The following is a 144,179-nucleotide window of genomic DNA, read 5'->3' on the forward strand; positions in this document are numbered from 1 at the left end:
GAACACTCCAACATTGTAGAATTCACCAAACAATGCTGGATCGATTCATCACATATGAAAGAGAAGACCTGCCTGATAAACCACAAATGCGTGGCGACGACTGAAGCATATGGCAAGATCTATACGATAAAAATCAAAGAGTCCGACGTCATCTTGCACGCCCGTGACACGGCTCATTTGGGTGTGCTGGTAAAGTTTGTGCATCCACTAATATGCACTTCTGTCTTCATTTGGGTGCACATGAGCTCATAAGTACGGACTGAGCTGCACTGGCACAGTGTTCATTGATCTGCAGTACTGGGGCGAGCACATGAGTGCTTCAAGGTTACTTCAGGGTCGGACTGCGACAAAAAATAGGACTGGGCACCAAAATAAAAGTGGCATCCATTAGCGAGGCAGATAGCTGAAAAAGTGGTAAAATCGAAGGAATTAAGAGTAAAACCCAACCCACCAAGCCACAAAACCGAACACGCCTTCTAAAAACCAGACCCACTCACTGATCTGTTGACCAGCTCACCGGCCACTGCCTGATTGCCTTGTAGGCCATGCCGGCCCTGGGTTACTTTAAGAACAGATAAAAACCACGGGGCATATTATCAAGCACGGTGTTAAAATTATCGCTGCTTTAGCAGCAGAAAACTGCCGCTAAAACGTCGATAATGGGCTTGATAATATGCCGCAGAGAATTCCAATAGAAGCCCACGTTGACACAAGAACATGGGCTTCTATGGGAATTCTCAAGGGCATATTATCAAGCCCATTATCGCCGCTTTAGCGGCAGTTTTCTGCCACTAAAGCGGCGATAATTTTAACACCGTTTCTTGATAATATGCCCCCACATTAGCACACCTTGATTGGGCACACAGTGTCAGATATTGCAGAGAGTGGGGCTGTCATCCCCTCAGGATTTACTGAAAGTTAAAGTATGTAAATGTATATGTTTCTCCTCCTTCTGCCAACTGCCTTTTGCGCTTTCACATAGAAGCCTTTTGGTCAATGGTTATTTTGAGAAGTTGGCTGTCTATTCTCTAACAGGAAGCAGAGAATACCAGGGGCCCGATTCACAAAGTTAAACCTAGACCAAAAGTCTAAGTTTACGACTTTCGGTATTCACAAAGGTATGTTACAAGTAGTATCTTTACATCCACACTCGGGGCAGAATCTGTGTTCAAGTGCCGAGATTCTATTCTGCACTCAGAGTGTACCCTCCCGGTGCGGAGTGGAATCGCCATACTCAGGGTAAAAATTCTGCTCTGATTGCGGTCGTAAAGATACTACTCGTAACTTACCTATGTGAATACTGAAAGGGGTAGATTTTTGGTCTAAATTTACCTTTGTGAATACTGAAAGTCATAAACTTAGATTTTTGTTCTAAGTTGACCTCTGTGAATCGGTCCCCAGGTTTATGTCTAGGATAGAAATGGTATTTATCGTGCTCCAGCCCTGGTAGCCTGGTCGATCAGCCTCAATGATGAGATGCACCTCGGTGATTGTCTTTACTCCTGGTTAACTCATGTTTCCGAGACTGATAGCTAGTTAGGGTTCCCTGTTGGTACCAGTCTATTACAAAAAAAGCTGCTAGATTTTACTTCTTGGCACTCCCGCTCCCATATGGGAACATTTCTGAACTCATCATAGTTAATCATTAAATATTCATTGATTTGTGTTGTGTAAAGATAATGCCTAAGTCTGTGTCATGGGCCTGCCACAAAGCCCACCAGCACTGAAGTCAAGGGATGTCTACGGGGCTATATCTAGGCAGAAGCCAATGCTGATGGCGCCCCCTAATTGGCTCGAGGTTATTATCATTTTATGTTTCCTTTTGCTGCAGTTTTGCGTCGCAGGCGAGAATGCTCCAATGACAGAGGAGCAGGAGAGGAGTGGTTTGCCCACTCCTAAGTTCACATGACTGTTTAGCCGTCACTCTCGGGCCCGCCAAACCATCATGCGCACTTTGCATGTTGAATTACAGCCTGTGTGGATTACACGCCCAGGCTCCAATTCGTCGGCTGAGTGCTGAACCACGACGCTCAGACCAATCACAATGCTACATTGCAGCAATTAATGCCATTAATAGGCCATTAATGGTGACAACTGACTGAGTGAAATGCGCGTCCCAGTCAGGGCTGGCTGTAGAGCTGGTGGCACCCGTTGTAACAGTGTTTGTTGGGGCCCCTAGTGCCCACCTCCAACATGGATTCCCTTACCACCACCCTTTAACAGTGCCCCTCAAGTCTCCATAACCACTCTCTCTCTCAGATGCGTTTAATTACTTATATAGCACCACTCATACCAGTGTAGGGTGTCAGAGCACTTTGCATCACACACATATTATACAGAGACAATCAATCTTACGCTTGTAAATCAGTGTTTAGGAAATGTTACATAAGACAAAGGACTACACGGCGTAGGAGTCACATTTCATCCATACTGGTAGGTAGTATGGTTTAATAGTGCTTGTTCTGGAGAAGCACAAACTCAGAATGTAAAATGTAACACCATAGTTAGGGGTTCTCTTTAATAATGAGAGTCGATTTCTACCCAAACTGCGCTACTTTATAGTGAGTCTAAACCTCAACTAGACAAAACTCTGATCTTTCCCCAGGAAGAACATTAATCACAGGAGTTATCCTGACATTTTTTTGTTGCCTGGAAATTATTGGAGGAAAGAAACGCGGTAGCAGGTGCTTAAAAAAACAAAATATACTTGCAAATACGGGGTGCCCCGGTAGTCAGGTCCCGGTTCACTGGCAACGGTTGCATTGCCCTGCAGCCGGCCCTGGTCCCACTCAACGGAAGTCAATAGGGAGAGGCGGCCTGCACTGAGGCGCCTTTGTATCGATACTTGGTTTTGCTGCTTGGAAAGCACGGGTGATGTATGAGCCGAACATACATTGCTGTGTGTGGGTCTCACTACCAGCATCGCGGGGGAATCTGCAGGTCGATACTGATTTACCTTGCATTGATTGGAATTGTGATGACATTGTGTCTGTGCAAGAATGAAAACTCGTGGCTACGACAGGCCAGTACTGAGGAACACTGGCAAACGTGGCCCAAGTGGAAGCAGAGAGCGGGACTGGGCTGCCATGGCCGAGTGATTTCCTGCAGTAGAGTAGAAGAGGTTGGGTTAGGGTATGAGTTTGTAGTGACTCCCTACATCCAAGAGCAATGCAGGCTCAGGTGCTTTCAGCTTCGTTATTGGAGCATAGGAACCCCGTGCCTGAAGAGCCAGACACTAACCATCTCCACAAACTACAACTGACATAGAACCCTAGTATGTCACTAACCCCACAGTCCACAAACACAGAAGGTGAAGGGTGAAGAAAGACTAAGACACATCATACACAGCTGCACTGCATAACTGTGTGAACCCAAGTGCTTGCACCCACTGCGGTATGTGGGTAGAGCTGAGTGCACTCACTGCTGTTTACTAACATTGCTGCTGCAGCCAGATGATGGCTGGGGTGCAATGGAACAGCTATATTTGGATCTACAGGTCTCTATTGGAGGGGTAACCCCGAGGTGCATCAGTACAGCGTCTGTGCCTTTATCTCAGTACTGGAAAGTCAGAGGTGCTCTAAGTTATGCTTAAGTGGCCTTGCAAGGGCTGTTTGTGGGTCCCAGTGGCTACCTCAGTCCTGGAATAGAATGGGGTGAATGAGATTGAAATAAAGTGGGGTTAGTCATGACGTAATGCAGGTGAGGGTTGGGAGCTTTAGTAGAGATGCAAGATCCACGGAATAATGGGATCAGTGCAAGTCGCATCCGCGGCGCCTCGGAGAGTTGCGTGTGTTGGTCCCTGGTCTGGAACTGCAAGTGCGGAATGTCGAGAGTGGGATGTGCTGGTAAAACAGTGTCTAGAACTTCATATGAGAAAATCAAAGGATGCTCTTAGGATGAGAAGCATCAACAATGTCTGGATCCAAGAAATTGAATAATTGGAATATCGCAAGTGAGAATTTCCATACATGGCAGACACCATTAGGGATTCAGGCCAGGAATGAGGTGCATTTTCAGTTGTTTAACCCATGAAGCCATTGAGCGGGGCTGGATCTACACGTGTGTTGACCTCTGCACTGGCACATCATCATCCACCCTACAGTGTTTTGCTGCAATCAGCTTGTGGTAAGAGGAGCTCACCACTGTCCAGCTAGTGTGTGGGGGCTGATGAGAGGGTGGAGGTGAGGGCAAAGAGTGCATGCAGACCAACCACAAAAATAGGAGGTTGTGGAGTATACAATCATTGTTAAGCCTATAGAGCTGGATGTAATGTGCTAATGCAAGCAGTGTAAGTACATTAGAGCCTGCCACAGGAAGGGACAGAGAAGGCAATAGCTGTAAAGTAGTCCGTCATGCGTTCAATGCAAGCTCGTGAGTGGAGGTGGAAGGATTTACCCAAAAAGCCAATAGCATTAGGTACTAGAATAATATTCTGCTGGCTGTGCTACGACGGGATTGACAAAGTCTCAAGCCAGTAGCCGAAAGAAGCTGATTGTAAAAGCTGATGGTTGAAAGGGGTCAATTCACAGCCCACCTTATGTATATAATAAGCAAAAGGTCTGTTTGACAGCTTTGCTGTCAAAACTGAGTTGTATAAAAATGGGTGTTCCCTAAAAGGCACAATACCTGGAGATGACCTTTGCTGTCTATTCCAGGTGTAGGTGGTTCTAGGTCTCCTTTTCTAAACTTAGGGACCGATTGAACTACCCAAGAGGCGAGGATGCTGCAACCCTGGGATTCAGCACAGCTCATCTGTGCCCAGAGCGACAGCAGAAGTTTACTTTCGAGTCCTCTGAGGGCTAAAGGATGTGAATCAGATTAAGCACTATGGTCCGGATTCTGAGAGTCCCCGAGGGGTACCTGATATGTATCACGCCCAAGGAAATCCAATTCACTGGTGTTTAGAGTATGTTAGGTGTGGTAAACTGTTCCTATTCCATATTTTGCGAAAAATATGCAGATATTGGTTATTACTGCTCCAAAAAAAATCACTGTAAATACTGTAATATTTTCCCCCGGTAAATTCCGATAGGTTTGAAATGTCGGAATGTAACAAAGTGTGCTCACTCCATTGTCCCGATAATTGCCGGATGCAGTAAACACTTTACAACTTCCAGGGGCTGTAAAACTTTGGCCCACTCATAAACGGGGCCTAGGTGTTGGATCAAGCTATGTGGGCCTGCCATTGTGCACTAAAATGTTCAGGTTGGATGGGTATGTGCTTATGTAGTACCGACTACAGGATGCATGGGCCTGTCTTTGTGGAGCACATGCTTTAGGATGCATGGAACTGCATTTATGGATCACTTGCTCCAGGATGCATGGGTTTGCCTTTATGCATCATTTGCTTCAGGATGCAGGAGCTCACCTAGAAGCATCACTTGCTCCAGGATGCACAGGTTTGCCTTTATGCATCATTTGCTTCAGGATGCAGGAGCTCACCTAGAAGCATCACTTGCTCCAGGACGCACGGGTTTGCCTTTATGCATCATTTGCTTCAGGATGCAGGAGCTCACCTAGAAGCATCACTTGCTCCAGGACGCACGGGCTTGCCTTTATGCATCATTTGCTTCAGGATGCAGGAGCTCACCTAGAAGCATCACTTGCTCCAGGACGCATGGGTTTGCCTTTATGCATCATTTGCTTCAGGATGCAGGAGCTCACCTAGAATCATCGCTTGCTCCAGGACGCACGGGTTTGCCTTTATGCATCATTTGCTTCAGGATGCAGGAGCCCGGCTAGAAGCATTGCTTGCTCCAGGACGCACGGGTTTGCCTTTATGCATCATTTGCTTCAGGATGCAGGAGCCCAGCTAGAAGCATTGCTTGCTCCAGGATGCATGGGTTTACCTTTATGCATCATTTGTTTTAGGATGCAGGAGCCTGCCTAGAAGCATCACTTGCTCCAGGATGCATGGGTTTGCCTTTATGCATCATTTGCTTTGGGATGCAGGAGTCCGCCTAGAAGCATCACTTGCTCCAGGACGCACGGGTTTGCCTTTATGCATCATTTGCTTCAGGATGCAGGAGCTCACCTAGAAACATCACTTGCTGCAGGACGCACGGGTTTGCCTTTATGCATCATTTGCTTCAGGATGCAGGAGCTCAACTAGAAGCATCACTTGCTCCAGGACGCACGGGTTTGCCTTTATGCATCATTTGCCTCAGGATGCAGGAGTTCACCTAGAAGCATCACTTGCTCCAGGACGCACGGGTTTGCCTTTATGCATCATTTGCTTCAGGATGCAGGAGCCCGGCTAGAAGCATTGCTTGCTCCAGGATGCACAGGTTTACCTTTATGCATCATTTGCTTCAGGATACAGGAGTCCGCCTAGAAGCATCACTTGCTCCAGGATGCACAGGTTTACCTTTATGCATCATTTGTTTTAGGATGCAGGAGCCTGCCTAGAAGCATCACTTGCTCCCGGAAGCATGGGTTTGCCTTTATGCATCATTTGCTTCAGGATGCAGGAGTCCGCCTAGAAGCATCACTTGCTCCAGGACGCACAGGTTTGCCTTTATGCATCATTTGCTTCAGGATGCAGGAGCTCACCTAGAAGCATCACTTGCTCCAGGACGCACGGGTTTGCCTTTATGCATCATTTGCTTCAGGATGCTGGAGCCCGGCTAGAAGCATCGCTTGCTCCAGGACGCACAGGTTTGCCTTTATGCATCATTTGCTTCAGGATGCAGGAGCCCGGCTAGAAGCATTGCTTGCTCCAGGATGCACAGGTTTACCTTTATGCATCATTTGCTTCAGGATGCAGGAGTCCGCCTAGACGCATCACTTGCTCCAGGATGCACGGGTTTGCCTTTATGCATCATTTGCTTCAGGATGCAGGAGCCCACCTAGAAGCATCGCTTGCTCCAGGATGCACAGATTTACCTTTATGCATCATTTGCTTCAGGATGCAGGAGCCCGGCTAGAAGCATCGCTTGCTCCAGGACGCACGGGTTTGCCTTTATGCATCATTTGCTTCAGGATGCAGGGGCCCGGCTAGAAGCATTGCTTGCTCCAGGATGCACAGGTTTGCATTTATGCATCATTTGCTTCACGATGCTGGAGCCCACCTAGAAGCATCGCTTGCTCCAGGATGCATCTGTTTGCCTTTATGCATCATTTGCTTTAGGATGCAGGAGCTCGACTGGAAGCATCACTTGCTCCAGGAGGCACAGGTTTGCTTTTATGCATCATTTGCCTGAGGATGCAGGAGCTCGACTGGAAGCATCATTTGATCCAGGAGGCACAGGTTTGCTTTTATGCATCATTTGCCCGAGGATGCAGGAGCTCGAGTGGAAGCATCACTTGCTCCAGGATGCACAGGTTTACCTTTATGCATCATTTGTTTTAGGATGCAGGAGCCTGCCTAGAAGCATCACTTGCTCCAGGGTGCATGGGTTTGCCTTTATGTATCATTTGCTTTAGGATGCAGGAGTCCGCCTAGAAGCATCACTTGCTCCAGGACGCACAGGTTTACCTTCATGCATCATTTGCTTCACGATGCAGGAGCTCACCTAGAAGCATCGCTTGCTCCAGGATACATGGGTTTGTCTTTATGCATCATTTGCTTTAGGATGCAGGAGTCCGCCTAGAAGCATCACTTGCTCCAGGATGCACAGGTTTGCCTTTATGCATCATTTGCTTCACGATGCTGGAGCCCACCTAGAAGCATCGCTTGCTCCAGGATGCACAGGTTTACCTTTATGCATCATTTGCTTCAGGATGCAGGAGCCCACCTAGAAGCATCACTTGCTCCAGGATGCACAGGTTTACCTTCATGCATCATTTGCTTCAGGATACAGGAGCCCGCCTAGAAGCATCACTTGCTCCAGGGTGCATGGGTTTGTCTTTATGCATCATTTGCTTCAGGATGCAGGAGTCTGCCTAGAAGCATCACTTGCTCCAGGGTGCATGGGTTTGCCTTCATGCATCATTTGCTTCAGGATGCAGGAGCCCACCTAGAAGCATCGCTTGCTCCAGGAGGCACAGGTTTGCTTGTATGCATTATTTGCCTGAGGATGCAGGAGCCCGCCTAGAAGCATTGCTTGCTCCAGGATGCACGGGTTTGCCTTTATGCATCATTTGCTTTAGGATGCAGGAGCTCACCTATAAGCATCACTTGCTCCAGGATGCACAGGTTTGCCTTTATGCATCATTTGCTTCAGGATGCAGGAGCCCGGCTAGAAGCATTGCTTGCTCCAGGATGCACAGATTTACCTTTATGCATCATTTGCTTCAGGATGCAGGAGCCCGGCTAGAAGCATCACTTGCTCCAGGGTGCATGGGTTTGCCTTCATGCATCATTTGCTTCAGGATGCAGGAGTCCGCCTAGAAGCATCACTTGCTCCAGGGTGCATGGGTTTGCCTTCATGCATCATTTGCTTCAGGATGCAGGAGCCCACCTAGAAGCATCGCTTGCTCCAGGAGGCACAGGTTTGCTTGTATGCATTATTTGCCTGAGGATGCAGGAGCCCGCCTAGAAGCATTGCTTGCTCCAGGATGCACGGGTTTGCCTTTATGCATCATTTGCTTTAGGATGCAGGAGTCCACCTAGAAGCATCACTTGCTCCAGGAGGCACGGGTTTGCTTTTATGCATCATTTGCCCGAGGATGCAGGAGCTCGCCTGAAAGCATCACTGGCTCCAGGATGCACGGGTTTGCCTTTATACATCATTTGCTTCAGGATGGATGGTCCTTTCTTTATGCATCACTTTCTTCAGAATGCATGGGCCCACCTTTATGCCTCACTTGCTTCATAGTGAATGGATCTCAATGTATGCAGCAATTACTCCAGGATGCACTAGTCCATCTCTGTGCAGTGCTTGCTTGAGGATACATTGGTCTTTCATTATGCAGTATTTGCTTCAGGTTGCATGGTCCTGCCTTTATGCAGTGCTTGCTCGTGGATGCCCAGGGCTCCCTTATGTATTAATGGCGGCAGAGTGTGCGGGCTGCTTTTGTTCATCAATTCGTTTGTGTACAGGGAGCTCCTCTTATATGACAGCTGCAAACGACGTTTGAGGGTAGAACAAATATTTTTAAAGCTTTGCAAACTTCATGAAAGTACTGAAGTTTCGAAAAGTAGAAGGTGGGAATCTTTCAAACGTAGGTTTTGAAGAAGGCAAAAACCACGAATTCTCCAGTAAATGAAAATTCCACCAAAATATCCTGCAAAACTAATTTTCCTGGAACAGTCTACATGCACCGTTTCGTGAAGGTGTCAAGATTTACACTTCTGTGAAGGTTGGGACCTTTGCAAAGTTTCACTGCCGAGATTCTGCTTCCCACATGCTGTCTTCACACAAGCAGAAAGGATGCAGGAGTATGGATGAAGGCAGAAAGCACCAGTAGGCAGAGATCACACGTTGGATGGAAGATCTTCCAAGTGATAGAACCCCCCCAACCACAGACAAGGAACTTTCAAAGACACCACAAATGTAACGAAGACGAAAAACCAGGATAGTTCTCAAAAAACTTGCTTATCTAACGTCTAATGAGTAAATATGAATCTCATGTGACTTGGGGCAAATCAGTCCAAAGAACCAGCACTGCCAGCGAGAGTTGGCAGACACAAATATACGTCTATCTATCACTGTACTTCAGGCCCCCACAAGCACAAGGGCAGCGCTACAGTCACAATGACAAGAGAAATGCTTTCCACCACTCATTCCGAACAGGAGCATAATCATTCCTACAGAGGCCCCCACCCTTAACCCACATCTTCACAAAGACATAACAAAAGAACGTAACATTAACGTTTTGTGTCCTTTATATGACTCATTATCACACTATATCCCTCTTAGGCACAGTCATGCAGATCAAGATTTGACCTGGGCGAAATTTAAATTACGATGGCATAATTTGCATAATTTAGGGAATTTCACGTTGAGCTTCTTATACGAAATTCCCAAAATTACGCTGCCTTTCACAGTACAATTTAACAAGGGAGCAATAGACAAAACACAACAAACGGAACGCGAATGGCTGTTGTTAACGCCAATTGTGTTTTTCACACTATGGGGCAGATTTACAAGCCCCTTGCGCCACTTTTGCATCACTTTTCCCATGTTAAAAGTGACGCAAAAGTGGCGGAAGGGGCTTGTAAATCTGCCCCTATATTCTTAGGCACAATGCGATTCCTTTCGTGTTAAAATATAGTGCTAAATGTGATTTGAAGTTCATGTCATTTTGCATAATATTTTTTAACTTTCCTACAATTTCACCTAATACTAAACCAAAATAATGGTGAAAAAGTGCTAAAGGGACTACAGAGCCCTAGGCTAAGAGAGCAAGGTATTAGCTCTTTTTCTAAATGGTAAAAGTGCATCTGAGCCTCTCACTGCACCCGGGAGTCTATTCCAGGCGGGAAATGCAATGCTTGGCAAATCATTCCCACTGGCTTTCTTCCTAAAACCTTTTGGTGGCACAATGAGCTTTTTATTGGCAGACCTAGAACATCCCCCAGCCCCCCCCCCCACTCCTTTCACCTGGGACATAAGGAACATATTTCCCATCGATCACTAAATGTGTCAAATATAATCTTAAATATATGAGGGTGCAGGCAACTGAGGTCTAATGTCCTAATGTCTAATATAAATTAGCTGGTATTGGCAGACTGAAAACTTTTGTAGCTGCTGCAGTCTGTATTTTGTTGTTGGCTTTGGGTGTTTCAGCCAATAAAGTATTCTTGTAGTGTAAATGTGATCCAATAATGGCTCTCCGAGATGTGGTGTGTGGTTGTCCTCAACCATTTTGTATATCCAGCAGGGTTGTTTTATTGACAGTGTGAGGTGGGAAGCCGGACTGATTTTCAACTAATTTGTTAATGACATCCATAAACTTCTGAGTTGGAAACTGAAGTACTGGTTGAGGGGGTGAAACGCTACTCAAGCAGCAATCACAAGCTCTGTCAGGATGAAACACAAGCAAAGCCCAGATTAAATTGTGCTCAACCCCCTGGTAGCTTGGCCCAAAAGCAGTCAAGCTTAACTTAGAGGCAATGTGTAAAGTATTTATGCAGCACATTTCAAACAGTAATAAAAACAGAACACAAGAAAGATCCCAAATCAAGTTAGAGAAATAGAGTAAAATGTAATATTATTTCACGCCAAAATGCCAAAAATCCAATCAGTAGAACCGAAGATATGCAAATTCAAAGATTTAAGGGAAAACAGGACTTAGAAACACTAAGCCTCAACTGTGGTTATCTGATCGCGCCAGAGCGATACAAGGTCACAAGTTCAGGCTGACTACAATGGAGCACTGGTTGGATACAGGGACACAGCTAGGCGTGCTGAACAAAGTACCTTATCCTACATCGTCTTTGAGGATGCTGTTGATGGGGGCTTGCGGTATAAAGGCCTGTGTCGAAGATGCGTCGCGCAGCAGCGGTTCCGATTAGGCTGCGATGCGCAGCTCTGCATTGGAGACGCATTGCACAGTGGCTTCAATGCAGAGTTTTGTGAGGAGAAGCATCGTTCTGTGTCAGTTCTGCTGTGACCATTGCTGAGCTGACAGAGCACCCTCAGACTCGCTTCCTAGGGTCCAGGACTGGGAGAGATGGTAGGAATCACAGCAGACAGAACCCCGGTGCTAGATTCAAGGTGGTTGGAACCTTTTGTCCCCAAGGCTCTGGTCAGGAGGTTTGCCATCTGGCCCTTGGAGTCACTCTGGTGGTCCTGGTATCAAAATGCAGGTCCAGTCCTTTCACTCAGGCTGCAGGGCAGCAGGCAACTTGGCATTAGAGCGACACAGTAGCAGTCTTTCTTGCAGAGCAGCAAAGCAGTCCTTCTTAATCTTTCACAGGTCCAGAGGTATACTGAAGAGTTGTGTCTGATGGACCAATATTTATACCTGGTGCCCACTTTGAAGTAGGATAAAGTTCTGGAGGTTTCTACCCCTAGAGGTGCGTAGGAATTTCCTGCCTCCCTGCCTGGGCCCCAGATTGCCTGAGTTCACAATCGACTAGTGTTAAACCCTTTGGAGTGTGCTCAGGCAGAGCCATTGTGATGTGCAAATATAGTAGGTGATAGCTCCTCCCCCTCATCAAGATAGAGATGGGCCATCCTGCCAACACCAATGCTCCTTTGTCTCACTGTCTGGGAGCAATATCCAAAGACCAATTGCCAGCTACACCTAGGAACCGTTTATGGGTTTGGCAGTGTGGGAGTCACAGCCCCACTCCCATACTGCCAAACAGGACCGAAGCCCGCTTTCCAGATTACGAGTTTCCTTGTTGTCTAGCGGGCGGTCCTTTTGCAGTCCCGCGGCGGTGCCTTTGAAAAAGGCATGGCAATGGGAACATCAAAGCAAGTTCTTGCACGGAATGGACTGTTATGTCCATGCCATTCATGAACTGGGCGTGCACGCAGACTGGGGGACACACGATTTGCCTCCTTGCATGCATCTCTAAGGCCTGAGGCCCCATGAGACCCCGAATACTCTCTTAGTTCTCTCACTGCCAGCCTTTTCATGGTGGGCTCACCGCAATGAGAAGGCTGGCAGTGAGGAAACTCATAATATGCCTGGTGGTGCCGCAACGGCACTGCCAGCATATTACTGCCTCACATCGCTGCAACACCACCGGGGAACAGTGCAGGCAGTTGCAGTAGGCCTGTGGCTGTGCGACTGGCAAACTCTGAATAGGGCAGGCAGACCGGCAGTGCTGCGGTACCCACAGCACTACCGTGGGTTTGACGGTCCAATGGACCACCAAACTTGGAATCACCCTCTTAATCATGTGACCCAGTAAACAGGCTTCATGCATAAAATGGTTAGGAAAAGAAAATTCCAACTTTCTAAAAGTGGCATTTTCAGAATTGTGATTTAATATCCAGCTTTACCAACTTTACCATTAAAGAGGGTTTTAAATGACAATTATTTAGAAACCAAACTCGACATCCCTACCTGCTCATTATTAAAAGTTATCATTTATTAAATGTAATAAATTAAACCCAGGCTATCCTATGTGAAAGACAGGCCTTGCAGTAGTGAAAAACAACATTAAGATGTTATCACTACCCGGACATGTAAAACTTAAAAGTTCAAGTCCAACTTTTTAAAGGCACTGCCCTCTGCCCTCTGGGGTGTTTAGGAAGGAAGATTTAGACCTAGTAAAAGGTTTATCTTGCCTGGTTGCAATAGAAGTTTAAAACTACGCACACAGGCTGCACTGGCAGACCTGAGGCATGTTGAAAGGGCTACTTAAGTGGGTGGCACAATCAGTGCTAATAACCCACTAGTAGCATTTAATTTACAGGCTCTTGTTACACGTAGTACCACTTTACTAGGTACTTACAATTAATTTAAATGTGCAAGTTGGGTGTGTGCCAATTTCACCATGTTTAAGGGAGAGAGCACAAGGACCTTAGCACTGGTTAGCAGTGGTAAAGTGTGAAGAATCCGAAAAGTCAACAAAAGAAGGTTCATAAAATAGGAGGGTGAAGGCAACAAGTTTGGGGATGACCCCGTAGAAAGGGCTAAGTTCAACATTCTGCAACAGACACACTGCTGCTTTCACTACTGGATTTAACAACTAATTTATGCTCAAAACAGATTGATGGTTTATGGCTCACGTTTAAAGAGAGATGAAAAGATCTGTTTTGCAAAAAAGGGAAAACTCAGGCCTCCATCAGGGCTACTGGTATTTGCCAGTCTTCAAGGAACAATTTAGGATGTCATTCGTGGCATCCTAAATTGTTTTTGGCCTGCCTTGGTAACCTTAATGGATCATGGGTCATGCGGGCTGAATGTGGGATTAAGAGATTTTATAATAGGCACTGGCTCCAAAGTGATCTCCTCAAAAGAGAATCTATGGTCTGGACCTAGAGTGTTTCCAGTAGCTCCTTCAATTGAACCACACCCACTGATTGTACCTCTCACTTACGGGGGCTGCTTTCTCTGATAGACTGAACTGTGAGGTGGAATTATTTTTGGACCATCTCACACCAGTATTCCGGCTGCTCAATGATGGTGCTCCTGGAGAAAGGGTTAATCAGCTTTTCATTGAGCGAAATAATTTTCAGATATGTCATTAGTTGCCCTAATCCTATTCAATAGATAGTTAAATTTTAAAAATTGTTATTTATCCACATCTTGCTCTTCCTTCTGTGGGATTTATGAATTGATTCCTTCAGTCATGTCGTTCCCCGACCGTATGTGACTAAGTTCAGCCGAGAACCATGAAATAAAGTTGTTATTTCTCCTCTTGGTGGTTGTTTTTAAAGGGGCGTACTCAAAAACAAAGGGCCGTCAAGTACTAGTAAACCAGTGAAGCAGACAGTCTATGCTATCATCTGCAAGATGATAGCCTTCTCACTCCAACATTTGAAGTGGTTCACATCAATGATTTAAAATGTCTTTATGTAAAAGAGACTGGAATATGAATATAATTACTCTTATTTACCCATGCCATGTCAAAATACATTAAAACGTGGACTGACACTACTGACACTCAGTACACTAGACCCTTCCCCACTCTCAGGAATGGTAGGGCAGACCAAATTCCTGTATTAGAGTTTTTAATTCTTCTAATACACTTGTGACCTAAACTTCATGTTAGGTTACAGCGGCTGCTCCCTCAGCAATGGCAGCGGAACATCGCCCTACTGGCTCAGAGGGCAACAGCTGAAAAAGAAAACAATATTTTATTATCATTTTATTTTTCACCTGCTGGCTGAGGCAGCATGTATAGGGAGGGGCGGGGTCGGGCAATGTGAAGGAGGAATGGAGTGCACTTCAAAGTGCGCATGTCTGTTTGTTCTGCCGTCTTGGGCCAGCGAAACAGACAGGCGCAATTAGATTTCTCCAACCCAGCTGTAATGCACAGCTGGGTTGGAGAAACAGCACAGACTCCCTGTGCCAGAGCGAGCATTAACCCAGCCCGCACAGGCCAATCCCATGCTGCAATAATAGCATGAGAGCAGCGAGGGTATTGCACAGGGAGTGTCTAAAGCTGTCCTAGTGTCTGCTGGGACCAGGAAGAAGAGGAACACCGAGGCTTAAGGTGGCCGGCAGCTTCAGGTAAGTCTTTTTTTATTAGTATACCCCAGCTCTCTCCCTCCCGCACTCCCTTGCGCCCCTCCACTCGCCCCACTACTTTTTGTTTATGTTGGCCACCACGGTTAGGTCTGTATGTTGGCGAATTAAATCAGCCTGTAGGTTTAAAAAGGGTGTACACATGGTAGAGTGTTGTATCTGGCTTCAGTGCTCTCTGCCTTGCTGCTCAGCCAGTGTATATGTCCTCTAGAATGTTAGTACGAGTGATGAGGTCATAGAGTGTTGGATGCTAGGTTGAGTGTCAGTTGAGAGTACGGGCTGAGCAGCAAGCAGGCTGCTCCTGGTGGGGTTTTCTTTCTGTACCTTGTACATCCTTCTCATCATCTTACATCTTGCTTAATAAACCACTTGAAGATACCACTTGGACCGGACATTCTTTCATTATAACACCGGCGACGAGGATGGGATACGAACCCACGCGTGCAAAGCACAATGGATAAGCACTATTACAGTTTGTATTTTCACCTCTACACGGTACCTGTATGTGATTTTACAATTTACAACTGTTATGTATCATCTTACTACTGTCATGTATCCTTTTACTAGTCTCATGTGTATTTTCAAGATCCAACTGGGTGTACCTTACACACTTCTTTTGCTTTTTGAGAGTGCTTTTCCTGTTTTTTTTCCTCCTCATTTGCTGTTTCTGCTTGCCATCTCCATGCTGGTCTGGCCAACTGGTGTGCCCTGGTGGTGAATTGGAACGTCAATTCCTTATTTTCTGTTGGTTGTGTCACCATTGTTGCGCACTTGTTAATCTTCATTACCTTGTTCGTATCTCCTGCTTTTCTTCTTCCTCTGCCTTCCACACATGATTTATATTTTAATTTTAATCTGTGTTGTTTCTATTAAAGGGGGAATAAGGGTGTGGGTTATTCCTGTTATTCCTTGTCAATGTATGCATTGTCTTTATCTTCTATATTTTAGTGTTTATGTTCTCATTGCTAGTCCGCCTATTAATTGCATTGTTTTACTGTACAATTCTCCATCACAATGTTTGCAGGATGTTCTTATTTAGTTACTTAAGTTTTTTGACATTCTGACTGCTTGCTTCTTCCATTGTAATATCGTTTTTGTGCTTATTCCTTGCATCTTCAATTTTGTGTTGTTATTAAAGGGGGAAGATGTGTTGTATCTGGCTTCAGTGCTATGCATGCGTCTCTGCCTTGCTGCTCAGCCAGTGTGTATGGGCTGTAGAATGTTAGTATCAGTGATGAGGTCATAGAGTGTTGGATGCCTGGTTGAGTGTCAGTTGAGAGTAAGGGCTGAGCAGCAAGCAGGCTGCTCCTGGTGGGGTTTTCTTTCTGTACCTTGTACATCCTTCTCACCATCTTACATCTTGCTTAATAAACCACTTGAAGATACCACTTGGACCGGACATTCTTTCAATTACAACATAGAGGTACTTGTAGCTAAAATCTCCACACCGTGACCCAATGCCTGAAGATGAGTATCAGCGTGGCGTTGCCGTCAACTCTGTGGTTCCCATCTTCTGCTGCACATTGACATAGTGTTTCTCCATTGCATCAGATAAGTCAATCACACAGCATGTCATGGATCCAAATCCATTATGTACAGGTTTCTATATTTCCCCCTACCCTGCGGGTTACACAACAACTTGCCCTATGCTGTTTTTTCTGAACTCAAATAACAGCATTTTCCAGCTTTTGAAAATGTTGTCCTACTGCTGTAGCATGTTCTTCTCTCAACGCTTGCTACTCCTGGTGGTCCTAGAGTACACTAAGCTAGACACTAGAGTAAAGTAACATCATCTTGGGCAGGAGCCATTTTAAACTATTCGAGTGTGTGATAACAACCAGTCTCCTCTGGGATGGAAGAAATATGACGTCAGAAGCTGGAGCATTGTGACACACATCACTCTTCTGCTGACTCGTACACGTGTGACCGTGCAGTGGGTGAGCAGTGTCCCAAAGTCAGGGGTGGGTGAAGTTGCAAAGGTTCATGGGCTTCATGGTAGTCTTCAGAAAACTTCCAGTTTGCAGTTTTTGGTTTACGGGACAGCCTACTGAAAACAGTGACTTGTGTGACTAATTATGTTGCATATGCCCATACCAAACTCTAAAACAATTGGTTCTGCTTAAGGTATGCTTCACAAAAAACAATTACCCCTCATTTGATATGTGACATAAATCCAGTGTCTGGCAAAAAATGTGACTGTGCTTAATTTCAGATTCCAAGTTGGAGGCAAATTTTTTATAGATCAATGACTTTTTCCCAGGCAAATCCCTCGAAGTATTACCTGAAGAAATTTATGTGAGGATAACAGGCGGAAGAGGAGAATTTCTATGCAGTAAAATCGAAACTTCATCTTATTCCTCATTCTGACATGGGAATGCAAAATGGATAGCCAAGACCACCAGGGGTAATACTAAGTCCATGAGGTACCATTACATCTTTCGGTTGTTTTACTTCAACGAAATGGGAACAATTCTCTCTTTTCTACCTCTGCAATTATATTGCAGTTTTCATTTACTGCTCAGTACCCCTACACGGGCCACTGAAGTGCTCGTATACATCAGTGGCATGCTACACCATGTAGGGTATGTGGTTGGAAGGGTGTTCTTTGTTTCGATCCTATGTGCGAAGTGTTTCCATGTCATGCATGATGAACGACGAGAAGCAGTTGTCAAGTTTTGTAATACAGCGACTAGCAGTAGGATGGTTGAGTAAGTATGAGATGTTTGTGTGTATTATATGGTTTATAGTTGGTAAATTGGCAGATTTGTATTTATTTATTTTTGAAAGATCTTTTTATTAAAGCAAGGCAGGTAATAAACAAATAAGTGCACCACACTTCGTTACAACCGTAGATCATATAATGACTGTTTATGCATCATGAAACATCAAACAGGTTCCCCACCCTCCACTGCCGGTCCATTATCCACAAAGCCTGAAATGCAGTTCTAGGGATTAAACGCAGCCGCACTCGGGCGAACAAGGGAGGTTCATGGACCCCCTCTATAATCATTCCATTTGCCCCAAATTTTCTCTCATTGTTTAGGACAGCCCCTGCCCTCATTGACCACGTTTTCAGCCACCATGCACCAGTCTTTCAGGCATGGCGCCATTGCCACCCCCCACAAACATGCAATATTTTGATTGGCTAGTGCCAGTCCCAGGGTCATCCAGGTCTGTTCCATGTGGTTCAGATCAGTTGTATCTCAAATGTTGAGTAAGTACCATTTAGCAGAGTAGCATTTCACTGCTGCACAGGCTATTAATGCAGTTCACCACAGACTTCCAGACGTGTTGTACTACAGGGCAGCTCCAAATATTATGAAAGAAAGTTCTACGCTGACCAGATTGCCTGCGGCAGCTCACATCCGTTATTTGACCCATCTTTACCATGGTGGTGCATGCAAAATAGGACCAGTGTAATATTTTCATTTATACTCAGTGAAACCCAGCCTTAATTGCTACCTCTCTCAGGGAGGCCAGGTCGTCGGGCCATTCATCATCTTCCAGACCCCCTAGGCCTGGGTCTCATTGTTCCAGCAGGTGTAGGAGAGTGTCTGATGATTTATTAATCAGCTTTCGGCATGTAAGGGAAGTCGTCTTAGGGGACCTGTGGTCATCAAGAAGCCTGTCTTCTAGGGGGGAGGATTCAGGTAGTTCTTCTCCCTGGGTAAGTACTGCCCGAAGTGCATACCGCACCTGTAGGTAGCAGAAGGTTTCAATGGGGGCCAACTGATATTCTCGCTGCAAGTCAGTGAAGGGGGCAACGTCTCCCTAGGACCAGAGGTCTCCCACTTTGGAGAGACCAATAAGATTCCACTTGCTAAACTCCAGTTGTGTCCCCGGGGCACCCCACTCTTCGAAATCGCATAGGGAGGGAGGTCTGGGTTATCTTATCCTTCTAACCCAGCGCTGCAAGGGTCGTGTACCTGAGTGTAACCATAACCGCCATGGGTCCTTTGAGTGTCAAATGTCGTGGATTGGAGTAGAGGGCCTGTAAGTGTCCCCCCTCTTACAGGACTAGCAGGTCCATACATAGCGCTGATTCATCAGCAGGAAGGGGCGCCCATTGGCTAATGGTATTGAGTTGAACTGCAGTGCCCAGTAGTATTTTTTTCAAACGTCGGGCAGATCAATTCCTCCATCATACCAACCCCTCATACGTTTGTTGAGTGCTATGCATGCCGGTCCCCGAGCCCAAAGCAGTGTCCGGAGTTTACTCTCTATAGCTTTAATGTAGGCCACAGGGACCAGGTATGGTGTAGTGTGAAGTGCATAAAGGAGTGGGGTAGGGCCATAATTTTGATTAACTCAGCTCTGCCAAGCAGTGATAATGGTAGGGATCTCAGTGCAGTACATCACTCTTTAGGCATGCCAGCGGAGGCTGTAGGGTTTTTTCAAAGAGTAGGTCTGGCTTAGAGGTGACAAAAATTGCGAGGTATCAGAACCCATCTATGACTATCTGCTCTTTGCATCCCTGGGGCAGTATGGGCACATGCCCATGCAGAACATAGATTAGTGATTTAATCCAGTTAATTGTATAACCCGAGTAGTGAACAAATAGGGTGAGTATATCCATTATTCTGTCAAGGGAATACCGAGGGTCCGCTACGTATAGAAGTTTGTCATCTGCACAAAGCGAAATTCTATTTTCTCATTGCTCAGTCCAGTGTAAATCACGGATCAGTGGATCCATTCTGATCCAGGCTGCCAAGTGTTCCAGTCTGAGGGAAAAGAGAAGCAGGGAGAGCAGACAGCCCTGTCTGGTGCCTCGCTGAAGTCCAAAGAGATGAGAAGTCCCCCAGTTGACAGTGACCTGAGCCAAGGGCTCAGTGTAGAGGCGCTGAACCCATTTCTTAACAACTGGGCCAAAGCCCATCTTGGTCAGTACTTCAAAAAGGTGAGGCCTATCAACAGTGTCAAAGGCCATACGGGCATCCAACGAGAGGACCACGGCGTCCTCTTGAATTCTGCTGGCCCGGCCCAGTACTCCCTGAATACGCAAAAGGTTGAGGGCTGCATTCCGTCCACTCATAAAGGTGGATTGGTCCGGATGTACTAGTTTAGTGATAACTTGGATTAATCGGGAAGCCAAAAGTTTAGCTAGGATTTTGACTTTGGTGTTAAGGTGCGACATCGGTCTATATGAAGCACAGTTATCTGGCAGTTTGCCCTCTGTATGAAGGATGACTATGGAGCCAACCGCTGATCTCTTGGAAGTGTACCCCTATCTCTACTCTTCTTGTACATCCACAACAAATGCGGGGCACATTTCTGGGCAGTGAGCTTATAGAGTTCAACTGGCATGCCACTGGGGCCAATAGACTTGCCAAATGTATGTCTTGTATTGGGCGGACAATCTCCGCGCTCGGTCATTGCCTGTGCAGGTAGGGAAACGTAGATCAGCCAGTAATTTGCGGGATTCCTCCACCTTAGCAGTTTTAGATTGGGAATAGAGATTGGCGTAACAGGAGGCGGAGGCTTCAACATCTCCCAGTCTGCCACTTTCCCACCTCCCCGCCTCAGTGCAAATTCCCAGCACTCAGCGTCCCACTCGTTCCCGCCCGTCAAGCCATGCTATAAGTTTTTCCGCCTTGTCACTCACTTCATAAAGACGTTGTAACAGTGCCCTACGTTGAGTTTGAGCTGCGTCAGTCACCATATCCCTAAACTCTAGTTAATTGAGTGCTAGGGTATGATTAATATCTTCTTGTTCTTGATCTGTCAATTTATCCTCTAGGGAAAGTAGATCGCGCTCAATTGCCACCAATTCAGCTCTTTTGTCCTTTTAATGGCCTACTATTAGTGAGGTTTCCTTTTTAAATCAAATTTAATTTGCTAAAATGATGTGCCGATCTAATACCTAGCTTTGGAATAGGCAAACTGGATAGCTTTACACACTTCAGGAAAGATGGAAACCAGGGACTTTGCAAGACCTCCTGACAGGGCCATCAAAAGCAGAGATACCTTCCTGCTCTGGCTTTGCAAGGCCCACGTGTTAGTTCACTTGAAGGTATTTATAGATTTTTAAATGAAAGCAAACCTGCCGTGTTCATTAATATACAGGATGCTTGCATGGCCAACACTGGTTGGCATTTTTGTATTTACCTTATGTACATGTTTCAATACCTAGAAAGAGGTGCTTCTGGCACCTGGCGAAATCGGAGCAAGCATCCAGAGGACCGCTCAGTACGTGCTTGTGCCAGCCCTCGCAGACACTTCTAACAAGTCTGCTTCTTGGGTGCAAATTACGGGGCAGATTTACAAGCCCCTTGCGAGACATTTACGCCGCCGTTGTGTCACTTCTGTGACGCAGCGGCGGCGTAAACCATGCGCCATGTTGCGCCTTATTTACAACGTGACACATCTAGGGAGATGCGTCACGTTGTAAAGCCCTGCGCTACATTAAACCTGCGTCAGGTTTAATGTATGCAGGGTGGGCGTTCCGTCGGAAAAAGCCTCGGAAAAGTGACGCAGTGAAATCTACAAGATTTCACTGAGTCACTTTTCCGACGCTGCTGCGTCAAAACCCTGCGCCTGCTTGAAGCAGGCGTAAGGCATGACGCAGCATGTTAGGTATGGGCAGTCTCTGAGCATTGCTGGAGTTGCGTCGTGCTTGCGACACGACTCCAGAAATGCGCCGCCCTTATGCCATCAGATGCGTCACGTATCTGTTTATCCTTGCGCCACGATGCGCTGCATTGTAAATGCGGCGCATCTGTGGTGGCGCAAGGGTAAACTTGCGTGACGCATCTTTCCTGACGCATCCCTGCTGATTTGCAGGGATGCGCCAGGAAACATAAATCTGCCCCAACATGTTTTGCACATTTTGCCATATCTCTGCAACTAGGCCTGTTTGCTTATGCACTCCTTGGGGAAGTTCACTGTACACTGAGTACATTCATATTAAGGGGTGCCTGCGTGCAATGGACATAATTAATGCTGAATCGTTGTAAATATGTCCCTTCCGACAGTAAGAGGAGAATTGTCATGTGGCAACAACATATATCTGAATAGCCCTTACTTAGGTATGGCCTTAGAATGCGTACCCTGGGGTATATGAAAACTGCATTTTGTTGTGGTTAGTCGTGCAGGTCTTGGCAGATGCTCGCTTCTAATGGCTTGTCGGGGATTTTATTTAGGAATCAGTTTAAAAATTTACATCCAGCCCCTTGTGCTTTCCGCTCTGCAGAGAGCATTTGTCAGCCAGCAGAAGCTGGAACAGGCGGATGCTCTGTCTTTTAGCTTTAGTGAAACGGAAGACATTTTATCCATATTCCTCTGTCTGTCAGAAGTTTGTGCGTCGGAGGCCCTCACAGGAGTTGTTGATGCACCGTTTTTTTATTATCGACCCAGGATTGCAGAAACTCAGGGGCTGCACCTACGGATGCATAATGGAGGAAGATACAGAGGGCCATATGTAAAAGGGCTGGTGAAAACTATCGCTAACGTTAGTTAGTGGTAGTTTCTTACCGCCGTGTACTGCTGACAACTATCGCCATGTTAGCAACGTATTTACAAGCCATCGCTACATGGTGATACCATCAGGGATCGGTGGCGAAAATTGACGCAAACATTAGCGTGATGACGATAGAAATTCCGGTGTTAGCGGGCGAAAACCAACAAAAGGCCCATTAGCAGCAAATAAACGCATGTTAGTCAGCCCAATGTGAGATTTTTTTGCCTCTATTGAAAAAAATAGCCTATCAGTCGACCTCCAATAGAAAATAGGCAAAAAAGACAATGAAATGGCGAATGGAGCAGCCAGGGCCAAGTGCAGCACACATCAACAGCCCCCTCAAGCCACCCAACATCCAGGATGACCAGGATGAGAGCCTGGATGCCTCGCAGGACCTGCGCCTGGAGCCTGGATGCCTCGCTGGACCTGCGTCTGGAGCCTGGATGCCTCGCTGGACCTGCATCTGGAGCCTGGAGTGGGATGCGGAGGAGCTGTGGAGCCGATGAGCTGTGCCGGTAGACATTGAGGTGCGGCGATCGCCCGTACCTGGTGGTGAAGTCTGGCAGGTCACATGGAGACACGTTGCTGACCTGTTTGAGAAGACCGCCTTGAGCCCCTTGGAGCTGTGTATGGTAGAGGCGCTCCTGCGCACCAACGTAGGGAGGTCTGCATCGCATACTACGATCCACCACTACACTGGGGTGCACGGAGGGGATTACCAACGGTGGGTGGCACCTCTCTGTATCATAGGCAGGATGATGTTGCGCTAGAAGGACGCTGTGGAGGGTGAGGCCCCTGAGCTGCGCCGAACTTGTGTGGTGGGAGCGCTGCAACTTCACGCCTAAAGGGGCCCTGCTGCAACAAATGCATCAGGAGATTCACCAGAGTACCCCGGCTTGTGAAATCCCACCTGGCTGAGGCTCCTGCTGGCTGAGTCACAGATTTGGAGAGAGTGCAGCGGATTGCACCATGGTGTCAATGTCCAGGTAAGGAGAAGGTAGGATGCGTAGCGGAGGAGGCCGGGGGGCCGAGTCGACCCGGCCTAGCGCCTGTAGATGACTATGGCAGAAGAGCATCGCCGCACTGCTTTCAAGCAGTGCAAGAAGAGGAAAGATCATCACATGATTATAACTTCCTGATGTAATTGTGCTATGTTTCCTTTGCTTGTGGGATGGTGGGTAGGGCTGCTCCACTCACAGAGAAGGGCAGGGGCATGCCCACTCAAGTGCACAATGACTGTTTGGGCGGCCCACTCAGGCCACCCAAAGCAGTCATGCGCACTGTCCTGTTTGCAATGCAGGCTGCATTACAGCCTGCATGGAGAACATGCCCACCCCTCCAGCCCCTGGCTGTACGCCTTGTCCCGGCGTCAATGACTAATCCCAATGCCACATTGCAGCGTTGTGATTGGCTTAGGGGAGTTAGACTGGCTGCCTACTTCCTGGTCCTGGAAGCAGACTAAGGAGAGCAGGAGCAGCAAAGACACGGGACCCGGCCTCGAGGTAAGATTTCTGTCATTTAAACATTTACATCACCCGCTCACACACACACCCGCGAGCACGCCCCAACCAGTGTCCTTTTCGGCGTTTCCCACCTCCCAGCTGTCCAGGTCCCCCCCCCCCCCCGCAGCACTTCTCAATGGCGGCCAGCAGCGGGCGTACCACTGGTGTGTCAAAGATATATATGAAGTTACGCCGAATACCATTACATCACACTATATTACAATGCATTCTAATGCTAGGCATATTGCAACAGTAGGGAAGGTGTTGGATAGCGGAGATGTAAATATTACTATTCGCACTTCAGTGAGTGCAATCCTAAAACTAACCCTTGCACCCGAAAGCAAACCCTGAACCATAAAACTAATCTTTGAGCCCCCAAAACACATACCATAAAAATCATATTTGACCCAAAGGCACATCCCAATTTTCATAATTGACACTAAAACATACCCCAAATTTCACATTTTACCCCATAATACACCCCAAATTTCATCTTCGATACCCGAAATTCATACCCACCCTAAAACTTAAAAATATCCCTTTACTGACCTCACAATGTGTTGTAATGGAATGCGATGTAAATGCACCTGCATTGTTGGTGTTGCGTTGTAAAGGCATAACGATGTAATGCCTGTGTTGTAATGGACAATGGACAACTCCCGTGCCAAAGGCAAGCCATAGGCAAGCTCGTCTCCGTCCGTCTGCCCCTGGGACGTGCTCAGCACCAAGCACCCTTACTCTCGGACACTCCACCGCTATGACACCAGCACCCTAATGGCCATCAACCCTGGACGCCACATCGCCTGCCAGGACCAACCTCTGTTCCAGACCGTACATCGCCATCACCATCAATGACGGCTAGTAAATCACCCGCAAGGACCACCCGACTGTCCAGGAGGAGCCATTGCTATCACCTACAGAACACACTCCGACTGACCACGCACTCTAATGACCCAACAGTGACCATGGTACACCTCAGCTTCCTGATCCGGATCAACCTCAAGCCCATCCTCTGAGGCACCCTCATCTGCATGCCCCCGTTTCCTTGGACCCCCATTCTCCGATACCATTGTAGACCTCATTGCACCCAAGGCTCTCCCATCTACCGACAACATCCTACTCGGTGAACTCAAGTTCCACCTGGATAACCCCAGTGACCAGAACACCACTCCCTCCTGGGGAAGCTCCCCAACATCAGACTCAAGCAGTTAGTCACTGCAGCAAGCCACAAAATAGGACACACAGTTGAGCACGTCTCCTCCGCCAGCTGGAACTTCAACTACAGCCACAGCACCAGACTCTCCTGGACCAACCATCATTGTATACATCACGTCTTCACCATGCCCACGTACACCACAGCCATCATCGCCCCCCTCCCAGCTGGATCAAGGCCACCGAAGAACGTCTCGTCAACTCCCTCAGCACCACCACTCCGCCAACGCTTATAGATAATGACACCGCAGCATGCAACCGCCACCGATGAATCTCCAACTGTGCCGACACCCTGGCACCCTTCAAGAACAGCACTGCATCAGTACCTTACGCCTGCCTAATGGCAGGCGTAAGGGTGACGCAGTGCAACAGGGATAGGCTGGCCCCATGCATTGCTGGAGTTGCGTCACGGTTGTGATAAAACTGCAGCAATGCGTGACTTTGGAGCAGACAGATACATCAGGATTCCAGACGTATCTGTCATTACTTGCGTCATGGAACGCTGTCCAATGAATACAACACATCCATGGTGTCGCAAGAAGGGGGTAGTGAAAAGTGTTGCAGCACTGTCTTGTCACAGCGCTGCAACATTTTTCATGACTGAGGCCCAGGAATGCGCACTATCTTATTGATGGTGTGCATTCCTGCCTGTAGTTTTGTTGCAGGGCAGCGCAGCCACACTGCTTGCAGCGCTGTCCAGCACCAAAACTTGCTGAAAAGAGGCCCCAAATGTTATCTCTATTTTTAAGACCAGCTATTCTCATGACTTAAAAAACTGCCTCTAACTGCAGTTAGCGGCAGTTTTTATGGTCCTCCAAAGTTCAGGAATCCCCTTGTAAATATCGCAAAGTGGGGTTAGCGGCTGTTTTGCACTGGAACGTCTCCCTTGCATGTCATTATCGCTAACAGAAGTGGCGATCTTTAGAATGGATGTTTTCGCCGGAAAACTGCCACTAATGGAGGTTAGCGGCAGCTTGTACATAAGGCGATAAAAATCTCTCCGCAAAACCGTCGGAAAAGTGCTGCTAAGGCAGCGTTAACTCCTTGTACATATGCCCCAGAGACTCCAGTCCTCTCAGGAAGGGTTGCAGAAACCAACACAGCCATTTGTCATAACGTGAAAAATACAGGTGTTCTTCGTGCTTTTCGAAGGTAATATGGCCATCTGTGTGGTGGCGTCAATAACTGACTATGGATGTAAGACATGCGTGTTATTTGATTTTGTGTATTTGTGCAAAATTTCTGCAAAATGACGCATAATTACGTGGAATGCAAATCAGACATTGAGCAATGTATTTTGGTGTGAAATGCATATTCTAGTCAATTTTTTACACAAGGACACATCATGCTAAAAAATATTGCAATAAAACAAAGGCACCATTAACAACAGCCGTTTGTGTTCTGTTTATCTGGATACATTTCTACTACTACATTTTTGTTTAAAAAATATTTATAAATATTCTTAAATATAATTATTGTATTGGTTAACACACATTTAATTGTATTAGTGAATGTGCTGCAAATCAGTTTTTTATTTGTGGATAATAATAAATATTTTAAATCATTTTACATTTGTATTATGCATTAAAATATAAAAAATATCATGAAAAAATAATAAACTTTATAAAAATTTCCCTGCGCTGTCCAATAAGGAGAAATTCATGTTCATGGTGGAGGTCTCCACATTTGAGACGATCATGTCCAACAACACAAAACTTGAAATATAGTAAAATAATTACCTGTAGTACCATTTGAGTTATTAATTCTTTCATAGAAACCCCCAATCCCTCAATGGAATTGGTGGAGATGTGTAAGTATAAACCATTCGTAAACTGTGAATAGCTAAGAAAAGGAGAGTTACACCTAGGCTTAGTACTAAATATACAGATGTACATTTACCTTTGTGAATCGGGCTCCTAAAGGGCTCAAAGGGTTCATTTTAAGGATAATTGAAGCAAAAATAAGGGTACCAATGATTGATCCAAATGGAGCAGAATAGTTACCATGCTCTGCCCAGCACTGCCTTTTCTACTGACTCACTGTGCAGCTGACAGAGCAAAATTCCCTTCTGACACACACAATAACCTCACAGGCCAGGCTGTTTTAGCATATTTATGCAGGGCCAGCACAAATATACCCCCTATAAGTTTTGGGACCTGAAGAGGTGGACTCGATTAAAGTCCTCCGATTGACCAGCAGTGTGCAACAAATCTCTTGCATGCCTTTCCACTTGGTGGTGGCTGGTTTACTGGCTGCACAGCACTGGTGATGGACAACCCTTGTAGCTGATATGTCTTATGTGAATGTAAGACATATAAGTTACAAATGGCTGCCGAATGCTGAGTATTATGGCTTGAGTATTATTGTTGTCAATAAATGCTATATGAAATTACATAACTATATAATGCCCAGTGAACCGTTGGTCAGTCTTCCTTAACCTGCCTTCCTATTGAAAGTAGTTGCTAATTGGGTTGTTTCCAGTCTGTGGACTGTAAGGTAAAGCGTGATTTTGAGAGTGCATCAGTCTTTCTGGGTTCTGTTGGTGGGATGGACGGTGGTATTGTCTTGGATATAGACATGTTTTCAACTGTTTTGTGAAGTGTATATGCTCTTGGATGCTTCAAAAGCTGGCTGGTGCAGAGTTTCAGAGCTTGGTGGCTTGTACTGAGAAAGCAGTGCCTCTTACGATTCCTGATGGTAAGGTTGTATGATATATGGTGCAAGCCTGGAGCGCAGTGTCTTTTTTTGTTTGTATTGGTTGAATTCAACTTGTAGGCAGTGGCGTAGGAAGGGGGGTACGGCGGGTGCGGGACGCCTCGGGTGTCATCACTGGGGAGGGTGACAAAATGGAAAAAATGTGTTTTAAACACATATTTTTGCCATTTTGTCAAGCCGGGGGTGACAAGAAATCACTGAGGGGGGTGACAAAATGGCAAAAATATATGTTTTAAAAACATATTTTTGCCATTTTGTCAAGTCAGGGGTGACAAGAAATTTTCTGCACCATGTACCACCTGACCTTGCTATGCCACTGCTTGTAGGTATAGAAGTCCTTTTCCTTAGGAAACTCTTTGGACAGTGCAGAGTGCCTTGTAATTAGCCTTCTAGCTATAGGTAGCCAGTAGAGTCATATGCTCCCCTGGGTGAAGGCGAAGAAGTCTTGCGGCATAGTTTTGGATGAGTTGTTTTTTGCCCATTATGAATGTGGGAGCGCTAAGGTACAGGCTGTTGCAATCGTCACGCTTAGAGACTACGAGTGTGAGAATGGGTTGCAGTTTCTATTGGGTTCCAAGGTATGGGAAGATGCAACACCGTGTTTTATTGTGTAGAAGAAACTGTGTGACGTTATTAAGATGTGATAATGAGTATAAGTCTGAATCCATAGTTACCCCTAGGATTCTGACTTCTCTTGATATTGTTAAAGGGCCTCATGTTCTTAGTCCATATGGCTTATGCTGGAATTTTTGCCATTGTCCACAGGTCAGAATCTCTGTCTATGCGGTATTAAGCTTTAGACGGTTATTCATCATCCATGTGTTCATAGCCTGGTGACAGTCATCAAGTTTTAAATTGTAGAGGTTTTCCAAGTCAGGCATTTAAAAAATGATTTGAGTGTCATCTGCATGGTTGTAACAGGTGAGGTTTAACGATTTAATCAGGTTTGGTAAAAGGGATAGATAGATAGATAGATAGATAGATAGATAGATAGATAGATAGATAGATAGATAGATAGATAGATAGATAGATAGATAGATAGATAGATAGATAGATAGATAGATAGATAGATAGATAGATATTGAATGAAAAGGGGGATATGCTGGACCCCTGAGGTGTACCACAGTGTTGTGTGTGAAGCTAAAGTAAAACATGATATCACCAATAGTTCACAGTCACAGCTGAGAGGCCAAGAATCCAATGGGCATTAGTTATACTTCCTTCTAATCATTCACATATATGAAAAGATTACAAAACTGTGCAGGATTTGGAATCATGTTGGGGCATATTAGCAAGGGCTTCATCGCCGCCTTAGCAGCACTTTTTGCCGCTAAAGCGGCGATTTTTCAATGGCCCTAGTAGCAAGCTGTCGCTAACAGCAGTTAGCGACAGCTTTCAGGCGATAGCGACAGGTTTGGGGCCCGCTGTGCATGTCAGCGATATTTATCGCTAATGACATGCAAAGTGGGCGTACCCAAACTGTTAGCGACTAAAAGCAGTCGCTAACACAGCTATCACCTATTAGCAACGCAGGCTGTGCGATAAAAAAAGTTGCGCTAAGCGCGATTATCGCAAGAATCTAACACCTGCTCAAAACATTACTTACCTGTGTAATCAATGGGAGGTGGATTGTCAGGTTAAGACCCCATTGTTGTTAATGCGTGAATATCGCTGGATTTCAAGCGATATTCACGCATTTAGCTGCTATCGCTGGATATTTTATCGCATCAGAGATAAATGTTGCTAATAGCGTGTTATCTCTGCGATAATATCCGGCGATAGGAGGTGATAAAAAAATACGCGCTAAGCGCGTTTTGCGGAAAATACCACATGTCCTTGCTAATATGCCCGTTGTTTTTAAGCCAGCAGCTTTCAAGGCATTTCTTATTCCTGATACATAAGTGGTTATTGCTACCTGAACCTGCCAGTCATTCAGGAGCAATGTCCAATAGCGAAATCTCCAGATTTTGTTATGACATAATGCCTTGATTAGCCTATTGAGTAAGCCTGGGCAAAGCACTACGCTACGCTCGCGTAGTTTGCGAAGTTCGCGCTACTTCGCACTACGCGAATTGCACGTAGCACAGTGCGAACACGCGTAGCGTAGTGTTGCGTAGTGCTGCGGTGATTTTTTGCTTGCTCGCGGTCCTCAACGTCAAGTTGGCGACCGCGAGCAAGCAAAGTGACATCCCGGCGAAACTTTTTCCTTGTTCTCGATCAGCAACATCAAGTTGGCGATCGCGAGCATGGAAAATAAACCTCCCGGCGAGATTCCCAACGCGAAGAGGTCAGGTTTCTCATTGCGAGTGGTCGCGTATGCTCGCGACCGCTCGCGATGAGAAACTACCCTTTCGCGTTGAGAAAGCTGCCGCTCGAGTAAAAATCTACTCGAGCAGCAGAAAACTACAATTCGCACTGTGCAAGATGCCATTTTCAATGATTGCACAGTGCTGGTTGCTTGTCCGCACTGTGCAATCATTGAAAACGACTTCTGGCACAGTGCGAACAAGGTACTACGCAGTTTGCGAAGTGCTACGCGTAGCTCGCGTAGTGCGAACTGCACTTTGCGTAGCTTCGCGAAGTGCTACTTCGCGAACTACGCCCAGGGTTACTATTGAGCTGGGGCAGAGTCATCACCACTCAGATATGACTTACATTTGGCTGACATTGCTCCAGCCTACAGCATTTCTGAGGGCCCTGGCCTGTTGTGAAATATTACCTGGTGAAATTATATATCTGCTCTGTAGATCTCTATTTTGTTTGCAGGAGCTAGCTAGTATGTTAGATCAACGTGCCTGCTGCAGAGGCCTACAAATACCCTAAATCTCAGTAGAATTAATCTGAAATGACCCACTATAGCCTGTCATGTCACAAAAGGCTGCATTAACTGAATTCATATGTTTAAATTATGGTTTAATATCTAGTTACGCTGCTAGGGTCAACACACAGAGGATTCATATCCTTGAAGCAAACCCTAATTAGGGAATCCGAGCCTGAAAGCATTTGTATTATAATTGATCTCTTTAGACATCTTAGCACAACATAGACTAACATTTTCAGATTTGCATATATTGTAATCTCAAATATGTGTACCATGATTCTGCTTTTTGAAATGTATTCACAACTTTGAAATTCTTCTTTTTGTTTATCTAATTTATGGTTATACCAAATAAATTGCTGTTAAGAGGTCTGAGGTAATAATGTAGCAAATGCATAATACTTGAATATTTGGGGTACCCTTTTAATTGGGAGAGGTGTGGGAACGCTGGGTGGTAGGAATTTTATGGATCCTCATAGCTTCTCAAATTTTCCTTCACAGAACTCTGAGGAAAATCTGTGATTTAGACAAAGTTTGGTATTTGATGGGGCATTCAGCGTAAGAAACAGTATTGGGATGCACACAAGCCACACCATGTCTGGGCCAGGCAGGTTTTCCTAGATGTCGACTCAGCCCTGGTATGAACACTGTAGCTACCCATCAACAGAATAGGTCACTTAGCAAAATCTTGATGTTTCCTGGTTGCGTTTGGAGCCTGTCATTTCACAGGAGATAGCACAGCCTCACAAGAAGGGTACTATTGTATTTGGGAGAAGTGTAGTACCACTGTATGGTAGGACCTTTGTGGATCCACGCAGCTTCCATTGGAACAGTCTACTTTCACTTTTGTTTTGCTGTGACATCAGCACGCACACTGTGCTGTGCAATACATCAGCACACAAGAAATCATACTCAACTGAAGCATTTATCTCGCATTCTGATTTTAATCTTGGAAAATAAATATTTTACTTTTTTTTTACTAGAAACATTTTATCTTCTTGTACAGTGGATGATCTGTTGAAGTCCACTGCAGTGTGAAGGTAGTGCTGTGGATGTCAATGGTTTGTGCTCTGCCTCTGCTAAACCCCGCCAAAGCCATGAAGCCTGATGTCCTGTCCAACAAGAATGGACAATAAGCTTCAGGAATATGAAGACCACATCACAATATTCCAGAAGTCCCCCAGGATGGTTGCCCTTTCTGGGACTAGAGAACAGAAGAAAAGCACAGTGGTCAAAGGAAGGTGTGAGCTGCTGTTCATGGCCATGCGCAGCCAAGAGAATGTTTCAGTTGCCATGCATGGTCGATGGAGAAGACAGATGGTAAGAGAATAACAAATATTAAGAAGTACTGAGAAGATGGAACAAGAGTTTCTAGAAAGGGAGAAAAGTAGGAGAGAAAGAAAGGAGAGTAAGTACAAAAGCAAAAGAGAGCAGGAGAGAGAGCAAGGGGAAGGTAGAGAGATGCAGCTGTAAACAGAAAGGGGTAGTGGGAAAGGTGTGCAAGAGTCAGTGAGGACAGAGATTAGAAGAGGAGGAGAGAACAGAGAAAGCCAAACAGGGACACAAGGAGCAAAATGAGAGCTACATACATGTGAGAGAAGGTGATTGGAGACTTTAAGTAAGTGGATTTGTTAACTTTTCATGTTTTTGCTTTAAAAGGTGGCCCGCAGTGATTTCAATGCACAATTGTGCAACTATTTTCTAAAACATATCTTAGAGTAAGATCCAAAAATCACCTTGCATAGTGGTCTTTGAAATCCTATTAAGATCAAAGCATTTTCAAATTACTAAACAATGGTACTCCCTTGTTACTACATGTGCCCACACTTTCCCTTTTAATGTAATTTAGCCATACCTAAATGTGCTGGTATAGTCACTGATTTATTATTCTGCCTCACTATTGTTGCGGTTTTGCTGTCTGCCATATATCTGCCTGTAGAGCACGGTGCGCTACTGTGCTCTTTTCACACTCTGCAGAGTGGACTGAGCCTAAGTCACTATACATGTTTTGTAAGTGGGCCTTACAGTGGACAGGTCCACTATTATGGCATTTATCTTCTCCTGCTCTAAATATTTGAAGACTGCTAGAAGGGGTTTGAAGTGTGCTACATTGCGCTGGCTGCACGGCACAAGGAAAGGCATGGATAGAGAGTGAAAGGAGATACCTTGAGTCACCTGCCCTGGTGATGCTTTGTATGGATGAGAGTAAAGAAGGTTTATATTAGTGTTATGTATTTTAATATGTATTGTAAATGTATGTGTTCTATTTTTTTTAAATTATTTTTTAAATATATGTATTACATTTTCAGAAGTTATTCATTTTTTTCAAAGTACATTTTGTGTTTTAGCCCCATAGCGGGTTGTAGGTTTATAGGGGAATAGGGTGGGAAGTAATTTAATTATAATAAAGCAATTATTATTTTTTATTTATTGGTATTGATAATTCATTTATTGATAATTAATTATTAATTGGTAATTAATTCTGATTAATGTATTAATTTATATATTAATTGTGTTATTTTTTTAGGAGCGGGTTGTGGGTTTATGGGGACTAGAGTGGGAAGTAATTTAATTATAATGAAGTCATTATTAATTTGTATTTGTTATTTATAAATAATGTATTATTAATTAATTATTGATTAGTTATTTAATTAAAAAAAATATTTAATTGGTAAGTATGTTAATTTTAACCCTCTGCTATCTAACACTTTCCCTACAGTTACACTCTCTGGAGTGGGAATAGTAATTTTTACCCTTACGCTTTCCAACACTTTCCCTACTGTTGCACTCTCTGGAGTGGTGATAGTAATTTTTACCCCTACACTATCCAACACTTTCCCTACTGTTGCACTTTGTGGAGTGGGAATAGTAATTTTTACCCCTATGCTATCCAACACTTTCCCTACTGTTGCACTCTCTGGAGTGAGAAGAGTAATTTTTACCCCTACACTATCCAATACTTTCCCTACTGTTGCGCTCTCTGGAGTTGGAATAGTATTTTTTATCTCTACGCTAACCAACACCTTCCCTACTGTTGCACTCTCTGAAGTGGGAATTTTGTTTTTTACACCTACGCTATCCAACACTTTCCCTACTGTTGCACTCTCTGGAGCCTAAAGTGTTGCGCCAGCGCTATGAGAAAGCATTAGTGTGCCATATCTTAGTAAATATGGCGCATTTCTTCTCTCTAACTTTCACGTAATATAGCACAGCAAGTTGCCTTGCTACACTGTGTTGCATGAAAGGTTCATAAATCTGGCCTAACGTGCTGTGAATGATGCTTGGTGAGGTTTGAGGGAGTTACCATGTTACAGCAGGATATACGCCACAGCTGTAGCTCACACTATGTGTTGCAAAGTCAGTAGATGATGTGATGTAAGTTATGTGGAACTGGCTGACGTAGTTCTTGATTGGCACTTCAAAAAATTGTGAAGACGAGACGTGGACATACTGCATTCAGGCAACACTGAACTAACCTGAGTGTGGCGTGTGCTTGCTGTCGTGCAATAGAGGGACTTCGTCAGACCAGCCACAGAACTGCAGATGAGACTACTCAATATCTGCTGCTGAATTGTTTCAGAACCCAGGATTGCCCAACATATGCAAAACTAAACGGTTACGCCACAAATATGGTGAGGCCGTTTGATGGGACAGTCTCTCACATTTGGAAGTGCCTGCTTGGTGTCTGAGGATCTATAAATCCACAGACATGTAACATCCAACATGTATCTTGAAAGACAATTGCATGGGCAGCCACCTGCAGTTGGGCCACGGTAGATAATCCACCCTGGACATGTGCTGGATACCTTGAGTGGACAAACATGGCCATTGCCATCAGTCGTGCCCCTATGCAGAGTAACGGGCTTCAGGTTTACCTGAGGATGGGCAGATCTCTTTTTTCTTGTACTTCTCAATGTTTGGATGTGGTACCTTCAAGTCCAAGCCAACAGGACCTTAGTGTAAGACTGGTGATCTTGGCAGTAAGGCATCAGCCCCCTCACCATTTCTGGGGAACCACCTTGTCCATTGAGGTTCCTTGTGTTTGTTCTCCCTCCACAAATGGCCTTGAGCTTCAGATCGCAAGGTCTGTGAACAGACATAGCAGCAGGAGCAAGGACTGTATCTGGTGAGGCTTTGTTGGGTTACAGCAAGGAGAAACAGTAGGGGGTTCAACGGAGAGTTTCCGTGAGGAGTTTCACCTGAGGAGAGGTCTCTGGCTTCTCTTTGTGCTGGGGTTGGTAGTGTCCTTCTGTGCTGGGGTACATGAGGAGCTGGCATGCCAGCACAGATTCTGTTAGGCACCGACTCTCCCAGAGCCACCCCATCTTTCCAGTTGGTTTCCTTTTGGAGGCCAGTGTGCTGTTGTGAAGCAATTGGCTGGTGGGACATGACGTGAGCATGGAGGCCCGTCCTAGGTCCCTGTTGTTAAGTGACTGATAGGTGTGGGACACAAAAGACACTGCAATTGATAGTGACTGGCAGATTGTTCTGGGGTGAGCTGGCATTTGTGGGCCAATGCTCAGGAGATACCTCCTTGTGCCTGTGGGAGCGAGTTCAAGGTAGCACGAGGCCTCCAGGAACCAGCCGCCCTTCTGCCTTTCAAGTCTGGTGCAGCCCCTCGTCAAGCGCATATTTGGACCTTGTCACTTTAAGGCCTCGCTCTGTGCAGACTGACCTTCAGCGCTCTCCATCCCTCATCCCTCTCTAAGTTTCAGTGGGCTACTTTCATTGCGGAGACTGAGTGGTCGCTTTCCATAGGGACACCACGTGCACGACTTCTGCAAATGGTGATCTATATGCCGGCTGTCCTTCATCCACTGTGGACACGACCATGCGCATGTCTCTTTGCACCGGACACAGTCCTTAAATATTTAGTTTTCTGTTAAGTGAGGGAGGAACTCTCCTTCCGTTGTTCAATGTGAGTTTCCCCACTCATTTAAACCTCATGCCTCTCTCCTTTTCTTTTGCTTCTACCCTTCCCTAGTGAGGGTGACTTGCTCCGCCAATCTACGTCAACTAGAAGATGAATTTGACTAGTTCAGACTATGCTGCCCTGTAAAGCAACAGAGGGGGTCCAAAGCTTCCAGATGGCCTCCAAACTTGAGCAATACCTGTCCACCTTGAACCAGTAATTTAAAGATTGTCTGGACATCACAGAGATAGTTCAGAGCTCAAATGTTCTTCTTCATTGGCTAAAATGGGAACTTAGCACATACATGGTACAGATACAATTGATGTTTTATCTCAGGCCCAAAAGGTGTGAACACTTTCCTTTTTCAGTGTGTGTCACGTCTGTAACTGCTCTTTGTACCTACCTATTAATAAGAGTCTAATTTGTCTTTATATAAATAGTTTATTGATTGCTATTTACCGTTTCATGCCCTATCTGAGTTTCTAACCACAACCTCCTCCAATAGTAAGCCTTAACTTTTCTACCATCCTGCCCCTAGAAAGAAAAGTGCTAAAAGTGGATAACTTTTAGCAATATTATTGTGGCGCTTAGATGTCTGTGGAAAAAAGGTGGTATCTACACAGCATTGTGCTCCGTACCCACGACTACTTCAGGATCTCAAGAAAGACCTCACACTTATATAACTTTTGAGCTAAACAGAAATAAAGCGTTATGTATACACTTTTTGTGATATGAGGTACACCTTTTGTAATTTTGCATTACCAAGCAATGTTTCAGACTTTTAAAGTTGAATACAAAATGGCAACACCTCCTTTCCTTGTGGAGACTTTTTATGGCTCCCTAAAACATACCACCATCTTGTCTCTTCTGAAGAAACCATCAGCTTATTTTAAAACCTATTTAATTTCCGAATAATCCCCCCTCACATTTTCCCAGAAAGATCTTTGAAAGAGGTTACAATGCAGCTTCAACAGTACAAGGCACTAAATCACAGCTTGCATAACCTCCAACTGGGGTTTGGGTTTGCAAGGGGCAAGGAATCCATTTTAGTGAATATCGGAGAGGCTCTTTTCCTTTCCTTGGACGAACAATAGAAATTAGCCACCAAACACCATTGCTGTTCATCAGACTACAACACCATGGGACATGCTATACCAGTAACAGAATGAGAAATGGGCTGGGGTGGCTGGATCGGCCCTGCAGTTATTCTGACCGACCCTCTCTAGTCCAGCCAAATTCAACATTGGTGCATGGATTATCTTTCTTAAATGCACTGTGCAGAAAGCCTCAGAGAGTCAGTCCTCTCATTCCTGCTTTTCAACATTTATATATGCCAGTTTGAACAGCTTCTAGAAGAGAATCAGGTAACCCTCCAAACGGAGGCAGATAATCCCACAGACTAACCTCCAACTGGAAAAAGCAAACATCTCTATAGTTGTACTAATTCTTCCATTGGATAAAAAAAGAGCTTCTTTTGTTTAAATAGAGTCAAACCTGAGCTTCTCATCCTGGAATAAACATAATTCAAATCATCACCCTCCGACCATCACTCCTTTTCTGCAAATCCTACCACTCCTCAGAGGCAATCGCTGAATAGAGCTGAGAAGAGCGTCCTAGTGATGACCTGATGACATTATTAAAACATCGTTTGCAGTGGGCACCCCACAAACTGTTTGTCAGGATGCACAGGCTTCAAATTCAGGCAGCTGGAGCGTGCTACAAGCACCACCTGTGAATAGGTGACCTCATACAATAACTCTTAAAGAGCTCTCCTGGCTTCTGGGGGGTGCAATGGTCCAGGTCAACAAATTCCTCTGCACTGTACACAAGGCCCACTTAGCCAAAGGCCCAAGCTATGGGCCCAACATGACACTACATTCAACAACGGCTCACTTCATTACAGGACCAGCCTTCAAACTTCTCAAAATTTAAGGTAGGATCCCATGAGTGCTGTGCCTGGCCCTGTGAAACATATTCAAGCCTGAGGAAAGAAACAACCTCCATCCACTTAGCAAATACCTAAACACTAAACTTCTCATGGTTTATCTATAAATAGGGCGATTGGAAGTATGTGAATGTGCGGTCCCTCCGTTTTTTTTTTTGCATAATTATGCTACATTTGCCACATAACCCATCATCTGCTGCATAATCTGCTGATTTTATCAAAAAGAATTGTTTGTGTCTAGCTCAAATGTTTTAAAAGTTAGTAAAAAAGCAGTGACACGTTGCTGATCAATGGAAGACCCTTCGCAAAGCATGACTTGTCAACTTTCTGTTGCTTATTGCTATAACTGATACTAATGAGGTGCAACCAATGCCCAGGTGGTGTTAACAAGTGTGAAAATGACAAAATAATAAAATAATACTCCCATAAAATGTACCCCATCACACTATATAATTTGATTTTCTTGCTGCATAATTTTTTCATCCCTGCCACATAATTTGGTCCTCCCCTGCCACATAATTCCAGTGATCATGTTTGTAAATGAACTCCACGGAAACAAGAATACAAACTCTGACCCTGCCTTCACCAATCGGACTCTAACTTGCAGTGTTTGAAACATACAGACTTCTTGTTCATGTAGCACTCTGAATAGACCAAAAGATGGTGTACCAGGCTTTTACAAAACCACTAAATAAATAAAAATACGTAAACGCTGAACATCATGCTGAAATATTGTTGGTTTCAGAACACTTTATAAAAACGTGAATTTGAATGAATGAGGAAATAAAAATGTTGATGACAATGAATAAATATTTTCCTTCCTGTATAATATTAATGGGTTAGAAATGTATATATTTTCGTTAAATTATTTTATAGTAGTAGGACATAAAATGTATAAAGGTGATCCTTAAAAAAATAGTAATAATTATATTCACTTTGTTGTGGCCTATTGTAGACAAAACATTTCCCCAACTCAGCCTTTGGGGAACAGCATCTGGGAGAAATTCACATTTCTTAAGTCTCTGAATGCAGCCGCTAACATGCATAAATGGCCATTAGGACCACAGAGATGCGTAAGCTGCATTGCGCTCCATATGCAGCGTTTTAGTCGCTTTTGATCCATCAGAACTACCAAAATATGGTTTTCTTGAGTGTACAGATTATGCAGCAGGAAGTGGATTATGAGGAAAATACAGCGGAAAATGTCCGTTTTCATTATACACGATATCGATAGTCCGGACTGTAGAGGAGAGGCGAGGATGTGGTTGGGGTTCAGGCAAAGGATACACCAGGGGCCGAGAAGAGCATGATGGGAGGAAGGGTAGAACGTACAGAAGGTACAGAAGGGAGCTATGGTAAAAGTTAACAATAGATTCCAGCGCCAGGGCGGGGAATATTTGCAGGTATTGCATAATGTTCACTTTCAGAAGTGATTTAAGGATGATGAATAAAGAGTGCTAATGAACAGAGAGGACGGACTTCTTGCCGAGGTAATGACAGAGGAAAGGCAGGGGCTGAAGCAGTTATGAGGGGTGGAAGCAAGGCTGTGGGGAAGAGGGGAGCAAGCTCATGATTATGAGAAATTGGTTTATAGCTTCTCAAGGAGGCAAGAGTCAGATTTATTTCATTGTGTGGCATTAGGGAAAGCTTCCAGTGACTACTTTTGAAGAACCAGCATAACAAATAATACAGAACCAGATTTGCAAAGATTCAACCTTTGTCAAGTAATCTGTTTGGCCACCTCCTCATAGATCATTACACACACTGTTTCTAGTTCTGCATTTCTGTAGGATATTCTAATGCATTCTGGGTGTTGTAGTTTTGTTTTGCCTCTATTAACTAATCAGTCTAACACTCCTGATATCAGTGATGTGCAGGCGGGAGGCCAGAACTGAGGACACTGTCCATAATGGCCTAGTGTGAATTGGTCCCCGGTGCCCACGCCCTTGTGATTCAGCGAAAAGGGAACACAGAAGACAGGGTTCCCAAGGTGAAGTTATCTATAAACGCTGTCAAAAATGGCGGAGCTTCAAGGCTCCTTCTGCACAAGAGCTGCCGTGTAAGGCAGTGACCCCTGTGACCTCTTCGCCTGATAGCACACCTGAGACTGCAGAATGCGCCAGCGCGCGGCTGCCATTTCTAGCTTCCCAATGGCCCACCTGGGAGCAGCTGATGGGCCAACCTGCTCCGCCGTCTGCGGAAACAAAAAGGAATGCATGAGAGCTGAGGGCATTATCAAGAATGATGTGCTTGGGGGCCAGCAGAGCTGTTTGTTCCTTCGGCGTCACATTTATTTTTTAATAAATAATTCGGGACGCAATCACAGTTCCTCTATTCTGCCTTCAGCCACATGCACATACATCCTTGATTCATGAGTCCCTTCAGCGGAGCAGGCTTTCGCATTGTGGTTTCTCTCGAGCATACTGTAAAGGCAATGGATCAAAGCCCGGCTCCAGACTAAGCCCTAGATGGATGCACATCTTGTGTGTTGAACTTATGCGTGCTGGCGGTGATGTATGATAGGTTGTTCAAGGACGCAGCCACAACAGGACGCCATCTTCATGGGCTGTTTTCAAGTTCACAATGGTCCACAGACGTCCTCTTTGGTGGCAGCTGTGAACCCTGGCTGGGCCTTTGACATCTCTGGCACCGCTCTAACTACCCCAGGTCTGAGACCCATGAGGCAGTGACACAAACAGAAATTAAAGGGGGCCATACAGGCCCTCTTTACTTTCTTTAATTTGCACTCCTGGCCATCCAGTTGCCCTTCAGCAGCCAATATGAGAGATTGAGAGAATGAGGGGGGGCAAGAGAAGAATTTTCTGAGGTGATTGATGGTCAATGGGTGCAGATGGTACTTCCTGTGGTATTGGGTGAGGCAATGTTAAAAAAGGACCACTCCATCTTTAGTGTGAAAAAGGCCACTTTAAGTTTAAATTTGTTTTCATTGTTTAACAAGAAGCATCCGTCATCCCATAGCAATACCAGAGTACATTGACGTCGAGCCCCATTGGCAACTTTTCAGTTAACAACAACCTCCCCCCTACACCCTCTTTCCCTCCGGGTGCTGATACGTACTCTATGGGGCAGATTTATGAGCCCCTTGCGCCACTTTTGCGTCACTTTTAACATGGGGAAAGTGACGCAAAAGTGGTGCAAGGGGCTCATAAATCTTCCCCTATATTTCTAACAAAAATAGATCATCGTGGCCAATCCCTTGAAAGGGCGCCAGAATGGGTCACGCTGGTGGCGCAGACGTAGGAATCTCAAATACCAGGGACAGGTGAGCTCTGTGAACTCCTGTGTGAGAGCAGCTTAAGATGCGGCTGCCGCATCTCTTGGTATGATCCCCTTGTTGTGTTAATGTCAGTGAAAGCCTCTCCATCCCCAAAAGGTGCCATATCCGGTGTAGCCAGTTCTGCCGGGATGGCACCCTGTCTGTCCACCAGAGAGTAACTTTACTACTTGGCAGTAAAGTTGGAAGGGCCAGGAGGAGTGGCTGGAAAAGGGGACATACTACCTACTAAATTAAAGGAATTTAGGGAAGAGTAAGGAGGAGTTTAGGGAGAAACATGCATCCACCCACAAAAGCTTAAGTCCATTCCATTCACAGACAGCTCTTTTAAGATAACTACAGCTAACAAGCATTTTCAATTCAATCGGTCTCGCATTTGCAAGAGATTAAGGTATTGGCATTGTAAATGACAATGCCTTTTATGTGTGTTTTTAAAACCAACACACATATAAAAGGCACTGTTATTTATACCGCCAATAGCTCAGACTCTCGAAAATGCAGGACCACTTTAATGGTGCCTGCGCCCCTTTCTTTAGACGCTGCTCGCCATATTCATGTTACAGTGAGCAGCGCCTAAAGAAAGGGGCGCAGCTAACATTAAAGTGAAAGCATGGTATGGGGCCCTTTCACTCAAAAAATTAAAATAAATAAACAAAGGTTCTGTAGCGCGATCGCATATGTTAAAGCGGACCACACTGAAATATTAAATAATAAAGCACATCCGCTATAGTTAAAGTGGACCGTGCTGCCAATTAAATGAGTAAATTAGCACACCCTCTATAGTTAAAGCAGACTCACAGCCATTACTATTAAAAATATCAAAGCTGGCAGCATGCTGCCTTGTAGGAAAGCACGTCGTGGGTGGAATAGTGGAAGATCATTAAAGAAAATCGGGGCATATCAACAACAACCAGCGATAATTATCGCTAAGCGCACTTAGCGCTAGGATAATTATCGCCGGCTAGCGTGGATTTTTATCGCTGAGATAGCGTGCTATTAGCAACGCTTATCTCAAAAGCGATAAAAATCCTCACGCTAACTGCCTAACGTGAGATTATCGCTGGAAACCCAGCGATAAACTCACGTTAGCTTGTTGATAGGGACAGGCAAACTTAGCCATGATATCCACCTTCCATAGGATATCATGGCTAAGTCAGAAAAATACCAGACGTAAAAAAGCAGCGTTAACCGCGGTTAGCGCTGCTTTTTTTGTCTCTAACAGGGTTAGCGACATTCTTGATAATAGGAGAAATGTCGCTTAGCGACATTTCTCCTATTATTTTACTCTGCATCTCATTAGAGATGCAAGGGGAAGCGTAGAGTAAAAGGGTGCTAACATGCAAATTTGCATGTTAGCACCCTGTTGCTGATAGGGCGCTAGTTTTATCTCTGCTTTTTTGGCTTTTAAAGCCAAAAAAGCAGAGATGAAGCCCTTGTTGATATGCCCCAGAATGAGTTAACAAATTTACTCTAACACCTTTGAGCAACTCTTCTACTTTTAGCTACTCACAAGTTACAAGTGTAAATATACTTAAATGTTTTCACTTATATGTCCTCACCCACTGAATTCAGGGGTGGAGCCTAATTTACAAATGTAAAGTTACATTTGGAGCGCTCCTCCTCTATGTCTTCTGGGTCATCTTCTTCTCCAGCACAGTCTAAGCACCGCGGGGAGGGGGATGGTGCTAGAATTAAACGGCTGATTAAAGAGACTTTGCAGGAGTTGGGGGGATGGGGCCGGCCCAAGAGCTCTTACCGGGTCCCACCATCTCAATCTTCTGATTCGAGGAGGGTTGGATGGGGGGAGAGGAGCACAAGGGGAAGTACATTTATAAGGACATGTTACCGGATTTTCTCAAACATTTCAAGTCTAACATAGGTTTTCCTGGTGAGGAGGCTCCCAGCACGTTAGGTGGTTCGTTGCTTCATCAGTTTCAGAGTATGGCAGCGGTGGATGTGCCTGCCCATCCCTACATACATGAGGCGTTGAAGCATAAGTGGAAATACCCTGATCAGATTGTGCTTCCCCGTTTGATAGCCAAGCTGTATCCTCTTCAGGACATGTCTAAGGACTTTCGAAATTCCAATCAGATTAATTCTTTTGTTGCTAGTCTGGTAGGTTGGACTTTGTTGGCTGAGGATGTGGCTATTAGGAATCCAGTGGATAAGAAAATGGATGCGACCCTTAGGAAGGTTTAGTCAGGTTCCCATTTGGCTGTGCGAGCTGGGATTTATGGAACTTATGGGTGCAATCCCTTATTGGTGATATTAAAGCTCTATATCAGTCCCTGGATGACACGTCTGAATGTTCGGGGCTGTTGGAACATATTGAGTGACAAGTGGAGTTTCTTTCTGATGGGTCCTTTGATGTGGTGCGGGCCTCAGTTCTTTCCGGGGGGTGGGGGGGCTGGTGTGGCAGCTCGCCTCAGTCTGGTTTTAAAGGATTGTCAGACTGATTCCATTCAGAAGGCTTCTGCCCTGCGCTTGCCTTTCCAGTGGACTATGATGTTTGGGGAGGAGTTGGAGGGCAGGATGCATAAGCTTTTTAAGGAGAAAAAACATTCTTCTTTTAAGCAGTCCTCCACTGCTGCTGGTTCTTCTACACCTAAATCCCTCTTTCATCAACTCTCTCAGAGGCAGTTTTCTAGAGGTTATTGGAAGTTTTCTTCTGGCAGTGGTCGAGAAAGGAAAGCTAAGTCTATCCCACCTAAACCTCGTAACTGACTATATGGCAGCCGATCCAGGATTGTTGGTCAGAGGACTGAAGAAATCAAAACCCTCTCAGGGGTTTCACTGATACACCTGGTCCTTTTAAACAAACAAAGAAGAGATTGGCACAGAAGCTGTAATATAAAAGACATCTTTTTTATTAACCTCAGATGAGGGAGATTGCGTCACACAGTAATCTCAAGTCACTGTAAGAGGCATTCTAAGGAGTACAGAGAACAGGGGCCTTATATACCCACACAGGGGCTCAAAAGAAGGCGGTGCAAGTACACATGAGAAGAGTTACACACATAGATGGTCATACAGTAAATGCACAGTCAACAAGTAGGAGGAGTAATAAGTTGCTGACATCAGTTAGAACAGCCTGACAGTTCTATACTAAGAGCAGGTGCATTCTACTAGCTAGGCCCTTCTGAGCATGTGCAAGGCTCTGAATGAGGGGAACAGCAAATGGCTAGCACCTAGCTAACAAAAATGGCTTCCAAGTACAAAATGGCCTTCAGCTCATGCTAACAGATCCCTGTAATCTTTAACAGGACAGCTTCGGCTCTTTCTTCTGGCCTGGTTGCAGTCCTGTGCAGATGGGTGGGTGCTGGACATTGTGTGCCTGGGGTACCGCATCGAGTTCTCAGAGATTCCACCAGATTCAGGGGTTCATCCGACTCCTTTGCCATCCTGTTGGAACAAGGGGCCGCGTTGCCTCTGGGAATCAAATCCCTTTTGGCAAAAGGAGATGGGGAGGGGGATTTATTCTCTGATATTTCTTCTACCAAAGGTGACAAAGGGGTTTGGTCTGGTGATGAAATTATAGGCACTGAACAAGTTTGTGGTTTGTCTTTCCTTCAAGATGGAGACTCTTCAAAGCGTGATTCCGTTGGTACTACCGGGCCCTTTCTTGTGCACCCTAGATCTGCAGGACGCTTACTATCATGTCCTGGTTCACCCCAGCTCTCGCAGGTTCCTGAGGTTTTGTCTTTGGGGACGTCATTTTCAGTTTTGGGTCCTGACCTTTGGCCTGCGGTCTGTCCCGAGGGTGTTCACCAAGGTGGTGGCGCCATTGGTGGCCTCATTCCCTCTTCAGGGTGTCCTCATCTACACAAACCTTGATGATTGGCAGATCCATGCTCCATCTCGGGATCAGTAGTTGGTGGATCAGGAGTTGGTGTGTTTTGTGTTGCGGCCTCATGGGTTTCTGCTGAACCATCCCAATGTCAACTGGAGCCCTCTCAGGACTTTACTTTTATTGGGGCTCACTTTTGCACTAATCTCCGTGTCTCCCAGGCGGTGATCTTGGGTTCCCTTGCTCTGCGGTTCTTGAGGGGGGTCTCCTTTACGTTCCCGATCTATTTACGGCTTTTGGGTCTCATGGCGGCTGCAGTGTTCACGGTGCCATGGGCACAGTTACATCTCAGGCGTCTGTGGATGTATCCATTGGCCGAATGGAATCTTTTGTCATGGAATCTGCCTCCTCTGGTTCCGCTGTCTCCTTCCAACCTCCCTGCCCTGCGCTGGTGGACGGTGTCAGCCAATCTTTCCAGGGGTCTGCTGTTGCAGCCCTCTCCTCCAGTGGTCCTGACGACAAATGCCAGTGCTTTTGGTTGTGGGGCAATGTTGGAGTCCTGCTCACTTCAGGTTTGTTTGTCTCATCCGGAGAAAAGGCACTCCTCCAATTGGTTGGAGTTGACATCTGTCTCCAGGGCTGTCATGGGGTTCCGCAGTCTGTTGTTGGGGCGCAATTTGGTAGTGCGTTCTGACAACATGGTGACAGTGGCCTACCTGAATCATCGAGGGGTGATCAGGTCCAAGTCTCTGAATGCGGTGGTGGTTCCCATGTTTTGTTGGGCAGAGGGGCACCTATTGTCTCTGGCAGCTGTTCACATCCGGGGGTTGGACAATGGGGTGGCGGATGCCCTCCGTCGTTATTCCCCCGCCTCCCAGGAGTTGTCTCTGACTCCGGAGGTCTTGGGCTTGTGTGCAGGAGGTTTGGTCTTCTTTTTCTTGTCGTATTTGCTTCCTGACTCAATGCTCTGCTGCCTCGGTTTTGTTCCCATGTCCGACAACAACCGGCGATAATTATCGCTAAGCGCACTTAGCGCTAGGATAATTATCGCCGGCTAGCGTGGATTTTTATCGCTGAGATACCGTGCTATTAGCAACGCTTATCTCAAAAGCGATAAAAATCCTCACGCTAAGTGCCTAACGTGAGATTATCGCTGGAAACCCAGCGATAAACTCACGTTAGCTTGTTGATAGGGACTCTCAAACTTAGCCATGATATCCACCTTCCATATGATATCATGGCTAAGTCAGTCCTGAAGCAGGCGTAAGGAAAGTAGCGATAACAGGGGTTATCGCTACTTTTCCTGCCGCTATGCTTCATAGCGTGGGCCTTGATGATAGGAGAAATGTCGCTTAGCGACATTTCTCCTATCATGTCAGGTCAGGAACGCCCACTTTGCATCTCATTAGAGATGCAAAGCTGGGCGTTAGGAATCCCGACGCTAAAGCAAGGTTTCACGCGTTAGCGTGGCCTTGCTAATTAGACGATAAAATTATCTCTGCTTTTCGGCCGAAAACGGCGATAATTTATTATCGCCTCCTTGTAATTATGCCCTTTAGTGCTTTTCCGACTACATAAAGCAGACCATATAACAACACAAGCAAAAAGTCCAATCCTCATGGGAGGCTACAAATGCAGAAAAGGCGTTACCAAGGAGGGACTACTAAGCCTATTTATCAATCAAAAGCAATGATTTCGAAAGGACAGTAACAGGAGCTAATTGAAAGGATGTGTGGGAAATGGACAGAGCTTCTATTCCATCCCTCAACACAGCATGCCTCGCAGAACAGCGCACGCGCTGCCCAGGGTCAACCTAAAAAGGACCTTAAATGTGCTTCAGCTCAGAGCTGGAGTAAGCACAGCACCACACATGACGAACCACTGCTACTGCAACACCCTGTCATAGAACATAATGGAGCTAGAGATAACAGATCGCTAGTAATCATTAATGCATAATAAAAAGTACTCTTTAACTTTAGGTGTTTTTTTTAATATAGCCTTCAGAAAAACAATTGTAAATTAACATATACAAAATAATTTCATTTTGAATGTAAATTAAGTTAATAGGACAATAGATTTTTTTATTTTGTTCTACATTTATAATAAATATATGTATAATTAATTTACATTACTTTTTAAGAGAAAAATATTTTTACTGATTTGTTTAAAGTTTAGTGAACTTTTTTACTTTTCTTGATACTTTCCCATAGGAAGAGCTCCTCAACCGGAGCAGAGCTTTCTCTATGATAAAGTATGAAGATGATTTAAAGCCACATAACTGTTTGCAAAAGCAGACCATAATTCTCCCAGGGCAATGTCCACTCACATTTCCACATTTTCTGATATTATTGGCGAATGAGCCTCACTCCAGGCTTTTCATTACATGCACTGTATATTTAACAGGCTTTTTCCTTTCTATGTTATGCTAAATGCACCCGACATTCGGGTGGGACATGGAGGAACTATTCGGGTAACACTTTCCAGGGGCGTATCCCCCTTCCCTGCTACCTCCCACCACTGTATCCACCATAACCTCCACAACAGATACGTGGTTGCTTAACTAAACGTCCACGGCACGCACACTGCATGCAATCCCTATGCGGTCTTACTCTTACATCAAACGGTAGCAGGGGCAGGTGATACTTCTGCAGGAGACGCACATCTTGGCTAACCATCTGGACCACCTGTGAAAGCGCTGGAGGGGCTGCATCTATATCACTACATAATTGGTGAATACATGGGGTACCCTTATATGGATCCGGCCCGGCGTTCCCTACCAAAAAATAAGTTTGACGGTCGACAAAGAAGATCACTATGTCCTGCTTGGAGGGTGACTCAATGGCCAACTGCTCCTCATAGGGAGCATTTATGACCCGAACACAGAAAAAGGGGCCTTCTGGGACACACTGCAGTGGGTGGAAGGATGGGTAGGCACCCACCCTTCTACTGGTAGGCCTGGTGTGTCATCCGGGGTACTACGCAACCAGGACTTTGAGGGTGGGGACAATGCATTCAGTGCAAGTTACAGGTGACCTTTTTCAGACAACCATCTTCCTCCCTTTGAGCACTTGGATGAAGAGTATAGCCTCCCCCAGGGAATTCCTGTTGCCTAGACAGCTCGGACACCTGTTGCGCACTCTGGGGTGTCACAGATGAGGAACCTCTCACCCAGCCAGGGGCATATCAGCAAGGGCCGGTGATAATTATCGCTAAGTGAGCTTAGCGCGAGGATAATTATCGCCAGCTATCGCTAAATTTTATCGCTGAGATAGCTCGCTATCAGCAACGCTTATCTCCAAAGCGATAAAATTTCAAGCGCAAGCAGCCAAATGTGCGATTATCGCTGGAAATCCTGCAATAATCGCACAGCGTTTGCCGATAGCTTGATGATAGGGCAGGGCAGACTTAGCCATTATATCCACCTTCCATTGGATATAATAGCTAAGTCAGACTGAAAGCAAGCGTAAGGAAAGAAACGATAACCGCGTTTGTGCTACTTTTCTTATCACTCCGCAGGTTAGCGATCAGCTTGCTGATAGGAGAAATGTCTGTTAGCGACATTTCTCACGTTATTTTGGGGAGGAACGCCCACTTTGCATCTCATTAGAGATGCAAAGCTGGGCGTTAAAGGAAAGAGCGCTAAGGCATGGATTCACGCGATAGCGTCACCTTGCTGAAACTGCGATAAAATTATCGATGCTTTTCGCCCAAAAACGGACGCTAAAGTGGCGATCATTTTATCGCACGGCCTTGATGATATGCCCCCCAGTCCTTCAGTCCATCCTAGTTATGGGCACAGACAGACATCTCATTACATGGATAAATAAAGCAGTACGGGAGCTAACACTCATTTCCCTCCTCCCTTTGCGCCACAAATGAGAAGAGGACTTCTGGAGAGTGCTACATGATAAGGAATGTGAAGGAGCTCTTCAAATCCCCAAACTGTATCACACAACTCACACTTTAAAAGCATTCGGTTCCACATGCTTCATAGCCTACCTGACCCCAGCGCAGCTGAATTGCTTTTTCCCTGGCACGCGAGCATACTGCCTGCGCTACCAAACCCCTGCTGCTGATCGCAAGTACATGCTTTGGTGCTATTGTCATGCTATACACACTACCCTGCAGGCCATCATGGGACTCCCAGGTCTCGCCACCTGGGAGGCGTGCTCGCTTGGCATTTTCATTACAACAAACAAATGATGGACGGAATACTGACAATGCAGACATTCTCCCCCAGTCAAGAGATCTGGGTTAAATCCATCGTTCTTTTGCCCACTACACCACCCCAGTTTAGACATGGCCATATGCAAATCAGTCTTGACCCTGTGCCTCATGGGAACAGTCCAGCCCGAACTGCCAAGCCATGTCTTCCCTGGACCGGAATCATGCATCCTAGGATCGGTTTCTGGCTATCAGCCGTCATCAGCCAGGATAGCTTGACTCCAGTGGCGTAGTGAGCACGGGTCCCACGTCTGGGAATACCCATCCCACTTAGGGCGAAAAGCATTACAACAAACAAATGATGGACGGAATGCTGACAATGCAGACATTCTCCCCCAGTCAAGAGATCTGGGTTAAATCCATTGTTCTTTTGCCCACTGCACCACCCCAGTTTAGACATGGCCATATGCAAATCAGTCTTGACCCTGTGCCTCATGGGAACAGTCCAGCCCGAACTGCCAAGCCATGTCTTCCCTGGACCGGAATCAAGCATCCTAGGACCGGTTTCTGGCTATCAGCCGTCATCAGCCAGGATAGCTTGACTCCAGTGCCGTAGTGAGCACGGGTCCCACGTCTGGGAATACCCATCCCACTTAGGGCGAAACGCATTACAACAAACAAATGATGGACGGAATGCTGACAATGCAGACATTCTCCCCCAGTCAAGAGATCTGGGTTAAATCCATTGTTCTTTTGCCCACTACACCACCCCAGTTTAGACATGGCCATATGCAAATCAGTCTTGACCCTGTGCCTCATGGGAACAGTCCAGACCGAACTGCCAAGCCATGTCTTCCCTGGACCGGAATCAAGCATCCTAGGACCGGTTTCGGGCTATCAGCCGTCATCAGCCAGGATAGCTTGACTCCAGTGGCGTAGTGAGCACGGGTCCCACGTCTGGGAATACCCATCCCACTTAGGGCGAAAAGCATTACAACAAACAAATGATGGACGGAATGCTGACAATGCAGACATTCTCCCCCAGTCAAGAGATCTGGGTTAAATCCATCGTTCTTTTGCACACTACACCACCCCAGTTTAGACATGGCCATATGCAAATCAGTCTTGACCCTGTGCCTCATGGGAACAGTCCAGCCCGAACTGCCAAGCCATGTCTTCCCTGGACCGAAATCAAGCATCCTAGGACCGGTTTCTGGCTATCAGCCGTCATCAGCCAGGATAGCTTGACTCCAGTGGCGTAGTGAGCACGGGTCCCACGTCTGGGAATACCCATCCCACTTAGGGCGAAAAGCATTACAACAAACAAATGATGGACGGAATGCTGACAATGCAGACATTCTCCCCCAGTCCAGAGATCTGGGTTAAATCCATCGTTCTTTTGCCCACTGCACCACCCCAGTTTAGACATGGCCATATGCAAATCAGTCTTGACCCTGTGCCTCATGGGAACAGTCCAGCCCGAACTGCCAAGCCATGTCTTCCCTGGACCGGAATCAAGCATCCTAGGACCGGTTTCTGGCTATCAGCCATCATCAGCCAGGATAGCTTGACTCCAGTGGCGTAGTGAGCACGGGTCCCACGTCTGGGAATACCCATCCCACTTAGGGCGAAAAGCATTACAACAAACAAATGATGGACGGAATGCTGACAATGCAGACATTCTCCCCCAGTCAAGAGATCTGGGTTAAATCCATTGTTCTTTTGCCCACTACACCACCCCAGTTTAGACATGGCCATATGCAAATCAGTCTTGACCCTGTGCCTCATGGGAACAGTCCAGCCAGAACTGCATGTGAATGTATGACATTGTTCTGCATTTTGTCCATCAATTGTTGTTTTTGCATTTGTCACCCCGAGTGGGACGGGTATGCTCAGACGTGAGTCCCGTGCTCTCCATGCCACTGGAATCAAGCTATCCTGGCTGAAGAGGGATGAAACCCCGAAACCGGTCCTAGGATGCTTGTTTCCAGTCCAGGGAGGACCTGGCTTGGCAGTTCGGGCTGGACTGTTCCCATGAGGCACAGGGTCAAGACTGATTTGCATATGGCTGGGTTCAAACTGGAATGGCATGGTGAGCAAAAAAACGATGGATTTGGGCCCAGATCTCTGTACTGGGGTGAATGTATGACATTGTTCTGCATTCTGTCCATCAATTGTTGTTTTTGCATTTGTCACCCCGAGTGGGACGGGTATGCTCAGACGTGAGTCCCTTGCTCTCCATGCCACTGGAATCAAGCTATCCTGGCTGAAGAGGGGTGAAACCCCGAAACCGGTCCTAGGATGCTTGTTTCCAGTCCAGGGAGGACATGGCTTGGCAGTTCGGGCTGGACTGTTCCCATGAGGCACAGGGTCAAGACTGATTTGCATATGGCTGGGTTCAAACTGGAATGGCATGGTGAGCAAAAAAACGATGGATTTGGGCCCAGATCTCTGTACTGGGGTGAATGTACGACATTGTTCTGCATTCTGTCCATCAATTGTTGTTTTTGCATTTGTCACCCCAAGTGGGACGGGTATGCTCAGACGTGAGTCCTGTGCTCTCCATGCCACTGGAATCAAGCTATCCTGGCTGAAGAGGGGTGAAACCCCGAAACTGGTCCTAGGATGCTTGTTTCCAGTCCAGGGAGGACCTGGCTTGGCAGTTCGGGCTGGACTGTTCCCATGAGGCACAGGGTCAAGACTGATTTGCGTATGGCTGGGTTCAAACTGGAATGGCATGGTGAGCAAAAAAACGATAGATTTAGGCCCAGATCTCTGTACTGAGGTGAATGTATGACATTGTTCTGCATTCTGTCCATCAACTGTTGTTTTTGCGCTTGGCATTTTCAGGCAAAGGAAACAGCACAAGGTTGGAGCTCGGTTCACATCCCTGGCCCTCCTGCTGCCAAGAGGACTATCATACTGCAATGGCAATCTCCTACTCCTCCCCCAGTGGCACCGTGGTACAGTGTGATTGGCGAATGGTGCACAGCTGTGGAGGGCGCACTCCATTTTGAAGAAGTGGGGCGTCTGCGCAAACGCCTGATCTCGCCTGAATGGGCTAGCCTGTTGACGTATCTATACAAAAAAGAAGGAGGGAGGGGGGGGACCGGGAGCTAGTTATGGTCCAGTGTCTGTGCTCCGAGTTATAACTGTAGTATTGCAATGGAGACACTGTTCCTGAAGAGACGAAGGGGGAAATGAAACGAAAAAGTCTAGGCTAGTATTAGGCCCAACAACCTAAGGATAAGGGAGGGCATTCCTTAGTTTCTCATGTTGCCCTCACACACCCCGAAAGATGTCATGCTTCATCATTGGGCGTTTGCTCCTCGTCGGGCCGGCGCTGCAATGCCCTACGGGTCCCCCGAAGGGTCGCTTTAGCGGAGATCTTTTTGAGAAAACGCCGTTTGGTGCATGCGGGTGTGTGGTTTGGGTCCTAACAAAAAAAGAAGAACTATGTGGTGGTGGAGTGTAATAGTGAAGTGGTATCCTAAAAATGTCTAAGGGTTACTAGGATAAAGTTTAATGTGAAGAGCACCCTTGACATAATAAAAGACCCGTAGGTCGGTTGTTACCTTTTTGAAATTAATGTATCAATGGGTAACAATGTGTGTGGTCAAGCGGTCGACATGTTTCGCGCCCCAATGGTCCGAAACAAAGGATCCCTGGCGCTTCTTCAGGACCAAAAAAAGTGAAAGTGCAAGTGCTCTAAGGGATACTACCCTCAGTTTGCTATCCGGGCGAACACTCCGAAGTTGCACTGCTCTCTGTGTGAGAGTCAGGTCGCACCAGGATAGACAGCCTAGGAGAAAGTAGAAACAAAGAGAAAGGAGAACATCCTACTAATTAAAGATTGTTCACCTTTTAGAGATATTCACAAATGAGTGCATCATCAAAGTATATACAGATTATATACAGAAGGGATATCACCTCCACCCACGGGTGGTGGCGTAATGGGGTCTCAACGGTAAGCTAACAGGTGCCTAGGCCAGGAAAACAGGGGGAGGGCCTGGGAAAAGGCAGTCCGTCGCCGACCGGAGTCACCCATATGTGCAGGCACTCACCGTGGTAGAGGTTGAACCAAACGTCCACAGACTGAATTGGCATATATTCTATAGGTCTTAGATCACGATTGTTACTAAGATATATTCCAAGCACTCACCTAAAGGCACGGAGAATAATGCTCCATAGGTTAGGGGACGAGCGTACACACCTTCTAGTGCTGTGAATAAAGGAATAAATGACAGGCAACTGCTAGTCAAACCAACTCCTAAAAATTCCCAAGTGGTCTGAGCTGTCTTATGCACCGTATTAAATAAATAGCCAGTTTCCTAAGTGCTCATAAGAGCGTTATTACTCACAGTTTTGCTCCGGCGTGGCCTCTATACCACCTACCCCAGTCGTCCTCCTACCTGGAATGGAGAAGAAGACAACTCCGCGTTTCTTAAGTACTGCCCGTGTTGACTTAATTAGGGCGGGCTCTGTATCCGGTCTTCAAACGAGGAGCAGCTGTGTTCTCCGTAGTGTCTATTGGCCGCGCATGCGCAGAGGGTAGACAGCTGAACTAGGCGCATGCGTGTATCTAGAGAGCGTGGTGCTGGTTCACGTCTTATTGTTGCCATGGTTACGTGTCTGTAACGCACTGAGTGTTTATATATAATTAGCTAAACAGTGCTCGTGAACTATCTAAAAACGCTACAAAAAGACCCATCTGGTGTAATACACGAGCGGTCATAATGTGAATGACTCGTGTAATTAAAAGCGCCTCTTGGTGCCATCGACGTAAAGTCAATAGTGGACTCGAGACAGAGGTATGATTGAATGCGTGAGTCTAGGGGGGGATGGAGGAAGGTGGGGGTCAGAGGGGGGTTATTTATGTTTATTATTCTGTGACAAGTGGCCCAGGAAACCTACTCTCAACCCTCTCACTTCAGAATGATGCTCAAAGAGGAGAGGTCTCGCGAGGGTAGGGGGGACCATAGGACATAGATGTTGTGCGGTGGGACCTCGTAGTCCGGTAATCATGGGTGTGTACTACTGGTTTCACTGTTGATCCCTTATATAAGGTTATAGTTCAGTCCATGGTATATCGTCGTTCAGGCCCACTTCATTGGTCCGGAGGCGATGTACCCAGCGTTGTTCTCTACGTAGAAGGGTGTTGTTATTCCAATGTTGGTTGTTTTCCAATATTGTCCACTTGATGTCATCACATGTATGTCCTTTTTCCATGTAATGGTTCGTAAGTCTGGTTGCTGTTCTCCCCCGTCGGATCGTGCTTCTATGTTCGCTTATCCTAAGTTTCACCTGTCTAGTGGTCATCCCTACGTAGCGCAGTGTACAGGGGCAGGTGATGAGGTACACACAGTTTTTTGTATTGCAATTCGTGTGGCTCCGTTGGTCCCACCTGATTTTTTCCAGCTCCAGGTGTGTAGTATGTTTGGTGAAGGGACATGCACTACAGTTGCCGCATGGGTAGTGGCCTTTGACAGCAGGGAGGGACCATAGGGTGAGTTCCTGCCGTATGGTCTTCACGCGTGGTCTCGTGTTGATCAGTTGGTCCCGTAGGTTGGTGGTCCTCCTGAACGCAAATCTGGGGCGCTCCAGCATGAGATTACCTGTGTTCAGAATTCTCCAGTTATGGTTCACGATGTTCTTGATTTGGTTTGATAGAGGCGTGAAGGTAGTGACACAGGTGATGGTATTGTCGGCTTCCTTGGTCTTTTCTTCTAGGAGTGCCTGGCGGTTGTTATTCCTGGCTCGTTTGTATGCACGTTGTATGACCCTGTTAGGGTAGTGTCTTTCTTTCAGGTTAGATGTGAGGGAGTTAGCTTGAATGTCATATTCCTGGGTGTCACTGCAATTCCTGCGGATCCGTAGGAACTGTCCAAAGGGCAGATTTTCCCTCAGTGCTTTGGGGTGATGACTGTGAAAATCAAGCAGGCTGTTGCAATCAGTCATTTTTTTGTAGATGGTGGTGTTGAGTTTACCCCTCTCAAGGGTAATAAGAAGATCCAGGAAAGGGATCTCCTTAACACTCTCCGTTTTGGTAAAACGTAGGTGAGGGTTCAAGTTGTTAATCCATGTGTAGAATTCTTGGCAGGTCTCCGTACCACCCTTCCATAGGATGAGCACATCATCGATGTATCGTTTCCACGTGAACATGTTCTCTCTGTAGGGGTTATTCTCAGTGAAGATGTTAGTAGCCTCAAAATGCGCCATGTAGAGCCCTGCTAAGCTCGGCGCAAATGTGCTCCCCATGCTGGTCCCTTGTATCTGATGGTAAATGGTGGTCTTATACATAAAGAAGTTGTTCTTCAGGGCCAGCATGATCAGTTCCGTGATGAAGCTCGCAGGGGTGTTGGTGGGTAAGTCTGTTTCGAGTAGGAGTTGTTCCACTACTTCGATTGTTGCATCTTGTGGAATATTTGTATATAATGCCTCTACGTCTAGAGTTAAGAGGAGGTCAATGGGCTCGGTGTTGTTCTCGTTGATCTCTTGTATCAGGTTCAAGACGTCCCTGGTGTCTTTTAGGTATGCCGGAGTTGCTTGTACCATAGGTCGGAGAAAAAAGTCACTGAATTTGCTCAGAGGTTCCAATAGCGAGCCTATCCCAGAGACGATTGGTCGTCCTGGTGGTGGAAAAACACCCTTGTGTATTTTGGGTAGTAGGTAGAAGTACGGCATCCTGGGGTTCTCGTTAATGAGGAATGCCGCCTCGTGGGCAGTGATCCATCCCTCATTTGTAGCTTCGTTGATCATGATACGTATCCGTGATAGAAGTCTCTCGGTGGGATCAGTATCCAACTTTTTGTAGTATTCGGATCTCCCGAGTTGTTTGACGCATTCTCTTTCGTAATCCTCTACTGACAGGATGACAGTAGCTCCTCCCTTATCCGCCGGTTTGATAATGATGGCTTCATCTTCGGTGAGTGAGTGTACTGCCTCGCGGAGTTTCTTGGGTAAATTGTCAAAGGCATGCCGGCTTCTTAGTTTGTTTGCCTCCTTCAGAACTGCTTTCTCAAACGTCAGTACTTCACTCGGAACCATACCCGCTGATGGAGTGAACTTAGAGGGTGGTCTCAGTCCGGTGTCCTGGCGGTCAGGGGTGGGGTTGTTGTTGAAGAAGGATTTGATGCGAATCTTGCGGAAGAGTTGTTGTAGTTCCTCATTCATGCGGAAGTTATCCTCCTTGGGGGTGGGTACAAACCCTAAACCCAGTTCCAGGACTGCCCTTTCGTCTGTGTTCAGGAGTCTGTCTGTGAGGTTCACTATCAGGGTCTTGGGAGTGTTGAGCTCCTCGTTGTTCTCTGTTGTGTCTCCTGATCTTGCCACTGGACTTGTTTTTGCCCTCTTCTTCTGCCTCTGCCTCGCCCCCTGCCTCTGTTCTGAAAAGGAGGAGGTGCATTGGGGAAGAATGGTTGTTGGTAACCCGGGTGTTGTCCCGGAAAGGCAGGGTACCACATCGGGCCTTGTTGTGGGAAAGGTTGGTGTGCATAGCCGTACATCTGTGGAATCGGGGGTGGAGGGAGTAGGCCCGGTTTGTTGGCGTTCCTCCCCCAACTGCTATTGCTAGAATTGCTATACATCGAACGTCCTGAGTTCGTAGATGTTGTAGAGCCCTCATCTGAGCCAGCATCACTATCTGATGGTCTGTATTCCTCTTTAGTGTATGGGTATATCTTCTCCCTGTCGAATCTTTTAATGTCTTTTTGTAATTTTGACACTTTTTGTTGTAATAAATAGTCTCGGTGGTCAGTCATCTCTGCGTTAATTTCCGCTAGACGGGTTTTATAGGCTGAAATACTGATCCCCGTTTTCAGTCCATTCTCCGCGATGTTAATCTTGATAATCAATGCTTCGGAGAGACGTCTAGCGGTACCAATAATCAGAATGAGCCAGTCGCGGGTGCATTTCCATGCGATCTGGCTCCATTCTCTGCGGAAAATGAGATCCTCCAAGAAGATTCTAGGTGCCGTGCGAACAATTAGGCCATTGGGTGCAGCATTTGCCCTCAAGTATTCAGTCATGATTGTGCCATGCATGGCAATCTTGACTTGTAGTTTCTTAAGCGATGCCAGGGAGTTCCAGTCACCTTGTGATGATGTGCTGGCCATGTTCCCCTCACTATCCAGCAGTGAGGGGGTTCTCAGGATTTCCGCCACGATGTCATCATCAAATCCGAGCCCCAGGTTATCCCCCATGTTATTGGTTGACATTGTGTGCACTCAGTTTAAGAAAAAGGAATGGGAAAGAAAAGTAAAGTCAGGTCCCTCGGCTAAGCTGCCGTGCTGATTATCTATACAAAAAAGAAGGAGGGAGGGGGGGGACCGGGAGCTAGTTATGGTCCAGTGTCTGTGCTCCGAGTTATAACTGTAGTATTGCAATGGAGACACTGTTCCTGAAGAGACGAAGGGGGAAATGAAACGAAAAAGTCTAGGCTAGTATTAGGCCCAACAACCTAAGGATAAGGGAGGGCATTCCTTAGTTTCTCATGTTGCCCTCACACACCCCGAAAGATGTCATGCTTCATCATTGGGCGTTTGCTCCTCGTCGGGCCGGCGCTGCAATGCCCTACGGGTCCCCCGAAGGGTCGCTTTAGCGGAGATCTTTTTGAGAAAACGCCGTTTGGTGCATGCGGGTGTGTGGTTTGGGTCCTAACAAAAAAAGAAGAACTATGTGGTGGTGGAGTGTAATAGTGAAGTGGTATCCTAAAAATGTCTAAGGGTTACTAGGATAAAGTTTAATGTGAAGAGCACCCTTGACATAATAAAAGACCCGTAGGTCGGTTGTTACCTTTTTGAAATTAATGTATCAATGGGTAACAATGTGTGTGGTCAAGCGGTCGACATGTTTCGCGCCCCAATGGTCCGAAACAAAGGATCCCTGGCGCTTCTTCAGGACCAAAAAAAGTGAAAGTGCAAGTGCTCTAAGGGATACTACCCTCAGTTTGCTATCCGGGCGAACACTCCGAAGTTGCACTGCTCTCTGTGTGAGAGTCAGGTCGCACCAGGATAGACAGCCTAGGAGAAAGTAGAAACAAAGAGAAAGGAGAACATCCTACTAATTAAAGATTGTTCACCTTTTAGAGATATTCACAAATGAGTGCATCATCAAAGTATATACAGATTATATACAGAAGGGATATCACCTCCACCCACGGGTGGTGGCGTAATGGGGTCTCAACGGTAAGCTAACAGGTGCCTAGGCCAGGAAAACAGGGGGAGGGCCTGGGAAAAGGCAGTCCGTCGCCGACCGGAGTCACCCATATGTGCAGGCACTCACCGTGGTAGAGGTTGAACCAAACGTCCACAGACTGAATTGGCATATATTCTATAGGTCTTAGATCACGATTGTTACTAAGATATATTCCAAGCACTCACCTAAAGGCACGGAGAATAATGCTCCATAGGTTAGGGGACGAGCGTACACACCTTCTAGTGCTGTGAATAAAGGAATAAATGACAGGCAACTGCTAGTCAAACCAACTCCTAAAAATTCCCAAGTGGTCTGAGCTGTCTTATGCACCGTATTAAATAAATAGCCAGTTTCCTAAGTGCTCATAAGAGCGTTATTACTCACAGTTTTGCTCCGGCGTGGCCTCTATACCACCTACCCCAGTCGTCCTCCTACCTGGAATGGAGAAGAAGACAACTCCGCGTTTCTTAAGTACTGCCCGTGTTGACTTAATTAGGGCGGGCTCTGTATCCGGTCTTCAAACGAGGAGCAGCTGTGTTCTCCGTAGTGTCTATTGGCCGCGCATGCGCAGAGGGTAGACAGCTGAACTAGGCGCATGCGTGTATCTAGAGAGCGTGGTGCTGGTTCACGTCTTATTGTTGCCATGGTTACGTGTCTGTAACGCACTGAGTGTTTATATATAATTAGCTAAACAGTGCTCGTGAACTATCTAAAAACGCTACAAAAAGACCCATCTGGTGTAATACACGAGCGGTCATAATGTGAATGACTCGTGTAATTAAAAGCGCCTCTTGGTGCCATCGACGTAAAGTCAATAGTGGACTCGAGACAGAGGTATGATTGAATGCGTGAGTCTAGGGGGGGATGGAGGAAGGTGGGGGTCAGAGGGGGGTTATTTATGTTTATTATTCTGTGACAAGTGGCCCAGGAAACCTACTCTCAACCCTCTCACTTCAGAATGATGCTCAAAGAGGAGAGGTCTCGCGAGGGTAGGGGGGACCATAGGACATAGATGTTGTGCGGTGGGACCTCTCACACAGAGAGCAGTGCAACTTCGGAGTGTTCGCCCGGATAGCAAACTGAGGGTAGTATCCCTTAGAGCACTTGCACTTTCACTTTTTTTGGTCCTGAAGAAGCGCCAGGGATCCTTTGTTTCGGACCATTGGGGCGCGAAACATGTCGACCGCTTGACCACACACATTGTTACCCATTGATACATTAATTTCAAAAAGGTAACAACCGACCTACGGGTCTTTTATTATGTCAAGGGTGCTCTTCACATTAAACTTTATCCTAGTAACCCTTAGACATTTTTAGGATACCACTTCACTATTACACTCCACCACCACATAGTTCTTCTTTTTTTGTTAGGACCCAAACCACACACCCGCATGCACCAAACGGCGTTTTCTCAAAAAGATCTCCGCTAAAGCGACCCTTCGGGGGACCCGTAGGGCATTGCAGCGCCGGCCCGACGAGGAGCAAACGCCCAATGATGAAGCATGACATCTTTCGGGGTGTGTGAGGGCAACATGAGAAACTAAGGAATGCCCTCCCTTATCCTTAGGTTGTTGGGCCTAATACTAGCCTAGACTTTTTCGTTTCATTTCCCCCTTCGTCTCTTCAGGAACAGTGTCTCCATTGCAATACTACAGTTATAACTCGGAGCACAGACACTGGACCATAACTAGCTCCCGGTCCCCCCCCTCCCTCCTTCTTTTTTGTATAGATAATCAGCACGGCAGCTTAGCCGAGGGACCTGACTTTACTTTTCTTTCCCATTCCTTTTTCTTAAACTGAGTGCACACAATGTCAACCAATAACATGGGGGATAACCTGGGGCTCGGATTTGATGATGACATCGTGGCGGAAATCCTGAGAACCCCCTCACTGCTGGATAGTGAGGGGAACATGGCCAGCACATCATCACAAGGTGACTGGAACTCCCTGGCATCGCTTAAGAAACTACAAGTCAAGATTGCCATGCATGGCACAATCATGACTGAATACTTGAGGGCAAATGCTGCACCCAATGGCCTAATTGTTCGCACGGCACCTAGAATCTTCTTGGAGGATCTCATTTTCCGCAGAGAATGGAGCCAGATCGCATGGAAATGCACCCGCGACTGGCTCATTCTGATTATTGGTACCGCTAGACGTCTCTCCGAAGCATTGATTATCAAGATTAACATCGCGGAGAATGGACTGAAAACTGGGATCAGTATTTCAGCCTATAAAACCCGTCTAGCGGAAATTAACGCAGAGATGACTGACCACCGAGACTATTTATTACAACAAAAAGTGTCAAAATTACAAAAAGACATTAAAAGATTCGACAGGGAGAAGATATACCCATACACTAAAGAGGAATACAGACCATCAGATAGTGATGCTGGCTCAGATGAGGGCTCTACAACATCTACGAACTCAGGACGTTCGATGTATAGCAATTCTAGCAATAGCAGTTGGGGGAGGAACGCCAACAAACCGGGCCTACTCCCTCCACCCCCGATTCCACAGATGTACGGCTATGCACACCAACCTTTCCCACAACAAGGCCCGATGTGGTACCCTGCCTTTCCGGGACAACACCCGGGTTACCAACAACCATTCTTCCCCAATGCACCTCCTCCTTTTCAGAACAGAGGCAGGGGGCGAGGCAGAGGCAGAAGAAGAGGGCAAAAACAAGTCCAGTGGCAAGATCAGGAGACACAACAGAGAACAACGAGGAGCTCAACACTCCCAAGACCCTGATAGTGAACCTCACAGACAGACTCCTGAACACAGACGAAAGGGCAGTCCTGGAACTGGGTTTAGGGTTTGTACCCACCCCCAAGGAGGATAACTTCCGCATGAATGAGGAACTACAACAACTCTTCCGCAAGATTCGCATCAAATCCTTCTTCAACAACAACCCCACCCCTGACCGCCAGGACACCGGACTGAGACCACCCTCTAAGTTCACTCCATCAGCGGGTATGGTTCCGAGTGAAGTACTGACGTTTGAGAAAGCAGTTCTGAAGGAGGCAAACAAACTAAGAAGCCGGCATGCCTTTGACAATTTACCCAAGAAACTCCGCGAGGCAGTACACTCACTCACCGAAGATGAAGCCATCATTATCAAACCGGCGGATAAGGGAGGAGCTACTGTCATCCTGTCAGTAGAGGATTACGAAAGAGAATGCGTCAAACAACTCGGGAGATCCGAATACTACAAAAAGTTGGATACTGATCCCACCGAGAGACTTCTATCACGGATACGTATCATGATCAACGAAGCTACAAATGAGGGATGGATCACTGCCCACGAGGCGGCATTCCTCATTAACGAGAACCCCAGGATGCCGTACTTCTACCTACTACCCAAAATACACAAGGGTGTTTTTCCACCACCAGGACGACCAATCGTCTCTGGGATAGGCTCGCTATTGGAACCTCTGAGCAAATTCAGTGACTTTTTTCTCCGACCTATGGTACAAGCAACTCCGGCATACCTAAAAGACACCAGGGACGTCTTGAACCTGATACAAGAGATCAACGAGAACAACACCGAGCCCATTGACCTCCTCTTAACTCTAGACGTAGAGGCATTATATACAAATATTCCACAAGATGCAACAATCGAAGTAGTGGAACAACTCCTACTCGAAACAGACTTACCCACCAACACCCCTGCGAGCTTCATCACGGAACTGATCATGCTGGCCCTGAAGAACAACTTCTTTATGTATAAGACCACCATTTACCATCAGATACAAGGGACCAGCATGGGGAGCACATTTGCGCCGAGCTTAGCAGGGCTCTACATGGCGCATTTTGAGGCTACTAACATCTTCACTGAGAATAACCCCTACAGAGAGAACATGATCACGTGGAAACGATACATCGATGATGTGCTCATCCTATGGAAGGGTGGTACGGAGACCTGCCAAGAATTCTACACATGGATTAACAACTTGAACCCTCACCTACGTTTTACCAAAACGGAGAGTGTTAAGGAGATCCCTTTCCTGGATCTTCTTATTACCCTTGAGAGGGGTAAACTCAACACCACCATCTACAAAAAAATGACTGATTGCAACAGCCTGCTTGATTTTCACAGTCATCACCCCAAAGCACTGAGGGAAAATCTGCCCTTTGGACAGTTCCTACGGATCCGCAGGAATTGCAGTGACACCCAGGAATATGACATTCAAGCTAACTCCCTCACATCTAACCTGAAAGAAAGACACTACCCTAACAGGGTCATACAACGTGCATACAAACGAGCCAGGAATAACAACCGCCAGGCACTCCTAGAAGAAAAGACCAAGGAAGCCGACAATACCATCACCTGTGTCACTACCTTCACGCCTCTATCAAACCAAATCAAGAACATCGTGAACCATAACTGGAGAATTCTGAACACAGGTAATCTCATGCTGGAGCGCCCCAGATTTGCGTTCAGGAGGACCACCAACCTACGGGACCAACTGATCAACACGAGACCACGCGTGAAGACCATACGGCAGGAACTCACCCTATGGTCCCTCCCTGCTGTCAAAGGCCACTACCCATGCGGCAACTGTAGTGCATGTCCCTTCACCAAACATACTACACACCTGGAGCTGGAAAAAATCAGGTGGGACCAACGGAGCCACACGAATTGCAATACAAAAAACTGTGTGTACCTCATCACCTGCCCCTGTACACTGCGCTACGTAGGGATGACCACTAGACAGGTGAAACTTAGGATAAGCGAACATAGAAGCACGATCCGACGGGGGAGAACAGCAACCAGACTTACGAACCATTACATGGAAAAAGGACATACATGTGATGACATCAAGTGGACAATATTGGAAAACAACCAACATTGGAATAACAACACCCTTCTACGTAGAGAACAACGCTGGGTACATCGCCTCCGGACCAATGAAGTGGGCCTGAACGACGATATACCATGGACTGAACTATAACCTTATATAAGGGATCAACAGTGAAACCAGTAGTACACACCCATGATTACCGGACTACGAGGTCCCACCGCACAACATCTATGTCCTATGGTCCCCCCTACCCTCGCGAGACCTCTCCTCTTTGAGCATCATTCTGAAGTGAGAGGGTTGAGAGTAGGTTTCCTGGGCCACTTGTCACAGAATAATAAACATAAATAACCCCCCTCTGACCCCCACCTTCCTCCATCCCCCCCTAGACTCACGCATTCAATCATACCTCTGTCTCGAGTCCACTATTGACTTTACGTCGATGGCACCAAGAGGCGCTTTTAATTACACGAGTCATTCACATTATGACCGCTCGTGTATTACACCAGATGGGTCTTTTTGTAGCGTTTTTAGATAGTTCACGAGCACTGTTTAGCTAATTATATATAAACACTCAGTGCGTTACAGACACGTAACCATGGCAACAATAAGACGTGAACCAGCACCACGCTCTCTAGATACACGCATGCGCCTAGTTCAGCTGTCTACCCTCTGCGCATGCGCGGCCAATAGACACTACGGAGAACACAGCTGCTCCTCGTTTGAAGACCGGATACAGAGCCCGCCCTAATTAAGTCAACACGGGCAGTACTTAAGAAACGCGGAGTTGTCTTCTTCTCCATTCCAGGTAGGAGGACGACTGGGGTAGGTGGTATAGAGGCCACGCCGGAGCAAAACTGTGAGTAATAACGCTCTTATGAGCACTTAGGAAACTGGCTATTTATTTAATACGGTGCATAAGACAGCTCAGACCACTTGGGAATTTTTAGGAGTTGGTTTGACTAGCAGTTGCCTGTCATTTATTCCTTTATTCACAGCACTAGAAGGTGTGTACGCTCGTCCCCTAACCTATGGAGCATTATTCTCCGTGCCTTTAGGTGAGTGCTTGGAATATATCTTAGTAACAATCGTGATCTAAGACCTATAGAATATATGCCAATTCAGTCTGTGGACGTTTGGTTCAACCTCTACCACGGTGAGTGCCTGCACATATGGGTGACTCCGGTCGGCGACGGACTGCCTTTTCCCAGGCCCTCCCCCTGTTTTCCTGGCCTAGGCACCTGTTAGCTTACCGTTGAGACCCCATTACGCCACCACCCGTGGGTGGAGGTGATATCCCTTCTGTATATAATCTGTATATACTTTGATGATGCACTCATTTGTGAATATCTCTAAAAGGTGAACAATCTTTAATTAGTAGGATGTTCTCCTTTCTCTTTGTTTCTACTTTCTCCTAGGCTGTCTATCCTGGTGCGACCTGACTCTCACACAGAGAGCAGTGCAACTTCGGAGTGTTCGCCCGGATAGCAAACTGAGGGTAGTATCCCTTAGAGCACTTGCACTTTCACTTTTTTTGGTCCTGAAGAAGCGCCAGGGATCCTTTGTTTCGGACCATTGGGGCGCGAAACATGTCGACCGCTTGACCACACACATTGTTACCCATTGATACATTAATTTCAAAAAGGTAACAACCGACCTACGGGTCTTTTATTATGTCAAGGGTGCTCTTCACATTAAACTTTATCCTAGTAACCCTTAGACATTTTTAGGATACCACTTCACTATTACACTCCACCACCACATAGTTCTTCTTTTTTTGTTAGGACCCAAACCACACACCCGCATGCACCAAACGGCGTTTTCTCAAAAAGATCTCCGCTAAAGCGACCCTTCGGGGGACCCGTAGGGCATTGCAGCGCCGGCCCGACGAGGAGCAAACGCCCAATGATGAAGCATGACATCTTTCGGGGTGTGTGAGGGCAACATGAGAAACTAAGGAATGCCCTCCCTTATCCTTAGGTTGTTGGGCCTAATACTAGCCTAGACTTTTTCGTTTCATTTCCCCCTTCGTCTCTTCAGGAACAGTGTCTCCATTGCAATACTAGCCTGTTGACGCACTTGCATCAGTAGGTGAGGGACCACAGCCCTCCCCCGTGACACCGCGAACACCGCACATGCACTGCCCCAGCTCTGTGGCCGGAGGGCCCTGATGCCGCTCCCATGCCCCTGGCCCGCCTCGGACTCCTGCCGCCACTACCAGAGCCATTTCATAGACATTAGCCGCAATTCCCAAGAACACCAAATCCCCGCACTCGCTCAGCAACACCCACCCCATCCCACCTCCCCTACCAGAGGCGCAACTAGAGCCAAATTTCGGGGGGGGGGCTAAGAAAAAATTTCGGGGGGGGGGGGGCTCTGAATCTTTTCGGCCATAGGCAGAGTGGAGCTGCAGGGGCTCTTAGAAGGGGTGAAACAACAGCGAGGCCTCATTAACATGCAAATGGTCTTTTAAAGACCTGTGAAGTGCTCGGGTGCGGCTGTGTGTGCGCCGCGAGGCTGTCTCATCCCGGGCTGCCACACGCGACGGGGGGGGGGGGGGAGGGGGGGGCAATGGGTGTTGTGCGCCTGTCCCCTACCCATGTCCCCTGCCCACCTGGTTCCCTCGCCCATCTGACAAGCTCTCGCACAGCTACCCCTCCCCCCTGACGTATGCCAGAACCTCTACCAGCGCCTGAACCCTCTTCTGACACTGCAGTCACCTAGCAACGTCAAAGGACCCTCATTGACACACAATTGTGAGAACTTGTCGGCGCACCCTGATCTCTGTTAAAGTGGAAGTTTGTGTTTTGTGTTCTAAAACCCAATAAAAATAATTTACAAAAAAAAGAAGCAGGCGGCAGTGTGTACGGCGACAAAAGCGGGAGCTTTCTATCTGCCCTACCTGTGCATGACACCCAATATTTGTGGTGCAGAAGACCCGCAGGCAGGGGCTGGCAGGGCTGGGTCTGCCTGAGGCTGCATGGATAAAGGCAGAAGCCATGGTGCTGGGAGCAGGCGGGGTGAGTGAGGCGGTACCCCCAGCCATGGTACAGGAGAAGGCCGAGGAGCTGGAACACGGCCAGGGCCTCTTGCTGCTTGCTCCAAGGGTGATAAATGAGACGGATTGTTGATGCCAGGAGGATGACTTGTACTATGACCAGGAAGGAGGGAATATGGAGCTGACAGAGGATAAAGACATGGAAGCCAACATTTTCATTTCTTTATTGTTTTTTCCATTTAACACATACACTCAGCAATAGGTGAAGCAAAACCTTCCACATAACAAAAATCATGAATCCCCGGGCCGTTTCGTAAAATATACCTGTGGATCTCAAACTGGTCTGGTCGTGTCTTCCCCCGCCCATGTAGTGATACACTCGTCCTCATACACATTTCCGTTCTCGACAATCAATACATATTCCTTCCATTATTCGTGGATATTACATTGCACCTCACCCGTAGGTGGCGCTGTGTCCCTGCACCTAACTCCCGCCCATTGGAACATGTTACTCGCTTCGCTCACCCTTTTGTGATGGGGATGATGGTGGTTCTCCTCGTCCGCCCCACTCCTTAGAAGCAGTAGGTAGTTCTGCCCATGTATCAAGGTCCTCCATCACTTTATCGTCACTATCGTCCGAATGTGAATCTCCTCCGCTAGCGCCTATTCCATTATGTCCCTTGCCTAAGTGTGATAGCGCGGGCCTTGGGTCCCAGCCATCCCATGGTTATGTGTTGTTTCGCTAGTAACAGTGCAAGGTGTAGGACTCTGTATTGCATCTTACCTTGTTTTGGCTTTTTAAGGATTCCCAACGAGCATTGCCTTGGGCCGAGCTCAAGGGCATCCCAGCTACTCCTTGGAGATGGAGTCCAGCTACCTTTCGATATGTCATCACCGCAGGACAACTCCAGGCTGAGTAAAGGAAGCCCGCAGCCGCCTGTCCACATCTCTGGCAGGCCGCAGTGTGTCCGACGTATATTCCACTTCATTCAATCAAGGTGAGATAGGTACGATGGGCATAATTCAAGTGTTTTAATTTTAACCTATTGCTACATGTCCCCCTGACCAATGCACATTGTTGTTCTCCACTCAGTGTCCAAAAGTCATTCTCCGAGGTTAGTGTTTCAAGCAGGTCTACCCGCCAGGTCCTTCCTAGGCCTGTACGGCCCTATATAGCAGTCATATGCGATGTCAACCTTCTTCCTGTCGAGCAGCGTTTGAAGAGTCTCAGCCCGGTGAGGGGTGCTGGGGAACTCTATCCACATGTCCCCCTAGTCCTTGCAAGGTTTTTTTTGGTATTGCCCCACCACCACCGAGAATGTCTCTCTGTCCTCATGAAAGGAGATAAACTGGTCCCCGGGATAGAGGTCACCCATTAATCTCCATCCCCCATCTGCCACTGTACATTAGACATGATGCTACTCGTGTCATGGAATGGCTAAATTCAGACCCAATCGCCCAGATCTCTACAGAAAGGGATCCTCACCACCACACCTTCCCACACATAGGTGGTATGGCTCACCAGAGCCCGAATTATATAGCAGGCACACTGTTCATGTTTCAACCACGGTGCACCTTCAAACAGGTTACTAGGAATGCACTGCCTTCAGGACAGGCATCAACTTGGGGTTACCCTGGGGGCAGCGCATTCAGTGAAATACGGAGCCGTTGCTTTAATCAGCCGCTCTGTGTTTCACTGTGCAGGTAGCACTTGCCTGCACTTTAGAGAGGGGTCAAAGATCCCCTTGCAAGTGGGTGCAGTGAGTGGCTGCACCCACTTGTAGAAGGATGTCCAGGAGGTCCATGGTGTCTCCTCCAAAGGTCTGTCCTCAGGTGGCTCACTAACAGCAAACCACATTCTTGTGGTCCAGTCAGTACGCTTCTTGAAGTATTCTTTGCCTTTGCACCCACATCCATAATATGGTGCAGACCCAAAGGCAAAGGAATTAACTCATTTGCATGAGGTCTCGCCCCAGTGCAAATCAGGAAATGCCCTCTTGAGATAGAGCTGGCGCTCAAGGCCCATAGGAATGAATGGGAAGTTATTCCTTAATAGTGAATCGCAATTTGCGATTCGCTATTAAGGAATATGTAGAATTCACAATTTTCTTTGCAAATCCTACATACATTGCATTTTGCGATTCCTAAATAGGAAATTGGTAAAATTTGCTATTTAAGAATTGCAAAAGCAATTCTTGATACATCTGGCCCAAAGATCTTAAAGTGCTCATTACCACATACCTCCCCCTTATAAAATTAATCAGATAAAACAAAGAAGAAAAAAAAATAATAATAATAAGTCTGAAACTTCAAAACATGGCATAAGCAAGCACATGCACAGGTAGTTTGATCTTGACGGCATCACCAAAACATAACTTATTTTCAGTTTTTTTAAACACCTGCACAGCATTTCTAACTCCTATCGTTTCTACATTATGTTTGACTACATCATACATCTGTCTGAGATTGCAAGTGCTGAGTTTGGGAAATAACCACCCCGGGTTACGATTTTGTCTAGGAAGTCTCCCTTTGAGTAACACAAAAGGAGAAAATTTGGTGGTAGAATGGGGCATACAATGATAAGACCACAACAAGTCTGCAATATGTTGTTTTACATAAATTCTGGACATGAGAGCCAACTGAATACCTTCCACAAGAGTCCTGTTAAAACTTTTCACCAAACCATTCATGTTCGGTGTATAGAGTGCCGTGGTAAAGTGACGAATACCAACCCCTCTAAAGAAGTCTTCCATGGCAAATGAGGTAAACTGGGAACCATTGTCCATAACAATACTGTCAGGAAAACCTTTTTCCTTAAACACTTCTTGCAAAAAATCAATAATGGTGATGGAATCAGGGTGAAATATCCACTTTAATTCCACCCACTTTGAAATATAATCAATGAGAACCACAATATATGTCTTTCTAGAATCAATACCTTCATATGGTCCTATTAAATCCATGGCCAACCTTGACCAAGGTCTGTCAGGAAAGGTGGTTTGAATATGATCAAAATGTAGGGTTTTCAAAATCTTGTCAGATTTAACACATAACGGACAATTCTCAACAAACTTGACAATATCGTTGTCCATGTACGGGCCACCCAAAAACAATTCTGACCTTCTTCATGGTACTAGATTGGCCCAAATGAACCAAATGAGCAATAGAAATCAATTTGTTTCTGATACCAGAAGGTGGGACAAAACAACAACCTTTTACAATAAGTTCACTCTCAGCAAATAAGTCATCTCGGACCCAGAAAACTTGCAAATCCTCAGATAAATGTTTCTCCAAAGGCCAATCATCTAACATATGACTTTTAAGAGTTACCAAGACATCATCTTGAGACATAGCTGGCAACCATTCTTCCTTAGAAATAACCTCTCCCACAGAAAGTACAATATCATCAAGAGATGCAATCACACGTTCTTCATGAGATGAAAGATCGGGATTTGCAACAACATCCCCTGACCAACTAGATAGACAGTCAGCCCGAACATTCTGTGAACTAGGAATGTATCTCACAGTAAAATTATTAAGCACAAAAAGGTTCAGCACTTTCAACAGTTACAACAGCCAATGTCCAAAACAGTGAGTACACAAGAAGATGTCCAGATCCCAGATGTTGGTTTCTTAAAAGAATTGTTCTTTATTGAGTTCATTTATTAAAAATGAAAGGACCATAGCCGACACGTTTCGTCTCACAACAAGACGTCTTCAGGGCTTATTCAAGTCACAGAGAAATGTATTCAGAGACGTTGTATGTTCCAATAAATTGTCATAGTGTCCATGTTGAGGAGACTTTTATACAGTAGGCATTACTTTAACTTGCAAGCTTGCTTTCCCCGAGGATCACTTTCACGCACGGGTCGTCAGAACATTCATACCTTGAATTGGTTCCTGCTCCTTGGCATGCTTGTGGCTGTTTGGCTTACGCATCATTTGTTTGTCGTAGGCAATTACGGTTAAAGGTAATGCTTACTGTATATAAGTCTCCTCAACATGGACACTATGACAATTTGTTGGAACATACAACGTCTCTGAAGACCGTCCGCCGGTTTTCCGCCGGTAGGCAATCTGCCCAATTGCCTACCGGGCGGAAAAGTCCGGTAATATGATGGCGGTTCCTTGCAGGCACCGCCATCCATATTATGATCATTGCGGTGAACTGCCTTTCCATGGTGGAGAAAGGCAGGCGGTTTTGTCTTTGGGGGCCCGTTGCTGGCCACCAGGATGTTTGGGGGGTTGCCGGGTGCACAGAGCGGGTACCTTTGGTAACCCCCCAGCACTGTCATGGACATGGTGGCAGGCACCTCACGGTGCCTGTCACCTTGTGCATGACAATGCACACGGTGCATTCCCAGCATTGTGGCGGGCGGTGCTGTGAGCACCGCCCGCCACAATGCTGAGAATGGACGATGCCACCGCCACGGTGGAGGTGGCATCCTAATAGCAGGTGCGGGACCGCCGCACCACTGGCGGCCGGTCCAAGCACCGCGAGGGGTCCGCCCGCCATCCTAATGGGCCCCATAGCGTTTTGCGATTCTCAAATAGCGTTTCTCTAAAAATCGCTATTTGAGAATCGCAAATGTATCCTTTGATACATAAGCCCCATAGTTTGTTAAAATATCGAATTATTTAAATGTCTTAAAAGTAATGTAAAATAATGTGTATACAGGAAATTACCCCAAGGTCCCGCATTTCCTCGTCGCATTCATAAACAAGTGAAATAATCCTATCTCACCAACAGAAAAAACAGAATGAAGAAATGCTGGCCCCCTACTCCACCTCCTCCCACCAGCAGTACATAAGCGTACTTACCCAGCATTCTCTTGGTTCTCTTTTTTCTGTCTTTTGATAGAATGGGATAAACCAGGAGCTGATGGGCTTCTGCAGGAATCACTTCTCCGCTGCCAGGAGTTGGGGACTTTGCAGGCAGTCGTGTCTCTCTCCCTGCCTGGCTTGGAGTGAGACGTGCCTGGTTCCGCTTCAGTTCGTGGGTTACTGACGGAGGTTTCCTTTTGTGAGCCAAGCCTCCTGGTTTGCTGGTCATGAATGGGAAGCAGGGCATTTCCTGAATGGCTGATTTGGACCCAGTGAGTGCTGGGTACTTCAGGGTCGAGTTGCCTGACATTACCTGCGTCTTGGCAGTCCAGGAAGTCTAGGGGTACGGTGCGGGTCAGCTCCACAAGGAGTTTTGGTGTTCCTGTAACTGCAGCCAAATGGGGTGAGTACCACATAGCAGTTTTTTGAGGACTTGCTCTCCAGGACATCTGTGATTTCCGTGGGGCTGTGGCTTGGTTCTTGGTGTGCCCCTGATCCTGGTTCTTTGTCCTGGACTGTGTTCTGTTGGTTTTTGGTGTTTGCAGAGATTTGCAAAAACTCCAGGAAGTGCAAACATTTGGAGCGCTCCTCCTCTACGTCTTCTGGGTCATCTTCTTCTCCTTCTCCAGCACAGTCTAAGCACCGCGGGGAGGGGGATGGTGCTAGAATTAAACGGCTGATTAAAGAGACTTTGCAGGAGTTGGGGGTATGGGGCCGGCCCAAGAGCTCTAACCGGGTCCCGCCATCTCAATCTTCTGATTCGAGGAGGGTTGGATGGGGGGAGAGGAGCACAAGGGGAAGTACATTTATAAGGACATGTTACCGGATTTCCTCAAACATGTCAAGTCTAACATAGGTTTTCCTGGTGAGGAGGCTCCCAGCACATTAGGTGGTTCGTTGCTTCATCAGTTTCAGAGTACGGCAGCGGTGGATGTGCCTGCCCATCCCTAAATACATGAGGTGTTGAAGCATAAGTGGAAATACCCTGATCAGATTGTACTTCCCCGTTTGATAGCCAAGCTGTCGCCTCTTCAGGACATGTCTAAGGACTTTCCAAATTCCAATCCGATTAATTATTTTGTTGCTAGTCTGGTAGGTTGGACTTTGTTGGCTGAGGATGTGGTTATTAGGAATCCAGTGGATAAGAAAGTGGATGCGTCCCTTAGGAAGGTTTAGTCAGGTTCCTATTTGGCTGTGCGAGCTGGGATTTATGGAACTTATGGGTGCAATCCCTTATTGCTGATATTAAAGCTCTATATCAGTCCCTGGATGACACGTCCGAATGTTCTGGGCTTTTGGAACATATTGAGTGACAAGTGGAGTTTCTTTCTGATGGGTCCTTTGATGTGGTGCGGGCCTCAGTTCTTTCCGGGGGGTGGGGGGGCTGGTGTGGCAGCTCGCCTCAGTCTGGTTTTAAAGGATTGTCAGACTGATTCCATTCAGAAGGCTTCTGCCCTGCGCTTGCCTTTCCAGTGGACTATGATGTTTGGGGAGGAGTTGGAGGGCAGGATGCATAAGCTTTTTAAGGAGAAAAAACATTCTTCTTTTAAGCAGTCCTCCACTGCTGCTGGTTCTTCTACACCTAAATCCCTCTTTCATCAACTCTCTCAGAGGCAGTTTTCTAGAGGTTATTGGAAGTTTTCTTCTGGCAGTGGTCGAGAAAGGAAAGCTAAGTCTATCCCACCTAAACCTCGTAACTGACTATATGGCAGCCGATCCAGGATTGTTGGTCAGAGGACTGAAGAAATCAAAACCCTCTCAGGGGTTTCACTGATACACCTGGTCCTTTTAAACCAACAAAGAAGAGATTGGCACAGAAGCTGTAATATAAAAGACATCTTTTTTATTAACCTCAGATGAGGGAGATTGCGTCACACAGTAATCTCAAGTCACTGTAAGAGGCATTCTAAGGAGTACAGAGAACAGGAGCCTTATATACCCACACAGGGGCTCAAAAGAAGGCGGTGCAAGTACACATGAGAAGAGTTACACACATAGATGGTCATACAGTAAATGCACAGTCAACAAGTAGGAGGAGTAATAAGTTGCTGACATCAGTTAGAACAGCCTGACAGTTCTATACTAGGAGCAGGTGCATTCTACTAGCTAGGCCCTTCTGAGCATGTGCAAGGCTCTGAATGAGGGAAACAGCAAATGGCTAGCACCTAGTTAACAAAAATGGCTGCCAAGTACAAAATGGCCTTCAGCTCATGCTAACAGATCCATGTAATCTTTAACAGGACAGCTTCGGCTCTTTCTTCTGGCCTGGTTGCAGTCCTGTGCAGATGGGTGGGTGCTGGACATTGTGTGCCTGGGGTACCGCATCGAGTTCTCAGAGATTCCACCAGATTCAGGGGTTCATCCGACTCCTTTGCCATCCTGTTGGAACAAGGGGCCGCGTTACCTCTGGGGATCAAATCCCTTTTGGCAAAAGGAGATGGGGAGGGGGATTTATTCTCTGATATTTCTTGTACCAAAGGTGACAAAGGGGTTTGGTCTGGTGATGAAATTAAAGGCACTGAACAAGTTTGTGGTTTGTCTTTCCTTCAAGATGGAGACTCTTCAAAGCGCGATTCCGTTGGTACTACCAGGCCCTTTCTTGTGCACCCTAGATCTGCAGGACGCTTACTATCATGTCCTCGTTCACCCCAGCTCTCGCAGGTTCCTGAGGTTTTGTCTTTGGGGATGTCATTTTCAGTTTTGGGTCCTGACCTTTGGCCTGCGGTCTGCCCCGAGGGTGTTCACCAAGGTGGTGGCGCCATTGGTGGCCTCATTCCCTCTTCAGGGTGTCCTTATCTACATAAACCTTGATGATTGGCAGATCCATGCTCCATCTCGGGATCAGTAGTTTGGTGGATCAGGAGTTGGTATGTTTTGTGTTGCGGCCTCATGGGTTTCTGCTGAACTATCCCAATGTCAACTGGAGCCCTCTCAGGACTTTACTTTTATTGGGGCTCACTTTTGCACCAATCTCCGTGTCTCCCAGGCGGTGATCTTGGGTTCCCTTGCTCTGCGGTTCTTGAGGGGGGTCTCCTTTACGTTCCCGATCTATTTACGGCTTTTGGGTCTCATGGCGGCTACAGTGTTCACGGTGCCTTGGGCACGGTTTCATCTCAGGCCTCTGTGGATGTATCCATTGGCCGAATGGAATCTTTTGTCATGGAATCTGCCTCCTCTGGTTCCGCTGTCTCCTTCCAACCTCCCTGCCCTGGGCTGGTGGACGGTGTCAGACAATCTTTCCAGGGGTCTGCTGTTGCAGCCCTCTCCTCCAGTGGTCCTGACGACAAATGCCAGTGCTTTTCGTTGTGGGGCAATGTTGGAGTCCTGCTCACTTCAGGTTTGTTTGTCTCATCCAGAGAAAAGGCACTCCTCCAATTGGTTGGAGTTGACATCTGTCTCCAGGGCTGTGATGGGGCGCAATGTGGTAGTGCGTTCTGCCAACATGGTGACAGTGGCCTACCTGAATCATCGAGGGGTGATCAGGTCCAAGTCTCTGAATGCGGTGGAGGTTCCCATGTTTTGTTGGGCAGAGGGGCACCTGTTGTCTCTGGCAGCTGTTCACATCCGGGGGTTGGACAATGGGGTGGCGGATGCCCTCCGTCGTTATTCCCCCGCCTCCCAGGAGTTGTCTCTGACTCCGGAGGTCTTGAGCTTGTGTGCAGGAGGTTTGGTCTTCTGTTTCTCGTCCTATTTGCTTCCTGGCTCAATGCTCGGCTGCCTCGGTTTTGTTCCCATGTCCGACAGGAGAGGGTGTGGGAGGTGGATGCTCCGACCATTCCTTGGCCATCGTGCCTGTTGTATGCCTTCCCACCCGTTGCGGTGAACTCCTGGGGTTTCAGGAGGTGGTTTTGCCCTTTTGGCCTCGTTGGTCTTGGTTCCCCACTATGCGGCTGTTGGTGGTTCGGGGGCCCCTGCTTTCCGTGTCCCCTGTGGTCAGCTTTGATGTTGCCCCTTTTCTGCAGCTATGGCTGTCTGTGTGGAGGTTGAGAGGCAGGGACGGCGTTGTTGGGGTTCCCTGAGCATTTAGCCTTGGCTGTACAGCAGTCTCGGAAGCCTTCAACCCTCAAATCCTATGGGCGGCATTGGGGGAATTTCTAGTTGTGGTGTTGTGCTCTGGAGTTGTTCCCCCTGGATTCTTCCCTGTTGGGGGTGCTGCAATTTCTCTGGGAGGGGGTTTGAAAAGCATTTGTCCGATTCCACTTTGCAAGCTCAGTGGGCCGCGATTAAGGCGTTTTGTTCCCCTTGGGGGAATTTGTCGGATGTGAATGACTTGGTCTCTCTGTTACTGAGGAGTTTTTCATTGCCCATCCTGTGGTGAGGCCGTTGTTTCCTTTTCGGGACCTTCCCCTGGTGTTGCAGGCATTGTTGCATCTCCCTTTGAGCCTTTGGCTGAGGTTGACATCAAGTTTGTGATGCTGAAGTTGATTTTTTGGTGGCCATTACTTTGGCCAGGCGCATTGGGGAGTTAGGGGCACTGATGGCTCGGGAGCCATTCCTGTCTTTTTCGTATGATGGGGTGGTCCTCCGGTTGGATTCTTCTTTTGCCTTGAAGGTGCCTTTACAGTTCCATCATTCCCAGGAGTTGTTGTTGCCTGCTTTGTGTGTGGATCTGGTATCTGGAGATGATCTTCCTTGGCCCCTGCTTGATGTATGCCGGTCTTTGCATATCTATCTGGTTCAGACTCGTCCTTTTCGAAAGTCCGACTCCTTGTTTATGTCTTTTGGGGTTTCGTCTCATGGGTGGAAGGCCTCTTCTTCCATTGGACAGTGGCTGAAACAGGTCATTGTATTGACCTACTCCCTTTCTGGTTCCCCTCCTCTGGCAGTTGTGTCTGGGCATTCTACTGCGGGAATGGCGGCCTCCTAGGCTGAGGTTCGGGAGGTTTCCCTGCCTGAGATCTGTAGGGCCTTACATGGGTGTCCTCTAAGACTTGTGTGCAGCGTTATCGGATCCAGGATTTGCTGGGGGATGATTCTAATTTTCTGTTGGGGGTGCTGCAGGCTGTGTGCTCCTGACTTCGTGCTTTTTTGTACCAATAAATGACAGGGTGTTGCTGTCTGTCTTGTGTCCTGGTGGTTTGTTGTTGATGAATGCCAGTTTGTTGTTTGGGTATTCTTACTCGTTTATGAATGGGACGAGGACAGGAGGGACCAAATGTATTACATTACAATGCAAACATTTACAACGCATGCCTTCACAATGCAGTTTTTACTTTGCAACATCCTTTACAACGCATGTTTTTACAACGCATGCCATCACAAAGCATTTTTAGAAACTACATTTACAACGCATTCCATTACAACGCATACCATTACAACGTATACCATTGCAACGCATATTACTTTTTGGACCACAGTAGGGTAAGTGTTGGATAGCGTAGGGGTAAAAATGACTATTCCCACTCCAGTGAGTGCAACAGTAGGGTAAGTGTTGGATAGCGTAGGGGTAGAAATTAGGCCTGGGCAGTAAACTTTGCACAGTTCGCGGAGTTTGCGGAGTTTTCTGCACTCCACACTCAGCCGAGCTCGCGGAGTGCAAAAAACTCTGTGATGTGCAGCAGAGTTTTTCCCCCGCTCGCGAACAGTAAGTTTGCAATCGCGTACAGTAAGATTGCAAGCGCGAGCTGCCGCTCAGGTAGAATTTCTACCCAAGCAGCAGCAAATACCAGCAGAAACTGCAGCTCGCACTGTACTCCGCCACTTGCGGAACTTCACAGAGTTTTTTTGTAACTTCCCGGAGTTCCGCATAGCAAAACTCTGCAAACTATGCCCAGGCCTGGTAAAATGTACTATTCCCACTGCAGTGAGTGTAACAGTAGGGTAAGGGTTGGATAGTGTAGGGGTATACATTACAATTCCCACTCCAGTGAGTGCAATAGTAGGGTAAGTGTTGGATAGTGTAGGGGTAAAAATTACTATTCCCCATTACTTACCTTATAATGCGTTGTAATGGCATGCGTTGTAGTGACATGCGTTTTAATGACATGAATTGTAGTGACATGTTATGTAATGGCTGTGTTGTAATGCATGCGATGTTAAAGGATGTTGCGTTGTAATGACTGCGTTGTGAAGATACTGCGTTGTAATGACTGCGTTGTAAAGGTTGTTTCCCGGAAGGACCTGGGTGTAATGCCCTATTACTTACCGGTAATATTCATTACTCCTGGTCCTGTTGTCCTCATCCCATTAATTACTACCCTCCCTCCCGGACTTGCCGGCATTCATCTGTGGCTTGGTAGTTCAGAGAGAATGCTGGGTAAGTTCAATTATGAACTCCCGATGGGAGGGGGTAGGGTAGGGGCCAGCATTCCTTTGTTCTTTATTTCTGTTGGTGAGATAGGATTTTCTCATTTGTTTATGATTTTTTTTAATTTTATTTTTAGAGTTTTATATAGCATGAACTAGACCCAAGAAATCGGGTACCAGAGCACTTTACATGAGCACCAGTTTCGTTACAGATGGACACTAGTTTTTTTTTTGTTAGGCATTGGGAGATTAAGTGATTTGCCCAGAACAACAGTATGTTGAGAGTCGTTGCCGAGACTTCAACCCGGTTCCCCAGCTTCAAAGTTGACCGTTCTAGCCGTAAGGCTACATCCTCTCCCCATGATTGAGATGAGGACAACAGGACTAAGAGTAATGAATATTACCGGTAAGTAATAGGGCATGAACGTAGACTATCATGTGGCATGCATAGCAATGAAGATCTACAGTGTCAAAGGCAAAGCATAAATACACATCAAGAAGGCGCTTTTACAGCCTGCTGCATTTCATGCATCTTTCACCAACCTCCTATTCCAGCAACATTCCTCCCTGTCAGTATCCCCTGACGTCACGCCAGGTACACCATACTTTCTCCCACTTCTTGGGGAAGCCCCTATTTTGATAGACTACCTGTTTAGCTCTCTGGCACAAATCTAGGGCCGACTCCCAATGTACGGTTCTCGGGGGAATGGTCATGCCCCATGCCTGTTTGATATATCGCTTGGCCACTCCTGCAGCTGATACTAACCAGATTTTCTGGAATTTGGTTCAGGGCTCCTCTCCCGATATTGTCAAGAGGAGCCACTTTGCATCCATAGGCATCCATAGGCACTCCAAAAGATAAAACCTTTGACATTCTCTCAGGGACCTTCCACAAGTACTTGTGTATCACTGGGTATTCCCAAAAAATATAGGAAAGTCGGACCCCAATACCTCAATGAATGAATCTCCTTCTACGTACCAAAGAGAAGCTTCCGGTCCTCCGATCTTGCCCTAGTGAAGAACCAAGCATCTGTAGCGCCAGAGCGGGAGGTGATCCTTCTCCTACATCGCAGCCAAGACCTGGAATGTGCACCCACCCAGCATCAGACAAACCCCCACTCTGCAAGCTTTCAGGAAGAGCCTCAAGACCTCGCTCTTCGGGTGAGACAAAAATGCACAGAGACACCGCCCCCACCGCCTTCAGGCCCTCACGGGTGAGTAGCGTGCTTCACAAATCCCAGATTGATATATTGATTGATTGATTGATTGAAAAATGTGCCCTTCCTAGCCAATGTAGCAGAGTGCTGAAGTAGTAGGACCTATGCAGAATCCTCAGTTAGCCTGAAAGACATTGGGCCCGATTCACAGAACTAACTTAAGACAAAATCCTAAACTTACTACCATTTTGGTATTCACAGAAGGCACTTACTCATTTTGGTATTCACAGAAGGCACTTACTCATTTCGGTATTCACAGAAGTTAGGAGTCCTATCTTTAGGACTCCTAAATGCCTTCTGTGAATACCGAAAGTCTTAAAATTAGGATTTTTCTCAGTTTAGTAGTAGTATAGTTAGGACTCCTAACTTTAGGACTCCTAAATGCCTTCTGTGAATAGCAAAAGTCTTAAAATTAGGATTTTTCTCAATTTAGTAGTAGTAAAGTTAGGACTCCTAACTTTAGGACTCCTAAATGCCTTCTGTGAATACCGAAAGCCTTAAAATTAGGATTTTTCTCAGTTTAGTAGTAGTATAGTTAGGACTCCTAACTTTAGGACTCCTAAATGTCTTCTGTGAATACAGAAAGTATTAAAATAAGGATTTTTCTCAATTTAGTAGTAGTAAAGTTAGGACTCCTAACTTTAGGACTCCTAAATGCCTTCTGTGAATACCGAAAGCCTTAAAATTAGGATTTTTCTCAGTTTAGTAGTAGTAAAGTTAGGAGTCCTAACTTTAGGACTCCTAAACTGAGAAAAATCCTAATTTTAAGACTTTCACAGAAGGCATTTAGGAGTCCTAAAGTTAGGACTCCTAACTTCTGTGAATACCGAAGTGAGTAAGTGTCTTCTGTGAATACCAAAATGAGTAAGTGCCTTCTGTGAATACGAAAATGGTAGTAAATTTAGGATTTTGTCTTGTTAGTTCTGTGAATCGGGCCCTACCTGTTCAGCTCTCTGGCACCAATCTAGGTTGGACTCACAATCTTCGAATAATGGGGGAACGGTCATGCCCCATGCCTGTGCGATATGTTTGCATGGCCACCCCGGCAGCCGCTACTAACCAGAATTTCTGATATTTGGGCTAGGGCACATCTCCCAATATTGTCAAGAGGAGCCACTTTGCACCCATGTGCACCTCCAAAGACAAAACCTGGGACCTTCTCTCAATGACCTTCCGCCAGTACTCGCCTATCACCGGGCATCCCTAAAGGATATGGAAGAAGGTACCCTCTTGGTTTCCCCCCCAGAGGCATAATGATTTGTCTTTCCTTCCTAACCTATGTAGCAGGGTCCTAGAGTAATAGGATCTGTACAGAATCCTCAGTTGGACTAGTCTTAACCGGGCATGAATAGCAATTTTCAGTGTACTCCGAATGGCTTCGATCCAGTCGGAGAGACATCCATTACAACGCGGTCTTTACACCGCGATACGTTTACAACGTGGCCATTACAACGCAAGTCGTTACAATGACTTGCGCTGGATGGCGCCATACACTAAGGAATAGTATGATTTACTAGTCCAACACCTTCCCTACTGTTACATAGGCTGGAGTTGGAATAGTGAATCACACTATTCCTAAGTCCAGCACCCCTAGCGCAAGTCGTTGTAATGACTTGCGGTGTAATGACTGCGTTGTAAATGTATCAGGGTGTAAAGACCGCGTTGTAACGTCATACATTCCCCCAGTCATCATAGACGATGTCGCCTAGGTCTCCGGCCCAGGAGTCTCCCTGAACCACCAATGGGTCAGGGAAGTTGTTAACCAGTTTTCTGTAGATTAGGTCCTCCAGTGGCAATGCCTCTTGTAATTGTTCTCACTCTATTGTAGGTTTCCTTAGGGCATGCCCCAACTGTAGTTAAATATATCTGTCCGGGTCTGCTAGCTCATATTCTTGACGTAGGATATCCAACTGTATTAAGGCTTGTCCCCTCCAGACGCTGCCCAGGATCTCTATACCTAATTACTCCCATCTTGAGAAACCTGTCAAACTATTCACTTCTTGCGATAAGTTACTGTCCCACAATGGTGTCAAATTGATGAGCTTACCTCTCCAGCCCAAATAGTTTGAGGCGTTCATCCATATCGTAACCACTAACTGGGATCTTCTCATGGACCATGTGACCCTTAGCCTCTCTATCTACTCGGTAGGCTGGTTCTGTACCATCTGAGAGGACCCAGTCATTAACTCCTAGAAGTTGTTAGTACTCTAGGATAACTGGGACTGCTAGTCCACCTTCATATACCCCCCTCTGGAGGTTACACAGTGCAATGCGTGGGGTGCTTCCATTTCATAGCAGTAAACAGGCTTCATGGTCAATCTTGCTAAAGAAATCCAGTGGGATCTTAAAAGGCATATTTTGGAGCACATAGAGAAGGTGTGGTAGGGCCATCATTTAATAGAGAGATTCTCTGCCCATCAAGGATAGTGGTATATTCCTCCGGTGTGCTACATCCCCACAGAGCATATCTAGTTGTGGGAGTAGGTTTGTACGCAGGAATTCTTGTGGGTCCTGGGTAATATTAACCCCAAGGCATTGAAAACTTTCTAGCACCAATGCCACTATGCAGTAGGAGGGGAGCTTTGGAGTACCATCCGACAGGGGAAAGACCAGTGATTTGACCCAATTAATGCTATAGCCCGAATTGCTCCAAAAGAGGTCAAACACCTTTAAAACGTTGGCCATTGAAAGGGATGGATGAGTAATGTAGAGTATTACTTTGTCAGCATATAGGGAGATGTGTTCTTCCCAATCTCTGCCAACCCTTCATCATGGTATAAGTGGGTCCTGACGAATTCAGGCTGTATGTGGTTTGAGCACCAATGCAAAAATCATCGGGGAGAGGGGGCATTCCTGTCTTTTGCCCTTCTGCAGAGAAAAGATGCAAGATACTGCTCCATTAACCCAAACCCTCACCATTGGGCTCTGATATAAGAGTTTAACCCAGCTAAAAAGGTTTTGACCCAAAGCCCATTCTGGCTAGCGTGGAAAAGATGTAATTCCATTCAATACTCTTGAATGCCATTTTGGCATCCAGGGCCGTCAGTGCTGCCTGTTCTATTCGTGGTGGTCTAGTCATATGTAGTACCTCGTATAGGTGTCTCAAATTGAGGCAGCTGCAATATCTTTTAGGAAGTTGGCTCTGTCTGCATCAGTCTGAGTCGTCGCAGGAGTGTAAAGACCTTCATAATAGGTAGCAAAGGTGTCAGCTATGGTGGCACTAGTCATTTGAAGCTCACCGTCACCATCAGCAACCTCCAGCGCCCAAGAGTGGTTTTTGTCCCTTCTATCAAGCCAGGCCAACAATTTGCTGGCCTTGTCCCCATTGTTTAGGCTGTCCAGAAATAGGTTAAACCTGATTGTGCCCAACAGTACCCTACTGGATGAAAATCAGCTGACCCGGTTTAAACCGAGCGTCACAAATTATTCATATTTGTTGCACTTTTTGGCCACTTGAGGGAGCCAAAGCAGTACAATACAGAACTGTAATTTCAGTGCTATAAGGAAACAGCTCGGAAAAATGTGAGTCCCACTCATTAAATTAGGGGAGACACATTGGTTGGCAAGGTTGGTGGGCGGGTCAGATCCTGTTGAAATTGCTGTCCGGACTTTGTCTGGCCCCACACACTTCACCACACTGCAGACGACGACGAGACAACGACTATCAGTGCTCTAAGGCCCAGCAGGTAAGCTCTGCAAGGGAGCCCATTGTGTTACACTTTTACCACCCTCACTCTGTCCGTTCAGGCTGCAGATCTGGAGATCACTCCACAGGCTGCCAGATAGCCAGCCCCATGAATACTTCTTCCTCCCCAATACACAATGGCCTGCCTGTGGTGGCCTGGTGGGGATGAGTGAGGGGGAAACCACTGCTGCTGGGCCGGTCCGACACATAGGGGGCTTAGGTGTGAATGGACCTAGGGCCAGAGCACATGGGGGGCCGAGGTGTAAATGGCCCAAGGGCTAGAGCAACACCTGGCCCCTGCCTGTTTCAGGTGAGGGGGTTGTAACTGAGATGAAGATGGTGGGGCCCCATCCCCCATCCCCCTTCCCAGTTTGTCAGCAAGGGAGTGGGACAGGACAGCACGGCAGGTTCTCTGGACTGGTTAAAAAGGCACTTGTGTGACTGATTGGGGCAGTCTTTGACTTGTATATCTAAATATGCCTGCTTTGGTAGGCTGCGTTATTTTGCAGAGCTTGCACATAATGATTCACATCACTACCACCCCTGATATTGCATTGTGTTATGCCCCTAACTCATCCTAGCTCTAACCCTTCCTCCCTACAAGGCTTCTGCTTTCAAGACAAATATTTAATCGGGTCTTGATAAAGTAGATTGAGATCTCGAGTTTTCCCTTGCTAAATATATGCACAGGCATGTCAGGAAGTGTAGTTTTCAAGTACACACTTTACTTCGATCTACTGATGTCTCGCGTTGCCACCTATCTCTAGCTCACAGCTGCTATTAGTGTGTTTGTGGTTCCCAGGTGAATGTTTTTGTAAGAAAAACACCTGTTGAGAGAGCCATGTTCTTGCCTCTGACCATCGCTGGCTATTGCCATAGTGTGATGCTGGATGAAATTAGCAACTTTAGGCAAGGCAGGATATACTGGTACAGTTGACTCTAATTGGATACAGTGCATTGCTTGTTCAAGTTACAAAATGTCTGAACATCCTAAACTGAGACGTGTTTTCCAAAACTGATGCTTTCGCCTTAAAACAACTTTAACGTTTCAGCAAATTACAACTCTGCATTATAAAGCATCATATAATCCCACCATCCTAACACTAACCAAATATATTTATAATTTTATATTGTATAAGAGCGTCAGAATTTGTTAGTATTTTTATGAGTAAGTGAACTTGAGTGTGTTTAACTGTATAGGTGAGTAAATTGGACTGTGATTAATTATTTGCAAGAGTGACTAGGTGTGTCAGTACCTCAATGGATGATTGGCGGTGTGTGAGTGTCTATATAGGTGTATAAATGCATATGATAGTCCTGTATGGAGTGACTGTAAGTGTGAGTGACTGTACAGGTGAGTGAGTGGAGATGTATGTAGACCTAAGAGTCAATGAGTGGGTATGTAGTTATTGGTATTGGAGAATCTATGGTTTTCAAAATGGCCGTCTGAAATTTTGAGTCGGTGTATCAAAGGTTATATTAGGGTGTGAGAAGATGCACTAATTTATCACATGGATGACATCATCAGTGATGTCATCAGTGATGTCATTTGAGATGTCATCAGTGATGTTATCAGTGATGTCACTGACCATGTCATGAGTGATGTAATATGTGACGTCATCAGCAGTGCATTGCGGGGGCGCGAGTTATAGTTAGCTGAACTAACTATAACGGGGGAATTTCTAGGGTTTTGTACGAGGGAAATGTCCAGCTAACTATAACACCCCTGAAACCTATGGTTTTTTCAGTGAATTTCTAAGGTTTTTTAAATGCCTATTCCTAACTATAACGCCCCTGAAGCCTTTGGTTTTTTCAGCGAATTTCAAAGGTTTTTTAAATGCCAATTCCTAACTATAACGTGCATGAAACCTGTGATTTTTTCAGTGAATTTCAAAGGTTTTTTAAATGCTAATTCCTATCTATAACTTATCTCTGAAGATATCATGTTTAATGATTTTGATTGGATTTGAATATTTTTCAAATTCAGTGTGTCAATTTTATTAATTACATTTTTAAAAAAATACTTTTTTATCACCATTTTTTAAACTTATTTTTTCAATTAATTCTTTTAAAAATTAAAAACTATGTTTTGAACTTAATGGGTTTTTCAAAAATATTTTTTTATATTTTTCAACATATTTTTTAACTATATGTGCAAAACTTTATTTTATATATTTGTTTCAATGTTTTTGGATCCGTGCACCCTAAGCACACCATTCCCGATCCCTACGCGATATCATCCGCGAATGGCATGCGTCGGGTACGTGTTTAGTGCGCGATCGCAATGCGACCGGTACGCGACTGCCAGCCTATACGCGACACGTTCGATGTACGTAATGTGACGTTTACGCGCTTCCGCGATGCGTCATCTGCGTCTATGACGGAGTAGGTGCGCGGATCCCGCGAAGTATTTAACATTTAAAAAAACATATGTATGTATTTCATGTGAATATTAATTGAAGACAAACTCTAAACTAGTCTTAAAACTAATATATTTTTACATCTAATCCTATAATTATTTTTTATTCAATTTCGCGGATGCGCGCTGGGTGCATGCTGCGTAAGCGCAGGGTGCGCGGATCCCATGTAACCTGCAAAAAAAGAGATTTGATTGTTTCATTACACTTCCTCTTCTAACTATTGAAAGACCCCACCCATTTCAATCATTCTTCTTTGACCTTCTTTAGAGCACCATCTCTTTGGAGAGAAGAAGATTTTTTACACTAAGTTTACACTTAGCTCCAACTTTTTTCAACCAAAAATGGCTTCAGGGCAGCAGGCATCACCTGCATCACCTCATACTTCTGAGGATGAATTTTTGGCGGAGGCACCACCCAAAAAACGTTTTTCTTCAGTGGTGTGGAAATGTTTTACTTTTCCAGAGGGGCAGAATAAGGTCACATGCAAGATTTGCAAAAGAGTCCTGTCGCGAGGGGATCCTAACAAGAAATATTCTTGCGGCACTGCAAATATGATGAAGCACATGAGGACCCTTCCTCCGAACAATCTTGCACGAGAAGAGTGCCGACGGATGAGAAACACTCCTGCGCCATCCACCTCATCGCAGCCGAGCACATCAAGAGTGCATCCATCAGCCCAAACCTTGGACATCCGTCCTCAATTTCAATTTTTAAAAGTGGTCTGCACTAAGTGCAATGCGACTTTGTGCTATGGTGAGCAGTCGATCGATCTGATCTGCCGCCGCCAAGAAAGTCACATTTGCAAGGTTTTTTTAATTTTTTTTATTGTTCCCTGAAGTTCATTGTTTGGTTTCTCCTGTTTTGTTTTTTGGGTTTTTTTTGCAGAAAAACCAAAAAAATTTAAAAATTGTTCAGAAAACCCAAAAAAAATTATAAAAGAAAAAAGAAGAAAAACAAAAGTTATTGTAAGAACTAACTTTCCTGGTTTAAAAAAAGAGCTACATTTCTTTGTTAGTTTAGATGAATGTATGTGTAGTACGTAATTGACTGAATTAATGCATTAGTAGCGTATGGTGAATTTATAAGTGCAGAAGTATGAGGAAGTGCTGCAGCATCACACAGTAACCTCTTTAACTGCAGTGTGCTGTAGTACTTCCGAAGCACAGGGATGCAACATATATACATAAATATGTTGCAAATCTATGCTTCTGTCTGCACGGCTGCTTAAACTGCAGCCATGTGGTGACACAGGCACCCTTGCACCATATTGCAAGGATATCTGTGTCATGTGCTGTTTGTTTTTCTGCAGGAAGACACACCTTCCTGCACAAAAACAATGAGAAAATGCATTTTTCTCCTTCAATGTATGCTGAACATTTCAGCATGCATTGAAGATATAAAAATGTGGAGAAATGAAAACAATTCTCCTTGTTGTGCTTTCCTACACCAATTTTAGAATGGTGCACCAGAGGAGGAGCCAAGATGGCGACCGGGACGGCAGCGTAGATTCCCGGCTCCGTGAACCTCCGCATCCCGCACGGATATCCTGCATGAGATCCTTATTCTGCGCTACGAGATCGTGTTCGTAAACGAAAGTGGCAACCGATCGTGTGACCCTGAGGTTTCTGACTGCAGTACCGCCGGAGAAATCAGCGGTTGAACTTTGCGGCCCGTGCGGTCCCGAAGCCGGGACCTCGAGTGGACGCCTTGGCCGGGCGGCAGTTTAACAACAGCGGCCTGTGGTGACTGGGTGGAGGCGGTCCGCCGGAGTGGTGCTCCCCTCGGCCTGCATTTTGCTGTGGTCGCTCCCCCCTGCTGAGCGCTGCGGACCGAGGACATGCCCGGGTGTGCAATTCTCGGATTCTGTGGTGTTTGCCCCTGCCTTTGACGGTGAGCTGCCCGGACGCCGTCCCTGGTTCGCCCTGATCCTTGCGGGCTGCTCCCGGCTTTTCGCGGGAGCTGGTCCGTGGCGGAGACGACTATTGCCCGTGACCGTGCAACGGTTGAATCTGTTCCTGCCCCAGGATCCCTGTCTTCAGCGACGTGGACCTTGAGGCGTTGGTCCCGGGGTCCTGGCCCCAACACGAGTCGGGCCTTCCCAGCGGCCATTTTGTCACTATGCAGCCTACCATCCTGTCCGCTGGGACGCAGCGGGACTGGGGGTGTGTGACGGTCGGGAGTGTGGCAGAGCGATCGGAGAGAGCTGCTCTGGGGTACGGCGACCTCCTGGAGGCCCTTGGTGCCCTTCATTACTCCTTGGCTTATGGCGCCGGGGTCCTGGGGAGGAAGCTAGATGGTGTGGTATCAGCGTTGGGACAGTGGCGGCATGCTGGTCCACAAGTACACAGTGGCTTTCCACACTGCACACAGGAGGAAGATGTTGCGGCCCCCCCCGCGATTAGTGTACAGCCGGACACTCCGGACAGTATGCTACCGTGTGGTCGGCTAACTGTGGGCTTGATCTGCTCCGGAGGTATTGGACCTGAGCGGAAGATGGTGGCCTTGTCCCGTGCGCGGTCTCCGGCGGCCCAGGGACGATTCCAGCAACGTGTGTCTCATTTGACTGCTTCAGCCTGTCTGGACCCTGTGTGCAGTGCAGATCCTGGGGCAGCACTGGAAAAGACGCCCCCCCATGAAGCGGTCCGTGCTGATGCTCAGAGACTTCCACCCCACCTGTGTGCGTCGCTTCCCGACTGTTTTTGGACACTCCTGTACCTTGGGACATCGGACATGGTGCTGGGTCGAGGGGCCGGCATGGGCAGCATCGCAAAGAGCGGTCAAGGCTGAGGCTGATCCTTCGGGAGTGGTCACCTAGTAGACAGGCGGACTCATGGTTGCGTGCTCTCATGGTTATTCGCATAGTTGGTGCATAATGCTCCCCACTCCCCCCCTCCTTTTTTGATATGATCAACTTGGTGCTGCTAATTGTTTGCTGTGGGGAGACTTCACCGTGCGGGAGGGAGAAGCCGGGGGTATGTTTTGATGGCCCTCCTCCAGTTTATTACATTCCTTCCGCCCCCCCGTCTGGGGGGGCTCTTTCTTACTCCTTTTTTCCCTGTCTCTTCTATATTTCGGGTCTAGTTCCGGGGCGACAGGCACACTGCTGGGGGGTGGGGCCATACTCATTCGCAGAGGTGCAGGGTGGGGGGATGGGGGAGGGGACTCTTTAGTCTTTATCTCTGTTTCCATGGCCTCCTTTTTCTTCTCTGTTTCCTTTTGCTTGTTTTTCTGGGATCAGCGCGGTACACCTCTCTTATTGTGAATCGTTTGCTCTTAATGTGTGCCACAGTTTCCGGGGGGTTCGCTGGGCTTTAGGTACGGGGACCTGTAGGCGCAACTATCTTTGATATTTCTCCCCATCCGTACTTTCCCGTGTCTGCGCCCTTGATTCAATGTATTGCTGCTTGCTGCTTACGTCTCTTATCCTTGCCCCTTTTCGCTGTTGGGAAACTGTTTGGCACCTGATCCTACTGTTTTGCTTTATTATAAAATGAAAAACCCTTTCTCTTCTGGTGTCCTACCTGAGCGGCTCATTGGCCGGACTATACTGTATTGTAGACTTTGCTCTCCGAGGTGCCGCCTGTGTTTACATGTGCTTTTATTGTTCTGATTGCTTAGCGGCCGGCCCCGGGGGGTTGTAGGCCCATACGTGTAAATGATTGAAACGTCAATAAAGGTTTTTCAAAAAAAAAAAAAAAAAAAAAAAATAGAATGGTGCACCATTCACACACATATCGAGATTTATGATTTCTGATAAATCTAGACATGTGTCTTGTTCTATGAGTATTCAGTGCAATCATGCACAACAACACTTATAGAACACCCTTTCAAAACAAAGTTGTCTGCATGACGAGGTTGTATTTACATGGAGTATAAAAAGTGCACAGAGTGCCTTTTCCTCTCTTTGTAAATATGAGAGAGTATCTTACACAATAACTATGTTACAAAAAGTGACATATTTCCGTTTTTAAAATTCCTTGCGAATGATAAAAGGTAAGCACCAAGTTTTGTCTGCAAAGATTTTCAAAGAAGAATGATTGAAATAATTGCTGTCCTTCAATAGCTAAAATAGGAAATATTATGAACCCCTCAAATCTCTTTTTTTGCAGGTCACATGATATCTGATTATGGTCAGATTTCAAAACTACATAGGTATAAACAGAGTGTTTTTAGAAACATGTTTCCACTTTGTAGCTTCTTGCAGACCTCCTCATTCTGCATATTGAGACTTAGTTAAACTTACCTTCACAGTAATAGGAATAAAAAATGGTACACATTTTTTTCACATTTTCATTCCAATCTAAATTCTTAAAAATTGCTTATTTTAAAATTTGGATCTGTGACAGAAAAGGAAAAAAAAATTATAACATGTAATAATACATTTTTTTACAACACAGCATAATTTCCACAAAGCAATTTTTTTGCCTTTTTTGCTGTTCTCAGAATATATTATATTTCACTAAAAATAGTGATTTCAATCGTACTCATCACTTAACAGCGGGCAAAAAAAAAACAATCACAAAGATTGTTAAAAAAACACCAACATGCTATTCTCAACAAAATACCACAAGATACAAATCACAGATATATAAAATGCTTACAGCTAACAAAATGTTATAAGTTTAACTTACAAAAACTGTAAATGTTGTCGCTTTAAAATATTCACCGAATCTAAGGATGAATTTTTGGAGGACGCACCACGCCCACAACGTTTTCCTTCAGTGATGTGGAAATGTTCTACTTTTCTCGAGGGGCAAACAAAGACCCATGCCACCTTTGTCACGCGCAAGATTTTCAAAAGAGTTATGTTACGAGGGGATCCTAACAAAAAAGACTCGAGCGGCACAGCAAGTATGATGAAACACCGAAAGACTCTTCATCCAAACAATCTTGCACGAGAAGAGTGCAAACAGATGAGAAACACTCCTGTTCTGTACCTGTAAAAAAGAATCACAAATAAATGTATATTAATAACTTTCAAATGTATACTATTCCATTACTGTACAAACACATTTTATATAAATACGGACTAAGAAACTATAGCCCTGAACCACAAGTGTGACGATGGTTAAAACACTACATGCATAGTGCATACTACTTTGAAGCAGTTCATGCCCTAAAGCCTACCTCACTAAAACACTACATGCTAACTGACTAAATGACTACAGTACTATAAGGAGACACACTGGGTGAGTGACAGGGTGTTTGCTAGAAGTGTATGAATACTAACTAGGCAATTGAAGGTGTGAAACACAACTGTGTAGGTGATTAGAGGCCTGCATGCATAGTGAATAGGCATTTAAAGCAGTCCATGTGGTGAGGCCTGGCTCACTGCATGACTACTTGGGTACTGACTGAATGATTAGAGTACAGCAAGGAGAGTGCCTAGGTGAATTTATAAGTGGTAGGCTTTTCGCACAGGGAATGGATTAGTACTTGGTACTGAATGGGTCACTAGAGGAGTGCAAAGGCAGTGACAGGATGTTTGCTGGACTGTACGGATACTGACTAGGGAATTGAAAGTGTGAAAGACAAGTGTCTAGGTGGTTAGAAGACTGCATACATAGTGGATAGGGGTTTGAAGCAGTCCATGTGCTAACGCCTGGCGCAGTGCATGAATACTTAGGCACTGACTGAATGATTAGAGTACTGCAAAGATAGTATCTTGGTGAATTTATAAGTGTTTGAGTTTTCGCACAGTGAATGGATTAGTACATGATGCTGAATGGGTCACTAGAGGACTGCAAAGGGAGTTACAGGGTGTTTCCTGGAAGTGTATGGATACTGACTAGCGAATTGAAAATGTGAAAGACAAGTGTATAGTACGTTAGAAGACTGGATGCATACTGCATAGACATTTGAAACAATCTATGTGATAATGTATGGTTCACAACATGAGGACTTGGAAACTGACTAAATCATCAGACTACTACTAGGTTAGTGCCTGGGTAAAACTTTTAAATTTGCAGTTCTGGCACAGTGAATAGAATAGTACATGGGCCTGCACTTTAGTGTCAAACCCTGACTCATTTTATCAATACATAAGCAAAGAATAGTTTCTAAAGCTACTAAAACTTGACAACATGACCGATTTTAAAACAGTTACCTGTCATCAAATACACTATGTTACCAAATGCTTCTCTCACAATCCTTACCCAAATGTACACAGACTCACATTGTGATTTTAGACAAGCAACACTATCCCTAGCAGTTTACCAAAACTCATTCACTAGTCTAGAAGAGTTAATGGTACTGCACACAATCTACATATTTCAGGACTGCACTTTTGTGTCAAAGCCTAACTCATTTAATCAACGCATAAGCAAAGACTGGCTTCTAATGCTACTAAAACTTGACAACATGACAGGTTTTAAAACAGTTATCTGTCAGCAAATACATGATGTTACCAAATGCTTCTCTCACAGTGATCCCAAATACACACTAACTCACAGTGTGATTCTAGACAAGCACCACTATCCCTAGCAGTTTACCAAAACTCATTCACTACAGTGCAAGTGGTAAGGGAACTGCACACAATCTACATATTTCAGGACTGCACTTTTCTGTCAAAGCCTGGCTCATTTAATCAAAGCATAAGCCATAACTGTCTTCTAATGCTACTAAAACTTCACAACATGACAGGTTAAAACCGTTATCTGTCAGCAAATACACAATGTTACCAAATGATTCTCTCACAGTGGTTCCCAAATGCACACAGACTCACAGTGTGATTCTAGACAAGCACCACTATCCCTAGGAGTTTACCAAAACTCATTCAATACAGTGCAAGTGGTAAGGGAACTGCACACAATATACATATTTCAGTACTGCACTTTAGTGTCAAAGCAAGAATCATTTTATCAATGCATAACCAAAGACTGGCTTCTAATGCTACTAAAACTTGACAACATGACAGGTTTTAAAAGAGTTATCTGCTAAAGAATACACAATATTACCAAATGCTTCTCTCACAGTGGTTCCCAAATGCACACAGACTCACAGTGTGATTCTAGACAACAACCACTATACCTAGGACTTTACCAAAAATCATTCACTACTGTGGAACTGATAAGGGAACTGCACACAATCTACATATTTCAGGACTGCACTTTTGTGTCAAAGCCTGACTCATTTAATCAAAGCATAAGCAAAAACTGCCTTCTAATGCTACTAAAACTTGACAACAAGACAGATTTTAAAACATTTATATGTCAGCAAATACACAATGTTACCAAATGCTCATCTCACAGTGGTTCCCAAATGCACACATTCTCACTGTGTGATTCTAGACAAACAACACTATCCCTTGCACTATACCAAAACACATTTCTTCATCTAGAAGAAGTACTACATTTTAGTACAGAAACATAACATAACTCATTTCACAAATTCATAAACAATGACTGGTTTCTAATTCTACCAAAATATAAAAACTGCACAGTTATGTGTCTGCAAACACATGAAAAACACAAATGCTTATCACAGAATGGTTTCTACATGCACACACACTGTCAATAAGATTGGAGAGAAAAAAAAGTACTCCCTACACTTTAGCGGGAGAAAAACATTAGTCTGATTAAAATCAAAATAGTCTACATACATCCCCTCACAATTAAATAACTCATCTTTCAAGTTGTTTTGTAGATTAAGAAGTATATCAGTCACTCACCATATTTTATTTTACAGAATCTCTGCACTGTGCACCTCTCAGCAAAAACAAAGAATGGAAAAGTTTCCCTTTCATTTTCCACACATATACATGTAAACATCAAATCACAATCCTTCACACATAAACTCAAAAGCAAACACACATTTCTATTGGTTAAACATTTCAACCCTTTCCAACTGAAATACATTTCAACCCTTCCCCCAATCTGCCTTCTGCCTGTTACCATAGAAACAGGTCATGGAACACTGCACTGAGCACACAGGTTAGAAGTTCAGCACACAATGTTGCTAAACAAGAGAGGAAGTGTGCTTCACTTTTCAACATATCAGCTTATCATATATAATGTTCCTTAACAATCTGTTTTTGTTAACCAATAAGAATCATACCTTTAAGAAAAAGAAATATACACCCTACCTTTCAGTGTACAAAGTAGTCATACAACCAATGATTTCTTGTCTTTTTAAAAAAAAGAATTCCGTGGATCCGCGCACCCAACGCGGTAGGATGCGCGCACCGTGCATGCATTTCGCCGTTTAAAAAAAAAAAAGGGGGCCTTGGGGTGTCCTTCTGGGACCCCCTAAGCACCTCTAGAGGGTCAGAGTATTTCTACTCTTCCCCCTTTATATGTTTTACACACTTTTTCCCCTTGCTTCTTCAGCCTCGCTTCTACCGAGGCAGAAAATGGCCGCTAACAGTTCCTGGTTTTGAATGTAGACAGACACTCGACAGCCAATTAGCATTCAGCGCACGATCGGGATGGTGCGCGCTCGGTTCGGGGAGGGTGCGCTTACGGTGCGGGTAGGGTCCGCGGATCCTCCCCGGCCATAGACATTTATGTACTTTTAACTCTAATTTTCTCAGGAACTACTGAACGGATTCACATCATTTATGCTAAAGGCACGAGTCTGAACTGAGGACTACCTCTTTGCCAAATTTGGTGTCATTCCGTTCCGAGGTTCGGGCTGTAGCTGCGACAACAGATCCTATGGGAAATTGCATGGGGAAAACGCGTTTTGGGACCCCCTTTTTTCTCGGCCCCCGCTTGATGAATCACCACAAAATTTTCAAAGGTATGAGCGGAGCGGAGCTGGCCAAAAGTTTGGAAAATTTTGCGAGGATTCGTCAACCGGCGCCAGACCTATTGGGAATAGAATGTTGCGGATTTCCTATGGATAATAGGTCCTAACTATAACTATCTACTATCTATATATATATATATATGTATATATATATATATATATATATAGTCAAACAGCCTTCAGCAAATTGTCAAGTAGAGCCTTGAAAGTTTTTAATAGGCTTCCTCTTTATTTTCTTAGAGAACAATAAATAATTACAAAATAACAGTACACATTTTGCTGCGTATGATGTTAATTGAAAATATAATACACGATGAACATTATGACATAGCAGCAGCCATCTATCTAAAAATGAAGTCAAGGCCTAACTGAGGCCTAATTTAGCATAGGCCAGAAAAGACATTAAAAACATCATAAATGTTTTGTTTTAAACGGAATCACATGAATAAAGACCTCAACACACACCCCTGAGTTTGGTGCACCAACAGGACCATTTAATATGGCCCAAAATAGGCTACTCTTTGAGATATCTATTTTATGTTACACTGTTTTTATCCCCTCTTGTAATACTATATCAACTGTGAATCCTTCTATCAATGTTATGTCTTGTAATGCACTCTGATACACTCGGGTCTTGCCAGTGCTATATATAACTCTCAAATGAATAAATACATAAACTTTAGATATAAAGTTTTCCCAAAGCTAGTGCATTTTGTTGTGACACATAATGCCAGGTTGACGTATGGTAAAGGACTCCAATGCCCGCCAAAAGTCTTTGGCAAGATCTGTGTTGTCAATCTACTGATTCTTCTGACACCTAGGATAGCTTAGCAGGCCTTGGTAGAAGCCATGGGGTTGTAATGCAGGAGAGCGCTTACCACACCAGCCCCATTCCGCCTGAAGACCACCCAACTAAAAAGCTCCACTGGAGCCTGCTCCTAACAAAAGCCACTCACCTGGGATGAGTTGTAGGCCCTACCATGAAATGTGCCATCTCAGGAGGGCGATGGCCCTTCTTTCATTTATTTAAAAGATTCTTTTGAGCAAGACAGAATAAATTAGACAGGATATCTCATGGTCTCTTGAGTCCTTTTTGGTACTTCATACTGCCTGCAGTCATGCATTCTTTATGTGTGTTAATGTACCATGCTGGTTGCATGTTGCAGATCGTCAAATAAAAACACATTCAGTTGTGGAACTTTTATTTGGCAATGAACTATAACAAGTTTGGTAAAATCATGAAGACCATGAAAATGTTGTCTTTCTCATTATTTAGTGTGCAACTGGTTTCTAAGTGTTTTTCTGTTGTTATCTAGTTTGTGAAGAACAACATATCCCACAGAATAAAGACGCCAGAAGATTATGCGCTGGAAAACAAAGATTTTATGGTTGAAGAAGTGTGTGGGCAAAAGATGTTAGTTTGCAAGTTTTGCAGAGTGACTGTCCCAATAGTAACTGGGAAGACAGCAAGCCGAATTGCTGAACATCTTGGGGGCCCGATTCACAGAACTAACTTAAGACAAAATCCTAAACTTACTACTTTTGGTATTCACAGAAGTTAGGATTTTGTCTTAAGTTTGTCTCAAGACAAACTTAAGACAGACTTAAGACAGACTTAAGTTAGGTTTTGTCTCAAGTTTGTCTTAAGTCTGTCTTAAGTCTGTCTTAAGTCTGTTCTGTGAATACCAAAAGTAGTAAGTTTAGGATTTTGTCTTAAGTTAGTTCTGTGAATCGGGCCCCTTGTCACCAAGACCCACTTGAAATTGAAAGTACCACCTAATAGTGACAGCCTATGCCAGATGTCTCTTGCTGAGACAATGACAAGCTTTAAAAGAAAACATGTGGAAGAAAAGGATGTCGTACATGATTTTGTACGTACCCTAGTGCAATCAGAAACCAGTTTACACCAATTGGGAATCTTTTTCACAAGCATTCACCAGCTTGCCAAACATTGTCAAAAGAAACACAAATATATGACAAATCCCTACCAGAGGTGTTCCTTGCAGATATTGAGCATATTTCAGAGTTACTACAAGGTGATGGAAAGATCTCGGGGGCATATCAGCAACAGCCGGCGATAATTATCGCTATGCGCGCTTAGCGCAAGGATAATTATCGCAGGCTATCACTGGATTTTATCGATGAGATAGCACGCTATCAGTGACGCTTATCTCCAAAGCGATAAAACTCCAAGCGATAGCTGCTGAACGTGCGATTATCGCTGGAAATCCAGCGATGATTGAACAGCAAAAGGCGATAGCTTGATGATAGGGCAGACTTAGCCATAATATCCACCTTCCATTGGATATAATGGCTAAGTCAGATTGAAACCAGGCATAAGGAAAGTAGCGATAAGCATGGTTAGCACTACTTTTCTTATCGCTGTGCAGGTTAGCATGCAGATTAATAATAGGAGAAATGTCGGTTTGCGACATTTCCCACGTTATTCTGGTGAGGAACGCTCACATTGCATCTCATTAGAGATGCAAAGCTGGGCGTTAATGGAAAGGGCGCTGAGGCATGAGAACACGCGCTAGTGTGTTTTTGCTGATAGTGCGATAGAATTATCACCGCTTTTCACCCGAAAACGGATGTTAAAGCGGCGATAATTCTATTGCGGCCCCTTGCTAATATGCCCCTCGGTTACCATTGATAAAACTCCAGAGATCCGTGGCGACCCTGCAGTGGCAGTGCTAATCACATTTTGTGACAACCAAAAGAAATGATGGACGGAGTGTTGAACAATGCAAGCACTCACCCCCAGTCAACTGATCTGGGTTTAATCCATCAACATTCTTTAGCCCACTCTGCCACCCCAGTTCAGACATGGCCATATGCAAATCAGTCTGACCCTGTGCCTCATGGGAACAGTCCAGCCCGAACTGCCAAGCCACGTCTTCCCTGGACCGGAAAGTAAGTAAGTGGGATGGGTATTCCCAGACGTGGGACCCGTGCTCACTACGCCACTAGAGTCAAGCTATCCTGGCTGATGACGGCTGATAGCCAGAAACCGGTCCTAGGATGCTTGATTCCGGTCCAGGGAAGACATGGCTTGGCAGTTCGGGCTGGACTGTTCCCATGAGGCACAGGGTCAAGACTGATTTGCATATGGCCATGTCTAAACTGGGGTGGTGTAGTGGGCAAAAGAACGATGGATTTAACCCAGATCTCTTGACTGGGGGAGAATGTATGCATTGTCAGCATTCCGTCCATCATTTGTTTGTTGTAATCACATTTTGTGAGGCACAAAATGGACGGTTCAGATGCTCCATTATGGCAGATCTAGATGTATTGGAAACATGCAAAACAGTGTCACTTGAATGCTGCTCCAAAAAGTTCTTACCAAGTTCAATGAAGATTGGAGTGATATTGTTTGTATTTGCAATGATTCAGCTACATATATGAAAAAGTTGTGTGATGACCTGTCAAAATCGATACCTGAGCTGAAGTACTTCCCTGTAAGAGTTCCTTGCCACTTGCTTGATGGTATGCTGAAAGCATCTTTACAATCCGCAGTTAATGAAGAATGCTATTGACTTTGTAGTCCATGCTGGTGCACTGTTTCGTTAAGCGTGGGCACTGTAATGCAAATATTTCTCATTTTGTGTTTTGCACGGCAGCAAAGAAAGAGTCAAACCAACTCTGTCATTTAGCCAGTGGTTTTCAGTCCTAGAGGCTGTGAATGCTATATTATCAATGTGGTGACCATTTACAGTGACCGTTTACAGAATTTTTTGCTTAGTTATGATGCCAAAGGCAAGAAATGTGAGGACCTTCCGGTGAATATTGATAGTGATGTGAAAAAAAGTACACTCTACAACATTCTTAGATTTTTACAGGAAAACATGACTGCTGTAGTGGACATAATCAAAAATATGAAAACACCCTTGTCTACCAAGTTTTCAAAGTCCTTGAGAGTAGGTTGGGCGACACTTTTTGCGACTTTGGCACAGCAGCATGTTCCCTGTTAGAATGCTTGCCACTAGCTAAGCAAAGGAATGTTGAGGAGCAATTCAGAAAATTGAAATTTTACAATGCATGAGAAATGGCTTGCAATGATGCACAGAAATGTCCCTTCACCAACCATGGCATTGGAAGTCACACTGTGGTACCCTGCACAAGTGCTGGCTCCCTTCCGTAAAACTTTGAAAAATATTGCTTAGTTTTTGACCGCTTCAGTAATTCTTAGGGCAGATGCACCCAGTTCAACACATGTTTTGCAGAACCTGTCCAAGAGAATCACAATCTTCAGGTGCACCAGTAGTTAGCAACTTGCGTACTCGCTGTTTTGGCGTTGCCCGTCTCAAGTGCCAATGTTGAAAGGGCCTTTTCGCAGATAAAGGTTTACATGGTAAAGGAAAGAGCAAGCGCCCTTGAACAAAGACTCACTGAAGATGTATTGTATGGTGTACTACAATTAGTTTGATTTGTAAAAATGTATTTGGACCTCATGTACACTATATGTACACTGTCTGTATACCATGCACAATCAGTGCAGAAAGCAAGCAATAATATAAGCATAACGTTCCATGAACACCTGAAAAGCACTGTTTCTGTAGTTTTTAATGGCAGAAAAATGAGTAATCACTGATAACCACTGTTTTTTTAAGGTACTGAAACCACTGGAAAACACTTGGGGGAAAACCATCAGATTTGAACAAACCCAGAAACTGAAAACAGGAAAGCCTACCTACATTGTACTGCCGGTACTGTGTCATTAGTGCATGGCTCTGTGCCCTGTTCTCTGCCAGTGCACACAGGCCTTGATGCAGGAGTTGGAACACCGGGCAGAGGTCTGCTATTCCCTCTGCCAGTGCCTTGGTCTCTAGTGCTGTGATATATCGCTCAATGGATTCACAGCTGAGCTTTTTTCTTGATTAGGACGCCTGTACCTTGCAAGTGTATTGTATGGTCTGCATGTGCCAGTAGTGTGTTGCTGAATCTGTTTAGGGCCTTATAGTGGTTATGTGTTTCTTGGATTAACACTAAGTAGGGGTATGTCAATGCAGATGTTGGAGCACTAGTGTTTTCCTACCCAGACCATAGACATTCTATGTCCATATGTTCAGCTCCCACTGTATGTGCCTTTCCATTGGCACAGCAATGTTGTTTGTGTGGGCCTCTGCACCCTAAGGAGAATCCATGCCTGTGTGCACACCCTATACCCTGTAGTTTAGCCCCGTTCCGTTTGACCTTACTGTACATGAACAATTGCTAGAACAAGTCAACATAATGGTAAACAAAAAGAGATGATCCAAACCCAGGACCTCATTTATGAGGCCTTACAACAGTTTTGCGCTTCCGTTGCGTCACTTTTTGTGATGCTTTGGCAGCGTAAAATATGCCTCCTGTTGCGCCCTATTTACAAAGTGACGCATCTAAGCAGATGTGTCACTTTGTAAACCCCTGCGATACATTATACCTAGTCAGGTATAATGTATGCAGGGTGGGCGTTCCCATGTAAGTAAGCCTCGTAGAAGTGACGCAGTGAACTCTATGAAATTTCACTGCGCCACTTCTAGTGGTGCAAATGCGTCAATATCTTACGCCTGCCTCACAGCAGGCGTAAGACTGACGCAGGCCCTTTCATATGGGGCTTGCCCCATGTGAAAGGACACATTGCTGGAGTTGCATCACTTTTGTGACACACTCCAGCAATGCGGCACTTTTGCGCCTACAGATACGTCAGAAATACTGACGTATCTGTAACTCCTTGTGACACGATGAGTCATACAGTAAATATGACACATCCATCATGTCTCAAGGAGGACGCACTGAGAAGTGACTCATCACTGCTTTCACGCAGCGATGCGTCACTTCTCATAAATGAGGCCCCCAGTATCTCCCCCCTCCCTGATGCCCTTAATAGTGAGTTTAAAACCATCCACTGCCCCAACTCGAAGAGTGCCTGTCACCCCAAAAGAATCATCAAGTAACATGGGTGTACTAAAGCCGTCATGCTAATTTAGATCAGAATGTTTGATCGAAGTATGGTACCCCCAATTCCCATACGGAAGAAACATGTGCCCTGATTAAACTGTGCCCCCCACCAGCCCTAATGCACTCTCCCAGGCGTTTCCCGCCTCAGTTCAGTTCCTTATTTCTGTTAAATTGTCCCACTGACCCTGCACAATATCACCAAACATTTTCATTAACACATAAACAACAGGGGTCAGCTGCTCATGTGTCTGTAGGAGAGTCCTGGATTGCACTTCAGGAGAGGTAGAGCATTGTAGTCCCTGGTTATTATTTCCGCTCCTTCGTACTCTTCCAGCCAGCAGCACGCCATCCCTCTATCTTGTTCCAGACCTCCACTCGGGAAGTGAAATGCCATGTCTTAACCACTGCCACTACTCTCTGTCTAGCTGGGTGTAACATCATGTATTTTAGGTCTTCAGCTATTGGCACTTTCTTGACTTTCTTGAAGTTCCGTCTTTGTCTTTGAACTTAGAAGGTGAAGTCTGGATGAAATCAAATAATAGTGTTTTCAAAGTGGAGGTCGCCATGGGTGCGGGCTTTCTAAAGGATTGAGTCCAGATCTCTGTAGTTAAATATTCTGGCAAGAATAGTTCATGGAGGGGCGCCCGGTCAAGGCAGGGTCCCAGTTGCCCTGTGCGCTCCTTTTATTGAAAAGAAGTTGGACAATCTTTTGGGGCAAAGAGTGTTCAAGATGAGGTCTAGTAAGAGATCACCACTAGGAGGCCGATTCACAGTACTAACTTAAGACAAATTCCTAAACTTTCTACTTTTGATATTCACAGAAGTTAGGATTTTGTCTTAAGTTTGTCTTAAGACAAACTTAAGACAGACTTAAGACAGTCTTAAGACAAACTTAAGACAAACTTAAGACAGACTTAAGACAGACTTAAGACAAACTTAAGACAAAATCCTAACTTAAGACTGTCTTAAGTCTGTCTTAAGTTTTTCTTAAGACAAACTTAAGACAAAATCCTAACTTCTGTGAATACCAAAAGTAGTAAGTTTAGGATTTTGTCTTAAGTTAGTTCTGTGAATCGGGCCCTAGGTCCCTCCACCCCCTTCGAGACACCCACCATTTGAATGTTGCTGTGTCTAGCTCTCTCCTCTTGGTCCTCCAGGTTAGCGGTGATGGCTGCATTCATTTTTGTGAGGGTCTGGACTTGCTTCTCCAGCCTTTTTGTCATTGAGTGCAGTCCATTAGTTTTCTACTCCGCTACTGTATTTTTCTCAGAGGTTTTCCTAAAGTCTGCATGCAGCAGATTAACATCCACCATAAGAGTGTCTAATTGGGCTCGATCGTGTCTCTGAGTTCCTGGATTGTGGCCATTATTTTGCATTCTGAGGTTTCGTCCATGCGTCAAGCCTCCTGTCCTTTGTTGCCGCAGTCTGTCCTCCATGGCGGCCCACCAGATGGAGCCATTATGACTGAGTATTTGTCCAAGTTGTTGGCATGCGTGTGTTTAGGGGCTCGGTCCCTGACCATTATCTCGGGTCTGTTGATGTAGGGCGCTTCGGCCACTCTGATGGTGCCAACCTCTCAGGGGTCCGCTAGCAGGGCCGGACTGGCCCTAGCGGGCAGTGGGCATTTCCTCGGTGGGTCGCTATGGTGGGGGCCGGTTTTGGGCCCGCTGGGGGCCGTTTTTGTTACCAGGGGCTGGCCCCCTGTAACAAAATCGGTCTGAAAACGGCTGTAGCAAACTACTCAGCCACACCCGCATACCCCCACCTGGGGCCTGGCCGAGCAGTATGCCAGGGCCGGTTTTGGTTCCCAGTCCGGCCTTGTCCGCTAGGTGTGTCAGAGGGCACCTGTGCTACACCAGTCAGTACATCCCTTCTGAGACACCATTCGTAGGGCTGCACATCTGGATTTGAGGGAGACCCAGGAATTTAAGCAGAGGGATATCCCCATTCAGGCTCCCCCACTTCCTCAGATAGCAGCCTCTGTCTCAGGGCCCTGCAGACCAAGGCCCCATGCCTCCCACAATGGGGACTGTCTCAGGGGAGAGTAAAAGGGTAAAAGGAAAAGTCATGCATGCCACCAAGTGTTAATAAAGACTCTACCCTGGTCTGCTGTGGGGGATTATTTCTTGGGTCGCTTCAATGAATGGCTATGAGGGGTAGGTGTCCATGGCGCTATCGCCATAGCCATAGCCATGTGCATCTCCGCCTGCCTATACGCCCGCCCCATTTCAAGGTACACAAATTGTCTTTCCGGGGGCCCCAACATCCCCTCCTCAAGCTGGGTCCCAAATCACGGGGAATCAGACAAAGCCACGTGGTTCCCCACCCCTCAGCTTAGCCTCCAGTAATCTCCAAGTGCCTTTTTCATCTGCGCACAGGGCGAGAGGGGTCCAGTGCCCACCACATATGTTGCTTCGCGGGGGTCCAGCTGGGTCCTCAGCCCAGGAGGGAGAAGGGGGATCAGTAGCTGTCCCAACCATGCCCCCCCATCCAATGGCCGCTATCTCAATAATGGATAAGGGGTAGGCACCCTTAGGTCATGGCTGAAGGACCCAGCAGGCTTATCTCCTTTAGCTGCCAGGTGCGGTCTATCAGGTCAGTCCCTCTGTGCTGCGCTGCTGCAGTCCGCTCCAGCTCTTTTGAATCCTGGGTTCTCATGCCAAGGCCTGGCCTGGTGTTCTCTTGTGACCTGATGCCACCACACGCAGGGCCCCATGGGAGAGTCAAACTTCGAGGGCACCGTGGAACCCTTCTTCTGTTGCCTTTCCACCCTCTGCACTCTCCCCACAGAACTGTCCCATGCACCAGAGTGGGAAGATGCTGCCGACGGGGCAGCCCTGTGTCCCACTGCCTCACCCCCAGGCCACCACCCTGCTGTCCACCATTACAGGTGCCCAGCGCAGCACAGCGAAGTGGACCGTTCTCGGCTCACCCGGGTCAGAATTTGGTCATAAGACTTTCAGTGGGTAGCTAGGGGCACTCGGTCTTTCCGTAGGAAATGGATGGTTGGGCACAGAATGGATTTTGAGTGGATTTGGGGGATACTTCACCAGGTCTAGGGAGCAGTCTCAGTGTGCGGCATCTTTATTGAAGGCTAACCATGTGCCCTGTCTCCAAAATAAGGAAGAGAAATTATTCTCCTGTCACTAATGCAGCCACTGGGGGGGGGGGGGAGAGTCTAACTAAGGACCAAAGAATACTAGGTACGCCAGTACCCAAAAGCCTCCAGGAGTACCCCCCACCCCAACCCTGTTGCAATCTCAGAAATCCTGGTAACAGATTTCGAGTGGGTCCAGTCTTTTAACTCACTTTGAAAGTCAAAATGTGCTTTGACTTGCAAACGATTTACCCTCTGAAAATTGGGCGGCAGCATCTGCTTTTGGTGGCCAGGGTCTAGAGTTCCTGACTAGGCCATTTTGAATTATATATCTATAAAGAGTCAGTCTGATATAAGGAATCTAGAATGCATGTGATTCACAACCATGCCCTCTCCGAGTATCAAGCTAAGTGCTTTCTCATCAAAGAGATGCTTTAATATCACGCAACAACTCCGATACAACTGAATTGGTAAAACCCCACCAATGATCATCTGAGGGATTTTAGATGGGTGGAGGTACAGCTTAGATTTTTTTGTCATCTCTCCAAATTCAGCAACGTTCTTCAGTAGAAAGGCACCGTGAGACACATAATGTAACTGAAGATGCTATGCGTATTACCTTACCTATATTCATGTTAAAAAACTGACCCTGATTTGAAGTCAAAAACTGGTGTTCTGGCAGTTTGGGCTGGACTGTTCCCATCGGGAGCAGGGTCAAGACTGATTTGCATATGGCTGGGTCCAAACTGGGTTGTCGTGGTGAGCAAAAAAAATATGGATTTAGGCCCAGATCTCAATACTGGGGGTGAGTGTTTGACATTGTTTAGCTCTCCGTCCATCAATTGTTCTTTTCGCATTTGTCACGCTGAGTAGGATGGGGATTCCCAGACATGGGTCGGATGCTCGCCATGCCACTGGATTCAAGCTAACCCGGCTGATATGCGTATTACACATATGGTGTATTTTCCTTTGATGTGCAGGACACACCTTTTAAGAGGTTCACCTGGTCGAATAAAAAAAAAATCGCTGTATTTGGATTCACGCGATTCTCCCAGGGCAGTTACAAATGTGTGGCTCCCAGGGCAATTGCGAACTTGCGCTGCCCCGAGGCACTGCATTCATGTGAAAAATGGAGTGGCAGCTTTATAGCCGCTTCATGTTTCACAGCACAGGGGGCAGCCCACCTGCACTTTTAAAGGGGATTAGATATTCCTTTGCAGGCGGCTGCAATGAGTGACTGCACCTGTCGCAAACGTGATGTCTGGGGGGTCCATGGGGCTCCCTTCCCCCCTCCAGAGGACTGCTATCAGGGGGCACACTGACAGTTCACCACCTTTTAGGTGGCGCACTGTCAGTGAGTCTCCTGACAACTTCTTTGCCTCTGCACCTGTCTCTGTAATAGGGCGAGGGCGCAGATGCAAAGGGATTCCCTTATTTACATGGGGCCATGCTCCCATGGAAATGAGGGAACACCCTCTGATGATAGCACTAGTGCTTTGTGCGTGCCAGCGTTATCAATATTACAGAAGGAGACGCACATGTGTCTGCAACACCAATGTGTAATGGGGGTGTGCAAAGGAGGCGCAAATGCCTGTTGCACCCCCGGGGCTCTTCCGTAATACGGCCCCTGGTCTGGTAGTTCAGTCTGGACTGTTCCCATGCAGGGTCAAGTCTGATTTGCATATAGGCTGGGTCCAAACTGGGGTGGGGTGATGAGCAAAAAAAACAATGGGTTTAGGCCCAGAGCTCCATACTGTGGGTGAGTGTTTGACATTGTTCAGCATCCCGTCCATCAATTGTTCTTTTTACATTTGTCGCTCTGGCTGTCAGGCCAAGTGCATCCTCGCCAAAGGCTTGCGTTAATGTCGCGCCACCACTCTGATACCACGGAATTTGTATGGCAGCACCAATGATCATCGGAGGGATGTTAGATGGCTGGAGATTGGTTTCTCATCTATACAAATTCAGGAATGTTCTCTGGTAGAAAGGCAAGATGAGACAAATAATGTAACTGAAGATGCTATGCCTCTTGCCTTCCCTATATTCCTGTTCAAAAACTGACCTGGCTTTGCAGCGAAAAGCACACTGGAGCTCTAGAAACCATTGCAGTGGCATTAACCTCATTTAAAACCCTGGTGCCACTGTAAAGCGAAACAGCAGCTGCCGTGATAGCAGGTGGACTGTCCCCGTTCACCATCAGTGCGAGTGCGACCCAAGCCAAGCGCAAGGCTCAGGAACCCCGGCCTTTCAGGGATGCAAGACAACATGTGGAATACGGAATATGCAAGCGCATCAGAGGCTCAATACCATTAACTGGCCACTTCGAAAAAGCTGAAAGTAATATATGCAAACAAAGCCTCGGGCTGTCGCCACAAGTGGAGAATTTGCATTTTTAATTGGAGCTCAGCTGCTCAAATCTGATCGTGTTTCATCAGTCAGACAAATTGGTTAAGTAGACGGAGCGTCCCCTCGAGGGCGCATGAAAGGAAGGAAGCGTTCAAGGAGCAGACGGATGAGCCGGAAGCCCATTCCGCAAAAGGTCACCATTGCACCAAGTTTGTTGTCATTGCGAAGACTTCCGAACGCCTAGCGACTGACTAAAATGCAGGTAAGAAGGCGGGAAACATCTCAATGCTGTGGGGCAAAGGGCACTTTAACCACTAGCGATTCTGCCTCATAGATCGAATTGTTGACTTAAGATGCCTCAAGTTATAGTGTCTATGCACCAATGAGTGAGTTCACGGTTCATTGAAAATTACACTTTTAAAATGTATTTACCACCAATCAGATCAAATAAGCAATGTGTCTCAGATTGCAGAACATTTCATATTCATAAAAATCCACAATAACATATTTTCACCAGCCTGTTGTGGCAGACGGGCTCAAGAGGCAGGAATAATTGTGAAAGCTCAGAGGAAGGCTTCCTTCTTGTCAATAAATACCCATCAGGATCGCTTCCAGGTCTTTCAATAAAAGCTTCGCTTTGATAGGGGATGCTTGCCATCCTCTTTGTTCAATCAACTAAGACTGTTTTCACCGACTGCTAATGATACAGCAAAACAGCTATGCACTGACAGAAAATAGCAGCACCAGGCTTCACGTCTATTGCATATGTTCCAATCCAGACATTCGCATAGCAAACAGTTGCAAAGCTTTGATAGGGCCGGATTCTTGCCTACCTGGTTATCTCCAAGAATCCTCACCGGTCGCCAGGATCTTTTTATTTGCCAGATAGCATGGAGGGGATGAACACAATTATCAAAATATAACTGCCAAAATTAGACTTCATTTGGAAAGGACCACTGACTCCGAATCTAAAATTTGTAAGATTTTATTACAACCAAAAACAGCTGGACATACAAACACCTCAAAACGAGGTGTAAAAGGTAAATGGGCACTAATACAAAAGCAAGCCTACGTAAGATTCTCATCCGACTCAAAACGAAAAGGATAACAGATTCCAAAATCATCAAAAAGGCGATCGTAAGGCCAATGTCTAAATTGGGAATCATTGGTCAAAAGAGAAACGTTAGTCTGTCCCTACTCTATCTCTAAGGTGACATCCCTACTTAACATTCCCATCCCAGGCAAGAGAATCAAGGAAAGGTGTCAGAAGTGAAGACTCCTTGAAGAAGTACCTTCACTTAGTCAGAGCTCGTTCTAAGATGCTCCTTCTAGCTTCCCGTCTCAACCTCATCTGCTCAACCCACGGGGCACTGTCCCTAATTCAAAACCCCAAAATCATAGAACATGCCCTTCGGCACACCTCCTCAGCCAGGTCTTCTCTCGGTAGTTTTCCACAAATTTGTCTTGCATCCAACGACGGTTAGCTTGACCTTGGGTCCCAGGCACCTTACGCAGCAAATGTATCTGTCTCACATTCCAATGCACTCCCCTGTTGGCTTCCCACAGCATCCTAACTCCTGAAACAAAGATCTATTCTCCCTAACGAGCTACATGTCCTTGCACCTGCAACAGAAACATGAGAACGAGAAAAGGCAGTTCACATCTTTAAGATTTTACATTTCCCTGCAACCCAAAGCCTTTACCAAGGGAATCATTTTCGGCCTACAACATTAGCTAACGTAAGGAATGAACAGGCCTTCTCTTTAGCATATAGGTGATCAGGCCTTTACACATTAAACACTCTTAAACCGCACTCTAAGCATTAGTTCACTACTTTCATATATATGAATAAGCAACCTACACGTAAGCTTTAACACGGCACACGTTTAACTTAATACATTGCATTTTACGAAACTAATGATTATTCGTTTTGTTGAATACATTCACAATAACTTGCAACGTTAATCCTCACAAAAGCATTATTACATTTCTAATCACCTCTAAGTTAAACGATCACATCAATACATTTCTATGACACTTCTAAACATACATTGATTAATATGCGGGTGCTGACTAACGGTGAATATGATGCACCCCTACAAATTTCAGAATCTTTTGACGCTCTATCAGTTCCCCCCTTTGATGACAAATGTCATCACACCATCACAACCTCATTCCCTTGGAGAAAGAACCTACCTAAACAGTGCTTGTTGCCATTCTATTTTGTCGGAACCTCTCCATTCTCTTAAGATTCTGGTATTGACTGTCCTGCAGGCTAGCCATTTGCCTCTCATTCGATCTAAGAGCTCTCTCAACCTTGTTTCCTCTGTACCACTTACAGGCTCTAATGAGTCCCCACAAACAGATCACACAAACCACAACAATAACTAGCGGCTTCAATACGAATCCAAGGAAACCTTTTCCCAAGTTCGCAAACCAACTTCCCACACGACTGAATCCTCTACCAATCTTCTCCCACACGCCCTCTTCAGTCAAATCCACAATCTCTTGGTGAATCGTGGTAATGTTGTCAATATATTTCTCCAAATCCTTGCTGTTATCTGGAATATACGTGCAACATTCTTGAACTTTCAACAATTTGCAGACTCCACCAATAAAACGTCTAACGCAAGACGATTTTGCAAAACCATAGTTCTTATTGACAACATCTCTCCATCCACCAACAACAAAGACCTCGCTGTATTCATTGACAACTCATCAACCACAGTCGCCAACCTTCTTATCTTCACATCATTCCAAACCACACCCAAACTTAGTATCATTGCTCCAAAGATATCACCAATCACTGCTCCTGCACTTGCAGCTCTCCGCACTTTAGAGTGATGTCCAGTCTCCAAAAGATTTAAATCTTCTGTATGATAAATCTTTGGACAAATAATAGCCAAATAACATGTACCATACCAATTCGCAGGCAACCTCACATAGGTGTTCCTTCCACACACAAAATACACAGTTGGAATCACTTGCACAGGACCATGCAAAAAGTTTTTAGCAGAGTCCTCCATGGTAAAGGTATGGTCACAAGTACTATGTCCCACTGAAACCTTGTCATAATAGGTCTGAGGACGTCCCACACACAAATTCCCCTTCTGTACTTGATCTAATGCTATAGGTCCATAACTTCCCTTTGATCGGTGTAATTTCTCCTCCACAGTCCAATCTACTGGACTCACTCCTGTGTTTCGTGTCTGGGTTAGTTTTCTATATCTATCCTCAATTTGACCAATAAACTTCTTCTCAGTTTCTGACAATAAGCATGTCAAATTATGTCTATGAGCATAAGCTGTATCTAAACTCGTAGTCGGTATGAAATAAGTCCGGAGTCTGTCTTCTGACTTATAATAATCATACTTATTCAAATGCTTATATGCCGGAACTTCAGGAAGTACTGCATCATAATTAGAAAATAAATACTCAAACTGTTTCCTCTCATAGAACATGCTAAGCAATAAGATGCAAGAAATCCCATATGTTAGTGGAAGGTGATGGTATCTAATACCCTCATCTACAGAAGAAGGTAGCTACATGCACACATAGCAATCTTTCTCATCCATCGCATCAACATACTCATACAAAAGCTTCGCATAAGCATTAAGCACCTCTAGACAGGTCTACATGGAATCTACGACTTTCTTCAAGTGTCAAAGCTCTTTGGGCTCCTATAGTAACCCCTTTTTGGCTGGAAGTGGTAGGTGTAGGTGTCCCCTGTACCTCCTCCTCCTCCTTGTGTGACACTATACATGACACTATACATGAGGCTACAACTATCACAACTATAGCAGCTATCACTACCCCTAAAAGTGTACCTATCACTAATTTAGCTCTACGGTGGGTTTTTCCAGCATCTGCCATCTTTGCAAAATTCTCAGAATTTCAGTTTAAGAGCAACGTAAAAGTCTCTTTTCTCATCCGAGGATTGCTTGTCAAACCAGTTCACACATCGCCTTGAAGCTGGAAGTCCCCTAGCAATTCTCAGTTCCTTATTTACACAGTCCACAAAAAGACTTCCTTAGCCCTCCTTTGGTGTCCTGACGGAAAGTCCCTAACTTTATTCTTCTTCCACTCGGGCCTAGGTTATCTTCTTCTTTTGGACCTTTATGTACAGCAAAGTTTTACTTCTAATCCAGAATGATATTCGCTCCCAACAGCTCTAAAACCCCTTGCAAAATCTCAAGACGAAGAATCACCAACTCCTGATGTGGTGGTACAATAGCAAAAGTCGGGAAGACCAGCGTCTCCAGAATCAACTCACGAACTTTACTCAGAAGCGGTGGATTCGGAATATTGAGGGTCAATATTCCTTCGATTTCCAATCCTGAAACTCTCAGTAGCACTTTTACCTTCAAGTTCGGAGAATTGCTGATCAATGTCAGGGATCTCAGCCTCCCTGTGCTCGGTATGCCTGGCATCAGTCACAGCGTATGTCCACTCCGGCGAAGCGTACCTTTGACACAGCACTCTTGCTCTCCTTGACCTTCTCAAATTCACTCGATCTCGCTCTTCGTCACTCTGCTCAGATTCAGACGTTTCAGAAACTGGGGCAAGATCTCTTCCAGGTGCCAATCGCAAGTTTACCCGTCTCTGGTTCACGGGCCAAACTCTCTCTGCTTCAGTGGCACTGCTGCTCTCCCTTCGAGTACCCTGTGCACTACTTCCTTCTTCAGCAGAATGTGACTCTACTCCACCCACAGCAACACTTTCTCCGTCTGAGTCAAATTCGGGGCTTCGATTTGCATAATCCCTTTCAGCTCGGTCTAGTGCACAACCAACTGCATCAGCAACCCTCACAGCTTGACTTGCCCTCTCAGATGGCTCTGCCACCTCAGCTGGATTTTCATTCACGAGAGGGGCTGTATCTTCCAAGGGTGCTGGAACTCTGCGGGTATGGGAGGCATGCACCCAGTTCGGCAGTCCCCCACACTTCACTGCCGTGTTCGTAACCAGTATTACCTGGTACGGACCACGCCAACGAGTATCCAGGCAACTCTTCCTCACGTGTTTACGCACAAGAACCCAATCCCCTGGGCACAGGTCGTGGCACAGGTCAATTGCGGCTGGAACAACTGCTGCTTGCACCTGCTGAGACACGGAACGGACTACGTCAGCCAGGCCCTTACAGTAGTCGAGAATCAAGTCATCAGTGATGTTAATTAAAGCAGTAGCAGGTATTGCTGGTACTCGCATTGCTCTCCCCATGAGTATCTCATGAGGTGACAACCCAGTCCTCCTATCGGGAACACTACGGAGACTCATGAGAACTAAAGGAAGTGCGTCGGGCCATTTCAGTGATGTGGAAGAACACACTTTTGCCATTCGTGCTTTCAAAGTCCCATTAACTTTTTCCACAATCCCAGAAGCCTCTGGTCGATAACTGCAATGCAATCTCTGATCCACGCTTAAGGCAGCACAAAGCAATTTCATGAACTCACTATGGAAATGTGTCCCTCTGTCTGACTCCAAAGAGGTCGGGAAACCGAACCTCGGGATAAGTTCTCTCAGCAACAGTTTAGCTACGGTGAGTGTGTCACAGCTACGTGTTGGGTAAGCCTCCACCCATCTTGAGAAGACACATACTGCAACTAAGATGTACCTCAACCCATTGCATTTGGGCATCTCAATGAAATCCAACTGCATCCTATTGAAAGGCCCTCCTGACCTCCCAATGTGGCTCAAAGTCACAGCAGTTCTCTTTCCTGCATTCATCTGCTGGCATGTAACGCACCTCTGACACACAGCTTCAGCTACAGCACGAAACTTCGGATTGTACCAGGTCTGTCGAAACACTCGCATTATCGCGTCTCTTCCAAGATGTACAGCACCATGTATCAGTCGTGCCATTGGATTTAACAAACATTCTGGCAAGACAGCTCGTCCATCATTCGAAATCCATACATCCACATCTCCCTTTTCACATCCAGCTCGTATCCAACTGTCTCGTTCCTGATCAGTAACTTCCTCCTGCACCAGTTTTAGTTCCTCCCATGTATCAGCCATGGTCAACATCATGCTGAGGTCGGTTCTCTCTTGGTTCTTTTCTACATGGCCTTCAGTAAATATGCATTCATATTCTGCGCAAAACCGGGCAACTTCATCCGCGTAGCTATTACCCCGCGACACAAAATCGTTCCCCTTGCTGTGCGCAGAACATTTGACAACTGCGATTTCCTCGGGACATTGCAATGCTTCCAGCAACTGTCTCACATATTCCCCATTTCTGATGGGCGAACCAGAAGATGTCATGAACCCCCTCTGTGACTATAAGTGTCCGAAATCATGAACGACACCAAACCCGTACTGAATTTCGGTGTAAATCGTTACCCGAATCTGGTCAGCAGCCAAACAGGCACGGGTCAAAGCAAAAAGGTCAGCCACCTGCGCGGAGTATACTCCTTCTAAACAAGCGGCTTCAACCACTCCTGTGATGGTACATACAGCAAACGCTGCACTCAGTCGACCAGCACTGTCTCTTAAACATGAACCGTCCACGAAGAAAATTTCATCGGGGTCTGTGAGCGGCTCATCAACAATGTCTGGTCTCGGTTTGGTGCACAATTCAGTCACATCGAGGCAATCATGGTCCTCACAATCTTCATCATCTACGGTTGGAATAGGCAATAAAGTAGCAGGATTTAAAACAGAACACCTCTTCAAAGTCACATTCTCTGCAGCAAGTATAACTTGCTCATAGCGAGTCAATCGATTATTCGTGAGGTGCTGTGTTTTAGTCCTTGTCATCAACAGTTCAACAGAATGTGGTACATAAACTGTAAGCGGAAGACCCATTACAATACTCTAGCATCTTTCAATACTGACACCTGTTGCAGCAACGGATTTGAGACATCCGGGCAACGCAGAAGCTACTGGATCTAAAGCAGCTGAAAAGTAGGCAACTGGTCTACGGACACCTCCATGACTCTGAGTCAAGACTGCCAATGCGCAACCTTCCCTTTCACAGCAGAATAAGGCAAATGCCTTATTGTAATCAGGCATTCCCAAAGCTGGGGCACAGCACAAGGCTTCTCTCAGCCTCAAGAATGATCTTAAACAGTCTTCGTCCCATGTTACCGGATCACTCACATCCTTACGCGTCAGCCGTTGCAAAGGCTTCGCTTCAAAGGAGAAATTGGGAATCCATTGGCGACAGTAGCCAACCATCCCCAAGAACATTCTGACTTCTCTCTGAGTGGTAGGCACAGACATATTCATAATAGCCTCAATACGGTCTGGTGACACCTTTCTCCTGCTTTTCTCAATTCTATGGCCCAAGTACTGCACTTCGCTCAGGCAATACTGCAGCTTGTTCGGAGACACCTTATGTCCATTTTCTGCCAGATAATTCAGTAGGGCAATTGTATCGATCCTGCAAGCGTCTTCAGTTTCCGACGCAACAAGCAGGTCGTCAATGTATTGCACCAGAACAGAGTTCTGCGGCAACACAAGACCTTCAAGATTCTTCTTCAAGATCTGATTGTGGGATACAACACCACGTTAACACACGATTCTCCAGCCGGAAAGCAAAAAGAAATTGGCTTTCCTCATGTAGAGGGATCGAGAAGAAAGCTTGACACAAGTCAATCACTATGAACCATTCAGCTTCACATGGGATCTGAAACAGGATCACAGATGGATTCGGTACCACCGGACAACATGGAACGACTACTTGTTAATCTTTCGCAGGTCTTGCACGCTCCTGAACTTCCCACTTGGTTTCTGTAGTCCCATGATAGGTGAATTGCATGGGCTACCCATGATCTCCTTTAGAATTCCCTGCTTGATCATCGACTCAATTACAGGTTTGATCCCTGCAATAATTTCAGGTGACAAATTGTATTGGGGCATCCTAGGGAACTCTACATTTGGCTTAACCTGGATTTTCACTGGGTCTATACCCTTAACCAATCCGATCTCTTCTCCATTGAGGTCCCAGACATCAATTGACACAGAATCCCTCAGATCTAATGGGAGTTCTTCCACTGTTCAATGCCGGATACATTTCCACGCACACAAGCTGATTCGCGACCTTGAAGGTCGCATCATCATCCCTCGTCTGTACCTCTACTCCCTTTGGGGTACAATAAATGGTGCAATTCAGCTTGCACAACAGATCTCTACCTAACAGGCAAACTGGACTGGAGTCACACACCACGAACTGGTGCCGATCTCTGAAATTCCCTATCTTCACTGGAATTGGCTCGGTCAATGGGCTAGTCATTCTCTTATTTGCTACACCAATGACCTGAATTGACTGTCCCGAGAGGGGTAGGTCAGGGACTACTGCAGATCGTACAGTAGACCGAGTAGCACCGGTGTCAACCAAAAAGGTTGTAGGGTGACCGTCAATGTCCGCTTCCACAAATGGTCCCCTCTGATCTACCTCCAAGACTGCTCCAAGCACGCAGTCCTCCTCCCCTATCAAGCACGGTCGTGCAAACGGATCTGGGCTGTATTCCTCACTCCCTTCAAACATGGGCATCTGTAGGTAAGTTCGGACTCCCTGTTGCGTATTCGGTATCCTAGGTGGTTGAGGAACCTGCATCTGCGGAACACCAGACCCCCCTTTGACCATCTTCGGTCGAGTCACTGTAGGGACCATGTCCGCCACAGGAACCTGAACTACCTCTCCTTCTTGCTGTATCTGATTTAACGGGTTCAAAGGACACTCGCGTTTAAAGTGTCCGATCTGGTGACAAAGATGACACGCAGTGGTCTTTTTCAATGTCGCCACATCCATTCCTGTCTTAGGATCAATTGACTTCGGTCTTCCCTGACCCTGGGCATTCTGGTTTCCTCCTTGATTATTTCCCTGTTTTCTTCCTAGGGTTCCTCCATTAGACTGTCCCTGAGCGGTTTGCATCTGAACAAGCATCAATTAGTCTTTCAGCTTCCTGTGCTTTGATTCTATCTCATTACTACAGTACCTAGCATACCGTAAAATCTCATCCACTGGCTTATTCTGCCAACAAATCAAATGCTGCTGTATCATGAGACTAACTTCTGGCCTCAATCCCAACACAAATTTCGAAACAAACTGTCCCATGTCCTTCGTGTCTAACACATCTAATCCACTATACTGTTTAAACGCCTGCAAAAGTCTCTCATAAAGCTCATGCACCGTCTCTTTTGGCTCTTGCACTGTCCGATCTATCTTCACCCAATCAATGTCCTGAGGTGAGATTTTCGACTTCAACCATGTGATCACCTGCTCAAACTTTTTCATTACAATGGGCGACGGACCATTCGAGATTCGATCCCTGTCAGGTTCTGCGGTTGGCCACTCAACAGCAATTTTACATGCTGACCATAAATCACTCGGAACCACAATGTCAAATAATGTGTTCAAATCAACCCACAACACCTTCGAAATTTTGACAAACCGATCAACTTGCTTGTACCACTCTACGGACTTCTCCCTCAGCCGGGGAAATCATTTGTAAATGCAGCCAAATCACCCCTACTCCACGGTACATGCACATATCCTCCATTCTGTACCTCTCGTAACGGGAAATTCCCTACCTCCGTCATGCCTCCACCTGGGGGTGGCGTCTCTCCTACCGTTTTTCTCAAACTTTTCTTCTTGGACCATCTTTCTTCCCACTTATCAAGCGTGATCCATGCACGCATTGCTATGATCAAATCCTTGATATGGGTTCTCAAACCCATGATTTCTTCCAATTCCTAATCACTATACTGCAATCTATGACTTCCTTGCAATGATTTCGTTTTGGACAAGTCCACATCATACTTTTTTGCCAATTCTGACAACTTCTCATGTGCAGCTCGTGCCCTGCGAGTCACATCCTTCGCTACAAAGAGTAACTCGTCTTGTTCGTACATTCATGTTCTCTCAAGAGGCAAGTTCCCACTTATGATCTCGTCTACCTCTGCCTTTAGCCTAACAACATCTACCATTTTCCCCTTCAGGGCTCCCTTCAGTACTTCCCTACAAGGTGCACCATCCCTTTCATCATAATCACCTTCCCGTTCCTGAGATCTACTCTCTTCTGACATACTCATAGGAACTGAACGATTCACTATTGTGCCTCTTTCACTTTCTGCTGTTCTCATACTCTGATTCTGATTCCTCACTGGTGGTGCCCACATCCGCAAATCTGATCTTGACTCGGCCAAAGACCTCGGCCTCACTGGTCTCACATCTGTCTGTCCCCTAGAGGAGTCTGCCGTAGCTGGCAATGGCATACTCCATTCTATAGGCTTTGGAGTTTGCTCCATCCCGCTCACTGATCCATTCCCTTCAACCACACTCCTCGATCCTACAACTGACTGCACTGAGCTTCCAACTTTCTTTTGATCTGGGTCGTAAACAGAAACAATGGGTCCTATGGTGACCGGTACCTTTAGAGCATCCGGTAACCGTGCACCTCTCCCAACCTCTGTGCTGGCTACAGGCTGGTTTCTAGTACTCTCAGCTCCTGTCGAGGTCTTCCCTTCTATTCTCACTTCCGACTGAGTCGGTACTCCACTATTCTCTTCTGACTGAGCCGATTTTCCCTCGCAAGAATCGGGGTTATATGGAGGTGTTCTCTCGGACAACAACCTCTCTAGCAGGCTATCGTCTGTATCACTGTCATCATCCCCCGCTACTCTCTTTATTCCTGAGCCATCAGTTTTTACCAGTTGTGGATACAACCTGTCTCTTTCTATCGTTTGCACTCTCCACCTTTTCTCTTCTGCATCCCATCTTGCATTCTGGAATGCCTTAATCGACTTTTTCACCCTTTCCTGACTTTGATCTCTTTTCCTATCATACGCTGCTCTAATCCATGCATGCAACGCTTCAAACTGAGTGGGTCTCGGCAAGGGTCGTAATGCCGCCATCACAGATTTCAACTGGTACAGCACTTCCAATCTAAACGTGCCATATCGCGGGAAAGCTAGCTCTCCTTCATTCTGGGTCATTTTAACGCAATTTTCAAGCCAAATTATAGTATGCAACCCTACATTTCTTGCCATATAATTCGCTGGAGTATCTTTGGGAGGTGCCTCTTCTCCCCCACGAGTAACCACATGTTTGTCACCTCTACACGAATCTCGGAAAACTTCAAAACATTTCATGATGAACAAATTTCAATCGCAAACAATGTTTTCGTTTACTTCCTGATGTTAAACCCCACCAATAACAGCGCGACTCACACCAACTGACCTATCACAGCACCTTCTGACGTCACCCGTCCTCCACTTGCAGCAGTTCCCCTCCTTCACAGCACACGTCTCACCATTGCATTCGTCCCATTCATATGCTGAAATAACCGTTTGTCCCAAACAAGTTACTTCTCTGACTGTCTGTCGACAGTCTCTCGAAGTTGTCGACCTCGGTTCGCAACTGCCTGCCCACGTCCAACCAGACAATCACCTCTGATAGGTTACAAATACTCAAATTCCATGTACAACAACCCACGACCAGCGTCGGTTTCTCACGCACTCACACATTCGCACCCCCTATCTCGGTCCAGGTGATCGATGACGTCTCACGATCCCCTTTTGGTGGTCAACAAAATCTACCTTGGGTGTCTTCTACACCACAATCGCTTAAGCTACTCGTCGAGCCTAAGACTTTCCCGGGCTGCGCGCGCTCACAGCCTGATCTCACAATCACTCAACACTCACTCCAACTCCGCAAGACATCACACATCAAAACAACACCACAATCTACAACATCTCAACCTATTCATACTCACTCCTCCACGAACTGCTGCTTTCCGCCGCACTGCTACTCTCCGTCAATCTCCATCAACCGCCGTCGTCCGCTGCTCGCCATCTGATGAGTCACCATCACCTGACTTCTATGGGCCTCAAGGATCTCTTATCCTAATCTAGATCTCCCCTCACTATCTTGTGGAGAGGTGTGGCTCACTGGTTAGAGGCGGCAGACCCGTAAGCAGAGAATCGGCTAGGGACCAGGGTTCAATTCCCGACGCGGCAGGGTCGTGGACCAGGGTCAAAACGGACTCGATAATTCTCGCCTCAGTACCTACTCTAACCAAGAACACACTCGGCAACTCTGGGCATTAAGCTTGCCTCATCTCTACAACGGCCCCCCACAGACGCCAGGGATGCCTGGTTTCACCTTGGAGATACCCAGAAAGGGACCATCTCACAGGGATAGCCAGGATGGGTTCCCCAGCGGTCTACAGCGCCGGGACGCCCCGTTGCTGGGGCAGCTGTGCGCTTTACAAGTCTACAACATTTACATTTACACAACTATCGGAAACAACCATCCTACTCTGCAACCAACTGATAGGGCCGGATTCTTGCCTACCTGGTTATCTCCAAGAATCCTCACGGGTCGCCAGGATCTTTTAATTTGCCAGATAGCGTGGAGGGGATGAACACAATTATCAAAATATAACTGCCAAAATTAGACTTCATTTGGAAAGGACCACTGACTCCGAATCTAAAATTTGTAAGATTTTATTACAACCAAAAACAGCTGGACATACAAACACCTCAAAACGAGGTGTAAAAGGTAAATGGGCACTAATACAAAAGCTAGCCTACGTAAGATTCTCATCCGACTCAAAACGAAAAGGATTACAGATTCCAAAATCATCAAAAAGGCGATCGTAAGGCCAATGTCTAAATTGGGAATCATTGGTCAAAAGAGAAACGTTAGTCTGTCCCTACTCTATCTCTAAGGTGACATCCCTACTTAACATTCCCATCCCAGGCAAGAGAATCAAGGAAAGGTGTCAGAAGTGAAGACTCCTTGAAGAAGCACCTTCACTTAGTCAGAGCTCGTTCTAAGATGCTCCTTCTAGCTTCCTGTCTCAACCTCATCTGCTCAACCCACGGGGCACTGTCCCTAATACAAAACCCCAAAATCATAGAACATGCCCTTCGGCACACCTCCTCAGCCAGGTCTTCTCTCGGTAGTTTTCCACAAAGTTGTCTTGCATCCAACGACGGTTAGCTTGACCTTGGGTTCCAGGCACCTTGCGCAGCAAATGTATCTGTCTCACATTCCAATGCACTACCCTGTTGGCTTCCCACAGCATCCTAACTCCTGAAACAAAGATCTATTCTCCCTAACGAGCTACATGTCCTTGCACCTGCAACAGAAACATGAGAACGAGAAAAGGCAGTTCACATCTTTAAGATTTTACATTTCCCTGCAACCCAAAGCCTTTACCAAGGGAATCATTTTCGGCCTACAACATTAGCTAACGTAAGGAATGAACAGGCCTTCTCTTTAGCATATAGGTGATCAGGCCTTTACACATTAAACACTATTAAACCGCACTCTAAGCATTAGTTCACTAATTTCATATATATGAATAAGCAACCTACACGTAAGCTTAAACACGGCACACGTTTAACCTAATACATTGCATTGTACGAAACTAATGATTATTCGTTTTGTTGAATACATTCACAATAACTTGCAACGTTAATCCTCACAAAAGCATTATTACATTTCTAATCACCTCTAAGTTAAACGATCACATCAATACATTTCTATGACACTTCTAAACATACATTGATTAATATGCGGGTGCTGACTAACGGTGAATATGATGCACCCCTACAAATTTCAGAATCTTGCGACGCTCTATCAGCTTCAAGCATGGAAACCATGGAATCAGAACTAATAATATCAGGTATTGATAATATATAAATCTATAAGTAATACAAACGGAATCATAGGCCTTCATTACAACCTTGAGTAAAACATATTAAAGAAGTACCAAGGAAACAATAGACTTCCATGTAAAACAACGAAAGATGTTAGGAGGTTTTGGATGATGATAGGCTATGGATGTGCATGAGATCACCCTAGAGCAGAGGTCTTCAAACTTTTGTCGGCCGAGCCCCCCATCTAAACCTTTTTACACGTTGAGCCCCCCCACCACCACCTGATAAAAAAGATCTGGAAGCTGGTACTCTGCATTATTGATGGCCATTCCCTCCTTCAGAGCCCAGGTTGTATAGGGCAAATAATATTAAATAAAGTAAGAGTGTTTAGTAAACTGAAGTTTCTCTAGCGCATGTGCTTATTCTAAAGTTCAAATAAAAAGAAAACAATTCGCGCAAAAAATTTCATTGGTGTTTTATTTTTCACATGAAACCCAAAATTTAGGATAGATTAGCAAAAACACTCCCAAAACCCAGGTGTGGGAGTGCATGTTTTTCTCCACAGAGACAATGTGTGGATGGATTCTTGCTTCTGCCATCCTTAGGTTGTGCTCCACTTCCAGTCTTGAGCAGTGCCTGGAAACGGGAGTGCTCACAAAATGTTGTAATATATTTGTTTCAGTTTTATATAGCGCGAACATGACCCAAAGTTATTGGAGCGTTTTACAGGAGCATCTTTTACATTACACAAGCACACATTTATTTTTTGTAAGCACAGGGAGATTTAGTGATTTGCCCAGAATCACAGGATGTTGAGTAGACATCATGAATTGAACCTGGTTTCCCAGCTCTACAGTCATCAGCTCTGGCTGTTGTGCCACATCCTTGCCCCTAAACTAGATATCAGAAAAAGAAGTTCCACAAAACATGCTTTCTGACACAATTAAAAAATCCATGATTATGTGGAGTATGGACAGGTGTTTCCATGTCAGTAGGAGGCCAGCCACAGTTTTCCAAGAAGGCCTAGGGCACATTTACATCATACACTTGTGATATAAGTGATTCAAGAGGATATATACATCTTTATTCTCTAGCAGCATCAAGAGTCAATTTGTTAGCATAGTTGGCTTATAAAGAAGATCGCCTTCCAAAGCTTCAGAAATAGCTGCACAAGAAAACATTTAAATTGGTCTATGAAAGAAGCGAGGACAGATGGTAGGCTTACTTGACAATATTTGTTATATTAGGTTTGTGGACTCCGCCCTAGGGATTGGGACATGTTTAAAAAACACCAGTGATTTTAATCAAAGTCAAATTCCTTTTTTGTAAGTCACTGGTAAATTAAGGGATTTTGGCCAGGATCACAAGATGTTGAGCCGATACCAGGACTTGAACCCAGGTCCCCAGAACCAAAGGCAGCACCTATGGCACTAATATCCAACATTTCCACTAGTATTGGGACCAAGGGGAAAGGGGCGAGGCTTTAAAAAAATAATACAAAAAGCTCTTCCCTGTTACCTGCCAGAGAATGGAATCTTCAGGAAGGATACAACCGTTGTAAACTCCTTGCAGTGAAACGTACTTCCGACGTGGGAAGCAACTGGGGCGCAACTAGACCTGAACTTCAGTGGGGGGGGGGCAAAGACTCCCAGCCAGGGGTGGCCCTAACACTGATCGCTTCAGCACATCTTGCAGCAGAAGGCCACGCTTCCGGATTTAGACGTCACGTGGATCGAGGAGAGCTCCAGTGGGCAGTCTCCCCTGTGAGCTTTCCCATTTCAATCGCTGCCCTCCCTGCAAGTTTCAACAGCATCTAGGGCCGTTGGGTCTGATTGCATTGCTGAACACTGATAATCCGTAGTCTTCCTTTGTCACTCACCTCCACACAGACATGTCTGAAGAGCATGGGTACTGAGGCAAGACACAACAGTAAGATACGTTATGGACACAGATTTTATCATGTGTGAATTGACAGTATCTGAATTGGTTGCAGCTGCCATGGCAAAGGCCTTAAAAAACATACAGGACCTCCTGTCTGACCTTTTTTGACCTGCAAAGGGTCGCAGTTCGGACACACCCTGTGGGTGCAGGCAGGTCCCCAAAGTGTAGATCAGTGTTAAGAGAAATCCGGAACAAAGGCATACTCTGTTGATAAGTTGCAGTTGCGAAGACCAGAGGGATGAGGTAGCTGCTGGGCCCAGTGGTGTATTTTGACCAGAGAAGGGTGCAGCCCATAAAGGGGCTTTTGACTAAGACCTGGGGATACAATTGCCTTTACAGCAGGTGCACAATGCCCATAGGGCTCTAAGGGCTTCAGCACCCTCACCCCCCTGGCCCCCAAACCCACCCGTAGTGTGTGTCAGCCCCAGATGAGACAGCTTCCCGGGCACACATACAGCCGCACCCGAGTACTTCACAGATCTTTAAAAGATCATTTACGCGTTAATGAGGCTTTGTTGTTTTTCACCCCTTCTTAGAGCCCCTGAATCTCCACTCTTCCTATTGCTGGAAGAATTAGCCCCCCTCCCACTCCCTACCACCTCCGAAATCATTGCGCCTCTGACCTTTAAAGACCTGTGACTCCAGACACTCTCAGCCGAGCCCCCAGCAGCTGGAGCTGCAGCAGCCCGGGCTGAGATACATGACTGGCGCCTGAAAGCAACAATAGAAGGTGGAGTGAGTGCCCCCCCTGGAGGGATGCTGCCACCCCCCAGGGGGGCATGCCCCACAGTTTGAAGACCTATACCCTAGAGCAACATACCATCCAGAAAAATTCTGGTGTATTCTTTTGTGAAACCTAGGGATACAGATAGCACAAAATTAGTAATAGGTAACAAGTCTCCTGGATCTCTGGAAAATGTGGTCTTCCATCTGTACTATTAAATAGTTCCAAACTTTAGGGAAGCTATAAGATAGCTTTTTTTTTTTAAGTTGGCTATTTTCGGTTCTATTCCATTCTCTTGGAATGGGGCACTCCTTGTCCCAGTTTTTTAAATCTGGGCCAAAGACAGTCTTATCTGTCTTGCCAGCCTCATGTTTTCCAAAAAGTCCTGATAAAAATACATGAATATAGGAGGTTTTAGTCAACCTACTTTATATACTGAGCTGCTTAAATGTTAATCAAATATGGTCAGGTACAGCCGAGACCCCCTCCTCCCTTATCAATACTAATACAGTAACAAGCTTAGCACAAGGAATTTTATTTTTGGATTAGGGAATCGTAAACCCCCAGCCGTATTTATTAACATAAAATTAAATCAACAATTTTAATTATAATATTTAAACAATATGCAGAAAAACCATTACATTGATTACTTGGATAAGTACAGGTGTAATTTTCCTAACCTCACCATATCTCTAATACACATATAGAAATTAAAAATACAGCCTCCTAGCGAGGCTGTTGTCCTTAAGGGGCAGGCTGTGGGAGCGGCGAGCAAAGAGGTAGACTCCGCCACTCCCCAGCCTTTTATTCGAAACTATTCAAGCCAGGCCGGTTCTAACCGGCCTGGCCTTGATGCGATGCGTGCCCCGGAAGTGATTACAATCACTTCCGGGGCACGCCCCCCAAAAATCTAGAGACCAATGATTGGCGGGACGAGCCTGTCACGTCACCCTTGCGCGCGACAGGCCCGCCCGCCCCTGTGTGGTCATCGGGGGCCGGCAGGACCGCCATACATGCGGCGTGTCCGATGCCGGCCCGCCTTCCTATTATGCACCCTTGTACTACAGCATACAGTATAAACTGATAGTCTAGCCTTCATCAGCCACTCTCACTTTGAGTGAGCACATTTTGCTTGTGCACATGTATGCATCCTCCTAATAACCAAAATAGCAACCCCCCACCCATCCAATATTTAGACACACTTGTGTTAACCAGTGACTGACAGAACCTATGTTTAGTAGCGTGTCATCACTTAATCAATAAAAATCAAGAAATGTATTCAAATCTGCAATATTGACTCTTCATCGTAAACCAGCTTTGACATAGTTGTTTATCCTATGGAAAACACACACAAATCAATAAATAGCAAAAGTGTGTATACAAATGTATATGTTGAAGTCACACTCCCTCAGTGTCGTGAAGGTCATTTGAAGCACATGCCTCTGACTTGAGAGGGGCACCTAATACCCATTTGAATTACTGCAACTTTGTGAAAGAATTTCCAGGCTTTCCATCTCACTCGAGGGACCTCCAAGTAACAACTTGAGGTAGAGCAGGTTTGTGGAGACTTCAGTTGGTTCTGACTCAGGAGGGGTATCTAATAACCACTTGAAGTACTCAGTTTTGTGAAAAAAGTTTGAGAATTTTGCATTTGATTCAAGAAACCTCTAGTAACTAGAGAACTATCTAGCCAGCCTTAAGAAAAATCCATTATATAATATATATATATATAGTTTCGATTTGGTGTGTTTAAAAAAGATGCCCATAAGGATTGAAAGACTTTTGAATATCACTGCCATTTAACCTCACAAGTCAATCCTCTCAGTCACATTTTGAATTTTGTACACACTGTGATTGCTGGATTAGGGCAGTACATTTTTTATTGCCCTTCTTAAAACGTGTCAGTCACCGCTGACATGAATTTAGTGCTCTGAAAAAAAAATCCACAGCCATTGGGTGGGGTGTGGGGGGGTCCAACCCCCAAGGTGACGAACCATAGGGCAGTGGTGAGGGGTTCCTATGTGCGTAGAAAATATAAAGTACTCTGATTTGGGGCAGACTTTCATGCTCATGAACAGCCATTTTAAGTGCTGGATGCTATCACCATTTTGCTATTTACCCTCGAGTTGGAGCCAACTTGTGATTTTTATGAAGTGTTTGGCTTTGCTTGGACGGCACTAGATAGGGTACTGACCCTGACCACAGGCAAGGTCCGGTGCCCAAGCTCTGCTGTGCAGCACCATTTTTTAAATGTAAAGTAAGATATTATTACCATTCGTAATTATATTGTCACTTTCACCTTTATTTTTTTCAGCGAATTTCTATGGGGTTTTTAAAGTAAAGTAAGATCTCCATTGCTGTGCGCTGAGTGAGGTTGGGTGCAGAGTTGACTATGCCTTGTGACAATATAGAGGGTGCCATTTTAAGTAAGGCTTTATCAAAGGATCAAAATACCAAAATACAAAAAGCAGCAGGCCTTTTGGATTTATCAAGGAGTCAGCTCATCAACATATATAAAGCAGACCTATTGGTTTTGTCAAAAAGTCACTAATAACTATAATCAAACATATATTTCATATATCCACACATAGCAATGTTTTATATTATTACTTATTACAAAATATGTTCAATAACCATTATTTAGAAACAAACACTAAACATGTCAATTTCAAATATTTTTCTGGCCAGAAAGTGCTGCCTTAGAATCAACCACAAGGGGTTCCTGCACTCCAGCTAAAGAGTATGCAGGTCCTGCTTGGAGTGCTTTAAACACATGTAGGGTAAGCTACCATACCAGGTAGGCGTTTAATGACTACCATTTTCCATAGGGGGTCTAGGCTTATAAGCAGCTACACCAGTGGTTACCAAAGATACTCCTCTCCTCTTTAATTACTATAATAGGGTAACAAGGAATATTGATCAAAGTGATTTTTTATCTATTGGGTTGAACCGTACAATCCTTTAATCAGAAAAGATAACCACAAGAACAGTTACTAAGTGGTTATACCGTTTCAGATTCAACTATTTATTTCTCACTTAAGGTGATAGGCGCGCTAGTGAAGTTGTGTAATATACACATATTTTTATCTTATACTTGATTTTTAGAAGATGCTCCAAACTGCACCGGACGTCTCGGCTTTTAGAAACTTCGTTTACTAGTGTTGAACTTATGACAACTCGGTTATTATTGAATTTAAACTCCAAGTGTAAAAGGTAGGCACTTGATATTAGATGACTCGGTAGGGGCACAATGTTTTTATTATAGATTTTTATGGGCCTTTCCACTTTCTTCACTTATAATTGACCAATATTGTTAACCACGCTCCGTTTCTCTGCACTACAGTGTTGTAATGTCCGTCTTACACTTGTACCTAGTTTTCTTTTGGATGCACCTCACCTAGAAGGATCGTTGGTGACATTTGAACGATCTGAGGTATGTCATATCACATGCCTGTGGCGGGCCAATTCGATATAACTCTACTTGTGTTTTAAAATGACATCCTCTGACATAGATTGTTTTTCCTCAACAGTATTGAGTGCACAGTCACCGATCTCTGCACAAACTACATGATTTATAAGATTAATGTGCATTCGTGGTAATGTAGATTACGCTAGACCCGTTTATGTATATTTTCTTGATATTTTTTGATACTTTAATTATAAATCGACTACCTAAAATGTATTAATAAGCCTTTTTCTATTGTGATAGTCATCTTGTATATAATATAATATGAAACCTTTGCTTCGATTCAGTGCCCTAAGGATCCCGAGACAACTTTGCAGGGTCTCTCTAAAGAATATTTCCAGCTACTGTTGTAGAGTTACTCATGAGGTATTTGTCTTCAGTATTTTATTTTGTTTTCTCCTCGTCTGTTAAGCACGGGTGGACAAACTTGGTCAAACATTTCTTTTACACAATTTCATGTTTTGGTATACACCACTTTTGCACTAATCTTGCAGTGATACACTTTTATGGCAGAACACGAACATTTGAATAGCAGTCATCCTATTTCCACTCTCCTTTTCTTTTCATTTTCACGCGTTTTTCATCTTTTCCAAATTCCCTTCTAACAACCACTCATACTAACTTCAATATGCTTTCTCAATGACGGGTGATAGATTCGTCTTTCTCACATAGGTGATGGGAACAATGTTAACACTATCTCAACACGATATGCCATAGCTGGTCTTAGATTAATTTTCACTGTCCACTCTTGATACAATGCACCAAGACCTGCACCCTTACAACTTAGATACTTTTAATTAAAAGTCAAACAATTGTATATTGTTTCTACAGCCTTGAAAAAGTCATATCAAACACGTGTCGGCTGTCCACTCTTCCAACTGATACTTCGAGTCAACTGCATAAAGACTCATAAGGACTTTCAAATGTTTTGTCAAATTGCTATTGATATTTGTTTTTTACAGATTTTTACGTACATTGTATCTGAACTTGGGTCTATTAAAACCATACTGACTACTAAGTCAGACAAAAGATATAAAAGTGGTTGTGCTCTGTAAATCTTGTATGCTTACCTAGTAAGTGTATACTGTTAAAACACTGGGATAAAACTGTGATGGAGGTGCTGACTGTTCTTGTAACCACTGCCATTTACTTCTATATTTTGCAACAAGGGAAGAACATACAAGTCTTATGACATTAGATGCATTACAAGTGCACCAATGTAGTACTATGCAGGACTTGGAGAATTACAGACATTTCAGTAGCGAAACTCCCTTACTCACCTCCTTTTGCACACAACAGAAAAATGAGGGTATCATGTACACATCACCTAGGGCACACGACCCATCAACACATAACTAGTGTACACACCCCTACAATGCAGCACTAGGGCATATGACCCTATAACACAGCACTAGGGTGCATGAGTCTACAACACAGCACAAGGGTGCATGACCCTACAATGTAGCACTAGGGTACACAACCCTACAACACCGCACTAGGGTACATGACCCTGCAACACAACACTAGGGTACATGACCCTACAACACAGCACTAGGGTGCACAACCTTACAACACAGCACTAGGGTACACAACCCTACAACACAGCCCTAGGGTACATGACCGTACGACACAGCACTAGGGTATGCCACCCTTCACCACCGTACTAGGGTACATGACCCTACAACACAGCAATAGGGTACACAACACTACAATACAGCACAAGGGTACACAACCCGTAACTCAATAAAGTTCTGCATAACCAATGCCACACACTAGACCCCCACACACGCATGGTATTATACACATAGGTAAGAAACGAATGATAGTATACTAAAACAGCATTGCATAAATAACAAAACACTAAAACAGACACACAAAAACAGCATGCATGAACAAAATTCAAATTGCAATAAAGAAACACACCTAGGCTGAAATCACGTATGGCATAAGACAAAACCGTGGTAACACACTCAGCATGAAAAGTAACTCTGCATACACTCTTCCAGCTTGCATCCAACAATTAGTTGAGGAGTAAGCATACACAACATAGCCTCACATACGTTCGAGGGATCTCTACTACATCCCATCTTTCTGTTCCTACGGCAATTACTCTAAAAAACAAAATATACCCATAAGCGTACTCTAAATAAAGTACACTCATAAGCACAGGACACCAACAACATAATAACCTTTCGGTCAAAAAATAACCAAAAGGTTGCTTCTGAAGGCCAACTTGTATCATCTTCCATGTCTTCTTCAGCCTTTTTGTGACAATCAGACACAGCATGTTATCACAGAATTCGGAGTAGTCCTTGGAGGATCGTCTGCGCCGCCAGCTTCCATTTCCATGTCCTCCAGTTCGTTGAGCTGCTGTCCCGTGGGGAGCTGCAGCGGCTGAGGTTGGTGTCGGTTGAAGTCACCGATCTTCCCTACCTGCACTGCACACAGCGCACTCAGGATAGGCGAGAAGACAAGACAGCGTGGGTGATGCAGCCTGAAGCGTAACCTTGGGTTAGCCTGCTGGCTGAAAAACAAAGATGGCGGCATGCAGGAGCAAATGGCGTTGGGTGGCTCCAGGCATTTGTGTGCTCCACAAATGTCCTGGGACAGCTCGCGGTCCTTGATGTCAACAGAGACGCTGCAGTTCTTCTCGCAGCACCTTCATGCGAACCCCTGACAACAGTATGAGGTGTGCGAACCTCTCAGAACGAACGTCTCAGGCCCCATACAAACACCGCACCATAGTAAGGGTAACTCTGCAGTGCAATTATGCATGTCCCCATCATGGCGCAAATCACCAAAGCTCCTCTGGTAACATAGTTCACTTAAACAAAGCTGGTTCCGCAGCCGGCTCCCCAGCTTTGTTATAAAAGCTCACACCACTGCTGGTTCCTTTAAAATAAATGCCTCCAAATACATGCAGCTGGCACACCTAAGGTCAAAGTAGGAAGCTCAGAGGAGATCAGACCTCAGTGAGTTCTTGTGCTTCGACACACATTTCAATTTGTAATAGCACAACAGGGCAAACAGGAATAAGGCATCATGTTGTTACAATAATTGTTTTAATTCCCTTGATTTAAGGAAGGTCAAATGCCCCAGGCAGGCTGTCCAGATGATAAAGGACACTGATGAGGCTAACCAGGGCATTTCTTTCCTTCAAACTAAAGGTTTATTTACTTCATGTTTTCTCAGCAGGTTCAAATACACTTCATCTTCCACGACATGTAGTTTTTTTCTCTAAATCGTCGCCAGTGTTGTACTCCTAATGAAGTCTAGGTAGCCATAGAAAGATTTTAGCAAAAAGGTTTATTAAGCTACTTACAGGATAATCAAGATGGTAAGTAAGTAGCAGAAAGCATCTAGATAGCCCCACCAGGAGCAGCCTCATTGCTGCTTAGCCCACTCACTCCACCTGACACTCTCTCAAAAACACCAGGCACTCCAGCATTCCTTCACATCACCAGGCACTCCCGCATTTCACAACATCACATTCATACCAACTGAGCAGCAGGGAACAGGTAACTAAGGGAAAGGATGCATAATAACAATTCAAGTCACAACAAAAAGCTTCTCTAGCAACGGGTGCAGGCAGGGGAGTTGGCAGGGGCTGCGGGGGCCCTGTGCTTCTCTGGCAGCCCCCAAGTTCCTGTATTTGGGCAGAACCCAGGCACCCACAACAACTTAAAATGCTTCGGTCCCAGGGCCATGTTATGGCTGAGAGATTTGGGGGGGGGGGGCGCAATTCCCCCTCTGCATTAATTAACATGTCAACCATGGGTGATGTGGTCCCCGAGGCTGCCAGAAGACTCGGGGAGTGGACCCCGCCCCCCCCCCCACCATCCCCAATAAACATCATGGCACCGACTCCCCGGCCCCACGGGTGGGAGCCAGGTTTACTCAGCAACACTCAATAAGATTACTCACAATCTTTTGTGGCAGGAACATAAAGGGGGTGTCATAGATAATTATTTTCTGGCTAAAATGATAGAATTGTATTACAGCAGATGAGGTTAGGAATTAGCTATCTATTGTCTCCTAAGATCTGGATAGCTAATGCTCAATGGCAGAGATGCATGTTTGCTCCTGTTAAGACTTACATTGCAGAGCTGATCAGTGAGCTGTAGGAAGCATCCAGTTTTCTACTCAGTTTTCATATAAATCAATAGAGTATTTACTGCATACAGTAGACACTGTCCTACTGGACAGCTCTAGGACTACATATGTTCATCAATGTGCTTCAGTTTTGTAACGGAAATAATTAACTTGACAGCCAAAATAGCAAAGACAAAAACAATGATAGTAGTAAACCAATTTTAGGTGGCACCCTACAGTGTTTGAAAACATTTTCATAGTGGTGGGTTACGCTAACATCTTTGCTGAATTGGAAATCTTGTAACTTTACTAATTGACCAACAGCTTTCCCATCCACCAGAAAAGAGAGCATAAAATGTATCAATTTTTGGTTTATAGATTGAGCTACTTGGTGGTAAATAATACATTGAATATAACAGCTGAGCGAGTGTAAAAAGTCTACACAACTTTAGTTTAACAGTTTAGAATAATTACAGCTTCATCACTGGAGAGTTATACTTTTGAAAAGGGCAAATTTAACGTGCATCACAGACTTCCAGGTATATCCTTCTGTGCGTTGAACAGGATGGGGAAGTCTTTAGCAAACTATCTCAAGCATAAGCAGCAGAAATCCTAGGAGGGTCCAATAATGGTGTGGTTATGCCAGCTGTATGCTCTCTCCCAGGTGGCAAAGCCTCAAGCTTGGGAAGTTTTTCATGTTCTCCTCTATATGTTTTATGCTCAGAAAATATATGGGAAGCTCTGACACCTATTTCATGAATTTTCTGCAATTAAGCGATTTACAGTTCACTGTTAGGAGCCATCATATTGGTTGTTCTAATGCGCTAAAGTATCCCCGCTTTCTGGACATTTTCAGATCAATTTTTAATTATCCTAAACCATAAGATGTATTGTATTGTTGCATTTATTTTGTGCTCCATACATCTCTGTTGACAAGGTTTTGATGATGGGCTGTGCCATTTCTTGTGCCTTGATGGCTTTACTACTTTCTTGCAATGGGATTTCATGAAATCCAGTGGTCATCTGGAGGTGTCTCACTACTTGGATGATTTCCTGTTTGTAGGTAGGAAGGACTTGCAGGAATGCCTCAGGTCTCTGTAGCATTTTCAATCCGTGGCAGGGTGTTTCGGGGAGACTTTAGTTCTGGAGAAGACAGAAGGTCTGCTTGAGGTGTTGACTTTCCTGGGCATTGAGCTGGGAACAGTTCATTTGGTGGTAAGGTTGCCGCAAACAAAGGTGGCAGAGATTCAAAGTTTCTTGTTGGAGGTGATGGGTGAATGAAAAATTAAGTTGAGGTGTGTGCAAAGGTTGCTTGGATTTCTAAATTTTGCATGTCGAGTGGTGCGGGCAGGCCAAACATTTTGCAGGCGTCTGGGCATGGCCATGTCCGGAAAGGTTTTGCCTCTTTGGTGGTCGGGGCAGACTTGGGTGTTTGGCTGACGTTTTTGGATGACTTCAATGGAGTATCCATGTGTTTCTTGGATGAGTACACAGTTTGGCAAGTACAAATATTTTCAGATGCGGCAGGCACTCAAGGTTTTGGTCTGTTTTGGGATGGGAGGTGATGTGCAGAATGCTGGCTTGCTCAATGGATGAGCCAGGGTCATAGCATAGCCTTTTTGGAATTTTACGCACTGTTGGTGCCTTTGGCGGTGTGGGGAAGTGAACTGGCGAACAGGACAGTGTTGTTTAATATCGACAACATGACAGTGGTGGATTTTGTCAACAGAGAGCTAGAGACTTGAGGGTACTGCATTTATTGTGGGGTTTCATGCTGACCTGCTTGTTTTTTAACATTATTTTTAGGGCTAAGCATGTACCTGGTGTACAGAATGACATTCTGTGGATTCCTTATCTCGTTCGTAGAGGCATCATTTTCGCAGATTGGTGCCAGGAGTGGAAAAAGACAAGACATTGCTGACTGCAGACATTTGAGCATTGGGCTGATGAGAGTTGTCGGTCTGATCGAGGGATCATTGGCCGAATCTACCAGCAGGAGTTCCAGGCTGGCTTGGAGTGAGTTTGGGTCGTTTGAGGGGTGTTCACAACATGACTGGGCAAAGGATCAGCTGTCAGCAGAGAGGAGAGTGTTACATTTTGCTTTGTTTTGTATTGACAAAGGTTTATCGCCCACGTCTAATGAGGGCAAGTTGGCGAGGGTCTCATTCTATGACAAGCTGTACTAGGGTTTCAACCCTCCCAAGGATGAGATCCTAGGCCAGGTTCTAGAGGGATTGGGTAAACAACTGGGGGGCGGGGGGGTGGCAGTGCAAGAGACTATTACATTTGAGTTGTTGTGGGAGTTATTGGCAGTGTTCCCTGCATGTTGTTACGATAGTTTTGAGGTGTCTGTTTTATTGTCTTTATATGATTTGGATGTTCTTTGGGACTTTTTGTATTTCAGAGCTGTTGGAGTCTGCCAAAGAGAGTTGCGGGTGCTGCATGAAGAAGTGCTTTTGGACCCAGGACGATTGGATATTTGGTTGAGACGTTCAAAAACAGACCAGCAGGATGGAGGGAAATGGATATGGTTGTGTGAAGGGGGAGTCTGGAGGTGTGCTCTGTGCGGGAATGGCGTAATCTTCAGGTGTGGCCTGGTCGGTGGCATAGGGTGTTTTTTTTTTGTCATGAAGAAGGCAGGAAGGTGACAGCTTTTCAATTGTTGGCAGTGCTGCGGATGGAGCTGCACCACCTGGGGAGGGACCCTGCTGTGTTCGGGAAATATTTTTTTCGATTGGGGCAGCGACAACGGCGGCAGGTTTGGGGGGAATTGGGGTCAGCTATTTCAGATCGGTAGGTGGAGGTCAAGGTGCTGTGAACGCTATGTGTGGAACTGAATGGGATTTCTGTTCCATCAGAGGTTTTTGGGGTCTGTGTTGGCCGCCAGACCTAATTCCTTTTTCTCCTAACGCAGGGTGTGATAGCGGGCCAGAGACCAAGACGGTGACCTGGATCAAGGGACATTAATTTGTGCACTGGGCAACGAGTATGCGAACCAGCAAGTATACAGACAACACCTGGGACTGCATAGCAGCCGGCATGAGGTGCTATGGTGGGATAAAGGGGAGATGCACTGGGCTAACTTGCTATCTTTGTTGTCAAAGCTGGTTCCACAGAGGGGTAGCCCAGACATGCTTTTGATTCACCTGGGGGGAAATGATTTGGTGCAATTATCAGGATTAATGCTGTTACAGCACATACAGTGGGATCTGGAGGTAATCAAAAGGAACTTTGCTGGTACAGGCTTAGTCTTGACAGAATTTGTTGCCAGCTAGATCCTGCTGCAATTTTACAATGCGTCATCTGATATGAAAACTGTCTTAGCACACTGGAATGGGGCAGATCATTTTTCCTGTCACATCTGCTGTTTGACTGACTTGCAGACAATGTTGTATTGGATGGGGAGATCTGCTGAACATGAGATTGCTCCTGTAGGGATCTATTGACTCCAACTTGTAGAAGAACCAGCAAGGTCAGTGCACCACAAGTCAAAAAGAAGATAATCATTCAACAGTCCATGCCCTGCAGGAACTGCCTTTGATGCTCCCACTGAAGTCCCTTTTACAGTGGCACAGCAGCGGAACCGCCAAACAACTGTCCGCTAGAGTAAAAATAAGTTGTAAACTGGGGGGCGGTCTTTAATGGCTTTGGCGGTCTCGAAGCGGGGCTGCAGCTTGGCGCCCCTTCTCCAAGACCTCCAAAATCATGATAGGGCACCAAGTATGGATGTCATACAAAAACTTTGGATCAGCAGTTTTAATCTATTGCTCTGTTAAATTGTCACACAATACAGCTTGGGGCAATGGGGCAGACACTTAAGGCACTGTCTCCCCTCACTCACGCATTCATAGTCACAAAACATTCATGCATACCGTTAGGATTCAATATTTAGAAGGGGCGCCCTAAACACGCTTCCAAATACCGAATCGCAAACCAATTTTGCGATTTGGTAACATGTTACCAAATCGCAAATTAGGGTTTGCTGCATATAAAAAGCATTTTTTGTGTTCACAAATGGCCTATTCCACGAATCAGCCCATTTGCCATGGCAAAAATGCTTGATGCATGTGCCCCTTAGCGTTTTAAACACTTCATCCTCAATTAGTTAATGTTATATCCTCTTCTTTGCGGCTAGGAGAGTCACTGAAAATCTGTATTATTGTTTTATATGTTGAGACTCTTTGTGAATGAAGCAACTTCTGTGTAAAATATGCTACACCATTTGGCCGATAGTTGTCTTGTTCTAGATAGCATTTTACTATTCTGAAGCAGCTGTGGCTTCCAGCTCCTTTGGACTTTTGGATTTGGAACCAGGATGCCACAGAGGTTCTAGAGTAAGAAGGTGTTCTGAGGACTGGTGGGTAGTTTATGGATGGGCTGCTCCTATACTTGTCTATTGTATTCAGATATTTGTTCGCCATTTCTTCGTTTCTTCTCTTTAACTTAGCAGCAATTGATCAACTGTATCTACTTCGTGGATTGCATTGATTTTTACGTTAGTTATTATTTGTACTCTCTGAGTATTTGACTCAAGGGTGTGGTTTGTTTCCGGGTGGTGCAGATTTAGAAAGTTTTTTTTTCCATTTTCATAATTTTAACAAAGGTTGAAAATAATAGAAAAAATATTCTCCACTACTAAATATGGGTTCGAGAAAAAAATCAGCAAAAAACATTATTAATGGGAGACTAACTTGCAAGAAGGTTTTTGCAAAAATATTCAATTCCGCAAAGCTTTTTCTTTTTTAAAAACTGTCTCCCATATATGAAGCTTGCAAAAGTTGGTCAACTCTGGAAATGTAATGTTTGACAACATTGTTCAACTTTGAGTGCAATGTTTGAAAATGTCTCCCGCTCATAGCTGTTTGTCCTAATGTTAATGGTAGGTCAATCCATTTTCACAATACGGCTAAAGAAAAGGATTCTTTGGACCCAGCAAGCAATGCTGAGTGACTTTTTATTAAAAAAAAAATATATTTTTATTGACATTTGCATGATAACATCACATTTCCAAAACAGGCATATTACAGCAATTACAGTATTCTTGGTTTTGGTCAACCAGGATATATGATAATTTAAAAAGGAGCCCAAAATTTTCACCTGCACTTGCTGTCCTGCCGCCACCGCCATCAGAGTCATCTGGGGTGCTCTGCTGGTCTCCCTGGTCTGGTGAGAGGAAACCTGCAACTACCATCCCCAGCAGCCACTGCGGCGTGCACGCCGCAATACACGCGAGAAAGCGCCTGGAGGCGCTTAAAGGAACTCTGGGACTCGCGCAGCGCGGGAGCCCAAATTATTCACCTGCCTTGCTGTCCTGCCGCCACCGCCATCGGAGTCATCTGGGGTGCTCTGCTGGTCTCCCTGGTCTGGTGAGAGGAGACCAGGAACTACCATCACCAGCAGCCCCTGCGGCGCGCACGCCGCAATACACGTGAGGAAGCGCCTAGGGGCGCTTAAAGGGACTCTGGGACTCACGCAGCGCGGGACGCGGGCGTGCCCGGGCCGCGCCCGGGCAAAGCATGGACCAAGGGCAGGCCCGTCTGCGACCAGAAGAGACTGGGCTGGGCCAGCCCCCTTACGCCTGCTGATTGATCATCCCCTTCGAGGTGAGTGCGCATATATTTATATTCCTTTGCACCCAACAACATGGGGAAGCGTGGGGGATTACACCCACAACGACCTATTACATCTAGCATTGATAGTATGCTGGAAAGGGCTGTCAGCATTGTGGCCAATGAGATTGAACTAACTGAGAGGCGCCTTTTGCTCGGTATCGGGGGCCCTCCGATAGGTCTTACGTCAGGGGCAGATAATGTTACTACTTCATCTCCTCGTAATTGGCTGGGCACTAACTCGAATGTTCCTTTGCCCAATGGCTGTATTATTAATGATTCTATTATCAGCATTGAGGTTTCTCCGGCTGAGTCAAATGATGGTGTAAACACAGCAGCCGCTCTAATAAATTCGGCCCCTACTTCAACCTCCGAAGGGCCTGAGGCAGCCTCTGGGGCAAAACGTAAGAGAAAGCCCACGAAACCTATTATTACTATGAGGAAACAACCAACCCATTTAAGCTCATCCCGCACCACATTGAGTTCATGGACACATGCTGCGGCCCCTACCAAGACCTCAGAAGTTCCCGCGCAAATCTCAAATAGGGAACATGGTAAATCCGTCGGCACTCAGACTGATGCAGGTTTTCTTCTCTTAGAGTGTTACAACCAAGGGTACTCATTTATCACTCTTGTCGCGGACACTGTGTACGGACGCATCAGAGACTTAATGGATAATAACTTTGATATGTTGAGGAAAAGATTGGACCATTTGGACATGCTTGGTGCTAATTTAAGTTCTCAGAACAATTCTATTGAGCCTGTTAATACCAGGGTGGTGACAACGAACAATGCCCTCAATTCTAACACTGATATTTCGATAAGCGCACCAATAACTACCCCAACTATCGGTACCTGTGCAACCTGCAAAAATGTACAGGACTGTTTTGCACAAGAGCTCTGTAGGGAACAAAACAACACTGTTGACACTGGTGGTGTTAATAGCCGGTTAGTTAATAATCTGCATTCATCTCGTAATCCTCCTCCTACTTCTATTGGTGCTCTGACCATTGATATTTCGGAGAGCAGTAGAATAGGTGAGGGCGGCTTAGCTTCCAAGCGTTCCCCAAATCCCAAGCATAGTAGGGAGTCACTGGATATACCACCGGCAGCTTGTCCCTATGTTGTGGTCCTGGCAGGAGTACCTCCACTCAAAGAAAACCAGGTTGAGACATGCGACCAATTACGCAATAAAAGTGTTGACTGGTTGTCTAAACATAAGGGATTTAGGGCGTCATTTATCAACAACATCATTATGACACGCAGAGTTGGTTGGGTGGGGCAGTCTCCAAAAAACATCAAGGGGGACTGCATAGTCCTCAACTTCCGTAACCCATCCTTGGTAAACTCAATAGTAATGGCACAGGAGATCAACTCCAATAAGCCAACACATATCTGGGCTTTGCCACCGGACTATTTCTACAAGCCACGTTTGGGGGTCTCAAATATTGAAGCTCCCCCCTTTCCACACACAATAGGTTTTTGCTTTTGTCTGATTTGTATAACCAGGATTGACTACCCTCCTCAGCAGTGTTCTCTAAGCCCATTCCCTTACCAATCGAATCCCTAGCTTGTGGCCCTGGTACCCCAACTGTGCCTGCCCTTGACTCTGACTTAAAAATATTAAGCTGGAATGTCGCCGGTCTGGCTTCCAAATTATATTTACCAGACTGGTTAGAATTCGTTCAAAAACAGGACATTTTAATGTTTCAGGAGACATGGGCCACTAGGGATTTATTTTTGGAGGGGTTTGAGTGCATTAATTCTAGGCCTGGGCGTAGTTCGCGAAGTAGCACTTCGCGAAGCTACGCAAAGTGAAGTTCGCACTACGCGAGCTACGCGTAGCACTTCGCGAACTGCGTAGTACCTTGTTCACACTGTGCCAGATGTCGTTTTCAATGATTGCACAGTGCGGTCAAGCAACCGGCACTGTGCAATCATTGAAAATGGAATCTTGCACAGTGCGAGCTGTAGTTTTCTGCTGCTCTAGTAGATTTTTACTCGAGCTTCAGCTTTCTCAACGCAAACTGGTAGTTTCTCATCGCGAGCGGTCGCGAGCATACGCGACCACTCGCAATGAGAAACCTGACCTCCTCGCGTTGGGAATCTCGCCGGGAGGTTTATTTTCCATGCTCGCGATCGCCAACTTGAAGTTGCTGATCGCGAACAAGGAAAAAGTCTCGCCGGGATGTCATTTTGCTTGCTCGCGGTCGCCAACTTGACGTTGAGGACCGCGAGCAAGCAAAAAATGACCGCAGCACTACGCAACACTACGCTACGCGCGTTCGCACTGTGCTACGTGCAGTTCGCGTAGTGCGAAGTAGCGCGAACTTCGCAAACTACGCGAGCGTAGCGTAGTGCTTCGCCCAGGCTTAATTAATTCCATTGTTCCTATCCCAAACCTGGGTCGCCCATCAGGCAGCCTCTCAATTTGGATAAATATCTCTGCAGGTGGGTGTGTAAAGGTTTTGGACACTAATAATGACACATTTCAGGCAATTATTTATAAATGAGGGGTTTCTATTTGTTTTATTAATTTCTACAATAACGATTTCCAGAATGCACCAAATATGAATTTTGTCAATTTATTTAAATTCATTAGCACTATACAGAATTAAAATAGTTTTCCAAACTTGGTAGGGATCTGTTTAGGGGGAGATTTTAATGCAAAGATATCGAGCGGAAGTTACACTGTCATCCATCCAATTAGCAAGACACCCTTATGTAACAGGGGGATTGAATTAACAGACCACGTGTGTACGCACAACCTTGTGATGTAATGGAGATCGCCGCAGTGTCTGAGAGGGATACTCATATTATACCCACATACAGAGGCAGGGGTAGTGCATCTATTATCGATAATGTCTTTATATCCCCCTCATTGAAGACTGTCTACTAAAAGCCGAGGTCATTGATACTGTTTATGGAGATCATAATCCCATTAATGTAACCTTGAGACTTGCCCCCAGGCCAACATATAGTCAAGAATGTGGTGCAAGAGAACTGTCCCCCTCTACCGATAATCTTAGATTGGTCTGGTGTGGTGTCGACAACACAGTTTTATTTGGTAAGATGGTAAGAGAACATTCGGATCTTGTTGGCATCTGTTTGTGCTTCAAAGAATATAGGGGCATATCAACAACAACCGGCGATAATTATCGCTGAGAACACTTAGCGCTCGGATAATTATCGCCGGCTAGCGCCGATTTTTATCGCTGAGATATCGTGCTATTAGCAATGCTTATCTCATCGGCGATAAAAATCCTAGCGCTAACTGGCTAACGTGAGATTATCGCTGGAAACCCAGCGATAATCTCACGTTAGCTAGTTGATAGGGACTCACAAACTTAGCCATGATATCCACCTTCCATAGGATATCATGGCTAAGTCAGTCCTGAAGCAGGTGTTAGGAAAGTAGCGATAACAGGTGTTATCGCTACTTTTCCTGACGCTATGCTTCATAGCATGGGGCTTGATGATAGGAGAAATGTCGCTTAGCAACATTTCTCCTATCATGTCAGGTCAGGAACGCCCACTTTGCATCTCATTAGAGATGCAAAGCTGGGCGTTAGAAATCCCCACGCTAAAGCAAGGTTTCACGCGTTAGTGTGACCTTGCTAATATAGCGATAAAATTATCGCCGCTTTTCGGCCGAAAACGGCCGCTAAAGTGGCGATATTTTTTTATCGCCTCGTTGTAAATATGCCCCATAATTCTGCAGTAGTTGGTGCCTTCACGCAATTATGTGAGGGTATCAAACATATGCTCTCCAGACCCATTAAGGAAACACCTCCAGGCCCTAGATGGTTTAATAGCATTTGTTCAGCAGCTAACAGAGATCTTCGAAGGGCACTTGCAAAACTTCCCAGAGACCAGGTTGCTGTTAAATTATCCAGACAACATTATAGGGCAGCCATTACCTTAGGAAAGGAGGAAATAGCTAAGGAACAATGGGACAAACTAGTATGTGCCGTTACGTTAAAGGACGGGAATAGCTTTTGACGGCTGTTAAAGGCATGAGGTCCCTAGGACTCCCCCTGTCTCCGATTAGTTGTAATATCACAAGTGAGACATGGGAGGCCCATTTTTCAAAGATTTATTTAGCCACCATTCAAAATATGGCCTCGAATGAAAATCCAGTAGCCACCAGGGTTCAGATTACCCTCTCTGAAGTGGAGGAAGTAATTCAACAGAGTCTGGGCAATAAGGCCCCAGGCCCAGATGGCCTGCCCATTGATCTCATTAAACATCAGCCTGAATTTTGGGGGCCTCTTTTATTGAATGTTTTTAATAGCTTAACGGTTTCCTCAATTCCTAAAACATGGTCAACGAGTATTATCGTGCCAATTTTTAAAAAGGGCGATCGCTCCAATCCAGGCTGTTACAGGCAGATCTCCCTGATCAACAATACATTGAAAATTCGAGGAAGGATCCTGTTCAATAAGATCAGGACATGGGCCGAGGAGGGCCATATCCTACATTCTTGTCAGTTGGGGTTTAGAAGTAAAATCGGCATTGATGAGCAGTGCCTAAACCTCAACTTGATTATCGGTAAATATACAATAGCTAAATAAATCTCCTATTTACCTAGCCTTTATGGACTTTACCTCAGCCTTTGACTTTGTCAACAGGTCTCGGCTTTGGTCTAATATTTTAAAATATGGCTTGGAAGAAGTTTTCGTGCACTTTTTAGCCTATTTACATAAGGACTTGCACGCCAGGGTGAGGATCGGTAAGGGTGGAGAGGTAACAAAAGACATCAGAGACGGTAGAGGGGTCAGGCAGTGTTGTGTCCTGGCCCCTCTACTCTTCATTCTATATATCAACGACCTGAATGAGTCGTTGGTATCACTCACTTCTGATGTCCCTATCATTAATGGTAATACGCTCCCCGCCCTACTATACGCTGATGACGCGGTCCTAATGGCCCGCACCCCAAATGCTTTACGCACTTTGGTGCGGGGTTTTGTTGATTTTATGGCAATTTTGGACTTATGTACCAATTTTAAGAAATCATTTTTAATGGCCTGTGGTTCGAAAAAGTACTCTAACAATACCATTGCTGTGGATTCAGACAGTTTACAGAGCACTCACACTTTTCCCTATCTGGGGTTGGTTTTTGCAGGGAATGGTTTGTGGGCTGAGCATGTGACGCACAGTAGTAAAAAGTTTTCTAAAGCGATCAATAATATACTTAGCTTGCCCCAACCTAGAAAGACAGCGGTAGTTTCTGCCATCATCAACATTTTTAAACTACAATGTATCCCCACTGCTACTTATGGTGCAGATGTTTGGGGTTTTAGGGGGAAGAAAATAGATTTTGTCCCAAATTATTGGGTGCCCCTATTTCTTCATCACAGTATGCTTGCCATAGCGAATTGAAACTCCCCTACATTGAAGACCATATTAAGGCCCGTCCTGCTATATTTTGGCTTGCGGTTTGGAAGAACCCGCAGCGTAGTTAACAAGGGAAATAATAAAGGACTGCCTTAGTTGTGACAAGGGTAGTGAAATACACTGGCTTGCTGCTGTCAGGAAAAGCTTGATTAGTGTAAATCTTGAGCGGATATTTTTAAATCCGACCGACTCTGATGGCATAAGTAAAAATAGTCTACAGGAGGCCCTTTATGCCGCCTACAGCAAAACTAGATATGAAACAGAGGTACAGAAATCTTCAGTCGCCAGATATATGGCGATTGAGAATACCTCCCATTTACCCTGTAGTTATCTCTTAAGACCGATTGGCCGATGGGAGAGGGGTTTGCTTTTTCGACTAAGGGTTGACACTGTGACATTTCTGCTCTGTTTCCCATTGGGGTTCAGTCCCAATCTTGATCAACTTCCATGTCCCTGTAATGCTCAATGTAAACAAACAATGTTGCACTTTTTATTTTCTTGTCGTTTTTATGTAAAATACACAAAACAGTTTTTGATGCCATTTTTCAAGACTATACCCACGATTAATCACAAGGTAGCCTATAGGTATATTGTTACTTTGGAAGGAGAGGAGTTAACCTTCCGAGTAGGTTCCTTTCTGAAAGTGGCAGTACATGCTCGTAACTCGATGTATACTCTCTGAAATCTATCCCTGTTAAAGTTTATTCTTTTTATATCGCTGATTCATCTGGTTGAGATCTTTTTATACTGTTTTTTTAACCACAATGAATTGTATATATGTATTTGTTGACGCTGATCAAAAATCAATTTCGTCAAGATTTGTCCCTTTTTTAATTGTCTCCCCTTTTATCGGATATAAATACAAAGACCTGTTCATTAAAGGCTCCTCATCTAGAGGATAGTTGTATAAGTGGAGGAGTGGGTTCCATCACTCTTTTTCCCATAAACACTCCTCACTTTCACCAGAGGTAGTGTCCTCCCACTTTACTGCCTAGACTTTCTTTTATTATTTTAATATATATAAAACTTTTTCATATGACAGTCACTATATCTCCGTACCCCCTATACATATAGGGATGTACCTTTGATAATGTTTCAAGAAAGGTTACATCAATCCATGTGTGAACCTAAAAAATGTGAAAAAGGACAAGATGGCACCTCACGTGCGCACCACCAATAGAGCTTGCTGATTGGTACTCACCAGCTATGCCCACTTATCTCATCATTGGTAACCATCTTGCCTTACATAATAAAGACGTGTCCCAAAAATAGTGCAAAAGATACCAATGTGATGTTTATATAACAAGACCCTGTGAAGATAAAAATTGAAATAAGTAGCACAATTACCAACTTTATTATTCACGTGTGTACTTATTCAAATTTAAAACCAGCTGCATTTATACAGACCACTTCGTGCTAGGCCGACATGTTTGATTGCCAATACTGCTTTAAGGCAATTTCATCAGGGCAGTAGGGTCATTAATCACCAATCAGAGACACTGGTATTGTTCCATACAGTGACTGTCAAATGTAAAAAGAGACACAGCCTGGTTACTAAACCAAGTTTTTTCACTCTCCCGAGTTAAGCACACATCATTACTCAATACACGCATTATCATTATCATGTGGGAGCCAAAGTCACTCGTACCAGCCCTCCACTTCGTCACAATGAGGGTAACTCAAACCGTGAGTCCCTCTTGTGGGCGTGTACTCTACTGTCGTACAAGATCTAAAAACAATAAGAACATGGAATTTTGCCAACAACAACATTTCGCAATCATGGTGGTACCTCACTCGGTATTTCAATCCATTCATCTACACCGCCACGGATCGATATCCGTCACTCCAACATCACCTGTAATTTAGGTTGTCATTCAAAATTACTGCCAAGCCCTCTCACTTACTAGCTTCAACCCTGGGGTAAAGCAATGGCAGTCTTATCGCCTTCTCAAACCGGAGCGCGTTTCCTCATACCTCGCTCCCAGCGTGCCAGTGCTTTGATTTAAAAACACTTCAGACGCCGTCAACATGTCATGTGACTACTCTCCCACTCTGGGGGCCATCTTAAGCTAGGTCTAATATCTATAGAACTCATGGCACAATTCCGCTACACATCAGCACAGAGAGCTTAAAGAACGCTCATCTTTAATAGCGGTATCTCCTCTCACATCCTTTTTGCCTTTTGTCAGAAGCGCATCTACTCGCCCTTCGCTCACACTTTGCAGACACTGTACTGAAGTCGTCGTATTACGTGGTCCACATATCACGTGACCAATCGACTACCTTGGGGGCCATTTTGTAAAGGGGACACTGGACCATTTTCCCTTGATACAATAGTTATATCAAATCTTTCTTTTACTTTTATAACACTGACTTACAGTGTTGTTGGAATTTCTTCCCAGTTACAGTAATTAGCCAACAATTGTACCCTCTGATTACATCAAATACCACCATCTCGGACACCAAAAGAAATATCGAATTTTCAATGAACGGTATCTCAAATGTGGGCCAGCTGTGTGATACATGATATTTAGCCTCTGATTTTATTCCACTCAATAAAATCATTTAATCCGATCTGATCACATTTTTCTTGAAAAATCCAACATGCCTCCTTATTGGCCAAGACCATGTCTATGCTGTGTGGGTCACCTACCACTTTTTCTAACACAACCCACGTAAATTAGTTTTTGTGTTCATTACAGTGTTGTACCAGTTTGGTAGACAATTTCCCTGCTTGGAAAGTGCTCAAGTGTTCCTGAACTCTGGCATTGGATTTTCGTTTTTTTTGTGTAGTGAGCACTATATAATGTAGTCCACGCTGACACGTCAACCTGTAAACTACGTTCGCCGAATTACAGTTGCTAAACTGAGTCAGATGCCATACTTTTCCAGAGCGCAGATCCACACTCAGAGTCTTCTTTGTAAGATTACACACTGAACATGTACCACAAGGGTAATGTCCAGGAGGGATAGTAGTTTCTTTCTGTTGTGGTTTAGCCCGGGAATGTACCAGTTTGTCCTTGAGGTTGCTTGACCGTTTAAAAGCAAATCTCGGGCGTGGCATTTTAAAATCAGTCGTAGACAATAAGGCCCAATGTTTCCGTATCAACTGGCGGATCTGAGTCGCCAGTGGATCAAGTCATCGCGACTGGCAGGCAGTCATCCTTAGCCCTTACATTTTTTTCCCATAATGCACTGCGTGAGGTGTTGAGCGCACTTTTCCTAGCCTGATTAACAATCTTCTGAGGATAACTCCTCTGCCTGAATTTCTCACATAAACCTTCCGATTGTTTAAGGTATAACGTAGTTGTGGAACAGTTCCTGCGGTAATGCAGGAACTGACCTACCGGAAGATTATCTCGTAGTGCCCTCGGGTGGTATTACTGGTAGTGCAAAAGAGAGTTCTTGTCAGTCAATTTATGATGCACACCAGTAAATAGTGTGGTATTTTCCACAATGATGTCCAAGTCGAGGTACACCGCTTTCTGACTGCTGTAAGTCCATGTAAGTCCATGTAAATCGTAAACTGGCATCTTGACCATTTAACCAGTTAAGAAACTCAAGTGGAACCTCTTCTCCACCAGACGAGATACACAACACATCGTCTGTAAGTCACTGTTATAAAAGTAAAAGAAAGATTTGATGTAACTATTGTATCAAGGGAGAATGGTCCTGTGTCCCCTTTACAAAATGGCCCCCAAGGTAGTCGATTGGTCACATGATATATGGACCACGTGATACGACGACTTCAGTACAGTGTTTGCAAAGTGTGAGCGAAGGGCGAGTAGACGCTCTTCTGCCAAAAGGCGAAAAGGATGTGAGAGGAGATATCGCTATTAAAGATGATCGTTCTTTAAGCTCTCTGTGCTGATGGGTAGCGGAATTGTGCCATGAGTTCTATAGAGATCAGACCCAGCTTAAGATGGCCCCCAGAGTGGGAGAGTAGTCACGTGACATGTTGACGACGTCTGAAGTGTTTTTAAATTGAATCACTGGCACGCTGGGAGCGAGGGATGAGGAAACGCGCTCCGGTTTGAGACGGCGGTAAGACTGCCATTGCTTTACCCCAGGGTTGAAGCTAGTAAGGGAGAGGGCTTGGCAGTAATGTTGAATGACAACCTAAATTACAGGTGATGTTGGAGTGACGGATATCGATCCGTGGCTGTGTAGATGAATGGATTGAAATACCGAGTGAGGTACCACTATGATTGCGAAATGTTGTTGTTGGCATAATTCCATGTTCTTATTGTTTTTAGATCTTGTACGACAGTAGAGTACACGCCCACAAGAGGGACTCACGGTTGGAGTTACCCTCATTGTGACGAAGTGGAGGGCTTGTACGAGTGACTTTGGCTCCCACATGGTAATGATAATGCTTGTATTGAGTAATGATGTGTGCTTAACTCGGGAGAGTGAAAAAACTTGGGGCCTCATTTGTGAGAAGTGACACATCGCTGCGTGAAAGCAGCAATGTGTCACTTCTCAGTGCACCCTCCTTGCGACATAATGGGTGCGTCATATTTACAGTATGACGCATCAGTATTTCTGACGCATCTGTAGGTGCAAAAGTGACGCATTGCTGGAGTGTGTCACAAAAGTGATGCAACTCCAGCAATGTGTTCTTTCACATGGGGCAAGCCCCATGTGAAAGGGCCTGCGTCAGTCTTACGTCTGTGGTGAGGCAGGCGTAAGATATTGACGCATTTGCACTCTAGAAGTGGCGCAGTGAAATCTCGTAGATTTCACTGTGTCACTTCTACGATGCTTACTAACGTAGGAACGCCCACCCTGCATACATTATACCTGATGCAGGTATAATGTGGCGCAGGGGTTTACAAAGTGACGCATCTATCTAGATGCGTCACTTTGTAAATATGGTGCAACAAGCTCCAATTTTTACACCGCTGGTGCATCACAAAAAGTAACACACCGGCGGCGCAAAAGTGACCAAGGACTCATAAATGAGCCCCTTGGTT

This window comes from Triturus cristatus, chromosome 3_2, assembly GCF_964204655.1.
Source record: "Triturus cristatus chromosome 3_2, aTriCri1.1, whole genome shotgun sequence".
NCBI lineage: Eukaryota > Metazoa > Chordata > Amphibia > Caudata > Salamandridae > Triturus > Triturus cristatus.